This window comes from Pristiophorus japonicus, chromosome 4, assembly GCF_044704955.1.
Source record: "Pristiophorus japonicus isolate sPriJap1 chromosome 4, sPriJap1.hap1, whole genome shotgun sequence".
NCBI classification, from domain to species: Eukaryota; Metazoa; Chordata; class Chondrichthyes; family Pristiophoridae; genus Pristiophorus; species Pristiophorus japonicus.
Window position 1 is genome coordinate 122,115,734 of NC_091980.1, and position 144,179 is coordinate 122,259,912.

At 45.8% G+C, this 144,179-nt stretch overlaps 1 long non-coding RNA gene across 1 annotated transcript in view; it reads left to right on the top strand.

Annotated features, from left to right (window-relative positions):
• The first annotated feature begins 138,271 nt into the window (after nucleotides 1-138,271).
• LOC139262159 (uncharacterized) overlaps nucleotides 138,272-144,179 on the top strand; it is an 18,588-nt gene continuing 12,680 nt past the window's right edge. Inside the window, exon 1 of the long non-coding RNA XR_011592919.1 lies at nucleotides 138,272-138,352. This is a non-coding gene — a long non-coding RNA (uncharacterized lncRNA). The remainder of the gene's footprint in view (nucleotides 138,353-144,179) is intronic.

Sequence of the window (144,179 nt, forward strand, 5' to 3'; positions counted from 1 at the left end):
GGGCGTCGGGACTTTCAAAGGCACTAAAGTAGTGATACACATCACCCCAGATGCCAGGCCAGTGCACCACAAAGCCAGAGCGGTGCCGTATGTAATGCGGGGAAAAATCGAGAGCGAATTGGACTGGCTGTTGCGAGAGGGCATCATCTCGCCTGTTGAATTCAGCGACTGGGCGAGCCCCATCTTTCCCGTTCTAAAAGCGGATGGCTCTGTCAGGATCTGTGGCGACTACAAGGCCAACATCAATCGAGTGTCCCTACAAGACCAATACCCGCTCCCAAGAGCGGAGGACCTCTTCGCCACGCTGGCAGGTGGCAAGCTGTTCACCAAGTTGGACCTCACTTCAGCCTATATGACCCAGGAACTGGCCGACGAATCCAAACTACTGACACCATCACCACACACAAGGGACTCTTTGCATATAACAGGTGCCCGTTTGGCATTCGATCAGCGGCCACGATTTTTCAACGTAACATGGAAAGCCTGCTTAAATCCATTCTGGGAATTCCAGGACGACATCCTCATCACAGGTCGAGACACCGAGGAACACCTCCACAACCTGGAGGAGGTGCTACACTGACTGGACCAGGTAGACCTGCGACTCAAGAAGTCTAAATGCATGTTCTTAGTTCCTGAGGTTGAGTTTCTGGACAGGAGGGTTGCTGCGGATGGGAATCGGCCCACCGAATCCAAAACAGAGGCGATTCGAAGAGCACCCAGGCCCTGCAACACATCGGAGTTGCATTCATTCCTGGGACTGTTGAACTATTTTGGAAACTTTCTGCTGAACTTGAGCACATTGTTGGAGCTGCTACACGTGCTCCTGCATAAGGGTTGCGATTGATTTTTGGGGGACTGTCAGGAATGGCTTTTGACCGGGCGCGAAACCTACTTTGTTCAAACAATTTGTTGACCCTGTACGACTCCTGTAAACATTTAGTTCTGACATGTAATGCATCGTCCTATGGGGTTGGGTGCGTGTTGCAACAGGGTATTGCAGATGGTCAGCTACAACCTGCGGCAAATGGCTCCAGGTCGCTCATTCAAGCAGAACGGGGATATGAGATGGTCGAGAAGGAAGCGCTTGCATTTGTCTATGGTGTAAAAAAAATGCATCAGTACCTCTTCGGTAGGAAGTTTGAATTCGAGACGGACCACAAGCAACTCACATCCCTGTTGTCAGACAGCAGGGCTGTCAATGCCGACGCATCAGCTCGCATACAGCGATGGGCTCTCACGCTGGCTGCTTATGACTACTCCATCCAGCACCGGCCCGGCACTGAAAACTGCGCTGACGCGCTCAGCAGGCTTTCACTGGCCACCACAAAGGGGGCAGCTGAGCAAAGTGCTGAGATGGTCATGGCTGTCGATGCCTTTGACAGTGCAGGCTCCCGCATCACAGCCCACCAGATCAAAATCTGGACAAACCGAGATCCCCTCATATCCCTGATTAAGAAATGTGTCCTGACTGGGGATTGGGCGCCCGCACATGGAGCATGTCCTGAGGAGGTCAGACCATTCCACAGGCGGTTGGAGGAGCTCTCCAGCCAAGCCGACTGCCTACTATGGGGCAGCCGGGTAGTCATGCCCCAGAAGGGCAGGAAGGCATTCATCAGGGAACTCCATAGCGAGCACCCAGGCATTGTGATGATGAAGGCCATTGCCCTGTCACACATTTGGTGGCCTGGAATTGATTCAGACCTGGAACACTGTGTTCGTAGGTGCACGACCTGTGCCCAGCTGGGTAGTGCCCCCAGGGAGGCCCCGCTCAGCCCATGGTCCTGGCCCACCAAGCCATGGTCACGCATTCACATTGACTAGGCGGGCCTGTTCATGGGGAAGATGTTCCTCATTGTAGTAGATCCGTACTCGAAATGGATCGAGTGCATCACCCTGAATTCATGCACATCATCCACCATCGTGGAAAGCCTACGTGCAATCTTCGCAACCCATGGGTTGCCGGACATCCTGGTTAGTGATAAGGGCCCGTGTTTCACGAGCTATGAATTCCGGGAGTTTATGTTGGGCAATGGCATCAACCACGTCAGGACTGCGCCGTTCAAGCCGGCCTCCAATGGCCAAGCGGAACGGGCAGTCCAAATCATTAAGCAAGGTATGCTCAGGATTCAAGGATCCTCCCTACAATGCCGCCTATCGCGCCTCCTGCTGGCCTACTGGAAACACAGACTAAACGATGGCACAATTGAATAACAGTGGAGGACTTCGAAGGAGCTCTTTCATAGTGCTCAACAAAAATATATTCGAGTGAAAAAGAAGGGCGGTAAGCGAAGGGATAACCAGCCATGGATAAACAAGGAAATAAAGGAGAGTATCAAATTAAAAACCAATGCGTATAAGGTGGCCAAGGTTAGTGGGAAACTAGAAGATTGGGAAAATTTTAAACGACAGCAAAGAATGACTAAGAAAGCAATAAAGAAAGGAAAGATAGATTACGAAAGTAAACGTGCGCAAAACAAAAAAAGCAGATAGTAAAAGCTTTTACTGATATATAAAACGGAAAAGAGTGACTAAAGTAAATGTTGATCCCTTAGAAGATGAGAAGGGGGATTTAATAATGGGAAATGTGGAAATGGCTGAGAACTTAAACAATTATTTTTCTTCGGTCTTCACAGTGGAAGACACAAAAACCATGGCAAAAATTGCTGGTCACAGGAATGTGGGAAGGGAGGAGCTTGAATTAATCACTATCACTAGGGGGGGTAGTGCTGGACAGGCTAATGGGACTCAAGGTAGACAAGTCCCCTGGTCCGGATGAAATGCATCCCAGGGTATTAAAAGAGATGGCGGAAGTTATAGCAGATGCATTCGTTATAATCTACCAAAATTCACTGGACTCTGGGGAGGTACCAGCGGATTGGAAAGCAGCTAATGTAACGCCTCTGTTTAAAAAAGGGGGCAGACAAAAGGCAGGTAACTATAGGCCGGTTAGTTTAACATCTGTAGTGGGGAAAATGCTTGAAGCTATCATTAAGGAAGAAATATCGGGACATCTAGATAGGAATAGTGCAATCAAGCAGACGCAACATGGATTCAGGAAGGGGAAATCATGTTTAACTAATTTACTGGAATTCTTTGAGGATATAACGAGCATGGTGGATAGAGGTGTACCGATGGATGTGGTGTATTTAGATTTCCAAAAGGCATTCGATAAGGTGCCACACAAAAGGTTACTGCAGAAGATAAAGGTACACAGAGTCAGAGGAAATGTATTAGCATGGATAGAGAATTGGCTGGCTAACAGAAAGCAGAGAGTCTGGATAAATGGGTCCTTTTCGGGTTGGAAATCGGTGGCTAGTGGTGTGCCACAGGGATCAGTGCTGGGACCACAACTGTTTACAATATACATAGATGACCTGAAAGAGGGCACAGAGTGTAGTGTAACAAAATTTGCAGATGGCACAGAGATTAGTGGGAAAGCGGGTTGTGTAGAGAACACAGAGAGACTGCAAAAGATTGAGATAGGTTAAGTGAATGGGCTAAGTTTTGGCAGATGGAATACAATGTCAGAAAATGTGAGGTCATCCCTTGGAAAAAAAAACAGTGAAAGGGAATATTATTTGAATGGGGAGAAATTACAACATGCTGCGGTGCAGAGGGACCTGGGGGTCCTTGTGCATGAATCCCAAAAAGTTAGTTTGCAGGTGCAGCAGGTAATCAGGAAGGCGAATGGAATGTTGGCCTTCATTGCGAGAGGGATGGAGTACAAAAGCAGGGAGGTCCTGCTGCACTGTATAGGGTATTAGTGAGGCCGCAGCTGGAGTATTGCGTGCAGTTTTGGTCACCTTACTTAAGGAAGGACATACTAGCTTCGGAGGGGGTACAGAGACGATTCACTCGGCTGATTCCGGAGATGAGAGGGTTACCTTATGATGATAGATTGAGTAGACTGGGTCTATACTCATTGGAGTTCAGAAGGATGAGGGATGATCTTATAGAAACATTTAAAATAATGAAAAGGATAGACAAGATAGAGGCAGAGAGGTTGTTTCCACTGGTCGGGGAGACTAGAACTATGGGGCACAGCCTCAAAATACGAGGAGCCAATTTAAAACCGAGTTGAGAAGGAATTTCTTCTCCCAGAGAGTTGTGAATCTGTGGAATTCTCTGCCCAAGGAAGCAGTTGAGACTAGCTCATTGAATGTATTCAAATCACAGATAGATAGATTTTTAACCAATAAGGGAATTAAGGGTTACGGGGAGCGGGCGGGTAAGTGGAGCTGAGTCCACGGCCTGATCAGCCAAGATCTTTTTGAATGGCATAGCCGGCTTGAGGGGCTAGATGGCCTACTCCTAATTCTTATGTTCTTATGTTCTTATGCCTCCTGCTGGCCTCTAGATCCAGCCCGCACTCGCTCACGGGGGTCCCGCCCGCAGAGCTGCTCATGAAACGGACAGTCAAAACTCAGTTGTTCCTCATCCACCCAGCCTTGACCGACCTAGTTGAGGGCAAGCGCAAGTCACAAAATGAGTACCATGACCGTAATTCAAGGGGGAGATGTATAGAAATAAATGATCCTGTATTCGTCCTCAATCACGCCATGGGGCCCAAATGGTTTGAGAGTACTGTAATTGGCAAAGAGGGGAATAGGGTCATCGTGGTAAAACTCAACAATGGCCAGATATGCCGTAAGTATCTGGACCAAGTAAAAAAAAGGTTCAGCATCGACACGGAGGAACCTGAAGAAGATGGAGCTCACACTACCGCCAACGAACGTGCAACAAGAGCAATCAGAAGAATGCACAATCCCTGAGGTCAGCCCGGACAGGCCGGAATCACCACAGGTGACAGACACTCACGTCAGTGTCCAACAACCAGAGCCCCAACTGCGGTGCTCCACGAGGGAGCGTAGACCACCTGAAAGACTAAACCTATGATCCCAGTCAGACTTTGGAAGGGGGAAGGTGATGTCATGTTTGTAACTACAATGTAACACCACTGTATTACTGTATACACTCAACTCAGATGCACACCTTGACCACAGGGGGTGAACTTGTGGGAGACACTCCTTACCTGATCACACAGCTATATAAAGGGAGGTCCCATGCAGGGTCATCACTTCTGGAGTCCTGTAATAATGAGTCAAGGGCATAGAATGGCCTTGTCCCTGAAATGTGCCTCATGTGGTTTCATGCTGTAGAGTAAGGACTTTACAAATACCACCCTGAGCAGATAACTCAAATCATGGTGGTGTGCTCCATGATGCACAACTTGGCTATCAGGAGGGACAAGAATTGCCTGATGAGTCTGACAGTCCACTTCACCAGAGAGAGGAAGAGGAGGATGAGGAGGCGGACAATGTCATCGGCCCAGACAATCAGGCTGATGCTGAAGCCATGCCCCCCCCCCCCACTGTAGACCGCATGAAAGGGCCCATGGTGGCATAATAGCTGCAAGACTCTTACATCAGGAGCTCATAAATGAGCACTTTGCCTGAAAGAACGTTGGTGGCATTTACAAGGCTGACACACTGTTGGGTGAGCCAGTGATACATCAGTGGTGGGCATCACCTTGGTGACAGTTCAAGTTTAAGTTGATTGAAGTTAAGTGTAATTATACCCTTTGATGTTAAAGAATCACCAGGTGTAATGGTGCAGCTACCTGAGCCAATGCGCTACAATGATGCAGCCCCCACTTCCAGTTTCGGGTTTGGGGACTCTGCACATGTGCGGGAGGATGGGGCGGAGTCCAAATGGACTGTGGTGTGCATACGTAGGCATCAGGGGTGGAATCCAGAGCGCGCAGAAGGACGTTCAAAAAACTAGTGCAAATAATCACTCTGTAAAATGAATGGGAGTATCATGGATTGGGGAGCACAGAGGCAAAAGAACACATAAAAACAGACTGTAAAAATTCTATAGGCATGTAAACAGGAAAAGATTAGCAAAGGTAAATTTGGGTCCCTTACAGGCTGAGACAGGAGAAATTATAATGGGGAATAAAATGGCAGAGAAATTAAATAAATACATCTGTATCTGTCTTCATGGAAGAAGGCACAAATAACATTACGGAAATCGTGGAGAACCAAGGGTCCAGTGAGAATGAGGAACTGAAAGAAATTAGTATTAGTAAAAAAATAGCACTGGAGAAATTATCGATAAATCCCCTGGACCTGATGGCCTACACCCTCGGGTTTTGAAAGAGGTGGCTATAGAAATTGTGGGCCCAACATTGGCCATGACTTGCATCAATTTTTTTGGAGTAAGTTGTTTTTTCTGGCGTAAGTTAAAAAATGCCATTTCCCCCAAAAAATTTATTCCAGAGTAAGTCAGTTAGGTCAGTTTTTTTTTCAAAAGGGGGCGTTCTCAGACACTTACGACAGTTTTGGCCATTTATGCTACTTTGGCTAGCTAAAACTTACTCCAAATCTACTTAGGTCAGCGTATGTGGCCAGCTCTGAAAAACATTGCAGGCAGTGAAGAAAAAGCAGCACACATTTGGCAGACATTAGGGCAGGGATAGGGGAGGGAAGGGAACTGGAGAGGACCTCAACAACCAAGCACCAAACATTGCAAGGAAAAGCACAAATAATTAAAATATTAATAAAAATGAAGTAAATCCTATTGGAGAAATGTGAGCTGCTGGCTGCGATGTCATGGGGCGGGGCGGGGGGGCGGTAACGGGTAGCCAGAGAGAGACAGAGACGCTGGTATACAAAACGCTCTTTCTCTCTCCCCACAAAACTCTCCTCCCCCCCCCACTGTAGGGGGTGGTGTGGAGGTCAGGTTCGAAGATTCGTCGAGTTGGCTTCGGTTTGGCAATCGTTGGTCGCGGTGGCTCAATATTACCAATTTAGTTGCTGGTAATATTTCGGTCGTTATTTCATGAGCCTCTTGCTGCCGCAGCGTGCTTGGTGTCCTGGTCATTTGCGATGCTGTCTTGGTTGATGTTCTGAAGAACCAGGTTAACGAAAACTGGTGTGCTGATCTTGAAGTCTGCCAGGTCTGAAGCATACGAAGTTGGTGTAGAAGCATAGGGTGTCTCCTTGGCTGTAAAATAGAGCTGCTCAGAAGGCTTATTAACCTGTAAAACAGGGCCTCAATTATACTTTGAGAGCCTTTCTAATCTGCGTGCCAAATCAAACTAAGACTTTTTTGTTTTAGTTTTGGCGGGCTTGGTAATTCTTTGTTCAATTTTGGCAGGCTTGTTAACGATAACTTGTTTGGATGTGTCGATCAATTGAATTAGAGTTGCGATTGTAAAAATTGTTTTTGGTGTTTACGTTGTCTGCCTAGGCCTGGGTTTTCCATGCAGGCCGGATAGGTGATTAACATTATGCATGTGCTGGATGGGTTCCATGCTTAGAGCTATGGCTGGCTATCTCTGGGTCAATTGTTGCTATGTTAATGTCTCCTGGGGAGCAGAGTTTTGGAGTTTACACAATTCCCCAGACAATTTGTTTAGCTCCAATATCCCAGACAGCTCCAATACCATAAAACTGGCTTTTTCAGAGGTTAGTATTCCCCTGGCTCGCAGTCCTTTTCCCTTTCAGACCCATGCACCTTTTAAAATCCCAAAGTTAATTTTAAGCAAGTCCAAAATGATCCTTCCTTAGGGTTTCTTCACACAGTGGGATTCTTTGAATTTTGAGAAAACTTCGAGTTTTACACCCCCAAACACTCTTTCTCCCCTCCCCAAAACTCTCCTACCCCCCTAATACACTCATTCTCTCCCCCCCATACACTCTTTCTCTCCTCCCCCCTGCAAAAACTTTCCTCCTCCCCCCCAAAACTCTCCTCCCCCCCATAAAACTCTCCTCTTCCCCCCCCCCCACCCCACCGCCCCCCACGAATCAAAAGTCTCAAGCATAGCCACTAAATAAAAAATAGAACCAAAGTCCTACCTTGCCCGGGAACTCAGCGGGCCGGCTGGCAGGTGCGGGAGGCCACTCGGCTGGGGATAGGGTGCGGCGAGATCAGGGTGTCCCTTCGGCCGGGGATAGGGGCTGTGAGCATCGGGTCCTGCTCATAGCCCACAGGACACGCTGGGAGGGCAGGAGCATGCGCGCAGCTCTCACTGAGCATGCGCACAGGTGTCGGCTGTGCTTTCTGCGCTGGCCTGTTGCTCCGCCACCTCCCCCCTTTCAGTCTCCACGGCGCGCCATGACTCCAGGGACTCTGAAGAGCGGCCAGGATGGGGCCCCATTTTTCTGGTGTCCTTTCCAGCGCGCAAAGTCGGCGCACTTCAGGTCAGTACACCGAAAAAACGTCTTGGGCAAAGTTGGGCCCAGTGGATGCATTGGTTGTCATCTTCCAAAATTCCAGAGATTCTAGAACGGTTCCTGCAGATTGGAAGGTAGCTAATGTAACCCCACTATTTAAGAAAGGAAGAAGAGAGAAAATGGGAAACTACAGACCAGTTAGCCTGACATCAATAGTAGGGAAAATGCTAAAATCTATTATTAATGATGTGGTAATAGGGCACTTGGAAAATAATAATAGGATTGGGCAGAGTCAACACAGATTAATAAAAGGGAAATCATGTTTAACAAATCTGTTAGAGTTTTTTGTGGTTGTAACTGGCAGAATAGATAATGGGGATGTGGTGTATTTGGATTTTCAGAAGGCATTCGATAAAGTGCCACAGAAGAGGTTATTAAACAAATTAGGGCTCACGGGATTGGGGATAATATATCAGCATGGATTGAGGATTGGTTAATGTACAGAAAACAGTAGGAATAAACGAACATTTTCTGCTTGGCAGGCTGTAACTAGTTGGCAGGCTGAGACTCTGTCTTCGACCCGAGTGTCCTCGACTCCACCCGCAGCATGCTACCCTCCACCATCTCAGCACAACCCCAGCCCGGCACCAGGTAGAAAGACTATCCATCAGCTGAAGAATAATAAGACAACAGGAGCAGATGGAATTCCCGCCAAAGCACTAAAGCATGGCAAAGAAGCACTATTAGCACGAATACATGACCTCATTTCTCTTATCTGGAAGGTGGAGAGAATGCCAGGAGGTCTCAGGGACGCCGTAATCGTGACCATCTTCAAAAAAGGAGACAAGTCTGACTGCTGTAACTACAGAGGAATCTCCCTGCTATCTGCCACAGGGAAAGTCATTGCAAGAATCCTCCTCAACCGTCTTCTCCCTATGGTTGAAGAGCTCCTCTCAGAGTTGCAATGCGGATTCCGTCCACTAAGGGGTACAACGGACATGATCTTCAGCGTGCGACAACTACAAGAGAAATGCTGGGAACAGCACCAACCCTTGAACATGGCCTTCTTTGACCTCACAAAGGCCTTTGACACTGTCAACCGTGAGGGATTATGGAGCGTCCTCCTCCGTTTCGGCTGCCCTCAAAAGTTTGTCACCATCCTCCACCTGCTCCATGGTGACATGCAAACCGTGATCTTGACCAATGGATCCACCACAGACCTAATCCATATTTGGACTGGGGTTAAGCAAGGCTGTGTCATCGCACTTTACGATTTTCCTTGCTGCAATGCTTCATCTCACCCATAGCAAGCTCCTCACTGGAGTGGAGCTAAATTATAGAAAAGATGGAAATCTGTTCAACCTCCACTGCCTCCAGGCCAGATCTAAGGTCGTCCCATTCTCTGTCATTGAACTACAGTAAGCAGACGACGCTTACGTCTGCACACACTTGAAGGCCAAACTCCAAGCTATCATCAACACCTTCACCGAGGCGTACGAGAGCATGGGCCTTACGCTAAACATCCGTAAGCCAAAGATCCTCTACCAACCTGACTCCGTCACAGAGTACTGCCTCCCGATTATCAAAATCCACTAGTGGGGCGCTGCAAGGATCAGTGCTTGGGCTTCAGCTATTCACAATCCAGATCAATGATTTGGATGAGGGGACCAAATGTAATATATCCAAGTTTGTTGATTGTACAAAGCTAGGTGGGAATGTAAGTTGTGAGGAGGATGTAAAAAGTCTTCAAGGGGATATAGACAGGCAAAGTGAGTGGGCAAGAACCTGACAAATGGAATATAATATGGAGAAATGTGAAGTTATCTACTTTAGTAGGAAAAATAGAAAAGCAGACTGTTTTTTAAATGGTGAGAGATTGGAAAATATTGGTGTTCAGAGGGACCTGGGTGTCCTTGTATACAAATCACTGAAAGTTAACATGCAGGTACAGCAAGTAACTAAGAAAGCAAATGGTATGTAGGCCTTTATTACAAGAGGATTTGAGTATAAGAGTAAAGATGTCTTCCTGCAATTATATAGGGCCCTGGTGAGACTGCACCTGGAGTATTGTGTATAATTTTGGCTTCCTTATCTAAGGAAGGATATACTTGCCATTGAGGGAGTGCAACGAAGGTTCACCAGACTGATTCCTGGGATGGGGGAATTGTCCTATGTGGGGAGATTGAGTAGACTAGGCCTATATTTTCTAGAGTTTAGAAGAATGAAAGGTGATCTCATTGAAACATACACAATTCTTACAGGGCTTGACAGGGTATATGCAGGGAGCATGTTCCCTCTGGCTGGGGAGTCTAGAACCAGGAATCACATTCTCAGAATAAGCGGTTGGCCATTTAGGACTGAGATGAGGAAAAATCTCTTCATTCAGAGGGTTATGAACCTTTGGAATTCTCTACCCCAGAGGGCTGTAGAGGCTCAGTCGTTGAGTATATTCAAGACAGAGATCGACAGAGTTTTCGATATTAAGGAGATCAAGGGATATGGGGACAGTGCAGGAAAGTGGGAGTTGAGGTAGATGATCAGCCATGATCTTATTGAATGGCGGAGCAGGCTCAAAGGGCCAAATGGCCTACTTCTGTTCCTATTTCTTATGTTCTTATGTTCTATCCCAGTAGCCTTCAGAACCAACAGTCTGAAATCACCCAAATTATGCAGCTTCAGGATCGGATGCTTCCTCCCCATTCTTTTCCCCAAACTATCAGCGCATAGCTACAAAAGAATGAAATATATATATATAGCTGTGCCTCATTGATACCAATCTGTTGTCTTGTTATAATGGGATCACAGTAAAGTAAATTAACCAATCACATGCTCTATGTGGGAAGCCACACTCCAAGGGACCATGAGTCGGAGAATCAGGGCTATTCCTGATCCACACACCTTTCAGGTACTGCTCTCCACTGGAAGAGTGTGGGATCAGTGAACTTGCCCTAACATATCTCTGCACAGATACGTCTCCATTTCCACTACCCTATCTTTCAATTTGTTCACCGTCAACATAAGCAATGTTCAAGGAGCCAGTGTTTTCCAATCAACCAAAATAAGCAGGATTACGATTGTTCCACTTCTCAGTCTTTCCAACCAAACTCAATTCATGCAGTCGTTTCACAGCCTTCCTCAACAGTCTTCAGCTTGAAAAGTCCCAAAGTATTTTATGTTGGAGTCTTAAATTAGTTGTATCTTTGTTTTTCATTTTATTTTCAATCTAAGTATTAAATAAACCCTCCTCCCTATAATTCTTTGTTAAATTTTGAATATAATAAGGACATTGTGTAAAGTCCTTACTCTACAGCATGAAACCACACGAGGCACATTCCAGGGACAAGGCCACTCTGTGACCATAACTCTTTATTACAGGACTCCAGAAGTGATGACCCTGCGTGGGACCTCCCTTTATATACCTGTGTGATCAGGTAAGGAGTGTCTCCCACAAGTTCACCCCCTGTAGTCAAGGTGTGCATCTAAGTTGAGTGTATACAGTAATACAGTGGTATTATATTGTAGTTACAAACATGACATCACCTTCCCCCCCTCCAAAGTCTTATTGGGATCATAGGTTTAGTCTTTCAGGTGGCCTACGCTCCCTCATGGAGCGCTGCAGTTCGGGTTCTGGTTGTTGGACACTGACATGAGTGTCTGTCACCTGTGGTGATTCCAGCCTGTCCGGGCTGACCTCAGGGACTATGCATTCTTCTAATTGCTCTTGTTGCACATTCGCTGGCAGTAGTGTGAGCTCCATCTCATGGTCTTCTTCAGGTTCATCCATGTCCATGATGAACCTTTTTTTTACTTGGTCCAGATGCTTACGGCATATCTGGCCATTGTTGAGTTTTACCACGATGACCCTATTCCCCTCTTTGCCAATTACAGTACCCTCAAGCCATTTGGGCCGCATGATGTGATTGAGGACGAATACAGAATCATTTATTTCTATACATCTCCCCCTTGAATTATGGTCAAGGTACTCGTTTTATGACTTGAGCTTGCCCTCAACTATGTCGGTCAGGACTTGGTGGATGAGGGACAACCGAGTTTTGAGTGTCCGTTTCATGAGTAGCTCTGCGGGCGGGACCCCCGTGAGCGAGTGCGGGCGGGGTCTGTAGGCCAGCAGGAGGCGCGATAGGCGGCATTGTAGGGAGAGTCCTTGAATTCTGAGCATACCTTGCTTAATTATTTGGATTGCCCGTTCCGCCTGGCCATTGGAGGCCGGCTTGAACGCCGCAGTCCTGACGTGATTGATGCCATTGCCCAACATAAACTCCCGGAATTCATAGCTCGTGAAACACGGTCTATTATCACCAACCAGGATGTCCAGCAAGCCATGGGTTGCAAAGATTGCACGTAGGCTTTCCACGGTGGTGGATGACGTGCATGAATTCAGGATGATGTACTCGATCCATTTCAAGTACGCATCTACTACAATGAGGAACATCTTCCCCATGAACGGGCCCACGTAGTCAACGTGACTTGGTAGGCCAGGGCCACGGGCTGAGCAGGGCCTCCCTGGGGGCATTACCCAGCTGGGCACAGGTCGTGTACCTGCAAACACAGTGTTCCAGGTCTGAATCGATTCCAGGCCACCAAACGTGTGACCGGGCAATGGCCTTCATCAGCACAATGCCTGGGTGCTCGCTGTGGGGTTCCCTGATGAATGCCTCCCTGCCCTTCTGGGGCATGACTACCCGGCTGCCCCATAGTAGGCAGTTGGCTTGGATGGAGAGCACCTCCATCCACCTGTGGAACAGTCTGACCTCCTCAGGGCATGCTCCGTGTGCAGATTTTGATCTGGTGGGCTGTGATGCGGGAGCCTGCACTGTCAAAGGCATCGACAGCCATGACCATCTCAGCACATTGCTCAGCTGCCCCCTTGGTGGTGGCCAGTGGGAGCCTGCTGAGCGCGTCAGCGCAGTTTTCAGTGCCGGGCCGGTGCCGGATGGAGTAGTCATAAGCAGCTAGCGTGAGAGCCCACCGCTGTATGCGAGCTGATGTGTTGGCATTGACAGTTAGCATGCAGGTACAGCAGGCGGTTAAGAAAGCAAATGGCATGTTGGCCTTCATAGCGAAGGGATTTGAGTACAGGGGCTGGGAGGTGTTACTACAGTTGTACAGGGCCTTGGTGAGGCCACACCTGCAGTATTGTGTACAGTTTTGGTCTCCTAACTTGAGGAAGGACATTCTTGCTATTGAGGGAGTGCAGCGAAGATTCACCAGACTAATTCCCGGGATAGCGGGACTGACATATCAAGAAAGACTGGATTAACTTGGCTTGTATTCACTGGAGTTCAGGAGAATGAGAGGGGATCTCATAGAAACGTTTAAAATTCTGACGGGGTTAGACAGGTTAAATGCAGGAAGAATGTTCCCAATGTTGGGGAAGTCCAGAACCAGGGGTCACAGTCTAAGGATAAGGGGTAAGCCATTTAGGACCGAGATGAGGAGAAACTTCTTCATCCAGAGAGTGGTGAACCTGTGGAATTCTCTACCACAGAAAGTTGTTGAAGCCAATTCACTATATTCAAAAAGGAGTTAGATGTAGTCCTTACTACTAGGGGGATCAAGGAGTATGGCGAGAAAGCAGGAATGGAGTACAGAAGTTGCATGTTCAGCCATGAACTCATTGAATGGCGGTGCAGGCTCGAAGGGCCGAATGGCCTACTCCTGTACCTATTTTCTATGTTTCTATGTTTCTATGACAGCCTTGCTGTCTGATAACAGGGATATGAGTGGCTTGTGGTCTGTCTCTAATTCAAACCTTCTACCGAAGAGATACTGATGCATTTTTTTTACCCCATAGACACATGCAAGCGCTTCCTTCTCCACCATGCCATATCACCGTTCTGCTTGAGAGAGCAACCTGGAGGCATAAGCCACAGGTTGTAGCTGACTCTCAGCATTACCCTGCTGCAACACGCACCCAACCCCATAGGACGATGCATTACATGTCAGAACTAAATGTTTACGGGGGTCGTACAGGGTCAACAACTTGTTTGAACAAAGTAGGTTTCGCACCCGGTCAAAAGCCCGTTCCTGACAGTCCCCCCAAAACCAATCGCAGCCCTTATGCAGGAGCACGTGTAGCAGCTCCAACAACGTGCTCAAGTTCGGCAGAAAATTACCGAAATAATTCAACAGTCCAAGGAATGAACGCAGCTCCGACGTGTTGCAAGGCCTGGGTGCTCGTCGAATCGCTTCTGTTTTGGATTCGGTGGGCCAAATCCCATCTGCAGCAACCCTCCTGCCCAGAAACTCAACCTCAGGAACTAAGAACATGCATTTAGACTTCTTGCGTCGCAGGCCTACCCGGTCCAGTCGGTGTAGCACCTCCTCCAGGTTGTGGAGATGTTCCTCAGTGTCGCGACCCGTGATGAGAATGTCGTCCTGGAATATAAACGTTCCCGGAATGGATTTAAGCAGGCTTTCCATGTTACGTTGAAAAATCGCGGCCGCTGATCGAATGCCAAACGGGCACCTGTTATATGCAAACAGTCCCTTGTGCGTGGTGATGGTGGTCCGTAGTTTGGATCCGTCGGCCAGTTCCTGGGTCATATAGGCTGAAGTGAGGTCCAACTTGGTGAACAGCTTGCCGCCTGCCAGCGTGGCGAAGAGGTCCTCCGCTCTTGGGAGCGGGTATTCATCTTCTAGGGACACTCGATTGATGGTGAACTTGTAGTCGCCACAGGTCCTGACAGAGCCATCCGCTTTTAGAACGGGAAAGATGGGGCTCGCCCAGTCGCTGAATTCAACAGGCGAGATGATGCCCTCTCGCAACAGCCGGTCCAATTCGCTCTCGATTTTTTCCCGCATCACATACAGCACCGCTCTGGCATTGTGGTGCACTGGCCTGGCGTCCGGGGTGATGTGTATCACTACTTTGGTGCCTTTGAATGTCCCGATGACCGGTTGGAATCGTGACTCGAATTGTTGTAGGACTTGTGAGCACGAACTTTGCTCCACCGAAGACATTTCCAGCTCATCTCGGCTAACCAAATCCTCCCCAACAGTGTGGGACCATTGCCCGGGACAATCCAGAGTGGCAGCCAGTTCACTTACCCATTGTGTGTGACAGCCATCATTGCTCTGCCTAGCACCGGAATGATTTATTTGGTGTAAGTCCGTAATTGTGTCTCAATACGTTCTAATTTGGGTCCACTGGCTTTGATTGGCCATAGCTTCTCAAATTGCTGAACGCCCATGAGTGACTGGCTGGCCCCAGTGTCCAGCTCCATGCGTACTGGGATACCGTTCAACAAAACCCTCATCATCATTGGTGGTGTTTTGGTGTATGAACTGTGAATATTCACCACATGGACCCGCTGAACCTCGGCATCCATCGATTTGCCCCAAAAGTCATCCTGCCTCACAGAACCCGCTTCTGGTCCATCTGCCTCATATATTAGTCTGGTTGCAGGTTTTCTGCACATTCGAGCTAAATGGCCACTGAGATTGCAGTTTCTGCAGACAAACTGTTGGAATCTGCAAGATCTGGCTGAGTGTTTTCCCTCACACCTCCAGCATGAGTTAAAGTTTCCATTGTTGGGGACAAAGGGACTATGGCGGGGAATTCCGCGCTGACTTTCCCTTTGACTGCTCTTAAGTACCCTATTAGTGGGTGTCAATGGCCCCATCCCGGGCCGCATCGTCCACTGTGATGGTGTGAACGTCCGTTCAGCCTGCTATTGTCTCTGTTGAGGTTCTGCTCTGGGGTCTATTGCTGCCTGGTAAATGTCGGACTGCCCCTGCCTGTTTGCGGGGCTCTGAGTCGCATTGATGATGTTGACTCCCTGATCCTTTGCCGCGTTAGAGGCAGAATTGCGCGCATAAATCATTTTTGTCTCTTCCTCCCCCGCCATGAAAGTTTGAGCTAACAACGCTGCCGCTTTCAAGGTCATGTCCTTGGTCTCAATTAACTTGCGAAAAATTCATGCATGGCCGATTCCCTCAATAAAGAAGGCCCTTAGCATCTCCCCCCTGCAGGCATCTGGGAACTTACAGAGGCTGGCTAAACGCCGGAGGTCTGCTACAAAGTCCGGTACGCTCTGTCCTTCACGGTGGGTGTAGAATCTGTGTCGAGCCATGTGTATGCTGCTGGCCGGTTTGAGGTGCTCCCCGATTAATTTGCGAAGCTCTTCAAAGGTTTTGTCCACCGGCTTTTTGGGTGCCAGTAAGTCCTTCATGAGCGCATAAGTCTTTGGCCCGCAGCTGGTCAGGAGACGAGCTCGTCGCTTGTCGGCTGCTGCATCCCCCAGCCAGTCTTTAGTAACAAAGCTTTGCTGAAGTTTCTCGACAAAATCGTCCCAGTCTTCCCTGACACAGTACCGTTCCTCTGTGCTACCGGTGGCCATTCTCGTGGGTCGTGAATTCCCGTTTGTCGTCGCAAATGTAAAGTCCTTACTCTACAGCATGAAACCACATGAGGCACGTTCCAGGGACAAGGCCACTCTTTGACCTGTGTGATCAGATAAGGAGTGTCTCCCACAAGTTCACCCCCTGTGGTCAAGGTGTGCATCTAAGTTGAGTGTATACAGTAATACAGTGGTGTTACATTGTAATTACAAACATGACACATTGAATCAAGGTTTATAACCAAATAATGTATTTAACTAAATATATTATCCTTCTATAGTGTTATAAAATAAATGCTCAAATAATAAGCGAGACTTTTCTGGTGCAGGTTGTGTGACATAAACCCAAGCTCCAGAAAATTACATTTTTAGGTAAATACCCTTTATGTATCCAAGCTTGCCTTAAATCTTTAATGTAGTTCAATCGAATGAGCTGTTTTATTCCATGCTTTACTCAGCTCATAAATATGGTAAAAGCTCTCTGATGCATCAGCAGACCAACAGCAAGCACAATTGGCACAACTTAGATACCGATGGCATCAATAAAAAAGGAAGCGATGAACTGACACACACACTGAATGGCAGTGCAAAAGGTGACTTTAGCCAAGGGCAGTACTGAGGCCTTGCATTTCCCATATACAGGGGTTGGTTTTCATCCCCCCCATCGCCCTGTTTTTCAGCATCAACTGGGCGCTAACAGGCTGAAAATTTCCACAAGAAAAATTGCTGTCTTGCTGCCGGAGGCTTGCATTTTGTAATTTTTTGGGCAGGCCGTGATTTAGGTGGCCAACTCTCCTGCCCACAACTGGTAGGGGCATAATTAATGGATTAAAATAAAGGTCCTATGTTAGCACCTAAACATCATTTCTAGGCTGACACTCAAATGCAGTGCTGAGGGAGTGCTGCACTGTCGGAGGGGCCGTCTTTCGGATGACCCGTCTGCCCTCTCAGGTGGACATAAAAGATCCCATGGCACTATCGCAAAGAGAAGAGGAGTTATCCCTGGTGTTCTGGCCAATATTTATCCCTGAATCAACATCACTAAAAAAACAGATTACTTGGTCATTATTACATTGCTGTTTGTCAGAGCTTGCTGTTTGCAAATTGGCTGCCATGTTTCCTATATTACAACAGTGACTATACTACAAATGTACTTCATTGGCTGTAACACACTCTGGGACATCTGGTGGTCGTGAAAGGCGCTATATAAATCCAAGTCTTTCTTTCTTTCATTTAATGTTTGTGGAACCTAGCTGTGCACTAATTGGCTTCCATATTATAAATGCAAGATCTTTCTTTCTTCATTTCTCTCCATTCTTCTCTGAATCACTCTCTCATTCACACTCTCATTCATTCAGGTGGTTGTGAAAGGCGCTATATAATTCCAAGCCTTTCCTTTTTTTGAAAGCTAGAAACAGGTCCGGCAATGATTTTTCCTTCATTACATTCAGGACTTTTAAACCTTAAAGGCTTCCTTAAGTTCAACTCCTTGTTGCTTAATGTGTTCATTACATTTTCCCTGCCACTTCAATCTGCTACTTCAGTTAAACCCCCTCCATCGTTTCAGCCCAACCCTTTAAGGTACGGCTGGAGGACCACTTGAGCCTCTGCCATGCTAGATTTCTCACCCTCCCAAATGGCGAGCTGCCTATTAGCAATGCGATTAATGATGTCAGCTCACCTCCTGTATTTAAAGAAGGCCTGATCATGAAAATCCATTGGGCTTCTCGCTGACAACATTGGACGCCAGGAATGGAAACCAACTCCGTAGAATCAGAACAATAATTGTATTTATTTTTATTTACTCTTCGATGGATGATTTTTGGACAAATTGTGCTACCACAGGTGCTCTCTAGTCCTCCGTAAGCAGTAGAGCACCACATCAGACCTCATTCTAGGTTTAAACTACTAAACAAATTTAATAAGCAAAACAATGAGCAAACGGAAATGTAACAACAATATGTTGCATAAACTCGAGTAACTTTCTTCTCAAGAAGAAAGCCAAACTGCTCTTATATAAATAATTTTTATATACACAGTTCCTTCGTTACTAACTGTGGGATTGACCAGTCCAGCTTTCTAACTGTAAAGACTCAGACCCTTTCAAAGGGCTTCCCTCTGTTCACTCATTTTTAAGCCCTTCAAATGGTTTCCGAGACTAGTTAGAATTTCATAAATGCCATCCTCATTCAAAAAAATATAGCCAGCTGTGTGCCAAATCCACAACTGGACCATTCATAACATTTAAATATATATTTGAAATCATGTATTCGTCTCGTTTTCAAGCCAGTTAACATGGAAACAATAACAACAAACTTTGTAACACATGCAACATCATCATCATCATAGACAGTCCCTCGAAATTGAGGAAGACTTGCTTCCACTCAAGAAGTGAGTTCTCAGGTGACTGAACAGTCCAATACGGGAATTACAGTCTCTGTCACAGGTGGGACAGGCAGTTGTTAAGGAAAGGGTGGGTGGGACTGGTTTGCTGCATGCTCTTTCTGCTGCCTGCGCTTGATTTCTGCATGCTCTCAGCGATGAGACCCGAGGTGCTCAGCGCCCTTCCGAATGCACTTCCTCCACTTAGGGTGGTCCTTGGCCAGGGACTTCCAGGTGTCGGTGGGGATGTTGCATTTTATCAAGGAGGCTTTGAGGGTGTCCTTGAAGCGTTTCCTCTGCCCACCTTGGGCTCGCTTGCCGTGAAGGAGTTCCGAGTATAGCGCTTGCTTTGGGAGTCTTGTGTCTTGAGGCATGCGAACAATGTGGCCAGCCCAACGGAGCTGGTCGAGTGTGGTCAGTGCTTCGATGCTGGGGATGTTGGCCTGATCGAGGATACTAATGTTGTTGCACCTGTCCTCCCAGGGGATTTGCAGGATCTTGCGGAGACATCGTTGGTGTTGTTTCTCCAGCGATTTGAGGTGTCTACTGTATATGGTCCACATCTCTGAGCCATACAGGAGGGCATGTATCACTACAGCCCTATAGACTATGAGCTTGGTAGCAGATTTGAGGGCCTGATCTTCGAACACTCTCTTTCTCAGGCGGCCAAAGGCTGCGCTGGCACACAGGAGGTGGTGTTGAACCTCATCGTCGATGTCTGCCCTTGCTGATAATAGGCTCCCGAGGAATGGAAAGTGGTCCACGTTGTCCAGGGCCGTGCCATGGATCTTGATGACTGGGGGGCAGTGCTGTCTGGTGGGGTCAGGACCTTTGTCTTATGGATGTTTAGTGTAAGGTCCATGCTTTCATATGCCTCAGGGAAGATGTTGACTATGACTTGGAGTCCCCATACTGTAGTTCGACGTGTTGGGAAGGTCTTGGATCTGATCTGGAGACGATGAAGGTTGAACGGGTTCTCACTGGTACTGTAGTTTAATTCCACCAGCGGGGAGCTTGTTGAGTGTGAGGTGAAGCATTGCAGCGAGGAAGATTGAGAAGAGGGTTGGCACGATGACACAGCCCTGCTTGACCCCGGTCCGGACGTGGATTGGGTCTGTGATGGATCCATTGGTCAGGATCATGGCTTGCATGTCGTCGTGGAGCAGGCAGAGGATGGTGACAAACTTTTGGGGGCAGCCGAAATGGAGGAGGACACTCCATAGTCATTTTTTGGTAATAAGCAGTGAATGCGTAGGTCAGAAAGATGACGTGGACGACGCTTGTGTCTGCGCATATTCAGAGACTGAACTCCAAGTCATAGCCACACGTGCAACAATATAGGTGGGAACACCGAAAGTGCTTCTTTAGATATTGTAGTCCTGAATTAAAGGAACAGCCACCAGACTAAAACGGCCCCTCGATTTTAAAATTCTCATCCTTGTTTTCAAATCCCTCCATGGCCGTGCCCCTCCCTATCTCTATAATCTCCTCCAGCCCCACAACCCTCCGAGATATCTGCGCTCCTCCAGCATCCCTGATTTTCTTCACTTCACCATTGGCGGCTGTGCCTTCAGCTGCCTAGGCCCTAAGCTCTGGAATTCCCTCCCTAAACCTTTCCACCTCTCTACCTCACTTTCCTCCTTTAAGACATTCCTTAAAACCTGCTTCTTTGACCCTTATCTACCCTAGTATATCCTTTTGTGGCTCGATATCAAATTTTGTTTTGCAACGCTCCTGCGAAGCGCCTTGGGATGTTTTACTATGTTAAAGGCACTATGTAACTGCAAGTTGTAGTAGTTGCAGATAGAACTCGATCATTTTTGTCACAGTGAATGGGGCCACTGAGAAAAGCAGCAATGGTGTGTGCATGATTCATTAACTCGGACATTTTTTCTGGCTTATGAGCCTTGCTTATTCTGCAGAAATCCATACTCTCAACCTAAACAACCAGAAATACCATTTGTTAATACATTGCCAGCTGAGAGATGTGACCATTTAACTCCTGGCTGAAGGGAAATAATTAAAGAGCCAAACTGATCTTTTTTGAAGTTCAACTTTAAAAAAAAACATTCTGGAGCCTACGAGATTGAACGCATATTGATGAATGATCTTTCTGACCTACACATTCACTGCTTATTACCAAAAAATGATGATGAAAAAACATATTATGCATAGAACAATAGGACTACTGAGGTCTCATTCCCTTGACAACACCCCATTAGTGACAAATCACTTTACAACCTTTACGCTGTATTTATAGAAAATGCCCCAGTGCTTCTTAGATTCAGAAATAGTTCTAACAAAACCATAACTCCAGTCAGAAGGAAACCATATTTCAATCCCCAAAACACAGACCTTTTAAAATTACATTTTCAATTCAGGATAGCTCTGTTGTGTGGCTAAATGGATAAATGCATGTGGTGTGACTGCAAGGCTTGACGACAGGAAGGTGCCGAGTTCAAACTTTACTATGTGCGGAATTAGCCGAGCTGAAATGATGGGGGCACAATGAAGTGCCCTCAATGTTCTTCGACTGAGGGGGAGCAGACTCATCAAGGGTTCCCACTCCAGTTACTGTGACCCATGCTAGAACTAAAGCATATTGTGGTCTCAGCTGCTAAATAACCCCCCACAGTCTGCTGACACTCATTGTGTCATATTGCACATGAAGACTGAAAACGTGGTGAGATACTGGAGGGCTGTTAGTACTCCTGGAATAATACCCCAGTGCAAGTTACCACCTCCAAAATAGGAGGGGAGGAAATTGGGAGAAGGTGATGATGTAACCTGATCACTGGTTCAGTTTAGGAGTTACAAACACAGAGGATTGCAGATGAATTATTAATTATGTCCATGTGCAAGCCTTAATTTTATAGCTGCTATTTTCGTGAAAGTCGCACAAGCCATAGTCCCCTATATTAAAGAAAAAATAAAACATTTATGGAACATTTATCAGACACTTGGATGTCGATTTTGACTTTTGGCCGGTCAGCCATATCAGGGGCAAAGATAATGCTTCATTACCATCCAGCCAGCGAGCTGCAGGGCCCCAAGTGAGTAACTCGATGAAGCCCACTGAATTGAGGCCTCTCAACGTTGGGCCGCCCCAGCTGCCTGTAAGGTAAGTGCGGGAGACGGTTTGCACTCGCAGTTACGCGTGGCTCAGGTTATATCTGTGGAGCCTGCAGGAGCACTTACTATTGGCTCATGGAGTTGATCAGAGTGTGCACGGCACACACGCTCCGACAACTTCTGACCTATAATGACAATCGGGGTCCTGGGATATTAAAAGGGCTTGAAACAGGTGGGCATCCAGAAGTAGGCTCCTTTCAATATGTCGCAGGCCCTTTGTCGTGCTGTAAGGCTACCTACCCCATTTTGAGGACATTAATGCCAAGCAGTTGAAGTGAATATTTACCCTCCAATCTTGTTGATTCTTATTCACTTGCGGGGAAGGAACCGTGTTACCCAATAGTCTTCTCCATGGTCACAGCAGGTGTGGTTGACTAGAACTCTGCCCTGGTAACTGCAATTAATCGCCAGCTGTTAAAATCTAGATCCAATTACCTATTCTTTCTCTACTTACCACTATGTCTTCTCTGACAAACTAAGGCCATTGTCAACACCCACCTCTGTTTTGTTTGGGATGGCAACTAAGGAGAGGAATCTATGTGGTAGAACCTGCCACCATCAACTATCTCCTCACCAATAAATATGCCAGTTCCAATTGTTCAGTGGACATACATTGAGCTTCCAGTAATTACACATGAGCGTCATTTCTTTTTTATTCAAAGACCAAGTTGAAGGGTCAAAACCAAGAATCCAGAGCATCAGAGTGAAAGAGGAAACTAGGTCAATCAAGACGCAGCAAAGACTTAAGTTCGGTTTTTAGGTATTTAGTTAGAAAGAAAGGTAAGGAATTTCACAGGTTTGAGATCCTGGAAAAGAATGAGTTAGAGTAGAGTATTGATCTCAGCATTCTTATTACATGGATTCTGGGATGTTGGCCCAAGCTTGTAGGGTTGATTTAAATGTTCTATAAATTGACCTTAGGAACTTGTTTACTACAGTCTGAGCACTAGATACATGAGTTCATAGAAATTACAGAATAGAAAAGGCCATTCTGGGACGAGAATAGATGGTTCTTCAGCTGAAACTAACTACTCTAGTCACATTTTCCTGCCCTTTCCCCATATCTTTTTATATTATTCTTTAAAAAAAGAATTATCCAATTCCATTTGAAATTATGTCATTATCTCCGCCTCAAGAACCACTCATGATAAAGCATTTCTTGTTCTAATAACATTTTATGTGGGGAAAAAACTTTTCGCCAACTGTGAAAACAATCTTTGACTATTTATCCTTGTCAAGCAATGCTGGAAGAAATGCTGAAACAGAACACTACTTAACCAGGACCAGAACCAGGTCCAGAACCAGGGATCACAGTCTAAGGATGAGGGGTAAGCCATTTTTTCCAACAGTCTATCAACTCTGGATCAGTCCCTATGGATTGGAGGTGTAGCTAATGTAACACCACTTTTTAAAAAAGGAGGGAGAGAGAAAACAGGTAATTATAGACCGGTTAGCCTGACATCAGTAGCGGGGAAAATGTTGGAATCAATTATTAAAGATGAAATAGCAGTGCAGTTGGAAAGCAGTAACAGGATCGGTCCAAGTCAGCATGGATTTATGAAAGGGAAATCATGCCTGACAAATCTTATGGAATTTTTTGAGGATGTAACTTGTAGAGTGTACAAGGGAGAACCCAATGGATGTGGTGTATTTGGACTTTCAAAAGGCTTTTGACATGGTACCACACACGAGATTGTTGTGCAAAATTAAAGAACATGGTATTGGGGGTAATGTACTGACATGGATAGAGAACTGGTTGGCAGACAGGAAGCAGAGAGTCGGGATAAATGGGTCCTTTTCAGAATGGCAGGCAGTGACTCGTAGAATGCCGCAGGGCTCAGTGCTGGGACCTCAGCTATTTGCAATATACATTAATGATTTAGATGAAGGAATTGAGTGTAATATCTCCAAGTTTACAGATGACACTAAACTGGGTAGCGGTGTGAGCTGTGAGGAGGACGCTAAGAGGCTGCAGGGTGACTTGAACAGGCTAGGTGAGTGTGCAAATGCATGGCAGATGCAGTATAATGTGGATAAATGTGAGATTATCCACTTTGGGGGCAAAAATACGAAGGCAGAATATTATCTGAATGGCGGCAGACTAGGAAAAGGGGAGGTGCAACGAGACCTGGTGCCATGGTACATCAGTCATTGAAAGTTGGAATGCAGGTACAGCAGGCAGTGAAGAAGGCAAATGGTATATTGGCCTTCATAGCTAGGGGATTTGAGTATAGGAGCAGGGAGATCTTACTGCAGTTTACAGGGCCTTGGTGAGACCTCACCTGGAATATTGTGCTCAGTTTTGGTCTCCTAGTCTGAGGAAGGACGTTCTTGCTATTGAGGGAGTGCAGCGAAGGTTCACCAAACTGATTCCTGGGATGGCTGGACTGACATATGAGGAGAGACTGGATTGATGGGACTGTATTCACTAGAGTTTAAAGGTTGAGAGGGGATCCCATTGAAACATGTAAGATTCTGATTGGACTGGACAGGTTAGATGCAGGAAGAATGTTTCCAATTTTGGGGAAGTCCAGAAGCAGGGGACACAGTCTAAGGTTAAGCCATTTAGGACTGAGATGAGGAGAAACGTTTTCACTCAGAGAGTTGTTAACTTGTGGAATTCCCTACTGCAGAGAGTTGTTGATGCCAGTTCATTGGATATATTCAAGAGGGAGTTAGATATGGCCCTTACGGTTAAAGGGATCAAGGGTTATGGAGAGAAAGCAGGAAAGGGGTACTGAGGTGAATGATTAGCCATGATCTTATTGAATGGTGGTGCAGGCTCGAAGGGATGAATGGCCTACTCCTGCACCTATTTTCTATGTTTCTATGTTTCTATGTTTAACACTGTAATATAGTTCCACCTCGTGGACTACTGTGGTAATGTAGCCATTGCTGTTTGCAACAGGAATAAAAGGAATGGAGCCATCTTGGAGTTCTGTGTGTGTTATAGTGTTGCAAATAATATACAATATTGGTGATGAGGATAGGATTTCTGGACACCCTAGCTGAAATTTTTGTTGGTAAATGATTCCAGCCAAACAACAGAGAGTCTAGCGAGGTCCTTTGTTTGCAGACCAGCCAAAAATCCAAGGTAACGTACAAGCACACTTTGCTGAACTGCCAGAGTCCAGATGGCCAGATGGGAATAATAGGGCACTTGGGGGAGTTACAACACGACCGTGAGACTTTGTGGCGTGGCTAAAAATGTTTTACACTGCAAATATTATCATCAAAGTCCCTGATGATGAAAACCATAACCGGGTGGTGTTGGAAAGAAAACGAGCTATTTTCTAGACTGAAGCAGGCCCTGAGGTGTATGAAAGCCTAAAAAATTTGCTTGATCCAGTCAAGCCAAAGGACACAGCACTTATGGAGATGCTAAGCAAGTTAGAACAGCACTACAGTCCTGAGCCCTTGGAAATTGCTGAAAGTTATCGTTTTGGAAAATGAGATGAATTGATTGACGAAAGTATCAGTGAGTAATTGTAGCATTAAAGAAGCTATCTATTCATAGCCATTTCGGAAACTTTCAGGACTGAGCATTGTGTGACTGCTTTGTTTGTGGGATGAAAAATGAAGCGATCAGAAGAAAGTTATTGATAACCCCTTAACTTTGACTTTTGATTTAGCTTGTCAGATAGCTATGTCAATGGATATGGCCAACCAATATTCCCGAGAATTTCATACCATTTCCAGTCATCAGACAACCAAGGTGAATCGCCTGCAGGTTAAAAGTAAAAGGCAGTTGGGCCCCAAGGCCTCAGCAGCTGGCCAAGATAAGAGAGCATTGAAGTCATGCTATCGGTGCTTGGGACAACACATTGCTCAAAGTTGTCCATATTTGAAGGTAGAGGGTTTCTTCTGCAGGAAAACTGGACATCTTGCAAAGGTATGCCATCTGAAGAGCAAACCAACTTTCAAGGCTATTGGTAGAAATCCTCAGAGAGTACATAGCATGGAAGAAAAGCAATAGGATGAAGAGATACATGTCATCAGGAGCACAAGACTATCTAACAGCGATTCAATAAGTATCGTCATCCAAGTAGTTGTTGCAGGAACCAGGATACCCATGGAAATCGACACTGGTGCATCCGTGAGCATAGTACCGGGCTACACCCACTGTTGTTGTACCTAAGTCAGATGGTTAGGTAAGATTGTGTGATGATTATAAAGTAACGGTAAACCAAGTTCTAGAGGGTAATCTGCCCAATACATTGCCAAATTTAGAAGATTTGTTCACAACACTGACAGGTGGTCAGATCTTCACAAAATTAGATCTTACAAATGCCTACTTACAACTGAAGCTAGATGAGAAGTCCAAGTCATGCTTGACTATAAATACTCAACTAGCCCTATATCAATTTAATAGGCTACTATTTGGAGTGTCTTCTGCCCCCGCCACATTTCAAGGGGTGATGAACCAGATTTTGCAAGGCATTGAAGGGGTAGTATTTAGATGACATGCTCATTTCAGCACCAAACAGGCAAATCCATAATAACATATTGAATGAAATACTCAAATGGCTAGAGAAGCACAGAGTACGAGTGACTGCTCCCAAGTGTGAGTTATTTCAAAACTCAATGGAGTATATATGACACAGAGTAGACAAAGATGATTTACCTCCATCCAAGGGAAAACTGGATGCAATTAGAAATGCACCCACTCCCAAGAATGTCACTGAACTTCGATTATTTGTGGGTCTTTTGAACTATTACGGGAAGTTCCTACCAAATTCCTACCAGTGTTACATCCATTGAATGTGCTGTTGAAAAAACAAGTCCGGTAGAATTGGTCAGGAGTGTGCGATGCAGCATTCAAGGAGTGTAAAAGCCAATTGGTAGAGAGTACCATGTTAGTCCACTATGACGTATCAAAGGAAATCAAGCAAGCGTGTGCCGCCTCTCCATATGGATTTGGGGCATTGATCACTCATGTACTATAGAGTGGGGAGGAGAGACCAATTGCTTTTGCTTCAGCACTCTCAGTGCCAGTGAGCATAATTATGTGCAAATTGAAAGGGAAGCTTTGGCATTAATTTTTGGGGTGAAGAAGTTCCACAAGTACTTGTATGGTCGTAAATTTACCATTGTTACAGACCATAAGCCCCTGACAGCAATCCTCCATCCAAAATCCTCAGTTCCAACATTAGCTACAGCCCGAATGTAGAGATGGGCTTCGATTTTGTCAGCATATACATATGACATTGAGTACAGATGATCAGCTGATCACAGTAATGCTGATGCTATGTCCAGGTTGCCATCCCCAATAGGGAAGAAGTGTTCTATTTTTCATACTGTCAGTCACAGCTGAAGAAATTGGTAGAGCAACCACATGTGACCCAGTTATGTCAAAGGTATATGATTACATCATAAATGGCTGGCCAAACCAAGTATCAAAGAAAGATATTCATCCATACTTTGTTCTTAGGAATTAAGTATCAGTGGATAAAGATTGCATCACGTGGGGTGCAAGAGTGGTTCTTCCAAATAAATTCAGGTCCAAATTATTAGGAGATCTTCATGACCAGCACCTGGGAACGTGCTTGACCAAGAGCTTGGCACGCAGTTACTTATGATGGCCAGGTCTAGGTAAAGATATAGAGTATATCATTAGTCGTTGTACGACATGTCAATTGGTAAGCAAGAAACCACCATCAGTACCATTACAGCCATGAAAATGGCCTCCCAGGGTTTGGCAAAGGTTACATATAGCTTTTGCTGAGCTAGAACGACAGCAATTGTTCGTTGTGATTGACAGCCATTCGAAGTGGGTAGAGGTGTTTCCAATGAGGAATATAACAAGTAAAACACTAGATATTTTGTGAAGATTATTTTCTTCATATGGCATCCCAGAAGAGATTGTTCCTGATAATGGTCTGCAATTTTATTCAGAAGAATTTGTACAGTTGACAAACAAAAATGGTGTGAAACATACTAAGCTTCCACCATACCACCCTGCTTTAAATGGTGCACACAGTACAAAATGTGCCCTCATCAAACAGATGTTGGCTCCAAATCCAAAGAAACAACAGCTGTCATTAGACCACATATTGGCTAATTTTCTCATTACATATTGTAATACTCCTCATACAACTACTGGTAGAACACCAGCAGAGTTGTTTCTCAAACAACAGCCACAAACCAGACTTGGCACAGTCCATAGAAGAGAAACATTTAAGAGAGAAAGCGAATTATAATAGAGGTAGAGTAAGAGGGAGATGTATGAAAGTACATTAGAAGGTAAGAGTGAAGAACCATCAACATAAATGGTTAAAGTGGTTACCAGGAAGAGTGGTGAAGATATGTGGTCCTCGTACATACTTGGTCAAGATGTTTGATCATGAATAGGTTAGGTTTGTTCACATTGATCATTTTTTACCTACAGATGTTGAAGGAGTTGAAAGTTGGAATGATTCAATTATTTCTGATGAATCAGATAGTCTTATTACAAGTGCAGTACCAGTAGCAAATCCTACATCAAATGTACTAGAAATAAGTCCAAAGAAAGTCAAAATTTAAGTCTGAGTCCAAGTCAGACAGATAAACAGTCTGAAGTGTAGAGAGTTAAAATGTAAATCAAGGGCATCCCTTGGAGGAAATCTTTCCTGAGAATCAGCCTCGAATGAGTTAACACCATGTTTGGAAAGTTCCGTTTGAGAGTGAAGGTATCCACTTCGAAACAGAAAACCAATAGTTAAGTTTGATTTGTAAATATGGCAAATATGTTCATATTTTTTGTTATGCATAACCATGCAAGTTATGTATGATGATTGTTATAATTACTTCTTCATTAAGGAGGGAGAAGTGTAATATAGTTCCACCTCGTGGACTACTGCTCCACCTAGTGGGCTACTGTGGTAATGCAGCCATTGCTGTTTACAATAAAAGGAATGGAGCCATCGTGGTGTCCTGTGTGTGTTATGGTGTCATAAAGAATATATCACAAACACCTCAGTTTGATGTTACCAAGCTGAAACAACTTCTGAATGTCTTGGATACCATGGAGTAAGTGGTCTTTTATGGCTAAATTCATGGACAATACTTTGACAGATCTACTTGATCTGGAGGGACCCTTGGTATGATTGCACATACCCACTGGACCAAGGCTTGATCTGGAGGGATTGCTGGACTGCTGCAGAGTGGCTGATTGATATACAAGTCAGTCAGCATCAATGGATCTTTCATTACTGCATTACCAATTTAAAGAAAACAAATTCTATCGAGAGCAATGTGCTTACCTTGCACAATCATGGTATCTGTCGATCCAGGCCTCCATCATCTTATTGGATCATTGCTTTTATTCTGTGTTAGATATGCCTGTCTTTGAGAATTCTCAAAGACAGACATATCCAACACAGAATAAAAGCAATTACAATATATACTCAAAAGAATTTCAGTTCCCACTATCTCTGGGACTGCCTCGGGCTTGGTCTCTTTCAGTAATGCTGATTTATAAATATTACAATTTTGAATGCTTTATATTGATGCGGCAAGTACTCTAAACTGGCAGCTGTACATCCATCACTCTGATTTGTTTATTCCTAATGTATGTGATACATTTCTGTTTCAAACTTTAGTGTATTTATTGCTGAAAGAGAATCGATACACAGCTCCATAATCAGGACATGTAGTAAAGGACGCATGTTATATTGGGAATGTGTTCAGGTGGGCTTTGAAGAGGTAGGGTGGAGTGGAATATTCCCCTTTCCTACTCTTCATTTTTCTTCCTCTTGCCTCTAATAGACGTTTCCCCCACCACAGCCAGGTGAGACAGTGATTATGAACACAAACAGTTTTATTCATTGCCGAGAAGGATCAGCATTGTGCAGATGCTGAAGATGAATGTTCTATCGACCCTTTCATATTTGTTGCAAATGCTTCTGGATCATTTATACTGCTTCTTCTTCAGTGAAATGGATCGACTGTCCCAATGTTTTTGTGGAAGAACAAGTATCCCAAGTATATCACTGTAGTGTGTAAACCTGTCCAGAGACGTGGCAAGACTCCTCCTAATTGACTGTTTCATTTTTATGACACTCAAATTAAAGTCACAATAGAGTGCGCCATGTCATAGTGGAAATCACAGCACAGATGGAGGCCATATGGCCCATCATGCCTGTACTGTACTGTGTCTGAACGAGCTATCCATTAAGGTTCCATTCCTCTGGCTTTTCCCCATTACCATTTTATATTTTTCTTTTTCGATTATATTTATCCATTTGACCTTTAAATGTTATTACTGAATGAATCTCCCTCATAATTTCTGGATGTATCTGAAAAGTATTGGTTGACATCCTGAGACTACTGGCATCAATTCATCTGGACTCAGGATCTGGGAGATTAATTGATCTCCTCTTGGGCAGAGCCAGGCGTACCTTGGCTCTGTGCCTCCAGGCAGCCCTGCACCTACAGCTGTCTGAAGTTAGACCCCATTGCAGATTGCAAAGTCAATCATGCGTTCACTCCATTTCAATCAGTCAATTTGCGGGCAGCAATGTGATAGTTGTTATATATGTGGACTTGTATTTACTCTGTACAGCCACTAGAGGGCTTATTCCCCAGAGTCCCAAGGGATCCCATAATCCCTTGGGAGCACAGGTATTTAAGAAGGCTTCACAGGTTGGAGAGGCACTCTGGAGACCTGCAAAAAAAGACTAAGATCACACTTTACTTTGAGCTCACAGTGTTCAGTCTGACTCTTTCTCCATACACAGCAACTGGCGACGAGATACAGAAAGCAAACCAAAAGATGCAGAAAACAGTGGGCACCCTGGCAAAATTTTCGGAGGGAGATGATTGGGAAACTTTTGTGGAACGACTCGACCAATACTTCATGGCCAACGAGCTAGATGGGGAAGAGAGCACTGTCAAATGTAGAGTGATCCTCCTCACCGTCTGTGGGGTACCAACATATGGTCTCATGAAGAATCTGCTCACTCCAGCAAAACCCATGGAGAAATCGTACGACAATTTATGCACACTGGTCCGAGAGCATTTGAACCCGAAGGAAAGTGTTCTGATGACGAGGTACCGGTTCTACACCTACAAAAGGTCTGAAGGCCAGGAAATGGTGAGTTATGTCGCCGAGCTGAGATGCCTTGCAGGACATTGTGAATTTGAAGGACATTTGGAGCACATGTTCAGAGACTTTTTCGTACTTGACATTGGCCACAAAACTATACTTCGCAAGCTTTTGGCTGTAGAGACCCCAACCTTGAGTAAGGCCATAGCGATAGCCCAGGCATTCATTGCCACCAGTAACTAAGCAAATCTCTCAGCACACAAGTGCCCCTACAAGTACTGTGAACAAAGTGATGTTGTTTTTGAATCATAACGTACAGGGCAGGTCACACATACCTGCAGCTACTCGTCCGCAGATGTCTCAGAGTCCACCATCAAGGGTGATGAATGCAGGGCCATTAACACCTTGTTGGCACTGCGGGGGTGATCATCGTTTCCATTCATGCTGATTCAAAGGATACATTTGCAAAGGCAGTGGAACAATGGGACACCTCCAACAAGTATGCAGGTAAGCTGCTAAGCCTGTTAAACCTGCAACCTACCACGTTGCAGAGGAGGACAGATCCACGGAGGATCACGGTGAACCAGAGCCTCAGATAGAGGAGGCAGAGGTACATGGGGTGCACACATTCACCACGAATTATCCCCCGATAATTCTGAGTGTTGAACTAAATGGACTCCCGGTATCAATAGAGTTGGACACGGGCATGAGATATGTCCATCATGGGCAAAAGGTTGTGGTGCAATAAGGCCTCAAGGCCAGTCTTAACTCCAGTTTGCACGAGACTAAGAACTTACACTAAAGAACTGATTCCTGTAATCGGCAGTGCTACCGTAAAGGTCTCCTACGATGGAGCGGTGCACAAGCTACCACTCTGGGTGGTACCGGGCGATGGTCCCAACCTGCTCGGCAGAAGCTGGCTGGGAAAGATACGCTGGAACGCCCGCTGACAACACTTCGTGTGCCCAGGTCTTAAACAAATTTCCTTCGCTGATCAAACCAGGCATCGGGAAATTCCAAGGAACAAAAGTGCAGTTCCACCTAATTCCGGGGGCGCGACCCATCCATCACAAGGCGAGAGCAGTACCGTACATGATGAGAGAAAGGGTAGAGATTGAGCTAGACTGGCTGCAACGAGAGGGCATCATTTCACCAATTGAGTTCAGCGAGTGGGCCAGTCCTATTGTCCCAGTCCTCAAGGGAGACGGCACCGTCAGAATCTGTGGCGATTACAAAGTAACTATCAATCGTTTCTCCCTGCAGGACCATTACCCACTACCAAAAGCCGACAATCTCTTTGCAACGCTGGCGGGCGGAAAGACGTTCATGAAGCTAGATCTGACTTCAGCCTACATGACGCAGGAACTGGAGGAATCATCGAAGGCCCTCACCTGCATCAACACGCACAAAGGCCTTTTTGTTTATAACAGATGCCCGTTTGGAATCCGATCAGTGGCGGCGATATTCCAGAGAAACATGGAAAGTTTACTGAAGTCGGTCCCGCACACCGTGGTCTTCCAGGACGACATCTTGGTCATAGGTTGGAACACAGTCGAGCATCTGCAGAACCTGGAGGAGGTTCTTAGTCGACTCAACTGTGTGGGGCTCAGGTTAAAATGCTCGAAGTGTGTTTTCCTGGCGCCTGAAGTGGAATGAGGATTGCAGCGGACGGCACCAGGCCCACCAACGCGAAGATGGAGGCAATCGAGAACACACCGAGGCTACAGAACGTGACGGAGCTGCGGTTGTTTCTGGGACTCCTGAACTACTTTGGTAACTTCTTAACAGGTCTCAGCACCCTGCTAGAACCACAACATGTCTTACTACGAAAAGGGGGTGAATGGGTTTGGGGCAAAAGCCAAGAAAAAGTCTTTGTAAAAGCAAGAAAATTGTTATGCTCAAACAAATTGCTTGTGTTGTATGATCCATGTAAGCGTTTGGTACTAGCATGTGATGCGTCGTCATATGGCGTCGGGTGTGTATTGCAACAAGCTAATGATTTCGGGAAACTGCAACAGGTTGCTTATGCATCCAGGAGTCTGTCTAAGGCCGAGAGAGCCTACAGCATGATTGAAAAAGAAGCATTAGCGTGTGTCTATGAGGTAAAGAAAATGCATCAATACCTGTTTGGGCTAAAATTCGAATTGGAAACTGAACATAAGCCACTTATATCCCTGTTTTCCGAGAGTAAAGGGATAAATACTAACGCATCGGCCTGCATCCAGAGATGGATGCTCACGTTGTCCGCATACAACTAAGCCATCCGCCACAGACCAGGCACAGAAAACTGCGCCGATGCTCTCAGTAGGCTGCCATTGCCCACCACTGCAGACTCGCCTATCCCGAGTTCTGCTTAGCTACCGCACGAGACCACACTCACTCACTGGGATCCCATCTGCTGAACTGCTCATGAAAAGAGCATTTAAGACAAGGCTCCCGTTAGTTCACCCTGATCTACGTGAATAGGTAGACAGCAGGCGGCTTCAACAAAGTGCATACCATGATAGCGCAAATGTGTCAATCGAGATTGAAGTCAATGATCCTGTGTTTGTATTAAATTATGGACAAGGTCCCAAGTGGCTTCCCGCAACTGTCGTGGCCAAAGAGGGGAGCAGGGTGCTTCGGATCAAACTTTTAAATGGACTCATTCACCAGAAACACTTGGACCAAATCAAACTCAGATTCACAGACTACCCTGAGCAACCCACCTAGGATCCTACCTTTTTTGATCCCCCAACACACACACCAGTGGCAACTGACACCACGGTTGACCATGAAGCAGAACCCATCATCGACAGCAGTCCTGCAGGGCCCAACACACAAGGCAGCCCAGCACGGCCAGCTGCACAGCAGCCCAGTGAGGGCCCAACAAATGATTCAACAATACCAGCTTTCCCACCGAGACAATCAACCAGGGCAAGAAGGGCCCCAGATCGACTCACATTGTAAATAGTTACACTATTGACTTTGGGGGGGAATGTTGTTATATATGTGGACTTGTATTTGCTCTGTACAGCCACCAGAGGGCTCATTCCCCAGAATCCCAAGGGATCCCATAATCTCCCATGGAGACCTGCAATAAAGGACTAAGGTCACACTTTACTTTGAGCTCACAGTGTTCAGTCTGACTCTTTCTCCATACATAACAATAATGATCATAATCTGTTTTTGTTATGTTGATTGAGGGATAAATATTGGCCAGGACATTGGGAATAACTCCCCTGCACTGCTTCAAAATAGTTCCATGGGATCTTTTACATCCACCTGAGAGGGCAGACAAGGCCTCGATTTAACGTCTCATCTGAAAGATGGCACCTCCCACAGTGCAGCCTTCCCTCAGCACTGCACTGGAGTGTCAACCTAGATTTTTGTGCTTAAGTCTTTGGAGTGGGACTTGAACCCACAACCTTCTGACTCAGAGGCCAGTGTGCTACCCACTGAGACACAGCTGACACACTAAGATTCTATAAGACACTGGCAAATTACAATAAAACATGAAATTCTCTCATACGTTGTGAAACTTTGAGTTTAGGTCTGGAAAATGTTAGAATTGGAGGCAATTGAGAGTCTAGGTTGCAGCATTTGCATCAATCATTGTCGTCTCCTTCAGCCCAGCAACTAAAAATAAAATTAAAAATAAATCATCCCCACTAGCTTTCCAGAAAACAGAACATATATATTGTTAACTATGCAAAGAAGGCATCCACGAGTTGCTGAGCAACAGCCAATGGCGATCAGTATGCATTTAATTTTCACGTGATGTATGAACAATAAGAGATCATTAATTTTAAAATAGTACAAAATTCCATTGCCATGAACACAGAATCAAATTAAGTGCAAGACTTCTGTCAACCCACTCTTTAATTAGTCAAAATAGCAAGCTTGTCAGCACCGCACCACTCTAGTTTGACAATGGGCTGAAATTTGCAGCCCCTACAGGTGTGTACAAGGTGCACCCATGCACGCGCTCGTGAGGGCCGCACATGTTCTGGGTTTTCGTGCACAAAAATCCGGAACTTGTGATCCCTGGGAAAAGGGCATCCGTGAGTGGAGAGTTGGGCTATTTGTCCAACTTCTGCCCTGCAAATGCCTATGAAATTCTCACGCCTGGTAAAGGCATGTGCAAGGCTTGCTTTTGCCAGTGTAGGAATTTTGAAAAAACACAAAAATAATTTTTTTCAATCATTTATACATTAAAAACCTGTGCAAAAAAGTAAGGTTATTTTTAGCTCCTTTAAAACATTTAAATTTATTTTTCAAAAAATAAAATTTTTGTTTTAAATATTCAATTAAACTATTTAAATTCATTTTAAATATGTAGGTCTAGAAATTTGGTGCATTTGCGCCAGCCGGGGGTGCTAACGGGGGGCAAATGCCTTACCGCCCGGGCGCGGCGCTGGCAACGACTCCCGCCATATTGGCCGCGGGTTTAGCGGCAGCACGACAGCTTTGCGCCTCGATTTCCTGAGCCCAGAGATCGTGACATCATCGCTGCGTGGATTGTCCAGTTAGTGCCCCAGCCCCGAAATTCACTTTTGCCCCCTGCAGCAGCGCCGGGCGAAAACACCGACAGCTGCAGGAGGCACGGATCAGGCAGCCGGCCACAACCGGGCCAATGATTAAAGGCGAGGTGGCCGATGGAAAAGAGTAAAAAAAACGTACCTTGGTTTTCCTGCTGCTGATGCGGTTTGTTCGCAGCGTCCCGGCTGCGCTCGCTCAGCGCGGCACTCTGCTCGATTGCCGAGCTGATCGTGCTGCACCCCCACTCCATGGTGGTCCAGGTAGGTCCTTTTTTTTTATTTGCAGAGTTGGCAGAATGAGCCCTTCCCTTTGAGTGAGGGAAGAGCCCATTGGACACGGCAGTGCTGCACGGCCCAGTGTGCAGTGCTGCTGAGGCCCCCGTCCCATTAGTGCGCTCGGAGTGAAGTGCAGCGCTTGATTTAGCACTCAACTTCCTTCTGGGTGCGGCAACCCGAATTTTTGGAGAGGGGCGAGATTCAGCGCCTGCCGCTAAATCTCACGTCTCCCAACTGTTAAGCGAAGATCATGTTTGACTAACTTGATTGAATTTTTTGAGGAGGTAACCAAGAAGGTCGATGAAGGTAGTGCATACGATGTAGTATATATGGACTTTAGCAAGGCTTTTGATAAGGTCCCACATGTAGACTGGTTATGAAGGTGAAAGCCAATGGGAAACAGGGCAAAGTGGCAAGTTGGATCCAAAATTGGCTTGGCGGTAGGAAGCAAAGTGCAATGATTGATGGATGTTTTTGTGACTGGAAGGATGTTTCCAGTGGGGTTCCACAGGGCTCAGTACTGGGTCCCTTGCTTTTTGTGGTATATATCTAAAGGATGGTTTTCAGAGGGTCAGCTTTTCCTTCTGACCTTATAGGAGCGGTTCCGAATCGCTCCCACACCCTTGGTTCTAGACACTGGGATTATGAAGGGACTGTGACAGACTTGGACAGATAATCGGTTTCAAGGTAGGAAGCAGGTATGGCTTTATTGTGTCTAAAAAGTAAAAGGCACACCTTTAATAACACACACCAATGCACACTGAGGGGTACAACACATTGAATAAAATGTCAAATTACAGCCTGTGGGGAAAAGAATACAACTTAAACTCTAAATGGGGTAAAGAGGAGAATGCAGATACATTTACACAAGTTATCCCAGCCTCCCCTCTCCCAATTCCCCTGACTAACTAAGTTATAGCTCTGGGGGTTCAGGGGCTATGCTCACCAATCCCTTTTGACAGTTGCCGGTGAATTGCGGTTACGGGGTTCGCTGCACTTGGCCTTCAAGGCGAGCCGTACCCCGGATGGAGGAGAGGACTTCGGACTGCGTAGTCTTCGGTTGAGGTGCGTCCCTTGATGCGGTAAGTTGCGTTTTGGATCTATGGGGTAAGTACCCACTTTCTTTGGTTAGGAATAGTTTTAGTTAGTCCTTTTTGGTAATTTCTCACCCGTTGGGTCGTTCAGAAGTAGATTGTAGAGTTGTTGTCAATTTGGTTGTTGACAACCTTCCGTTTCGTGGGCCTTGTGCTCGGTCAGTTCTTGATGAGTTCTAGTAGTTTTCTTCACTACTCCATTTCTTCACTCTCCAGCTCCGGCTGCTTGTGTCTGTTTGTGTGTTCGAGTCTCTGTCTTTTCCTGGTAAAACTGGGAATAGATATACCCCAAAAAGGCTTCCTTATCTCCCACCAAATCTGGCCCAGCTCTTTATTTCGATTTTGCAGCCCAGCTAACTAAAACTTGATTAAATGGTTTTAATCTGGTGTTAATAGGCTTTTCGAAGTTGATGAGCTCTCGTTCATTGTGCGAGTCTGGCCTGAGCCAGATATTTCTATGTCTGTTGAAAAGGTGTTGGTATATGTAAGTGACATTTGGGTCCTATGGATGGGGTGATAATGTTTCTTCCATGGTCGATTGTTTAAATGCTAATGTTTTCTAGGGGCAAGTTTCTAGGGTAAACAGTTCTCAGACAATTTGATTAGCTCCAATGTCCAAACTGGCCCTTTAGAGATTGACCCCACCCCTTTTCTTGCAGACCCAACATTCACCTTTTAAAAATCCCAAATTCGATTAAAGTTCGTAGTTTCTTCCATGTGCACTTTAGGATTTCAAACTTTCTGGTAGATAGTTCCAAATTAAATTCCCTTTCCTATGAGTCCAAACAGTGGGGGAGGGGTGGGGGGAGCTCTCCATGAATGCATCCCCTTTTATCCCCTGCAGGCCTCGTCTCCCCCTTTAAAACTCATTTGTGTCCCGAAGTTTTTCCTTCCATTTTAAAAGTCCAGAAAGGGATTCTTCTCCTCTGCAGGGGAAAGGTACCAGGAACCTTTGCGAAATATTGGTATATTCTATACTCCCCCTGTGATACCATTCCACTTATGGTATCATCTTCCAGGTGAGCAAAGTTCCTGACTCCCAAGAGATAACCATCCCCGTAAATTAACTAAACTAGTACCCAAAATATGCATTATACTTGTGCAACATCACCATAGATACACACTTTTCCCTTTACAGATACAAACTTTTTACATTTACACCCTCCCAGCTTGGAGGGGGGTTCAATCACTACAATTGCATTTCAGCACAGTTACATTTCATTTCAGTTACATTATATTCACCAGCATGTAGACAACGTACAACCATATTACAGAAGGAAAAAACATAGATTAAATTAAACAACATCAGTTGGTCTCCTGAGGTTTGTCCATCACCCGATAATGTCTGGATCCTGCCCTTGAGAACTGCTCTCAGGCTGGCTGACACACAAGACAAACTCAAAACATCACCTAAACATTACTGCAACATTAACCTTAATTCTAAACTGAACTTAAAATGTAAAACGGTGCAGTCAGCTGCCTTAAACTAAAAATTAGAGCTATGTACAACCGCCACCCGTCTCCGGGTGGCCTGGTTAATCCCTGTCAGGCCCATGCCTTGTTCGACCTGATAGCCACCTGGATGCTAGGGTTTCCCCGCAGCCGGTGAGCTGGAGACCCTTGTCTCTGGGACAGCTCGTTGCTACTGCTCCTGTGAGACCCTCACCGCTGGAGGCGGCTGGCTGGGGGTCCCTACTCTGAGCGGCCTCTGTACTTCTGACCTTTGGCCTTCCTTGTTGGGCTGCCCTTCTCCTAGAGTAGAATCGCTGAGGCTCAGATGCCGGTGACCATGGTATCTTTGGCCGTGGTGTACGGAGGGTCCTTCTCAGGGCTTGGGTTACTGGGGATGCGTCCAAATCCCAAACGATGGTTGGGATAGCCCCTCCAGTACTGCAATTCACCGCCCCTATGGGCACGGTTTCTGAGCCTGCCACATTCCCTGTGGGTCCTCCACTGTCGAGGGTGGCCAACGGAGGGTCCCCGTCCTGAGGACGGTTCACACCTCCCGGCTGCCCTCTGTGCTTGGCTGACCCTGGGTTGTACAGCTTGCACTGGTTGATGTGGAACCACTTAGTACGGCGGGGCAGCTTTATGGCATAGACCATCGGGCTTGCCTTGTCGACAATGCTGTATGACCCCATATATAATGCTTCAAAAATCCCCACCCGAGCATAGTTCCTCACCATGACCTGGTCCTCTATCTCCCATTTGTGGTGTTTGCTGGGTTCTAGCAGCAATCGGTTACCCTGATGCTGTCTGCCCATGTTACTAGCAGCCTACCAGTGAATCTGCCTGAGGTGTTCAAACAGGTTCCTGACAAACCGGTCCCGGTTCACCTCTCTGAGCTGACCTTCTGTGAGCACCGGGGCTAGGACGTGGGTGGGGGTCCGCATGAGCTCGTCTGAGGAATACCCGGTGCTCTTTGACTGGTTGGCTCGGATCCTCTTTAGGACCAACGGTAAGACCTCCACCCACTTTTGGGGTGAGCCTCCCGTCTCCTTCTGCAGCCTTTCTTTAATGGTGCGGTTTAAACGCTCCACAATACCCGATGACTGTGGGTTGTGGGCAATGTGCCATTTCCCCTCAATGCCGAGCACCTTAAGGGTTGCCTGCATTACCTGCCCGGGGAAATGGCTCCCCTGGTCCGACTCCACATACTGTGGGAGTCCCCATCGGGAGAACACTTCCCTCACTAGAATCTTAGCTGTCCCAAGTGTGCTGGCTGTTCGGCAGGGGAAGGCTTCAACCCATTTTGAGAACACGTCCATCAGGACTAGGCAGTATTTGTAGCCTCTCTTGGAGGTGGGTAGGGGCCCGATGTAGTCATTTCGGATTGACTGCCATGGTCCCTCTACCCTCCTGATGTGTCCTAGGGGCACCTTCCTTTTCTGGGGGTGAGGGTTGTTCGCACACACCAGGCAGTTCGCACAGAACCCGCGGACATTCTCCCTGAGTCCCGGCCACCATCCTGCCTGTTCCACCTGTTGCCAGGTGGTCTCAGGCCCGGGGTGTCCCACTCCTGGACCCTCATGGGCCAGTTTTAGGAATTCCCTCTGGTGCTGCTGCAGCACGACCCATTGTCCCTCTTTAAACAGCATGCCTTCCTTAATGGTAATGGCTGCTGTGCCGTACGGACCTTCTACTCTCTCTGCTCTAGCTAGCGCGTTCAGGCCAGCTTTCAGGACTGGGTCCTGTGCCTGAACTGTTTTTTATGTCGGGGCCAAATCTATCCCTGTACTCTCTGCTGCCCTGTTCTTATTCTTGACTGCTGCTATGCGGCCGGTGTCATAGGGGTCCCAGAACTTTCCCGTGCGGGCACCTTCTTTGGTCAGTTTGTCAGCCTGTTGGTTTCCCTCTGCACGGGGTTCGGTTTTTGAATGGGCCTTCACCTTATGTATGTAGACCTTTCCCTCTTCCCCCACCGCTGTTATGATTTTTTCCAGCAGGGGCTTGATTGCCAGGGATCTCCCGTCAGCGGACGTGTATCCGCGACGGGACCAGATAGCCAGGTACTCCATACACGAATTGCAGGTGAACATACTGTCCGACCAAATCGTGTACGGGGTAGGGAATTCCTCGGGGTGGGTCACCACGTACATTACGGCGGACAGTTCAGCATGCTGGGCGCTCATGGTGCTGGGGAGCTTGATTGCCAGGGCAATACCTGCCCTTGGGTCATAGACTCCGCACCCGGTGAGTCGCTCGCCAGCAGATACCATGCTGGATCTGTCCACGTAGATGTTCCGGCCTGTAGGGTGTAACCCCGCCCGAAGGCCAATGTTCACCTCCCATACCCCTTCGATGGAGCACCTGTGGGCTTTCCCTGGGTAGATTAGGTTGGCTGCGAGCCTTGGCTCACGGGGGCCTTCTACTCTGAGGTCCATCTGGGAGAGGAGCAGGGTCCAGTGAGCAATGCGGGCACTGCTTACCGTCCCGTCCTTAATCCTCCCATCTAAGAGCATCTGAGTAGGTGTGTGGTGAATTAGGAGTGTTAGAGGAGACCCTCCTGTGAAGATCAAGGATCTTTTCACTGCCAATGTGTGGCTAGGAGGTGTCTCTCACAGTTGGAGTACCCCTTCTCCACATCTGTGAGGATCCTGGAGGAGTAAACCACCGGTCCCAGCTGGCTGTGCCGCTCTTGAAGCAGCACTGAGCTCAAACTGTCCCCGCTGGCTGCCACCTCCAGGAAAAACTCCTTTCCTACATCTATCGCTCCTAAGGCTGGCGCGGTCTGCAAGTCCTTCTTGAGCTGATTAAATGCTGCCTCGCAACCCTCATCCCAGTCCCACTCTACACCCTTGTGTAGGAGCCTGAGCAGAGGGGTTGCGGTGGCTGCATAATCCTCAATGAAGTCTCTGCAGTATCCGGTGAGCCCTAGAAAGGACCTTACCCCTGTCACTGTGTTGGGGGCTGGTAACTCCTGTACTGCCTCCCTTCTAGCCTTGTCTATGGCCCTTTCCCAGCGCGCACAGTCAGCCCCAGGAATTTGACTTCCTTCTGGCCGATCTGTGCCTTCTTGGGGTTTACTTTAAACCCTTCTTCTTTTAGCAGCTCCAGCAGCTCAGCCAGCAGTGGGCCATGTTCCTCCCCCTGATCAGTGAACAGAAGCAGGTCATCCACATACTGCACCAACTGCTGGGGTCTGCTAAAGCCCTTTAAACATTTCGCCATGCATTGGTGAAAAATGCTGGGGCTATTGTGGAAGCCTTGGGGAAGACAGTTCCACGTGTATTGTTGGCCCTTGAAGGTAAAGGCGAACTTGTACTGGTCTCCCGTTTTAAAGGAATGGACCAGAACCCATTTGAAATGTCCAGCACCATGAAAGTGGTCGCGGATGCTGGAATACTCTCTATGAGGTCCGCTACGGCTGCTACCGTGGGTGCACAGGCAGGGATATTCTTATTTAGTACTCGATAGTCCACGGTGGCCCTCCATGAGTTGTCCGGTTTCTTAACCGGCCACAGTGGAGAGTTCACATGGGTAGCTATCGGTCTTAATACCCCTTGCTCTACCAGTGATCCTAGCACCGTTGTCAGGTCTGCCTCTGCCTCCCTGGGGAAGTTATCTTGCTTCTGCGGTCGGGTCATGGGGTCCCCTTTTATACTAACTTCCACCCCCGTTACCCTACCACAGTCATGTTTGTGGGTGGCGAATGCTGCAAGGTGTGCCCGTACATATGCCTGGTACTCCACTGGGGTGTTACTGACCAGTAATTCCAAGTCGTAACCCTCCTTTGGCTTCACGGTACACAACGTTCCCTTGGCCCCTTTTTCTGGGATCACCGCCACCTCACCTTCCCTGTCAGTCCCTATGGCTCCCCATAGACTATGGTTCCTGAGATCCACTAGGATCTGGTGGCTAATGATAAAATCAGCTCCCAGGATCCCTTTTCCCTCTGTTCCCATTTCATCAGGCACACTTCCATTTGGTTTTGAGTGTCCCTAACTGAATGGTGAACGGGATGGAAAACGAACCAGTTTGCTCATTGCCTGTGAACCCCACTAGACTGTACGGGACCCAGTTCGATAGAGGTGAGGTAGCTGGGTTATCTGCATATACAAGGGTGCTGGAAGCACCAGTATCTAGCAGGTAGGTCCCTTTCACTTTTTCCACCTCCATCGTAACGCACGGTCTCTTCCAGGCATTGGACTCTCGGGAACACAGGTACACAGGCTGCGCTGGTCTTAGTCATGCATCTGGGTGGGTTGGAGCAGAGGATTTTACCCGTACTGGCTACTGCACCGGTTGCGATAGCTACTGCTCCGTGTCCGTTTATGAGTGTCTGTAGGGCGGCTACGAGTGTCTCATATGAGTCGGGTGTTCCTGCCCCGGCCTTACGGGCTGGGGCTGGAGTGGCCTTTCCCTTTGACTCTTTCCAGGGGTTCCTACAGTCCTTCCTCCCAGTGCCCACTTTTCCCACACCCAAAACACTCGCCCCCTTTGTGGGGAGGGTTCCCACCTTCCTGATGCCACTCTCTCTTGCCTTGGCTGGGTTTAATCTCATGGACCCTCCCTTTAAAGGAGGGCTCCTCTGTCCCTCTACCGTTCCGGTAAGCCAGGGTCAACTGTCTGACCACTGTCTCCTCGGTGGTTCTGGGATCCCTTGGATCGAACCAGACCTCGGCTTTTGCCTTTACTCCAGGTAACTGTTTGCCACCAGGCTGCGGAGCCAGTGAGCCAGCTCATTAGGGTTCAGGTGGGCCCGGTCAAGAACCCCACTACAGGCCCTTTCGTAGACCGGCGACAACCTGTCAGCGAAAGCCTGTGGAGTATCCACATAGAGCTGCACTGTTTTCTCCACTTGGGAGAAAGGACTCCCGTCATTCATACCCATGGCCTCTAGAACCTCCTCCTTCACCGTAGCGTATGTGTTTCGCCCCTTTCTGCTGTCTGCAGAGAGGGAATGGCACAGCTAAGTGTCTAGCGAGAAGAGCAACAGCTTAGCCTGCTCTGAATCATCGCACCCGTTAATATCCCCTGTGTGTTCCACTTCCAGGAAGTGTACCGAGGTATCCCCCTGTTAGGTGAGCTTACTTAGGTGGCCTATCATAGCCCTCAGTTTTTGGGTGTCGTGGGGGACTACGAAGTTGTTTTCTAGGGGTCTTACTGCCCCATTGGCATCAGGCGGGCCAAACTTCTGCTGCCAGACCGGGTGCATTGGCCCTGGTTCCGGCCCTTCTTGTATTGGCTCGCCCTCTTCCCCCTGCTGCCAAGCCGAGTTAAAACTCGGGGCCGTCGGTGTTGGTAGTTCACAATCCTTGCCTGCCCCGCACTCTGGCTGACACCCCTGCTGCTCCGGGCCGTTTCCTGGAGCTGCAGGCAGTGACTGAGGGGTTTCTCCTTGCTCTACCAGGTGTTCCTGGGCTAAACCCGGGTTTATCAGGCATACCATGCCTTTAGCCTGTGATAGAGCAAGGTTCAAGCTTTGGATCTGCTGCTGGCAGGGGCCGTGGTCTCCTGCCTCAAATTCCCTGGTACTGGCTACCTTATAGGCTGCCTGAATGTCTCTCACCCTCTCCCCATGCTCTTTAACTTGCTTGGCGAGGCAGGAATTCTCTTCCCGCAACGCCCGTTCGCTATTCTTGGCTTCAATAATCTGACACTATAAAAGATCCAGTTGGGTTTTGTGCCTTTCGTTAGTGAGCTTTTTACTTTCCTTTAACTGTCCCACCTCTGTCCACAGCCTTTCCCCGACTGTGGCCCTTGCGCTGGACCTCTCTTCTGCCTGCTTCAATACTTCCTTTAATTTCTCATTCTCCTCATCTAGAAGCCGGATCTGTCACTGAAGGCAAATTAGCCAAATGGCCTTCTCTATCGACTTTTTATGGTCCTTGCTCTCGGTCCATTGAGCTGCAGTATCTTCTGGACGCGCAGCATACAATAGATCGAGTACCCACTCCTTAGCCACATTTACCCTCTTTAACACATATGAGGAAATCCCCTCTTCCATTTTGGTTCTCTTCCTGAAACCAGTCTCTCTCTAATCACGTCCCTTGCACCAGTGTCCCATCTGGGTTGTCATTATGTAAGGGGTGGAGGGGTGGTTTTCAGGGGGTCAGCTTTACCTTCTGACCTTATAGGAGCGGTTCCGAATCGCTCCCACAACCTTGGTTCTGGACACTGGGATTATGAAGGGACTGTGACAGACTTGGACAGACAATCGGTTTCAAGATAGGAAGTAGGTATGGCTTTATTGTGTCTAAAAAGAAGTAAAAGGCACACCTTTAATAACACACACATAATAGTAATACCAATACACACTGAGGGGTACAACACATTGAATAAAATGTCAAATTACAGCCTGTGGGGAAAAGAATACAGCTTAAACTCTAAATGGGGTAAAGAGGAGAATGCAGATACATTTACACAAGTTATCCCAGCCTCCCCTCTCCCAATTCCCCTGACTAACTAAGTTATAGCTCTGGGGGTTCAGGGGCTATGCTCACCAATCCCTTTTGACAGTTGCCGGTGAATCGCAGTTTCGGGGTTCACTGCACTTGGCCTTCTAGGCAAGCCATACCCCGGATGGAGGAGAGGACTTCGGACTGCGTAGTCTTCGGTTGGGGTGCGTCCGTTGATGCGGTAAGTTGCGTTTTGGATCTATGGGGTAAGTACCCACTTTCTTTGGTTAGGAATAGTTTTAGTTCGTCCTTTTTGGTAATTTCTCACCCGTTGGGTCGTTCAGAAGTAGATTGTAGAGTTGTTGTCAATTTGGTTGCTGACAACCTTCCGTTTCGTGGGCCTTGTGCTCGGTCAGTTCTTGATGAGTTCTAGTAGTTTTCTTCACTACTCCATTTCTTCACTCTCCAGCTCCGGCTGCTTGTGTCTGTGTGTGTGTTCGAGTCTCTGTCTTTTTCTGGTAAAACTGGGAATAGATATACCCCAAAAAGGCTTCCTTATCTCCCACCAAATCTGGCCCAGCTCTTTATTTCGATTTTGCAGCCCAGCTAACTGAAACTTGATTAAATGGTTTTAATCTGGCGTTAATAGGCTTTTCGAAGTTGATGAGCTCTCGTTCATTGTGCGAGTCTGGCCTGAGCCAGATATTTCTATGCCTGTTGAAAAGGTGTTGGAATATGTATGTGACATTTGGGTCCTCTGGGTGGGGTGATAATGTTTCTTCCATGGTCGATTGTTTAAATGCTAATGTTTTCTAGGGGCAAGTTTTTCGGGTAAACAGTTCCCAGTTAATTTGATTAGCTCCAATGTCCAAACTGGCCCTTTAGAGATTGACCCCACCTCTTTTGTGCAGACCCAACATTCATCTTTTAAAAATCCCAAATTCGATTAAAGTTCGTAGTTTCTTCCATGTGCACTTTAGGATTTCAAACTTTCTGGTAGATAGTTCCAAATTAAATTCCCTTTCCTATGAGTCCAAACACTGGGGAGGCGGGGGGGGGGGGGGTCTCCATGAATGAATCCCCTTTTATCCCCTGCAGGCCTCGTCTCCCCCTTTAAAACTCATTTGTGTCCCGAAGTTTTTTCTTCCATTTTAAAAGTCCAGAAAGGGATTCTTCTCCTCTGCAGGGGAAAGGTACCAGGAATCTTTGCGAAATATTGGTAAATTCTACATATATCAACGATTTAAATTTAAATATAGGGAGTATGATTAAGAAGTTTTCATACAACACTAAAATTGGCTGTGTGGTTGATAATGAAGAAGAAAGTCATGGGCTGCAGGAGAACATCAATCTGCTGGTCAAGTGTGCAGAGCAGTGGCAAATGGAATTTAATTCAGAGAAGTGTGAGGTGATGCACTTTTGGAGGGCTAATAAGGAAAGGTTATACACATTAATCGGTAGGCCACTTAATAGTGTAGATGAACAAAGCGACCTTGGAATGCTTGTCCACAGATCCCTGAAAGTAGTAGGCCAGGTGGATAAGGTGGTTAAGAAGGCATACGGAATGCTTGCTTTTATTGGCCGAGGCATAGATTATAAGAGCAGGGAGGTTATGCTTAAATTGTATAATACTTTGGTTAGTCCACAGCTGGAGTACTGCGTGCACTTCTGGTCGCCGTATTATAGGAAGGACGTGATTGCACTAGAGAGGGTGCAAAGGAGATTTACTAGGATGCTGTCTGGAATGGAGAATCTTAGTTATGAGGACAGATTGGATAGGCTGGGTTTGTTCTCATTGGAACAGAGGAGGTTGAGAGGAGACCTCATTGAGGTGTACAAAATATTGAGGGACCTGGACATAGTGGAGAGTAAGGGTATATTTCCATTGGTGGAGGGGTCTATTATGAGAGGGCATAGTTTTAAGGTGGTTGGTGGAAGGCTTAGAGGGGATTTGAGGGGGGGCTTCTTATGCAGAGGGTTGTGTGGATCTGGAACTCGCTGCCTGGAAGAGTGGTGGATACAGAAACCCTCACCACTTTTCAGAGATGGTTGGATGGGCACTTCAAGTGCAGTAACCTGCAGGGTTACGGGCCTAAAGTTGGTAATTGGGATTAGACTGGATGACCTTTTGTTGGATGGCGCAGGTATAATGGTAAGTACTGCAGGAAATAGAATACGGCCAGGGTGATCTCCTGGATTAGTTTTGATCGCTTGGATGGGTCGGAGAGGAATTTTCCCAGATTTTTTCTCCCTAAATTGGCCTGCGTTTTCATCTGGTTTTTGCCTCTCCCAGGAGATCACAAGGCTCCGGTTGGGGTGGAGTGTAGAATGTTTCAGTATAAGGGGTGTCGCGGTTGTGTGAGGCAGACTGGTAGGGCTGGGTGCTCTTTGCCTTTCTGTTATTGTTTGTAGGTTTATATGTAATGTTTAGGGCTGCTGACCAAGGGCCGTGTGGCTCTTTGTCAGCCGGCGCAGCCACAATGGGCCGAAATGACCTCCTTCTGCGCTGTAAATTTCTATGTTTCTATGTTATCGCACCCAAATGGGACACTACTGAATTTCATCTCTGTAATTTAAAAAAATTTGATGTGTAGATGTATTTTTGGTTGGAACTTAGGTTCCCAATTACCACAAACTGAAAGAAGTCCGTGCATAATTTCCCGCTAACGCCCCTTCCCTGACTTTATCCCCATTTCAATGCTAAAATGGATATTGGAGAAGGGCCATGCAATTTTATTTGGTACCTTTCCTTCATAATTTACACTGATTTTTTTTATTTGTGGCAATAAAGAAATGTCACAGCAACACAGCAGGCTTCTGATCAAAGGTAATTTGGAGCATTGATGTCTCGCAGAGCTCTGATGGATAATGGAAATTGCTGGATACTAGAGAGTCCTTCAAAAGTTGGTCTGACATTATGAGTTTGTAGCTCTTAATTGATCTACTTATTTTGCCTAATCAAGTCTTCAGCATATGTGGATAAAACTCATGTTATTCCATTAAAAAGAGATATATTCCTTCAAAAACTACTGACAGCCTGATTCACAATGGTCTCCTGACTAATTCCCTACTTCCACTGGTCTCCCAACCAATTCCCCCACTCTCACTGGTCCCTGACCAATTCCCCTACTCTCACCTGTCCCCCGATCAATCCGCCACTCCCACTGGGCTCCTGATCAATTCCCCCACTCTCACTGGGCTCCCGATCAATTCCCCCACTCCCACTGGTTTCCTGACCAAATTCCCCACTCCCACTGGTTCCCCCAACCAATTCCCCCACTCCCACTGGTCTCTCGACCAAATCCGTGACTTTCATTAGTCTCCAAATCCGAAGCTCTGATTCTGCCAATTGCCTGATCCAAAGTCCAAATTGTGATTTGTCTTCCAACCACAGCCCTGAGTCCCACTGGTCTCCCGATCCCAACCTCTGACTCCCGATGGTCTCCTGACCTGAAGCCTGGAGTCCTTCCAGTATCTTGACTTGAAGTTCAATATGAGAGGTGCATGGATAGTAAATTCTACTGGATACTAGACACGCTGATAACAGCTGGCTTGCTGGATCAAAAACACAGAGAGTGAAAAATCAAATCAAAATGCTCACTTGCATTTTACCTGTTTTATGCAAGATAAACCCTGATTAGCAAAAATATTCTTGCAGACTATGGAGAGTGTGCAACATTCTACTTTACAAGAATCAACAAATAAAAGAAGTCCATTAATACAGGAAGGTGAGTAATGTGCTGAAAGTGATTACGTTCCTGCTTGCACTTGGAGTTTGTTTAAAGTGTGTACATGTCTTATTTAATTTGGAGATGCAGGGAGAAAAGATTTAAAAAAATGAGCATCAGTCCTCTGGCAGCACATACCTTTCAATGTTCCTATTAACGTTTAAACATCTTACCTAATCCATAGTGACAACAGTCAAGTAAAGTGTGTTACCGAAGGTTAAATCTTTGTAATGAATTCCAGGCATTCATTATCATTCATTACAAATTACGTTCTAAAGGCAAACTTGTGTTGATGCATTAATGGAATTGATGGAAATTAGTAATTGGGATCAGTTTCTGGCTATATGAGATGGGACAGCACAGGAGACTTCTGAGCCAAATGAGTTCATCCTGAGTAAAATGTTATTGTGACACAGATATAAAATCAAATTAAGCATAAATGGTAAAAATCTATGCGTTTACGCAACCTCAATCATTTCCTTGTGGCATGTGCTCACAGCACAAAACTGCCCCTAATTTTCTTAATTGGCATTAAATTGGCAATCTCACTCAGAGAGGCTCGAAGGTAACAGAATGGGAAACAGAAAATAATCACACTGTTATAGGCAAGGAGTGTTCCACTTAGTTTGGAGCTGAGGTTTATTTTTGAGGTAGAGTGCTATAATGAACGAGGGTGTTTGGTACTGACACTAACACTTAAGAGAGAAAAAGTATTCCATTTTCTGTCCATAACATCTCTCACCTTGACAAGCATAAATTAAAGTATTTAAAGTGGTAGAAATCACAATGTTTAAACGTGAAATGATGGATGATATGTGCTGGGTAACCACCGGATATTATATTCAGCCAATTAGATGACCTGAACAGAATGTATTGTAAATCTGTGGGTGTCTGAAGTATTTTTTGTTGATATACCACAGCTAATATGAAAAGAAAGTACAAGGTGAATTAGACAAATCCCTTGGCTTGGGCAGCCTAAATTGACTAATATCCTTGTTTTTCTTTACATTAGTTAACACATTGGAGGTGCTGTCTTTTGGATAAATGTTAAACCGAGGCTCTGTCAGCCCCATAGAAAATAACACATGTCTCTATTTGAAGAAGAGCAGGTGATTTATCTATGCTGATGTTTATCCCTTAACCAACAACGCCAGAAACAGATTCATTGGTTATTCATCTCATTGCTGTTTGTGGGATCGCACTGTGCACAAATTTGCTGCTGTATTTCAGCCAAAATAAAGTATATGTGGTGTAACATTACTACCTACAGACACAGTAGTATACAACACACACTATCAGAATTGATAGGTTCAGAGAAAGTCACCTGACGTCACTTAGGAACTGTTCATCTAGGTGTATATGTGTGAACCATTTTCAGTAGCTCTTTGGTATTCAGTCGCAAGATCTAATCTGTATTTATGAGGATATCAGTCCCTGATAGGTGTTCTACTTGTGGGTATATAAACCTGCTTGCGCTTTGTGTCATTATTCAATAAACCAAAAAGTTAATTTATCTCTTGTGTCTGATTATAATTTGGATTGACCTACTTGATTAATCTAACACTGCCTGTCTGATATGAAGTCATAGAGGAGCTGAAATTTCCTTCATCTCAACAGTTACAAAACCAAATAATTTTGTTCAGTTCCCACCAAGGACTTGCGTATTTCTGCCCCCAGCTCCATCAACCTTCCCTGGATGCCCACTCAGGCTAAACAGTATGGTGCAAAATCTCAGTGTTCTGTCCAACCATGAACTGACAATCTTACTGCAAGTCCATCGAGTGACTATGAATTCATTTGTCCACTTCTGGTATATTGTCCACTTGCACTCGGCTTCACTCCCGTCGATGTCAAAACCTAATCCACACCCTCATGGCTTCCAAGACTTGAGTGTTCCCTTTGCCATTCTCTCCTCTTTTCATAAACATCGATCAGCCCAACAACCTGAGTCTTCCCTCACACAAATGCTGTTCACCTATCACCCCTGTGATTGTCATGGTCCTTGTCCTTATTTTCAAATTCTTCCACAGTCTTGATTCACTTTAACTGAGTGATGTTCTCTAGCCAAGTCCTAGCCCATACCCTCTGCTCCTCTGAAGTTGGATTACGATTCATTCTCCACTCCCTCCACTTCACCCTACCATTGGAGACGGATTCTTCAGTTAATACACGTCTGTTCCTTGGAACTGTTTCCCTAAACCACTGTACTTAATATTTACCTCTCCTTTGCTTCATAAGCCTTGGAAAAAGCTTTCCCCAATTGTGTCTTTGCTTCCCCCTTTAATCTTTCCCATTTCCTGCTCCTTGTAAATGACATGGAGATATTCTCTTGCATGAGGAGGATTCCATAAATGCAAGTTGTGTGCTTTCTTTGATTGAGATTGCTATTTAGTGATCAGGATGCAAGTCATTTACTTCTGTGGTTTTAAATCACCAGCAATTGGCTTCAGATTACTAAATTGTTTCAAATAGGAACTTTGCAGCAATCAGGGAGAGACTGTCTTCACATTATCCTGGACTGGATTCAAACCCAGGTTGCTGAGGTTAAAGGGCAAAGTGCCTACCCAATAAGCAATCCAGTCTTTGAATGGATGTGTTTAAAAGGCGCAGGATTGTGGTATTCCAGACACATTCCTCTCACAGTGTTTCCTGGTACAATTTGTGCTGTAACAGCAGAAGGTATGTGACAACACATGACACGACATACACCCAGCTTCTGCATCACTGCCTTCATTATACCTTTCTCTACATCCACCTCCATCAAACTCAGCTGCCATATAAAAGTATTTCTCCAAGTAAGTTACATTTTATAAAGAATAACAAATGCTTAGCTGTGAGTTTAAGACAATGATCCAGCCTTGCAAATCAACTCATTCCGAACAACTTGAGCTTCTGTCCCATGACGCATGGCATCATGAGAATAGAGAGATTGACCTGTTGCTGTGTAGCTCACTGCCAGCGGTTTATTATCCTGCACACACTGCATACCAAAATAGTGTATTTTTGAAACATTTGTCAAACAGAGTATAAGCATAATCAAATGTACTGTACCGCAAGTTTCAATGAACAAAGCAAATTAATTGCTACTTCACTCGAGCTGTTAGCAATTCTAAGAAAACTCCTTCAGCTACATTGGCCACGGTTTTCACTATTATTCATAGTGAGAAACAAAGTGATAGAAGTGGTAATTCTGACAACATTGACATTTGGAATCTGTTCATTACAGAAACAAATATATGACCCAAGATCATCACGACTGAAAAGATACTCTTTGTTTACGCTCTTTATTTAAATTCCCACTGCAGTCCTGCCAACTTCAGAATCATGAGAAAATGCTATCAAAGCCCAACACTGACCCCATTGCTACCAAAGTTCAGGACTGCCACAAAGTGCAGTTAAAGCCCATTCCCTCTCTCCAGGACTGCTAAATGCCAGACATCTACCTCCAACTGCTACATCTTGCAGACTATCGTGCTGTATCTTGTTCATGATGCAGTTGACTGGTGAACCGACATGAAGCCATGAAGAACTAGAATGTGGAGGCTGTGGGCCTGCAGACAGGGACAAGGAAAATCATTTGGTTTAGAGGTTAAGAGGAGTGGGGTCTATTAGAGACCTTAAAGGAAATCTGTGTGTGGAGGCGGAAGACGTGGGATATTAATGAATACTTTGCATCCGTTTTCACAAAAAAGAGGGACGATGCAGACTTTGCAGTGAGGGAGGAGTCGTGTGAAATATTAGATGAGATAAACATAATGAGAGAGGAAGTATTAAGGGGTTTAGCAGCTTTGAAAGTGGATAAATCCCCAGGCCCGGATGAAATGTAACCCAGGCTGTTAAGAGAAGCAAAAGAGGAAATAGCAGAGACTTTGACCATCATTTTCCAGTTCTCTCTGGCTATAGGTGTGGTGCCACAGGACTGGAGGACTGCTAATGTTGTACCTTTGTTTAAAAAGGGAGAAAGGGATAGACCGAGTAATTACAGGCCTGTTAGCCTAACCTCGGTGGTGGGAAAATTATTGGAAAAAATCCTGAGGGGCAGGATAAATCTTCATTTAGAAAGACGTGGATTAACCAAGGACAGTCAGCATGGATTTGTTAAGAGAAGATCAGGCCTGACTAACTTGATTGAATTTTTCGAGGAGGTAACCAAGAGAGTCAATGACGGCAAAGCATATGATGTTGTGTATATAGATTTTAGCAAAGCTTTTGATAAGGTCCCAACTTGGCAGACTGGTCACGAAATACCGATGAGATCCAGGGCAAAGTGGCAAGTTAGATCCAAAATTGGCTCGGAGGCAGGAAGCAAAGGGTAATGGTTGATGGGTGTTTTTGTGACTGGAAGGCTGTATCCAATGGGGTTCCACAGGGCTCAGTGCTGGGACCCTTGCTTGTTATGATATATATCAATGACTTGGACTTAAATGTTGGGGGTATGAATAAGGTTTGCAGATAACACTAAAATAGGCTGTGTGGTTGATAATGACGAAAGCTGTGGACTGCAGGAAGATATCAATGCACTGATCAGGTGGAAAGAACAGTATCAAATGGAATCCAATCCGGATAAGTGGGACGGAATGCATTTGGGGATGTCTAACATGGCAAGGGAATACATATTAAATGGTACGACACTGGAAAGTGTAGATAAACAAAGGGATCTTGGAGTGCAGGTCCACAGATCCCTGAAGGTAGCAGACCAGGTAGCTAATGTGGTTAAGAAGGCATATGGAATACTTGTCTTTATTAGTCAAGGCATGTAATACAAGAGCAAGGAGGTTATGCTTGAACTGTATAAAACACTGGTTAGGCCGCAGCTGGAGTACTGCGTGTAGTTCTGGTCACCACATTACAGGAAAGATGTGATTGCACTGGAAAGGGTGCAGAGGAGATTTACAAGAATGTTGCCTGGACTGGAGAATTTTGGCTGTGAGGAAAGATTGGGTCTGTTTTCTTTGGAACAGAGGAGGCTAAGGGGAGACCTGATTGAGCTGTATAAAATTATGAGGGGCCTGGATAGAGTGGCAGAGGGGTCAACAACCAGGGGGCATAGATTTAAAGTAATTGGGAAGAGGTTTAGAGAGATATGAAGGGAAATTTCTTTACCCAGAGGGTGGTGGAGGTCTGGAACTCACTGCCTGAAAGGATGGTAGAGGCAGAAAGCCTCACCACATTTAAAAGATACTTGGATGTGCACTTAAAGTGCTGTAATCTACAGGGCTAAGGACCAAGAGCTGGAAAGGGGGATTAGGCTGAATAGCTCTTGGTCGGCCGGCGTGGACACAATGGGCCGAAATGGCCTCCTTCCGTGCTGTAAATTTCTGAGATTCTATTTTCAAAAGACAGTGTATAGAATATTAACTGTAACACTTATTGCATGCTGAATAAAAGAGAGATCTGGGAGTTACTGGGGATAAATCTTTGAAACCGTCAGTCCAGTTGTTGCTGCAGTGTGTAAACAAATACAAATAAGATACTGGGATTTATCAGCAGAGCCTTTCTTTCTCCCAATAATCTCTTCACTAGCCTCCCGAGCTCCATCTCCAGTTCATCCAAAATTTTGCTGCCTGCATTCCATTCCCCATGTTCAGCTCAGCCTTGTCCTTGCAGACTTCTATTGACATGCCATATCCAAATGGATTGATTTTAAAATTCTTGTCTTCACTTACAAATCCTCTTCCAAGACTTTGCACCACATTGCCTCTGTAACCCACAGCCCCAATTCAAAGTTCGCACCTTCACCTTTAAGCGTCAGCTTTGGCTCTGTGTGATGTGTGGAATTACCCCTTGCCCCGTCCAACAGGTTATAACGTTCAGACTTGAGACTTATGAGAAATTACACAAGACACATGAGTTGTGCCTTTAACCTTTTATTTACAAAGACAGTTTCAAAACCCCAACCAGTATTCGAGCAGTAATGTTACAAGAGATCATATATACAACCACCCGCAGATGATCAGTCCAGCGTTGATTGTCGGTCTTCCTTCCCGAAATGACTGGCCTGGTCACCTCCTTCCCTGACTGCAGCAGGTCCTCTTAAATCGAGCTGACTCGCCAGGTCCCTCCTTCCAAGTGCAGTAATGATCTCCTTTGACCACCATCTTTTATACAGGTTTTCCCTGCCTTTCTTAGCAAATCAATAATCCAGGATCGCGCAAAGCTTTCTTCTAATATCTGAATTGTGTGACTTGTTACATTTTCACACATAACACATCCTGCGTTCCATTACCTTTATCAAAGCTCACATTGTCCAATCACTCATAATGAGTTTGCAGACGTGGGCAATAAGCCAGCTGGTCAAACTTCACATGTTACCTTGCATCCTGTTCTACAGAACTTCCCAGGTTTGACTCCTCCCTGTAGCCACCAAAAAGCCGTTTTACAACCTTGTGGTCTCTGCGATGCAGACGCCAAGTCTGTAAAATCTAAGGGGGCTTGTTTATCCCCGGTGTCTTATAACCACCTCCTGCAGTCACGACATTGTTCAGTCTAGACCACCTGGAACACAACCGTTGAACTTACTAAGCAGTTTACAAGCTTCCAACAAATTTGTTTACACACCTGTTCAACAAATGCCTTTATTTCATTTTGAAAAACCTTTTGCCTGGCAAAGCATTTTTAATATATACTAAAATTAAGAATTAAGGGTCTGTATATTTTTACAGCTCATTGGTAGCATTTTTGTTTCTGAATTACGTCGTGAGAGTGCTACATTGTCGGAGGTGCTGACTTTTGGATAAGACATTAATCAAAATCCTAATTTTCCCACTCAAGTGGATGAAAAAGAACCCCCAGGAGTATTCACTGAAGAGCAAGGAAGTTCTCTTAGTGTTATCCCTCAACTGATACCACCAAAAACAGATAAATTGGTTATTCATCTAATTTGGAGTGTCAGCTGTGGCTCAGTGGATCGCACACTTGCCTTTGAGTCAGAAGGATGTGGGTTCATGTCCCACTCCAAGGACTTGAGTTCATAAATCTAGACTAACACTTCAGTGCAGTGCTGAGGGAGTGCTGCACTGTTGGAGATGCCATCTTTTGGCTGAAACGTTAAACCGAGGCCCTGTCTGCTCTCTCAGTTGGACGTAAAAGGTCCCATGGCACTATTTCGAAGAAGGGCAGGGGAGTTATCCCCGGTGTCCTGGCCAATCTTTATCCCTCAATCAACATAACAAAAACAGATAAATCTGGTCATTATCACATTGCTGTTTGTGGGAGTTTGCTGAGTGCAAGTTGGCTGTTGTGTTTCCCACATTACAACAGTGACTACACTCCAAAAGTACTTCATTGGCTGTAAAGCGCTTTGTGACATCCGGTGGTCATGAAAGGCGCTGTATAAATCCAAGTCTTTCTTTCTTTCATTCACTTAATATTTGTGGGATCTGACTGTGTGCTAATTGGCTTCCATATTATAAATGCAAGATCTTTCTTTCTTCATTTCTTTCCATTCTTCTCCTCTGAATCTCCTCTTTTGTCATTCCGTCAGTGGACAATGTATCAAACACTCTCGCCCTGATCTCCGGAAATCTCTCCCTCAACCCTTCACCTTACTATTTCTCTTCACTTTTAAAAACCTCACCAAAATCCATTTCCTCAATCATTCTTTTTGTATTCCATCTGATCATTCTCCTACTGTTGCTTGACATTTGTTACTCGTCTTCCTTTTTCTCCTCTATAAAGCACATTGGTACATTTAATATGTTAATGGTGCCATATAATTTAAGGCACTGTTGCTGAATGGGGACTTGGACTGACCTTTATCGGAGTGCTTTGTACAGCTCTGGCTGCAATAATGGCAAGTATTTGACTGCCTTGAGAGGCTACAGAGGAAAGCAGCAAAGATGTTTCTAGTTATCAGGAATTTATATTAGGAGGAAAAGGTAAGGGGATTGGGCCTGCACTCTTTGCAAAAGGGGAAAACTTGGGATAATGTCATTGAAGTTTTCAAAATTATGTGAATTTTATTCCGATAACATATTGCTGTGGTGAAGGCTTTAAAGACCTGGGAACGCAGTTAACAATGAGAAAGTTATGCCAATTAAGTACTTTTGAAGTATGGTCACTGCTGTAATGTGGGAAACATAGCAGCCAATTAGCGCACAAACAGTAAGCTGATAATAATCAGCTTGAGCGCTGGATTTTCGGTTTTCGCCGAAAATGTAGTTTTACACCAAAATTACCGTTTTCGCTGAGCTACTGTTTTTAGGCCCAACTTTTGTCCTTTACGTCTGCGCCAGGGCGGTAAAGTTGCCATTGCATGATGATTCACGGCGCAAACCACGATTTCACCAACTTTAGTCCGGGGCCGGTAGCGCTGCGAGAGAGACCTGCGGGGGGGAGGTGGGAAACAAAAAAAATTGCAAAAAACATTCACAAAACATTCCCTTACCTACTAAATCGCTGAAAAATAAAAAATAAAAACTTTAACTTACTTTTTTGCAAGTGTTTATACTTACCTGCTGGCAGTGCTGCACCGCAGGTTTGATCTGTCAGTATTCTGGGCGCGGCGGAGAATGCAGAAAGTACAATGGTGATGCAATCCGCAGCGTTGCACATTGTTGCACGTCGCCGCACCTCTCCCCGATGGTTATGGGAAGCGCCACCGCTAAGAGGTAACCGAGGATCCCGCCGACTGGGTTTTCGCTGCGGAGGGTCAAATCGCAGCAAAAACCCTGTTGCAAACCTGGTGAAAATCCAGCTCAATCTGTTTTAGTGATGTTGGTTGAGGGATAAACATTCCTCCCTGGCTCTTCTTCCAAATAGTGCCATGGGATCTTTTACACCCACCTGAGAGAGCAGACAAGGTCTTGGTTTAATGTTTCATCTGAAAGACTAGTAGCGTGCCAAGAGTCGAATTGGCAGTGGCCTGTAATTAGCCTTTCATACCACTGTCTTGGCGATACCAAAGTGCATGGACTGGGAGGGGTCAACAATTTTGACCCAAAAAGCAAGGTTGATAAAAGAGGGTAATATATCCTGAAAAAACGAGTGACATGAAAACTGAGTCCCTGGAGCTGACATGACCAGTTGCAGTACAATTATGGATATTGGCTACTGATGACAGTTGATACTTTCAAACAACTGTTTTGATTCTGCCAGTACAATACAGACATATTTTACAACATTTCTATTCCTAAATTTTCATGATCCCAGTGAGCAATCATCATAAGTAATAAATACTGTATGTGTATCCTCATATGAATAAGCCATCAAATTCAAGCCCTTGCTTTTCTCTTGTCTGGAAGTGGTTTCTGCCAGAAGGGTTTATTTTCCTGTTGTAAATCAGTTGCCTGTTCCACCAGAGTTTATCCATGTGATATAAATCAGTCCTTAGCATATTGGCCATTCAGTGGTGTCACGATGTCAGCCTTAATTGAATCGTCAGATAACTAATTTTCTTTTAAAGGGTATGTTTAGATGACTCAATAAATTTTCACTCTGTCAGGAGCTGTATAATAGACCAGTTTGTAGTTAACAAGCAAACAAAATGAGCTTCTGTCTCCTTTTTTGGTGCTATTATGTGTCTACATATTAAATATTTACTGTCGGTGAGGTCCAGGCTGGTGTGGTCCAGGCTGCAGAGTGTCTCAGCAACCACTTCCTAAGCAGTTAAGTTCTGAGGTTATCTCTTCTCTGTATTCTGTTCGCAGTTTCTAAAAGTAACCCATGTCTTCTCAACTCGCAAAATTAACCTTGTGATAAATGTTCATCTTTAGTACTTCCACCGCAAAGGAGCACATATCAGGAATTCAGGTGAACCTCTCACATTCGTGAGCCCACAATTTCCCATCCATTCAAATTATTGTGAATGGATAAGAATGTGGGATGCAAACAGCTGAATTCCTGATAATGTTCTCATCATGTGAAGTGCTGCGCCTGGAACACTAACGTCTCCTGCTCAATATTCATCCCTCAACAAACATCACTAAAAGAGATTAGCTGGTCATCATCTCATTGTTGTTTGTGGGATCTTGCTGTGAGTAAATTGGCTGTTGCATTTCCTACAATACTACATTCCTAAATTACTTGAATGGTTGTAAAGCGCTTTGGGGCGTCCTGAGATCGTGAAAAGTGCTATATAATGCGAGTTCTTTCTTTTTCTTTTAAAGACAAAAAAATCATCCCCTTGTTCTAAGCTGAACTGATTCCTTTTGATTACATTGCTTGTTAACATCAGAGGTGGGAATTTCCCAAAACCCCGTGTTACCAGTATGGCCTGCTACACAGTGGATAGCTTATTGGAAAATCACAGGTGTACTGCTGTAATTTTCCATCCAATGCACTCGCAATGTTCCAGTATCCTGCTAGCTGCGTGGGGTCTCACCGGTTACTGTGGAGTCTCGGAAAATCCGGTGCTAGCTTGAATACAATGTAAAGCTTTCATGGAAAAGCTGAAGAATTAGAGTTTAGGGTTGAAGCATAATATGGGAAAGTGTTGAGGGAGAGATTTGCTCAGCATCCTTTAGCTGACCTAGCGATCATTGTCTGGGCAGTGCAAAGGAAGCTTTACTCTAAATTTCAACTATACTATATCAAATTTGGCAATGCATAATTGATCAATGGAGAGGGAATTTCACCCTGCATCAAACTCATGGCATTTCTGACCCTGGAGTGAGTTGTGGACCAATTAGAAGTGAGTCTTTTTTCTGTAACTATGTTATGGCATAATCTGACCGGGGGCGTGATTAATACATATTATGACAAAATAGGAGGTGGGTGGGGTGGCTTGACCCATCCACCTCCACGGAGGTGGGTGGGGGGCACACACCCACCTCCATGGCACGAACCTGGTATTGCAGTACTTCCAGGAACGGTGCAGTGGCTCTAGGCCTTTTGGCTAAGAGCATTGGCGCAGAGTGATGCTTGATGTGTGCAAGGTAACCTCTGGCATTTGTAATCTGACAAGATGATCTGACAAAGAATTGGAAAGATTGGCAACGAATAAATTAAAAAATATATATTATGACAAATTGCAATTACACACTTAAAGCTAATGATTATTGTTACTGATATTAGCGGATGAATGATTAACGTTTTTGTATGTTCATTCAAGTGACCTGAGGTATTATACTGCTTAAAATAAAATATTGTCCAACAGTACACTTTAGCCTTTAATTCAGAATTATACTTAAGAAAAGATGTCTATTCTTAAATTTGAAAACATAATGAAAATGCTTGCACACAGAGTCAGATATAATCCAGCACGGACACGATGGGCTGAATGGCCTCCTTCTGTGCTGTAAATGCCTATGGTTCTATAATAGGAGATCGATGCAGGATAATGTTTCCTTTACCCTGCCAAACATGTTGAACCCCTTATTCATTCTTACAGAGAAGTCACTTTAATGTCATAATTCTGGGCTGATTGAGCCCAAATTCCAGACATGAAGCAACATAATGCTCTAACTCAGCTAACCACCAATACAAAAGATATACTAAATAATATAAACATTTATTTAACTACTTTTTTTCTTTACTTTGTATAGTTAACTGCAGATCTATACATAGCTTTCCTAGGCATATCTCTGAACCAAGCATCCAACTGTAATGTACCAAATCTCATTATTTCTAATTACTACAAATAACCTCTTATCCAGGCACAAGATAATCCCCAATTATTCAACCTTTTGACACAACACAATGAGTACTCTATACCTAACATTTCTTATCTCACTAGCAATTTATTAGATTATCCTTTGTACAATAAAATGGTTCCATTTGGCTTCAATAACAAGGCATCTGATTTAATTGGCCATGACAAAATTATTAGAAATTGTTCGTGTTTGCATCAGCAGGCTTAGAATGGCATGTAAAATATGACTTACAAGCAATGAGGGAGAGAAAGCGAACAATGCTAATGTCACCTGAGCTGAAGTTTTCAATAGTAATAATCCACAATTATTTCTTTACCTTTTATTTACTTCCTGTATAATAGCACAATTTCTATTTAAAAAATTGTCAGCAGATGATTATTTACATTGGGCCCATGCCCTTTTATGAAGGAAGAAAACTTATGTACATAAAGGTGATTACATTTAGCTTGCCTGCTCCTTTAATCCCGCTAAGCTTTTTCTGCATTTGCCTAGGAATCTGCATTAAGTCATGCAGGAACCTCGATCCTTGTAGCTTGCACATTCTACCCTCCGTAAACTTGAAGTCATCCGAAACTCCGTTGTCCGTGTCCTAATACACACCAAGTCCATCCTACCCATCACCCCTGTGCCCATTGACCTATATTGGCACCCGGTTAAGCAATGCCTCGACTTTAAAATTCTCATCAATGTTTTCAAATCCCTCCACATCCTTGGCCTTCCCTATCTCTATAATCTCCTCCAGCCCCACAACACTCCGACATGTCTGCGCTCCTCCAATTCTGGTCTCTTGAGCATCTCCGATTTTAATTGCTCCACCATTGGTGGCCATGCCTTCAGCTGCCTAGGACCCAAGCTCTGGAATTGCCTCCCTAAACCTCTCTGCCTTGCTACCTCTCTTTCCTCCTTTAAGACACTCTTTTAAACCTACCTCTTTGACTAAGCTTTTGGTCAACTGTGCTAATATCGCCTTATGTGACTTGTTATGTTTGATAATGATCTTGTGAAGCACCTTGGGACATTTTACTACATTAAAGGCGCTATATAAACACAAGTTGCACCTGGGATTTTACCAGTGGGCACACCTCAGCACCAAGCAGCGTCGCCCTCCTTCACATCACTTCCTGCATCAACCCCTCCAAGGAGCTGCACCTGAAGGCAGGAGTCTTTGCTGCAATGCCATTGTGCGCTTCATGCTGCCAAACCAGAATAATTGCAGGAAACTTCCCTTTAATTTTATGAGTTGCAGCCAACCAACTGCCAAACTTGTCTCTTTGATCACGTTTTCCATGTGCAGCAAATCTATTAAAATGAATGGGGGAGGGGGGCGGAACATGTATGACTGCACCAAGGACAGGAGCAGCCTAACTGTAATAGAGCTCCATCTAGTGGAATACTGATGTAATAACAACTACTGATGTAATAACAATAAGAAGTCATGTGACACAGTTCTTGTTCGGGAGCCATCTTGTGTGTATGTGTTTGACTAGTGATGACTCAAGATACCACACTAACGTTCTGAGATTTGTAATTTCGGGGTTATACTCCCAACATGGCATTTACAGGATAGTTCATTGATGCCACAATGGTGTATATCTGCACAGTAATTTAACATGTGCCAGGTCTGGTATGGACTTGGGGTGGGGGCAGCACAATCAGACTGGATTCTATCGTGGGATCTGAGCGAGGGGACCAGTTGCATTCACCTCCAAGAAGTGGTCTACACTGCTTGATGCTTTCCAGCTCCAAGCGGTGTTCATACATCGCTTGGTCTGACTGGCATATGTTCCAAAAGGGATTAAGCCGTATATGTGTGGTGGGAGGAGCAGAGTTTCATCAAACTAAAGGATGCATCTTCGTGCTGCCAACAGTGAGAGTTACGCTTTCCATTGCATTTCAGGTGGCTCTTGTATTGCCGAGGACAGGCCCAGCACATCGGGGAATATATTTGAGGGGCCACCCATATCTTCGTGGCTCCCCAAAATATTTGGATCTGACGTAGGATCAGATGTGTATAAAAGTGCCAAGTTTTCCGCATGTACATTAGGCAAATCCTGGATGGAGCACAGAAAGGAAGATCTGGCGGTGAGGGTTGTCTGCCCACGATGGATGTTCTTTCCATCAATTTCAATGGAATGAAGGAAATTCTGCAGATTCTGTTATCAGCAGCCCAAACCTCCCTGACGGATTTTCCTTTCTGCTCTTGCTATCCTATCGCACAACACATGATGAATGATCCCAAAGCGAGGGACACTCAGGTTGAGAGGAATTAATCTGATTGTTAAGGTTGCAATCTGTTTCTCAAGTGCATTTCTCTTATGTGTTAAACGCAGAAGGCAAAGCTGATGCAAATGGTAGAGTGTAAAGGAACTGAGAGTAATAAGCAGGGTAGCAATTACCAATAGACCTGCGAGGAGTAAGATAATGTGACTAAAGGCGGATACATCCCATGGACCTGAAGGCTTGCATCCTAGGATCTTAAGAGAAGTAGCGGCAGGGATAGTGGATGCATTGGTTGTAAATTACCAAAATTCCCTGGATTCTGGGGAGGTCCAAGCACATTGGAAAATGGCAAATATAATGCCTCTATTTAAAAAATGAGGCAGACAAAAAGCAGGAAACTATAGACCAGTTAGCCTGACATCTGTGGTTGGGAAAATGTTGGAGTCCATTATTAAAGAAGCAGTAGCAGGACATTTGGAAAAGCATAATTCAGTCAGGCAGAGTCAGCATGGATTTATGAAGGGGAAGTCATGTTTGACAAATTTGCTGGAATTCTTTGAAGATGTAACAAACAGGGTGGATAAAGGGGAACCAGTGGATGTGGTGTATTTGGACTTCCAGAAGGCATTTGACAAGGTGCCACATAAAAGGTTACCGCACAAGATAAAGATTCACGGGGTTGGGGGTAATATATTAACATGGATAGAGGATTGGCTAACTGACAGAAAACAGAGAGTCGGGATAAATGATTCATACTCGGGTTAGCAATCAATAACTAGTTGGGTACCGCAGGGATCAGTGCTGGAACCAAACTATATTAATGACTTGGATGAAGGGACCGAGTGCAACGTTATCAAGTTTGCTGATGATACAAAGATGGGAGGAAAAGCAATGTGTGAGGAGATCACAAAAAACCTGCAAAATGACATAGACAGGCTAAGCGAGTGGGCAAAAATTTGGCAGATGAAGTATAATGTTGGAAAGTGTCATGTATGTAACCACAATGTAACACCACTGTATTACTGTATACACTCAACCTCAGGAGCTAAGAACACACATTTAGACTTCTTGAGTCGCAGGCCCACCCAGTCCAGTCGGCGTAGCAGCTCCTCCAGGTTGTGGAGGTGTTCCTCGGTGTCTCGACCCATGATGAGGATGTCGTCCTGGAATAAGATCGTTCCAGGAATGGATGTAAGCAGGCTTTCCATGTTTCGTTGAAAAATCGCGCCTGCTGATCGAATGCCAAATGGGCACCGGTTATAGACCAACAGTCCCTTGTGCGTGGTGATGGTGGTCAGTAGTTTAGATTCATTGGTCAGTTCCTGGGTCATGTAGGCTGAAGTGAGGTTCAACTTGGTGAACAGCTTGCCGCCTGCCAGCGTGGCGAAGAGATCCTCCGCTCTCGGAAGCGGGTATTGATCTTGTAGGGACACCCGATTGTAGTCGCCACAGATCCTGACAGAATCATCCGTTTTTAGGACGGGAACGATGGGGCTCGCCCAGTCGCTGAATTCAACAGGCGAGATGATGCCCTCTCTCAACAGCTGGTCCAATTTGCTCTCGATCTTTTCCCGCATCACATACGGCACCGCTCTGGCTTTATGGTGCACTGGCCTGGCGTCCAGGGTGATATGTATCACTACTTTAGTGCCTTTGATAGTCCCGACGCCAGGTTGGAATAGTGAATCGAATTGTGGTAGGACTTGTGAGCATGAACTTCGCTCCACAGATGACATTGCATGAACATCCCCCAATTTCCAGTTCATCTCAGCTCATGAGTGACTGGCTGGCCCCAGTGTCTAGCTCCATGCGGACTGGGATACCGTTTAATAAAACCCTCATCATTATTGGTGGCGTTTTGGTGTATGAACTGTGGATATTCGCCACATGGACCCGCTGAACCTCGGCGTCCATCGATTTGCCCCAAAAGTCATCCTGCCTCAAAGAACCCTCTTCTGGTCCACCTGCCTCATATATTAGTCTGGTTGCAGACTTCTTGCACATTCGAGCTATGTGGCCACTGAGATTGCAGTTCCTGCAGACAAACTTTTGAAATCTGCAAGATCTAGCTGAGTGTTTTCCCCCACACCTCCAGCATGAGTTAAGGTTTCCATTGTTGGGAACAAAGGGACTATGGCCAGGCATTCCGCGCTGACTGTCCCTTTGACTGCTCTTAAGTACCCTATTAGTGGGTGTCAATGGCCCCATCCCGGGGCACATTGTCCATGTGATAGCGTGAATGTCCGTTCATCCTGCCATTGTCTCTGTTGAAGTCCTACTCTGGGGTCTATTGCTGCCTGGGGAGTGTCGGACTGCCCCTGTCTGCCTGCGGGGCTCCGAGTCACATTAATGATGTTGACTCCCTGATCCATCGTTGCGTTAGAGGCAGAATTGCGTGCGTATATTATTTTTGTCTCTTCCTCCCCTGCCATGAAAGTTTAAGCTATCAAGGCCGCGGCTTCCAAGGTCAAATCCTTGGTCTCAATTAATTTGCGGAAAATTCCCGCATGACCGATGCTCTCGATAAAGAAGTCCCTTAGCATCTCCCCCCTGCAGGTGTCTGTGAACTTACAGAGGCTGGCCAAACGCCAGAGCTCCGCTATGAAGTCCGGTATGCTCTGTCCTTCACGACGTCGGTGGGTGTAGAATCTGTGTCGGGCCATATGTATTCTCCAGGTCACTCTCTCAAGCAGAATGGAGATATGGGTTGGTCGAGAAGGAAGCACTTGCATGTGTCTATGGTGTAAAAAAAATGCATCAGTACCTCTTTGGTAGGAAGTTTGAATTCGAGACGGACCACAAGCCATTAACTTCCCTGATGTCAGACAGCAAGACTATCAATGCCAACGCATCAGCTCGCATACAGCGATGGACTCTCACGCTGGCTGCTTATGACTACTCCATCCGGCACCGGCCCGGCACTGAAAATTGCACTGACATGCTCAGCAGGCTTCCACTGGCCACCACTGAGGGGGCAGCAGAGCAAAGCGCCGAGATGGTCAAGACTGTCGATGTCTTTGACAGCGCAGGCTCCCCCATCACAGCCCGCCATATCAAAATCTGGACAAACAGAGATCCCCTCCTATCCCTGATTAAGAAATGTGTCCTGACTGGGGATTGGGCGCCCGCACACGGAGCATGCCCTGAGGAGGTCAGACTGTTCCACAGTCGGATGGATGAGCTTTCCATCCAAGCCGACTGCGTACTATGCGGCAGCCGGGTAGTTATGCCCCAGAAGGGCAAGGAGGCATTCATCAGGGAACTCCACAGCGAGAACCCAGGCATTGTGATGATGAAGGCCATTGCCTGGTCACACGTTTGGTGGCCTGGAATTGATTCAGACCTGGAACACTGTGTTCGCAGGTGCACGACCTGTGCCCAGCTGGGTAATGCCCCCAGGGAGGCCCCGCTCAGCCCTTGGCCCTGGCCCACCAGGCCATGGTCACGCATTTATGTTGACTACGCTGGCCCGTACATGGGTAAGATGTTCCTTATTGTAGTAGGTGCGTACTCGAAATGGATCGAGTGCATCATTCTGAATTCATGCATGTCATCCACCACCGTGGAAAGCCTGCATGCGATCTTTGCAACCCATGGCTTGCCGGACATCCTGATTAGTGATAATGGCCCATGTTTCACAAGCTACGAATTCCGAGAGTTTATGTCGGGCAATGGCATCAATCACGTCAGGACTGTGCCGTTCAAGCCGGCCTCCAATGGCCAGGCGGAACGTGTGGTCCAAATCATTAAGCAAGGTATGCTTAGGATTCAAGGACCCTCCCTATCGCGTCTCCTGCTGGCCTATCGATCCCGACCGCACTCGCTCACAGGGGTCCCGCCCGCAGAGCTACTAATGAAACAGACATTCAAAACTCGATTGTCCCTCATTCACCCAGTCCTAACCGACATAGTTGAGGGCAAGCGCAAGTCACAAAACAAGTACCATGACCGTAATTCGAGGGGGAGATGTAGAGAAATAAATGATCCTGTATTCATCCTCAATCACGCCATGGGGCCCAAATAGCTTGAGGACTCGGTAATTGACAAAGAGGGGAATAGGATCATCGTGGTAAAACTCAACAATGGTCAGATATGCCGTAAGCATCTGGACCAAGTAAAAAAATAGGTTCAGCATCGACACGGAGGAACCTGAAGAAGACCATGAGATGGAGCTCACACCACCGCCAGTGAACGAGCAACAAGAGCAATCAGAAGAATGCACAGTCCCTGCGGTCAGCCCGGACAGGCCGGAATCACCACAGGTGACAGACACTCACGTCAGTGTCCAACAAACAGATCCCCAACTGCGCCGCTCCACGAGGGAGCGTAGACCAGCTGAAAGACTAAACCTATGGTCGCAATAAGACTTTGGAGGGGGGGGTGGAGTTGATGTTATGTATGTAACCACAATGTAACACCACTGTATTACTGTATGCACTCAACCTAGATGCACACCTTGACCACAAGGGGTGAACTTGTGGGAGACACTCCTTACCTGATCACACAGGTATAAAAAGGGAGGTCCCACGCAGGGTCATTGTGTTTTGGAGTCCTGTGAATAAAGAGTTAAGGTCACAGAGTGACCTTGTCCCCAGAATGTGCCTCGTGTGGTTTCATAGAGTAAGGACTTTACAGAAAGTGTGAGGCTATGCACTTTGGCAGAAAAAATCGAAGATCAAGTTATTATTTAAATGGAGAAAGATTGCAAAGTGTTGCAGTACAGCGGGACCTGGGGGTCCTTGTGCATGAAACACAAAAGGTTAGTATGTAGGTACAACAAGTGATCAGGAAGGCTATGGAATCTTGGCCTTTATTGCAAAGGGGATGGCATATAAAAGCAGGGAAGTCTTGCTACAGCTATACAGGATATTGGCGAGGTCCACATCGAGAACACTGCGTACAGTTTTGGTTTCCATATTTAAGAAAGGATACACTTGCTTTGGAGGCAGTTTAGAGAAGGGTCACTAGGTTGATTCCAGACATGAGGAGGTTGACTTATGAGGAAAGATTGAGGAGATTCGGCCTCTACTCACTGGAATTCAGAAGAATGAGAGGTGATCTTATCGAAACGTATAAGATTATGAGGGGCCTCGACAAGGTGGATGCAGAGAGGATGATTCCACTGATGGGGGAGACTATAGCTATGGGACATAATCTTAGAATAAGTGGCTGCCCATTTAAAACTGAGATGAGGAGGAATTTCTCCTCTCAGAAGGTTGTAAATCTGAGGAATTTGCTGCCTCAACGAACTGTGGAAGCTGGGACATTGAATAAATTTCAGACAGAAATAGACAGTTTCTTAATCGATAAGTGAATAAGCGTTATGGGGAGCGGGTAGGGAAGTGGACCTGAGTCCATGATCGGATCAGCCATGATCGTGTTAAATGGTGGAGCAGGCTCGAGGGGCTGTATGGCCTACTCCTGCTCCTGTTTCTTATGTTCTTATGAACACAAAAATCACAAAACTTTCAGGCATCATTGTTTACAGATTTGGAATTTTAGTCCCATCACTTAATACCAACTTTCACTTTTCTTGTATTGAGGCAGAAAATAAAACAACCTTGGATGTTCCCCGTTGAGAAAAAACAAACAATAAAGCACAAACTCTGGATTTAAAAATAAATAAGGTTAAAAAGGGAAATCTTCACAACTTAAAACAGAGCTTTGTTGTTTATAGAATTATAAAACCTCACAGCACAGCAGGAGGTGCAAGCTCTTTGAAAGAGCTATCCAATTAGCCCCACTCGCCTGCTCTTTTCCTGTAACCCTGTAAATGTTTCCTTTTCCAGTATTTATCGAATTCCCTTTTGAAAGCTGCTACTGAATCAACTTCCACCTTCCTGATCATAACAACTCGCTGCGTGAAACGATTTCTCCTCATCTCCCCCTGGTTCTTATGCCAATTATCTAAAATCTGTATCCTCTGATTAGTGATCCTCCTGCCAGTGGATACAGTTTCTCCCCATCAACTCTATCAAAATCCTTCATAATTTGAACACCTTTATTGAATCTCCCCTTAAGCTTCTCTACTCTAAGGAAAACAATCCCAACTTCTCCAGTCTCTCCACATAACTAAAATCCCGAATCACTTGTACCATTCTAGTAAATCTCCTGCACCCTCTTAAGGCCTTCATATTATTTCTAAAGTTTGGGGCCCAGAATTGTACATAATACTCCAGCTAAGGCTGGATTTATGATGATTTATAAAGATTTAGCATAGATTCCTTGCTTTTGTACTCTATGCCTCCATTTATACATCCCAGGATCCCGTATGCTTTTTAAAACTTGTTCTGTCACCTTCACAGGTTTGCGCATGTAAATCCCCTCTGTTCCTGCACCCCCTTTAAAATTGTGTCATTTGGTTTATATTGCCTCTCTTCATTCACTCATCCAAAATGCATCATTTCACACTTCTCTGCGTTAAATTTCATCTGCCATGTGTCTGCCCATTTCACCAGTCTATCGATGTCTTCCTGATGTCTGCTACTATCCTCCTGACTGTTTACTACATTTCCCAGTTTTGTGTCCTCTGTAAACGTTGAAATTATGCCCTTTATACCCAAGTGCGGGTCGTTAATATAGATCAAAAGAGCTGTGGCGCTCATACCGATCCCTGGGGGACACCACTCGGTACATTTCCTTCCAGTCAGATAAACAAATGTTCGCCATTACTCTCGTCTTCCCATCTCTTAGCCAATTTCGTATCCATGCTGCCGCTGCCCCTTAGGCCGAGAAATAATTTTAATTTTAGTGGACAATTCCGAGATTGAATGCTCCCAGCGAGGTGCAGTTTGCACAGAGCATTGAATTGGGAAATCACATTAAAGACTGAAAGATGTGTATTTAAATAATGCTTTTCCAGACCTCAGGACATCACAAAGTGCTTTACAACCAATTAATCACTTTTGAAGTGTAGCCACTCTTGTCATGCAGCAAACACGCGGCCAAGTTGCTCTCAGCAAGCTCTCACAAACTGCAATTAAATAATGACATCTTCTTTGAGGGATAAATATTGGCCGGGATGTCAGGGAGAACTTCCATGATCTTCTTTGAATAGCAGCGTGGGATCTTTTACGTCCACCCAAGAAGGCGGACGGGGCTCGGTTTAACGTCGCATCTGAAAGACGGCATCTCCTACAATGTAACACATCCTTCAGTACTGCACTGTGCAGTATATTACGTATATTACGTGCTCAAGTCTCTGGAGCGGGACCTGAACCTACAACCTTCTGACTCCGAAGTGACAGTGCTGCCACTGAGCCACAGCTGAGCCAATGGATGGAAAATCACAGGCCCGAGACTTCACGATTTGTGTTCTCCCACCAGTGGTGTTCCACCCCAGGAGGTCCTGATTGTGAAAACAGACCTTTGCTCTCATCCGTGGTTTCAGTATTACATTTTATTTATAGTCTTTGGAAGGAATTTGGCCTTAGTTTTAGTTAAGTCTTCTGTTCCAAGATTTAAATCAGCTTTTAGTTTTTCTTCTGGAGGGAACAAAATTGTCGTCAAAAATGTTGTTTGCTTTTTCCTTTTTTTTGTTGTCGTCTTTTCAGAATTTCTTTTGAAAGTGCGTTTCTCAAAAGAGGTCAGAACTGTTTTCTTTCTGACACTATGCAACCGTCTGCAAGAAATGTTGAGAAAAACTAGAGTTGAATGATTAATTGGCACTTCTTTCATCTGTTCCAAATCCCAACATCTGTGCCAAAAGTCCTGGATTCTTGACCAGTGTCGGTTTAATCCCCCCAAATCCTTTTAATTGTAGTTTTGCTCTCCTCTTTTAATCTTAAATTTTAATCTTTATAAGAAATTTAGCCATAAGTTTAGTTTATCTCTAATTTTAGTTGATGAAAATACAATTATTTTAGTCAATGACTATTCCCCAATCCCCTCCGCCAAACAAGTCGTCCAAGGATATTTCGGGCAACTGGCTTTCAAGGAGCGCGAATGTAATTCAGCATGATAGTAGACATGGATGCGTCGGTTGAAGAATATGATTATTTTGTGAGGAATCCTCTGACTCTGACCGTGTATCAGCACTCAAAGCATTAGCTCAAAGCAATACACTGAATGGGATTCCAGGTAGGATAGTGGAGGTGTAAACCTTGGATTCATTGAAGGAACAGCTGAATGTTGTGTTGGGGGTTTGTAGGGTCTGGGTGGCCTTCCTCGACCAATCTTATGATCTTGTCACCTGAACCAGCAAAGCCGGCATAGAGGCTTCAGTCTTGTGCTGGGCCTAAGAACACAGCTGATAGCTTGTTAAGCCATGTAATCTTTGTTATGTATGAATAAAGAGTCTGACCAGATACTGTGAGCTCAAAGTAAAGTGTGATCTTAGTCTTTTATTACAGGTCTCCAGAGAGCCTCTCCAGCCTGTGAGGCCTCCTTAAGTACAGGTGCTCCCAAGGGATTCTGGGATCCCTTGGGACTTCAGGGGGTGAGCCCTCTGTTGGTTAAACAAGGTATTTACAGGTTTAAATATATAACAACACTCCCCCACCCCCCAAAGTCAATAGTATAACTATTTACAAGGTGAGTCAATTTGGGGCCTTTCTCTCCCTGGTTGATCGTCTCGGTGCAAATGCTTGTGTTGGTGAGTCGTTTGTTGGACCCTCGCTGGGCTGCTGTACAGTTGGCCTTGCTGGGCTGTCTGGTGTGGTGAGTCCTGCTGGGCTGCTGTGGGTGATGGGTTCTGCTTCGTGGTCAACTGCTGTGTCGGTTGCCACTGGTGTATATGTTGGGGGGTCAAAGAAGGTAGGGTCTAATGTGGGTTGCTCAGGATAGTCCGTGAGTCTGAGTTTGGTTTGGTCCAATTGTTTCCTGTAGATGAGTCCATTTGAAAGTTTGACCTGAGATACCCTACTCCCCTCTTTGACCACGAGAGTGCCGGGAAACCACTTGGGACCTTGTCCATAGTTCAACACAAATACAGGATCATTAATTTCAATTTCGTGTGACACATTTGCGCTATCATGATATGTACTTTGTTGAAGCCGCCTGCTCTTTACCTGTTCGTGTAGATCAGGGTGGACTAACGAGAGCCTTGTCTTAAGTACTCTTTTCATGAGCAGTTCAGCAGGTGGAATCCCAGTGAACGAGTGGGGTCTCGTGTGGTAATTAAGCAGGATTCGGGTAGCTGAGTCTGCAGTGAGCCTTCAGTTACCCTCTTCAAGCTCTGCTTGATTGTTTGCATTGCTCTCTCTGTCTGACAATTGATGGTGGTTTGAATGGGGCGGATGTGACATGTTTGATCCCATTGCGGGTCATGAACTCTTTGAACTCGGCACTGGTGAAACACGGCCTGTTGTCACTCACAAGGACATCAGGCAGGCCGTGCGTGGCAAACATGGCCCGCAGGCTTTCAGTGGTGGCAACGGATATGCTTGCTGACATTATCACACATTCAATCCATTTGGAGTACGCATCTACAACCACTAGGAACATGTTACCCAAGATTGGGCCTGCATTGTCGACATGGACCATAGACCACGGTTTGGAGGGCCAAGACCATAAACTTAGTGGCGCCTCTCTGGATGCATTCCTTAACTGTGAACATGTGTTACATTTGTGCACGCAGGACTCTTAAGTCCGCATCGATACTGGGCCACCACACATGGGACCTGGCTATCACTTTCATCATTACAATGCCTGGGTGGGTACTGTGGAGATCACGAATAAAATTGTCCCTGCCGTTTTTGGGTACCACTACACAATTATCCCACAGAAGGCAGTCTGCCCGTATAGACATTTAGAAACATACAAACATAGAAAATAGGACAGTATGAGCTGTGAGGGGGACGCTAAGAGGCTGCAGGGTGACTTGGTCCCAGCACTGAGCCCTGCGGCATTCCACTAGTCACTGCCTGCCATTCTGAAAAGGACCCGTTTATCCCGACTCTCTGCTTCCTGTCTGCCAACCAGTTCTCTAGCCATGTCAGTATATTACCCCCTTTGATTTTGCACAACAATCTCTTGTGTTGAACCTTGTCAAAAGACTTTTGAAAGTCCAAATACACCACATCCACTGGTTCTCCCTTGTCCACTCTACTAGTTGCATCCTCAAAAAATTCCAAAGATTTGTCAAGCATGATTTCCCCTTCATAAATCCATGCTGACTTGGACCGATCCTGTCACTGCTTTCCAAATGCGTTGCTATTTCATCCTTAATAATTGATTCCAATATTTTTCCCACCACTGATGTCAGGCTAACCGGTCTATAATTATCCGCTTTCTCTCTCCCTCGCTTTTTAAAAAGTGGTGTTACATTAGCTACCCTCCAGTCCATAGGAACTGATCCAGAGTCGATAGAGTCCCCATTATAAATTCATCTGAATCCGACTGCAAGGGACCTACGTTTGTCTTTTTCTCTTCACATATTTGTAGAAGTTTTTGCAGTCAGTTTTTATATTCCCTGTAAGCTTCCTCTCATACTCTATTTCCCCCCTCTTAATTAAACCCTTAGTCCTCCTCTGTTGAATTCTAAATTTCTCCCAGTCCTCAGGTTTGTTGCTTTTTATAGCCAATTTATATGCCTCTTCCTTGGCTTTAACACTATCCTTAATTTCCTTTGTTAGCCATGGTTGAGCCACCTTCCCAGTTTTACTCCACACAGGGATATACATTTGCTGAAGTTCATCCATGTGATCTTTTAATGTTTGCCATTGCTTATCCACCATCAAACTTTGGAGTATCATTTGCCAATCTATTCTAGCCAATTCACGCCTCATACCGTCGAAGTTACCTTTCCTTAAGTTCAGGACCCTAGTTTCCGAATGAACTTTGTCACTCTCCATCTTAATAAGGAATTCTACCATATTATGGTCACTTTTCCCCAAGGGGCCTCGCACAACAAGATTGCTAATTAGTCCCTTCTCATTACACATCACCCAGTCTAGGATGGCCAGCTACCTGGTTGTTTCCTCGACATATTGGTCTAGAAAACCATCCCTAATACACTCCAGGAAATCCTCCTCCACCACTTTGCTACCAGTTAGGTTAGCCCAATCAATGTGTAGATTAAAGTCGCCCATGATTACTGCTGTACCTTTATTGCACACATCCCTTATTTCTTGTTTGATGCTGTCCCCAACCTCTATACACAACACCCACTAGCGTTTTCTGACCTTTGGAATTCCGCAGCTCCACCCATACCGATTCCACATCATCCAGGCTAATGCCCTTCCTTACAATTGCATTGATTTCATCTTTAACCAGCAATGCCACCCCGCCTCCTTTTCCTTTCTGTCTATCCTTCCTAAATGTTGAATACTCCTGGATGTTGAGTTCCCAGCCTTGGTCACCGTGGAGCCATGGAGCTATGTCTCCGTGATGGCAATTACATCATACCTGTTCACTGTTATCTGCGCAGTTAATTCGTTCACCTTTTTCTGAATACTCCTCGCATTAAGGCACAGAGCCTTCAGGCTTGTCTTTCTAACACACTTCGCCCCTTTAGAATTTTGCTGTAATGTGGCCCTTTTTGCTTTTTGCCTTAGGTTTCTCTGCCCTCCACTTTTACTTTTCTTCTTTCTATCTTTTGCTTCTGCCCCCATTCTACTTCTGTCTCCCTACATATGTTCCCATCCTCTTGCCATATTAGTTTAACTCCTCCCCAACAGCACTAGCAAACTCCCCCTTGGACATTGGTTCCGGTCTTGTCCAAATGCAGACTGTCCGGTTTGTACTGGCCCCACCTCCCCCAGAACCGGTTCCAATGTCCCAGGAATTTGAATCCCTCCCTTCTGCACCACTTCTCAAGCCACGTATTCATCTGAGCTATCCTGCGATTCCTACTCTGACTAGCATGTGGCACTGGTAGCAATCCTGAGATGACTACTTTTGAGGTCCTACTTTTTAATTTAGCTCCTAGCTCCCTAAATTCATGTTGTGGGACCTCATCCCGTTTTTTTTACCTATATCTTTGGTACCTATATGCACCACGACAACTGGCTGTTCACTCTCCCTTTTCAGAATGCCCTGCACCCGTGCGCTGCTGGTACGGCTTTTTCTCTTCCTGCCTTTCTAATGGGACATCTGACCAGCTCCCATGAAGCACACAGTTTTTTACTAAGGACAGTCCAGGTTTTAATCTGTCAGGCGGTAACAGGTGATTGCTCACTCTCGAATGCTTCCATTACCATAACTAACTCTGCGGGCTGTGCCATTTCCACCCCCGTGGTGGGCAATGGCAGACTACTGAGAGCATTGGCACAGTTTTCTGTGCCTGGCCTGTGGCGGATGGAGTAGTTGTATGCGGACAACGTGAGCGCCCATCTCTGAATGCAGGCCGATGCATTCGTATTTATCCCCTTACTTTCAGAAAAGAGGGATATCAGTGGCTTATAGTCAGTTTCTAATTCAAATTTGAGCTCAAACAGATATTGATGCATTTTCTTTACCCTGTAAACACACGCTAACTCTTCTTTTTCAATCATACTGTAGGCCCTCTCAGCCTTAGACATACTTCTGGATGCATAAGCAACCGGTTGCAATTTCCCAGATTCATTATCTTGTTGGAATACACTAGCGTGTGTTGCGACACCGTATGACGACGCATCACACGCTAGTACCACACGCTCACAAGGATCATACAACACAAGCAATTTGTTTGAATATAATAATTTTCTAGATTTTACAAAAGCATTTTCTTGGCTTTTACCCCATACCTATTCATCTCCTTTATGCAGTAAGGTGTGGAGTGGTTCTAACAGTGTGCTGAGACCCGGTAAGAAGTTAACAAAGTAATTCAGGAGTCCTAGAAACGACCACAGCTCCATCACGTTCTGTGGCCTTGGTGCGTTCTCAATTGCCTCCGTCTTCGAATCATTGGGCCTGATGCCGTCCGCCACGATTCTTTTCCCCAGTAACTCCACTTCAGGTGCCAGGAAAATGCACTTCGAGCGTTTTAACCTGAGCCCCACGCAGTTAAGTCAACTAAGAACCTCCTCCAGGTTCAGCAGGTGCTCGACTGTGTCCCAACCTGTAACCAAGATGTCGTCATGGAAGCCACGGTGTGCGGGACCGACTTCAGTAAGCTTTTCATGTTTTTCTGGAATATCGTCATGGGTGATTGAATCCCAAATGGGAATCTGTTGTAAATTAAGACCTTTTTGCGTGTTGATGTAGGTGAGGCCCTTCGATGATTCCTCCAGCTCCTGCGTCATATAGGCCGAGGTGAAGTCCAGCTTCATGAACACCTTTCCACCCACCAGCATCACAAAAAAGTCGTCTGCCTTTGGTAGTGGGTATTGATCCTGCAGGGAGAAGTGATTGATAGTTACTTTGTAATCACCACAGATTCTGACGGTGCCATCTCCCTTGAGAACTGGAACAATCGGACTGGCCCACTCATTGAATTTGATCGATGAAATGATGCCCTCTCGTTGCAGCCGGTCCAGCTCGATCTTCACCCTCTTTCTCATCATGTACGGTACTGCTCTCACCTTGTGATGGATGGGTCACGCCCCCGGAATTAGGTAGATCTGCACTTTTGCTCCTTGGAACCTCCCGATGCCTGGTTCGAACAGCAAAGGGAACTTGTTTAAGACCTGGGCACACAAGGTGTCGTCGATGGACGAGAGCGCTTGGACATCATCCCACTTCCAGCGTATCTTCCCCAGCCAGCTCCTGCCGAGCAATGTGGGGCCATCGCCCAGTACCACCCAGAGTGGTAGCTTGTGCACCGCTCCATCGTAGGAGACCTTTATGGTAGCACTGCCGATTATGGGAATCAGTTCCTTTGTGTACGTTCTCAGTTTAGTGCGAATAGGAGTCAGGACTGGCCTTGAGGCCTTGTTGCACCACAATTTATCGAAAGTCTTTTTGCCTATAATGGACTGGCTCACGCCCGTATCCAGCTCTACCGGGAGTCCATTTAATTCAACCTTCAGCATTATCGGGGACACTTTGTGGTAAATGTGTGCACCCCATATACCTCTGCCTCCTTGGCCTGAGGCTCTGGTTCGCCATGATCTGCCGTGGATCTGTCCTCCTCTGCAACATGGTGGTTTGCAGGATTAGCAGGGTTTGCAGCTTGCCTGCACAAACATTGGAGGTGTCCCATTGTTCCACAGCTCTTGCAAACGTATCCTTTGAAGTGGCATGAATGGAAATGATGATCACCCCCGCAGCCCCAACAAGGTGTTAATGGCCTAGCACTCATTACCCTTGATGGTGGACTCTGAGACATCTGCGGACGTGCAGCTGCAGGCATGTGAGCCCTGCCCTGTACGTTGCGATTTGAAAACAACATTACTTTGTTCACAGTACTTGTAGTAGCACTCGTGTGCTGAGAGATTTGCTTGGTATTGTCACTGGTGGCAATGAACACCTGGGCTATCGCTATGGCTTTACTCAATGTTGGGGTTTCTACAGTCAAAAGTTTGCGAAGTATCACTTCATGGCCAATGCCAAGTACAACGAAATCCCTGAGCATGTGCTCCAAATGTCCTTCAAATTCACAATGTCCTGCAAGGAGTCTTAGCTCGGCGACATAGCTCGCCACTTCCTGGCCTTCAGACCTTTTGTACGTGTAGAACCGGTACCTCACCATCAGAACACTTTCCTTCGGGTTAAGATGCTCCCGGACCAGTGAGAACAAATCATCATACGGTTTCGCTGTGGGTTTCGCTGGAGCAAGTAGATTTTTCATGAGGCCATACGTTGGTGCCCTGCAAACGGTGAGATGAATCGCCCTTCGTTCGCTTCTCCTTCCAGCTCGTTGGCCACAAACTATTGGTCGAGTCGCTCCACGAAGGTTTCCCAATCATCTCCCTCTGAAAATTTCTCCTGGATGCCCACTTTTCTCTGCATTGTTGCGATGGGGTTCGTCATCTGTATCCGGTCGGCAGTTGTATGAATAAAGAGTCTGACCAGATACTGTGAGCTCAAAGTAAAGTGTGACCTTCGTCTTTTATTACAGGTCTCCAGAATGCCTCTCCAGCCTGTGCGGCCTCCTTAAGTACAGGTGATCACAAGAGATTCTGGGATCCCTTGGGACTACAGTGTTGACCCCTCTGGTGGTTAAACAAGGTATTTACAGGTTTACATATATAACAATCTTCACAACCCAACTGGCTGTGGAATAACTTGATGAATGATGAAAGATAAGCCAGTTACCTGCAGTTCATGTGCTTCGGTTAAGAAACTGCATTTGTTCCTCTGACACTTGAGCATGAGGTAAGGAATTAATGAGGTAGAAAAGCTAAAATGTTAGCATAATTGCATTAATATTTTTAACCCTCAGCATACATTCTTCCATTTGCCAGAAATATATTTTTGCTGTGACATCTGCATGCAATAGAACAGCACTGACAGAGCTGCCTGTGTGCCTGATATCAGACCAGCTCCCTCTCAGTGTCAGGCTCAGCAAGTATTCCCACATTATCTTGTGTAGCTGACTGTATTTCTCCTGATGTTAATTCAGTTTACTAAAACTTTTGAGCGCAGTAATTCCTCCCAGTCAGTATCCTATGTTATGGACTATGGGGCAGGACATCCGCAGTGTTTCTGTCAAAAAACTTAACGCGAGATGGGCAGAAATCCTGAGAAACAATGGAATCCCTGTTGACCTGGGTCTCTGCTGTTTCTAGAAATTTCCAATTAAGGAGCATGTAATGTATGCACCTCTGAGTATGCTCACATGTTTGTGCAGCTGTTGAAGTCACTAAAAACAGCACTGGGCCTGACTCCATTAGGTGCGTCGAGGAGGAGATCCCATCCGAACTGACCCCCATCCGGACGGAATTCCTCGTCGGCGCCAAGCCCCGAATACTCCCTCGGGAGCCGGCTCCTCACGACTTGAGCCACCTTGGGGAAATCCCCTCCATGCCTTTCAGTTCTGTGCGGAGAGATTTCCTGTACCAGCTGCTCCTGCACACTCTCCACTTTGCCATCCTCGTCTGCCGTCCGGACACACCATGGCGCATCATCTTGCCGTCCGGAGGAAGTGGGGGTCCTCGATGGAGTGCACTCTACGTGGGAGTCCTCCCACTATTTATTGGAGACTTGGCCTGGAAGGTGGTGCACGGAGCAGTCCCGTGCAATAAATTTTTAAGTCAGTTCACGGGCTCCCAGGCCGCCTGCAATTTCTGCGGTCTGGAAGAGTCGGTGTTCCATGTTTTTATGGAATGTGCAAGGTTGCACTCCCTATTCCATTATTTAAAGGGACTGCTCCTCAAATTCTGGTTACACTTCATCCCACGCTCCTGGTCTTTGGGAACCCTGTGCAGAGGGGAGCAGGTAGGTTCGAGGGCCTCCTCGTAGGACTGCTCCTGGGCACGGCCAAGGGTGCCATCAGCCGGTCCAGGCAGCGGGCGGTCGAGGGGGTCGTTCAGCCTGATCGCCTTCCTCTCTTCCGCAGTTACATCCGAGCCAGGGTGTCCTTGGAGATGGAGCACGCGGTGTCCACCGGTACGCTCGCGGCCTTCCGCGAGAGTTGGGCGCCGGAGGGACTGGAATGCATCATCATCCCCGGCAACCAAATTTTAATTTGATCACCTTTGTTTAAATTTTAATTTGTTTAATTGCCGGTTTTAGTGCCCCCCCACCCCTTTTTAGCCAGGGGGCATTTGTATAATTTGTGTTTCAGTGCCCTTGGAAAAAAAAACCAAGGGGGCACCTTTTTGAAAATGTTTGGAGTGCCCTCCACCCCCCTTTAATCAGGTTTAATTGTTTATTGTTTTACAACTAAAATAGTTGTAGAGCTGTTGAAGTCGCTAAAAACAGCGCTGGGCCCTGACTCCGTTAGGTGTGTCGAGGAGGCTCAAGCGCGTGGGGAGATCCCATCTGAACTGACCCCCGTCCGGACGGAATTCCTTATCGGCGCCAAGCCCCGGAACCTCCCTCGGTAGCCGGCGCCTCACAACTTGAGCCTCCTCGGGGAAATCCTCTCCATGCCTTTCAGTTCTGCACGGAGAGGTTTCCTGTACGGGCTGCTCCTGCACATTCTCCACCTTGCCATCCTCATCTGCCGTCCGGACACGCCATGGCACAACATCTTGCCATCCGGAGGAGGCGGAGGTCCCCAATGGAGGGCACTCTACGCGGGAGTCCTCCCACTATTTATCGGGTATTTGGCCTGGAGGATGGTGCACGGAGCAGTCCCGTGCAACAAGTTTTTAAGCTGGTTTACTGCGGCCTGGAGGAGTCTGTGTTCCATGTTTTTATGGAATGTGCGAGGTTGCAGCCCTTATTCCATTATTTGAAGGGGCTGCTCCTCAATTTCTGGTTGCACTTCAGTCCCACACTCCTGATCTTTGGGCACCCTGTGTGGAGGGGAGCGGGTAGGTCCGAGGGCCTCCTCGTAGGACTGCTCCTGAGCACGGCCAAGGGTGCCATCAGCCGGTCCAGGCAGCGGGCGGTCGAGGGGGTCGTTCTGCCAGACAGCCTGCCTCTCTCCTTTGGTTACATCCGAGCCAGGTGTCCCTGAAGATGGAGCATGCGGTGTCCACCGGTACGCTCGTGGCCTTCCGCGAGAGGTGGGCGCCGGAGGGACTGGAGTGCAGCATCACTCACGGCAACCAAAATTTAATTTGATTTTATATGCTTTAGGTTAATTGGTTTATTGTGCCGGGTTTTAGTGTCCCCCTCCCCTTTTAGCCAGGGGGCACTTGTATAATTTGTGGTTTTAGTGCCAAAAAACCCCCCACAAAACCAAAAAAACACCCCAAAAAAACAAAAAAGGGCACTTGAAAAATGTTTTGAGTGTTCCCCCCACCCCTCTAATCAGGGAGCACTTGATTTAATTGTTTATTGTTTTACAACAAAAAGAGTTGTAGAGCTGTTGAAGTCGCTAAAAACAGCGCTGGGCCCTGATTCCATTAGGTGTGTCGTGGAGGCTCAAGCACGTAGGGTGATCCCGTCCGAACTGACCCCAGTCCGGACAGAATTCCTCATCGGCGTCAAGCCCCGGAACCTCCCTCGGGAGCCGGCGCCTCACAACTTGAAACTCCTCGGGGAAATCCCCTCCGTGCTTTCAGTTCTGTGCGGTGGGGTTTCCTGTATGGGCTGCTCTTGCACACTCTCCAACTTGCCATCCTCGTCTGCCGTCCGGACATGCCATGGCGCACCATCTTGCTGGCCGGAGGATGCGGAGGTCCCCAATGGCGGGCACTCTACGTGGGAGTCCTCCCTCTATTTATTGGGACTTGGCCTGGAGGGTGGTACTTGGAGTAGTCTGTGCAATAAGATTGTGCAATACGAGCTCCCAAGTCACCTGCAATTTCTGCAGTCTGGAAGAGTCCATGCTCCATGTTTTTATTGAAAGTACGAGGTTGCAGCTCCTATTTCATTATTTGAAGGGGCTGCTCCTCAAATTCTGGTTGCATTTCAGTCCCACACTCCTGATCCTTGGGCACCCTCTGCGGAGGGGAGTGGGCAGGACAGAAGGACTCCTCGTAGGACTGCTCGTGGGCACGGCCAAGGGGGCCATCAGCTGGTCCAGGCAGCGGCCAATTGAGGGGGTCGTTCAGCCCGACTGCCTGCCTCTCTTCCGCGGTTACATCCGAGCCAGGGTGTCCCTGGAGATGGAGCACGTGGTGTCCACCAGTATGCTCGCGGCCTTCCGCGAGAGGTGGGCACCGGAGGGACTGGAGTGCATCATCACCCCCGGCAACCAAATTTTAAATTGATTTTATATGTCTAAAGTTTAATTTGTTTATTGTGGCGGGTTTAGTATCCCCCCCACACTTTTAGTCAGGGGCAGTTGTATAATTTGTGTTTTTACTGTCCTTAAAAAAAAAAACAACAAAAAGGGGGCATTTGAAAAGTCTTTGGTGTGCCCCCCGCTTTTAGCCAGGGGGCATTTATATAATTTGTGTTTTTTGTGCCCTCAAAAAAAACCACATCCAAAAACAAAAAAATCCAAAGGGGGAGCTTGCTTGAAAGTGTTTGGAATGCCCCCCCCTTCCCCGCCTTAAGGGGGGCACTTGATTTAATTATTTAACTGTTTTTCTACATAATAGTTGTAGAGCTGTTGAATCAGGGGGCACTTGATTAATGATACAACTAAAATAGTTGTACAGCTGTTGAAGTCGCTAAAAACAGCGCTGGGCCCTGACTCCGTTAGATGTGTCAAGGAGGCTCAGGCATGTGGGGAGATCCCGTCCGAACTGACCCCCGTCCAGACAGAATTCCTCATCGGCGCCAAGCCCCGAAACCTCCCTCGGGAGCTGACGCCTCACAACTTGAGCCTCCTTGGGCAAATCCCCTCCGTGACTTTCAGTTCCGCGTGGAGGGGTTTCCTGTAGGTGCTGCTCTTGCACACTCTTCATCTTGCCATCTCATCTGCTGTCCGGATACGCCATGATGCACCATCTTGCCATCCGGAGGAAGCGGGGGCCCCATTGGAGTGCCCTCTACCCGGAAGTCTTCCTCTTATTTATTGAGGACTTGGCCTGGAGGGTGGTGCAAGGAGCAGTCCCGTCCAATAAGCTTTTAAGTCGGTTCACGGGCCGCCTGCAATTTCTGCTGTCTGGAAGAGTCCATGTTCCATGTTTTTATGGAATGTGCGAGGTTGCAGGCCCTATTCCATTATTTAAAGGGGCTGCTCCTCAAATTCCGGTTGCACTTCAGTCCCACATTCCTGATCTTTGGGCACCCTGTGCGGAGGGGAGCGGGCAGGTGGGAAGGCCTCCTCGTAGGACTAATCCTGGGCACGGCCAAGGGTGCCATCAGCTGGTCCAGGCAGCGGGCGGTCGAGGGGATCGTTCAGCCCGACTGCCTGCTCTTCCGCGTTTACATGTGAGCCAGGGTGTCCCTGGAGATGGAGCACGTGGTGTCCATTGGTACGCTCGCAGCCTTCCGCGAGAGGTGGGCACCGGAGGTACTGGAGTGCATCATCACCCCCGGCAACCAAATTTTAATTTGATCACCTTTGTTTACAGTTTAATTTGTTTAATTGCCGCTTTTAGTGCCCCCCCCCACCTTTTTAGCCAGGGGGCACTCGTATAATTTGCCTCTCGGTGCCTTCAGAAAAATAAATAACAAGGGGGCACCTGTTTGAAAATGTTTGGAGTCCCCCATCCCACCCCTCACCTCCCTTTAATCAGGGGGCACTTAATTTCATTGATTATTATTTTACAACAAAAAGAGTTGTAGAGCTGTTGAAGTCACTAAAAACAGCGCTGGGCTCTGACTCCGTTAGGTGTGTCGAGGAGGCTCAAGCACGTGGGGAGATCCCATCTGAACTGACCCTTGTCCGGAGGGAATTCCTCATCAGCACCAAGCCCCAAAACCTCCCTCGGGAGCCGGCGCCTCACAACTTGAGACTCCTCGGGGAAATCACCTCCGTGCCTTTCAGTTCTACACGGAGGGGTTTCCTGTACGGGCTGCTCCTGCACACTCTCCACCTTGCCATCCTCGTCTGCCGTCCGGACACGCCATGGCACACCATCTTGCTGGCCGAAGGAGACGGAGGTCCCCAATGGAGTGCACTCTACGCGGGAGTCCTCCCACTATTTATTGGGGACTTGGCCTGGAGGGTGGTGCACGGAGCAGTCCCGTGCAATAAATTTTTAAGTCGGTTCATTGGCTGCCAGGCCGCCTGCAATTTCTGCGGTCTGGAAGAGTCTGCGTTCCATGTTTCTATGGAATGTGCGAGGTTGCAGCCCTTATTCCATTATTGAAGGAGCTGCTCCTCAAATTCTGGTTGCACTTCAGTCCCACATTCCTGATCTTTGGGCACCCTGTGTGGAGGGCAGTGGGCCAGTTGGAAGGCCACCTCGTAGGACTGCTCCTGGGCACGGCCAAGGGGGCCATCAACCGGTTCAGGCAGCAGGCGGTTGAGGGGGTCATTCAGTCCGATTGCCTCTCTTCTGGGGTTACATCCGAGCCAGGGTGTTCCTGGAGATGGAGCACGCGGTGTTCACCGTTCCGCTCATGGCCTTCTGCGAGAGGTGGGCGCGGAGGGATTGGAGTGCATCATCACCCCCGGCAACCAAATTTTAATTTGAACTATTAGTGTCTAAAAGTTAATTTGTTTAAGTTTTCGGATTTAGTGTCCCCACCCCGTCTTTTAGCAAGGGGACACTTGTCTAATTTGTGTTCTTAGTGCCCCCCAATAAAAAACAAAACAAAATAAAACAAGGGCGTACTTGAAAAGTTTTTGGAGTGTGCATCCCCCCTTTAATCAGCGGGCATTTGATTATTAGTTTACATCAAAATAGTTGTAGAGCTGTTGAGACCGCCATGTGGGGGCTACCTGACTTTTACCAAGAACTCATCAGGGTCTGGAACAGAGTCCCCACCAAGCGCAGCTCTCCCCTGTCTGGAGTGGCGGCTGTCCTGCAGGAGCCGCTGCTCAGGAATCCGTACCTCAATGACCACGGTTTTAGATGGCAGATGGATGAGAGGGCTGTGGCTGGCATGGTGACCAGGGTCAGGGACCTGCTCGATGGCGGAGCAGCAGGCTTGATGGTGCCAGACGTGCTGGCATGGCGCCTATCCTGGGCCCATGTCTGGCGCGCGGCCAATGCCATCAAGTCACTAATATCAGCGCTGGGCCCTTACTCCATTAGGTGTGTCGAGGAGGCTCAAGCACGTGGGGAGATACCGTCCGAACTGATTCCCGTCTGGATGGAATTCCTCATCGGTGCCAAGCCCCGAAACCTCCCTCGGGAGCCGGCGCCTCACAACTTGAGCCTCTATTATTCCATTATTTAAAGGGGCTGCTCCTCAATTTCTGGTTGCACTTCTGATCTTTGGGCACCCTGTGCGGAGGGGAGCGGGTAGGTCCGAGGGCCTCCTTTTATGACTGCTCCTGGGCATGGCCAAGGGCGCCATCAGTCGGTCCAGGCAGCGGGCGGTCGAGGGGATCGTTCAGCCCGACTGCCTGCCTTTCTTCCGCGGTTACATCCGAGCCAGAGTGTCCCTGGAGATGGAGCATGCGGTGTACACCAGTACGCTCATGGCCTTCCACGAGAGGTGGGCGCCAGAGTGTCTGGAGTGCATCATCACCCCCGGCAACCAAATTTTGATTAGGTTTAATGTCCAAAATGTAATTTGATTATTGTGTCGGTTAAGTGCTTTTAGCCAGGGGGCACTTGTATAATTTGTGTTCTTCGTGCCCCCCAAAAAATACAAACAGAAAAAACAAGGGGGCACTTGAAAACTTTTTGGAGTGTGCCTCCCCCTCCTTTAATCACGGAGCACTTCATTATTAGTTTACAGCAAAAATAGTTGTAGAACTGTTGAATTAATTGGTCCAGGCAGCGGGCGATCGAGGGGGTCGTTCAGCCCGACTGCCTACATCTCTTCTGTGGTTACATCCGCGCCAGGGTGTCCCTGGAGATGGAACACGCAGTGTCCACCGGTACGCCCGTGGGCTTCTGCGAGAGGTGGGCGCCGGAGGGACTGGGGTGCATCATCACCTCCGGTAATCAAATTTTAATTTGAATCACGGCAAAAGTTTAATTTGTTTAAGTTTGTCGGTTTTAGTGCCCCCCCTCCCCCCGACCCTTTTAGGCAGGGGGCGCTTGTATAATTTGTGTTTTGGTGCCCTCAGGAAAAAAAAACAAGGAGCACCTGAAAAGGCTTTGGAGTGTGACCCCCCTTTAATCAGAAGGCACTTGATTGTTTTCTACAAAATAGTTGTAGAGCTGTTGAATTAACCGGTCCAGGCAGTGGGCGGTCGAGGGGGTTGTTCAGCCTGACTGCCTGCCTCTCTTCCGCGGTTACATCCAAGCCAGGGTGTCCCTGGAAATGGAGCAGGCGGCGTCCACCGGTACGCTCATGTCCTTCTGCGAGAGGTGGGCACTGGAGGGATTGGAGTGCATCATCACCCCCGGCAACCAAATTTTAATTTGATTTATTTTAACGTCCAAAGTTTAATTTGGTTAATGTGTCAGCTTTAATGTCCCTTTAATAAGGGGGCACTTGTATTAATGTTTCTACTTAAAATAGTTGTAGAGCTGTTGAGTTGGAAGTGGCTTCGTCAGCTACATGATGTTCACAAGACTCAATTAAACCCCAGCCAGCTGGGTTCGGGAGATTCACAATGAGACAGGTAGTTGTGAGCCTGGTGGATGAACTGGTAATGTGTAGTATGATTGTTAAACCTTTTGTTATTAAATCAATTAATTCTAAATAGCCATGTGTTGCTATGAATTCTTAAGCAAAGAACCCTTGAAGCAAATACATTACAGAGCATAACATTGGTGTGCCCCTCACAGAGTAAATGATGAGCCAGGGCCTGGTACTCCCTAAGATGGGAGTTAACCATTGAATGTCCTGGAAGGGGACTTGGTGTTGCAGTGGCAAGTGGTCTCGACCCCCAAAGAGTATCAATAGACAAAGCTTCTATTAAAGTGAATCACTTTTCAATTGGACCTCAATAACACTCAAATGAAAGTAAGGAGTCTGAATATGTGATGAAGGAAGCTGAGTAAATATTGAATGGCAGAAAGATAATTTCTGACAAATTGTTACTTCTTGCCAGGTTTCTGTCGGGAGGTTTGTTTACTTGGGTGGTCAGCTCACACTGTGCAGGTGACCGTCAGGCTTTCTGCAGTCACAAAAATACCACAGCACTGAAAATCAGGCTGACAATGTATTTAAAAATAACTTTTCCCTCTGGTATTGTCATTGGCACAGGAAGTAACTGCAATAAATTGTGGTGACTTTAGTGTCTCTGATAAACTGCAAAAAAACCTCTTCTGCTGTCTCTATTGGCGAGGAACTTGGTGGAGGTCAGAACAGTCGTCACTCTGAGTACACAATCTGGAAATCTTACTGTTTTCCTGTATATAAACTAACCATGAGATCACAGCCCCTTCAACTCAACTTCCCTAATATTTCCTTATGTGGCTCTGTGTCAAAATTTGTTTGATAATGCTCCTGTGAAGCGCTTTGGGTTGTTTTACTATGTTAAAGATGCTATATAAATGTAAGTTGTTGTAGCACAGAAACCATCATTTGACTTAACTGGTCTATGCCACTGTTATTGCTCAACAAGAGTCTTCTCCCACCCACCTCATTTACATGCATTGGACGTATGGTTTCAGTAGCTACAGGGCTTAAATCCTATTTTACTCATTAGTTTAAGTTTTGGCTGTCTAAAGAATTTGCAATTTTACTGTGTAAGATTTTTTAATTTCAGTGGCATATTATGGAATTCCAAATTCAGCCACACGGTCTGGTGAAGTACCAGGGATTGAAAATTCGGTCGCGCCTCTGTTGCAGCGTTAACCTGGGCGAAGCGGTAAATTTTGCGCCGGGAAATGGTTTGCGTCTCCAGCCACAAAATCCATCAGCTGGGCCCTGAGAGTGGAGCGGAGTGCTAAGGGAGGTATTCCACACCTCTGTTAGGGCGCTAGGATGGCTGAGCAAATGATAATCCTGAGGTAAATAGCCGGCCTCGTAACGTGAAAAAAAAAATCTGGAAATAAAACACCAAAAACATTCTCAATACTTTACTCACACCACATCCACATGATTTGTAAAAAAATTTAAAACAATCACACTTAAGTATTGTGATAAGTATTAATTACTGCTAGTCAACCTCTCTGGCTATTACAAGTCTGGAGTCATGTTCCTTCAAGCGTTAATTGTTGGAGGTTTTAAAAATGTAAAATTAAAAAAGAATACTCTTCCTTTCTGTCTTTTTTCTCTCTCTGTCAATCCAATGTTTCTTCCGTCTCTTTATTTCTCTTTCTGTACCTGATTTGACATTGAATTCACCCACTCTAATTTACCCTTCCTTCTCAGTCCTTGCACTGTTTATTTGTCAATCCTTCATTCTGATTGGTTAAGGAGGTACACAGTTGAATGCCCCTGTTCACTCAGGTCCCAGATGCTCGGTTTCCCATCGCTGCGACGTTATCAGCTTGCGAGAGAGGAGGAGCGAGCGAAGGTTCACCAGACTGATTCCTGGGATGGCAGGACTGATATATGAAGAAAGGCTGGATCGGCTAGGTTATATTTACTGGAATTTAGAAGAATGAGAGGTGATCTCATAGAAACATATAAAATTATGACGGGATAGGTTAGATGCAAGAAGAATGTTCCCGATGTTGAGGAAGTCCAGAACCAGGGGTCACAGTCTAAGGATAAGGGGTAAGCCATTTAGGACCGAGATGAGGAGAAACTTCTTCACTCAGAGAATTGTGAACCTGTGGAATTCTCTACCACAGAAGGCTGTTGAGGCCAGTTCATTAGATATGTTCACAAAGGAGGTAGATGTGACCCTTATGGCTAAAGGGATTAAGGGGATGGAGAGAAAGCAGGAATGGGGTACTGAAGTTTCATGATCAGCCATGATCATATTGAATGGTGGTGCAGGCTCGAAGGGCGAATGGCCTCCTCCTGCACCTATTTTCTATGTTTCTATGTTTCTAACTCGAGTTTCAGAAATGACTGCATTGACCTGTCAAGGGTGGGTTAAGGGAATTAAGGCAAGTTTTTTACTTATCCCAGTTCCATGTGTATCAGGAGCTCTTTGAAGCATTCCAGAAAGGCTGGTACAGCATTCCTTATGGCTGCTGCTGTTCAGAATTTTTCTTTCTTCAATGAAGATATTTTCCACTGGGAGAGAATCTTCACAAACATTATGAATGGCTATCAAACTGGGCTTTCCAAAAAATGGTAGAAATAGCTGTGCTGTACATATCCTAACGCATCAAATCCCGTTCACCCATCACCCCTGTGCTCGCTGACCTATATTAGCTCCTGCTCCACCAACGCCTCGATTATAAAATTCTCACCCTCATGTTCAAATCCTTCCATAGCCTCACCCCTTCCTATCTCTGTAATGTTCTCCAGCCCTACATCCCTCTGAGAACTCTGCTTCTCTCCAACTTTGACCTCTTAATACATCCCAACTTCCTTTGCCCCACCATTGGCGGCCGTACCTTCAGCCATCTAGGCTCCAAGCTCTGGAATTCCTTCCTTAAATCTCTTCAACTCTCCACCTTTCGCTCCTTTAAAATGCTACTTAAAACCGACCTCTTTGATCAAACATTTCGTCACCTGTCCTAATGAATCCTTCTTTGGCTCAGCAACCATTTATTTTATCTGGTAACACTCGTGTGAAGCACCTTGGGAAGTTTTAGCATGTTATAGGCGGTATACAAATACATATTGTTGTACTAAATGCTATTGCCATGAAGCAGTCTAATTAACTGTACCTAACCAATCATTTGTACGGATAAGTCTCCCCATTGCATTCTCCCAGCATGGAGCCTTATTCGTTGGGAGCATATGTACGCAGAAAATTATAGACTGCGTGCATGTGTGATTTCGCAAGAGTGGTTAATCAGATACTAACCAGTTGCCAAATTTAAATGGTACAGTATTCATTTGTTTCTCTGACCCTCTTTTAATTGTAAATGTGATGAATTTACAGTCACAGCATTATTTGAGATTTCTTTCAATTAAAAATTACCTTAAGGCTTGGGGCCGAAATTGGTGAAGGCCCCCGCCCGCTGAAGTGTCGCCCAAAGGACTGCCGATGGCCAGCGAGGTACCTGACGGTACTTTGTGGGGTTTTTATCAACATGGTCCTTCAAAGGGCGGCGGGTGGCAAAAGAGGGACTTACGCCACCAATCTGGGCGGCAGTGGACGGGAGCTTCCAATCTCGGCGGCAAGTGCCGCCGAGGATGGAGTCAGGCGCACGGAGGGTCGAAGACATGAAAAGCATCAAAAAAACAAACCATCGGACGACCTGCAGGGGACCCCATCCAGGTAAGTCCCTGTAAAGAAAAAAAGTAAAAAATGTTACTCACCTTTTTTTCAGATCTTCATACCTACCATCAGGGACAGACCAACCTCCAGCCAGCGGTCCACCCCCATTCTGATGCCGACTCCCGCCCGCACCAATATGGCATCTCGGCGCGCGGGAATCCATATACACCACTCGGCCGCCCGCTGACGTCAGCGGGCGGTTCCCGGTGACTCTCATCTCCCGCCCACTCCAGACCAAATCGAAAGTGGCACTGGGCGGAACCCGAGGAGGAATGTCGGCGGCAGTGGGCGGTAAGGCCTTCAATTTCGGGCCCCTTAACTCTGAACCAAAAGTATGCTGCAATCTCCCTTCCCTCCACAAGCTTCAGAATCATGATGTTCTGGTGTATTTATAAACTAGCTGAGTTGCTCATTGACATTTAGACTTCACAAGTATGTAAACATTTCATTATTTTCTCCTCAACTTTGGCAAACGTACAAATGGTGAATGCAGTATTGCCATTGCAAGAGACATGATTTTTGAGTGAAGTAGAGCTTCACTCGTGATGAGATTGGCTAAATCTTGCAATTTTTTTAAGGTTTCAAAGGGTCCGCCACAAGGAAGATGACAAACGTGAGAGCGAACAATAAGGTATAAAGGTTCGTGGGGAAAAAAACATCTGCCCACACAGGAGTGAAAATGTGTCACAGTACGGGAGGAATTTTGTGCCTTTTGTTTTCTTGGTGGATTCTCGCTGACATACACAGAGGGAATTAAGTGTTTTACTCCCTAATGTGTTTGGGGAATAGCCCCTCTCAGGTGGACATGCAGTGAGGAATCAGGCAGGCCCTAGAACCGGGAGCGCCACACTCGCAATTCCATCCTTTAAAAGGTGGACTGGCTGCTTTTTTTGGCTTGCGGTACCACTGCTTCTGCATTATTACTTGTGGAGCAACATTTTTCTGCTGTTTGCTGGTTATTTTTGGTATTACAATCCTCTCTTTGCACAGCCTTCTAAGTCACAGTATTGTTGCTGGCCCACCAGAAATGCCGCTACACTTGAACATCAGATATTGATGCCCACCTGAAATCAACCGAGAAGCCTCTAAGATGCGGGAACATCTACTTGGCCATGTCTGAGGAGACCTGCCCTCCCCACCTGTGCTTACACATTAGGCCCAATGCAGCTTGAACTGCAGGCTAAATCCGGTGGCAGGGACAATCCTGTCCTTTGCTGTGAGAGTCACGACAGCATTGAACTTTTCTATCTCTGGATCCCTTTAATCCACCGCCGATGACATTTGCCATGTTAGTCAGATGCATTAAGTAGGTCACAGAAGCCTTGTTTGCTGGATGTGAGGGATGGTGGCAACGTAGTCACTTCCTCAATGGAAAAGAGGCAACAGCCCCTAACAATGACCCCACGGTATTGATAAATAGGGCAGACCCACAGGGATAGAATCATGCAGGTGATACTCCAGCAACAATCAGAATGTCTTTACCTTGCTCCACTCCACAGTGACAGCGTCACTTCAAGGAACAAGTAGATTGGAAAGGTGGCTGTTAGAAGACCAGGATTACCCACCAAGCCCCTCCACCCCACATCCCTCTACATCCCCCTCTCACCCCCGCATCCCTACACCCTGTGTATTAACACTAGTGAGGCTGACAATTAATACAATGATAATTAAAACACATATAATAATAAATATGTATGTTTAATTGTATAACTAGTTTGTATATAGAAAAAAATATATATGTTACATTGGGGTCCTTGGGATTTTTATAACACAGGAGGGGGTCTCAGAAGCAAAAAGGTTGAGTGTTGTGTGTGCACTAACTCAATAGACTGAATACTGTAAACTCCGAACAGGTACAAACCTGGCTCTACTTTATTCGGGCCCAAAGTGATTACATTACAAGATGGCTAACCTTTTATACCTGGGCCGCACACATGTGCGCACAGCCCAATGACCTCCGACAGTGGCACCACTTGGTGGCTAGTAAACCCAAGCATACATACATGACAATATCCACCTTGAAGCTATTAGTAACGGTCTTTTTACAAATTGAGACAGTCTGGGGCTTTCCGCTCCCGAGTTGAACTTCTCAGTTCAACTCCAGCCTTGGGTGAGCATTCTGAGTCTGTTATGACTGGGGGCAGGGTGGCCGATCTGATGGGAGTGGCAATGACCACGTCACAGATTGAAAGTCCCGATTCATTGACCATGATTCAGTACATACACAGGAAAATTGATAGAAATGCCGCATGACACAGTAGCGTGATCATGATACCCTTGCTGACTTTGAACACGATTCAGTATTCAACACGATTATTCAAGTAGGGTGGACAAGAGAGAGCCTGGTCTTGAGACCTCTCTTCATCAATAGTTCAGCAGGGGAGACCCCAGTAAGTGTATGGAGTCTTGTCCCGTAACTAAGCAATATGCGTGACAAGCGAGTTTGTAGTGAAACTTGAGTTACACATTTCATACTCTGCTTGATGATTTGGATCGCATGCTCTGCTTGTCCATTGGATGCGGGTTTTGAATGGTGCTGACCTCACATGTTTGATACCATTGAGTTTCATGAACTCTTGAAACGCCATACTGGTGAAGCAAGATCCGTTGTCGCTGACAACGATGTCAGGCAGACTATGCGTAGCGAGCATGGCACGAAGGCTCTCAATGGTAGTTGTGGATGTGCTGGATGACATGATTGTACATTCTATCCACTTGGAATAAGCATCCACCACAACTAAGAACATCTTTCCCAGGAAGGGACCTGAAAAGTCGATCTGGATCCTGGACCATTGTTTAGACAGCCACGACCACAGACTCAGCGGCGATTCCGCTGGTGCTTTACTAAGCTGCATGCAAGTGTTGCACTGATGCAAACATGATTCCAGATCAGAGTCACTTCCAGGCCACCATACATGAGACCTGGAAATATCTTTCATCATGACAATACTGGGATGCGTGCTATGTAGACCATGCACAAATTTCTCTCTGCCTTTCTTGGGCATAACAACACGATTACCGCCACAGTATACAATCTGATTGAATGGATAGTTCGTCTTTGTGACGGATGTAAGGTTTGGTCTCCTCACACATTTGCTTTGGTATGGCAGACCAATCACAACTACGGATACAACATTTCACAACCGATAATATTGGGTCCTGGTTGATCCAGGTCTTAACTTGTTGGGCCGTGACAGGGGTTCCATCACTTTCAAAAACATCCATGACTAACAGTAGGTCTGCTGGTTGTGTTATTTCCACCTCCGGTGTGGGCAACGGCAGACGGCTCAATGCATCGGCAAAATTCTCAGTGCCAGGTCTATGGCGAATGACATAATCATAGGCAGATACTGTCAGCGCCCACCTCTGGATGCGGGATGATGCATTTGTATTGCTACCTTTGTTTTCCGAAAACAATGAAATGAATGGCTTTTGATCAGTTTCCAGTTCAAACCGAAGACCAAACAGGTACTGATGCATCTTTTTAACCCCATACACACAGGCTAGTGCTTCTTTCTTTGCCATGCTGTAGGCTCTTTCCATCTTTGACAAACTTTTTGAAGCATAAGCAACAGGTTATAATTTGCCCGACTCATTAGCTTGTTGGAGCATGCAACCAACTCCATATGACCAGCTGCATAGTATTGTATGGGGTTAATCACATACTGTTAATTATGATATTTAGACATTTACAGTGTGTTTCTGTCCCTTGCCCCGTGGAATGTTGTTGCTACAGAGAGAGGGAAAGCAACCTTGAGACGCACACCGGCTTTTTATGAGGCGGTCGGCGCCTCGAGATCTCATGCTTTGTGGACGAGCAGCTGGGGCCTTACAGATTAGGAGTTGGCCATAAACCACATGCACCCATGTTTTGTTCAATAGTATGTTTGTTTAATAGTATAAAGGAACAGCACTGTCCTGTAGCTCTTTGAACTTCCTCTTGGACCGTGATTCGCGAGCGGTGCCGGGACCCCCAATGCTCCAGACCAGCCGTCGTTTGCGGAGTTCCCGATGGGATGACGGCCGTGAGCTTTGTTGCATCTTATCATACTTCTCTTTTCTTCGTAAACTGTATTATTATGTTTCTTTTCTTTCAGTAAACGGTGTTTGATCTTTACTTCATTTATCTTGTCTCTTATTTAACATTCATCCAGATCCCGAACCTGGGTCTATTATTATTGATCCAAAACATTTTGGTGTCACGAACAGGATCTGGTAAAATGTTTAAGGGAAAAAACAAGAAGCAGTTTTCTCCTGCGGGAGAGAAGTATAGAATACCAGGGTGGGGCACGAGGGATGAGGGTTTTGGTTCTCTTGCCAAGGTGCTAGCCCGGTTTGGTTCCCCGCAACATGGGGATACGCCGTTATTGGAACAGAACAAAGGTAGAGCCGTACCCCACGCGGTACTGTCTCTCCTGGAGGAAGCGGACTTCCCACAGGAGAAAAATAGTCCCCCACAAATGGGATGGATTTTGTTGATAGCCTTAAGGGCGATGTGTAAACAACTTAAGGAAAGTGAGGCAGAAAACCGACAGTTAAAAACAGCTGTTAAGATTTTGGAAAGTCAAAACTCGACCCTGACTGAAGTGGTCCGCACTGCACAAGAACGGGCTGACAAGGTCAATGAACAATCAGAAACTTTAATATGCCGTCTGGCGACAGTACAAAATAAAAAGAAAGCCAGACGACGGAAATTACAGATGGATTTGAAATATATCCTTTGCACTGCACTGATTTGCTGCTGCATGTGATATGGACTTGCTCAATCAGACCCCAGTGAGTGTTTAAAAGCCAATGCAGAATCATGTGGGGAATGTATACAAGCTGGAAAACATTGTAGGGGGTGCACCAAAAATACCTGGTACTCCTTTGACTCAGAATATGAGTGGTAAACCTCCACCCCCCCCCCCCCCCATATGCTCCGAGCACAGAAGCTAGACCCCTTATGACAAATAAGACGACACAGCAAGATGGGGAACAGCCGGTAACCACTAGAGGGGTGCGTGACTTCACCACTAGTGAATTACAAGAAGTAGGGTCTCGATTTCGCCAAAAACCCGGGAAATCATTGTTAGAATGGCTAACCCGGATTTGGGACCAGGGAGTATCAGGCGTAATACTTAGTTCCGAAGAGTTAACAAAAATGGGGACTATGACTACGGACCACCATATCACAGCAGTGCTACGGAATGTCCAGGGCACAAGTTCACTATGGGACATGGTTACTATTGGGGTCCAGCAAAAATATCCCTCTGCTGTTTATTGGGAAGGGGAGGTAAAACCTTGGAATACTATGGCGGAGGGTGCGATACAGTTGCACAACATGGCAACACAGGGAGGAATATATCACCAACCATATGGGGGGCCAGATCAGGAGCTCTTTATGGCAGGAATGCGGAGCAGGCTGATGAAAAGTGGCCCTCCTATGATGAGGGGTGTGCTACTCGTATTATTGGGACCAGCCCAAAGGCAGCGGGTGGGGCACGCTTGCCTATTGTTAGGACAGTTAGAGGATGCAGAAGATAGTGTGCGAGAGTCGAGAACAGCTAAGGTAGAGGGGGATCGGGACCAGCGACTAGGTTCAACCTCTGGGAAAGGTACAGGGTCAGGAAAGACAAAAAAAAGAATTACGCGGAGGGGCATGTTTGCGGCTTTACTGGAGGCAGGGTACTCCAAGGGAAAAATTGATGGAATTCCAACAGGAGTGATGTATTCTATGTGGAAGCAACACTGTGTCGCAGGAAAAGGGAAGGGTGAAAGGAGGGAGGTAAGGGAAACTAAGTCGGATAGCGATAAGTCTGCGGATGCGGAGAAACCACCTCCTGCTAGCCTATACCCCAACGTAGAAGAGCTGTGGAAGGCTAGTAATCCCCTTGACTAGGGGTGTGGCCGGGATCCGGGCGTACCCCCCGTTAGAACCACATCAACCCAAGCTCCCGGAGATCTGAGGCCACACATTCTGATTACGATACATTGGCGGTGGGGGGAGAACATACAAAGAGATGTTGCTTTACTAGACACCAGGGCAGAAGTTACTATAATCCATGGAAATCCGAGGAAACACACAGGGACCCGTATGATGATTAATGGGTTCGGAGGGGCAGAAATGCCCCGCTGTCCGAACAACTATCAGAATGGCGTTGGGAAATGGGCCTCCGCGCTGGGTAAAGGTCTTAATATCGGCAGTAAAAGAACATATTATTGGGATGGACCTTTTAAAGGGAATCACACACAACACCTTGTTCAGACGATTCTCATTTGGGATACTGGCGATCACTGTGAGTGCAGGGGAAGCAAAGTGGGAACCAGTGGTAATACCACGGCCATCGCGTATAGTGACTATGAAACAGTACCGAATACCTGGGGGACACAAAGAAATAAGGGAAACCATACAAGGGCTCTTGGAGATGGGTATCATTAGACATGCGGTGTCCCCCTACAATAGCCCTGTTTAGCTTGTGCAGAAACCCGACAAAAGTTGGAGAATGACTGTGGACTACCGACAACTGAACAAATTTGCCCCTCCCCTGGCAACTACTGTCCCAGATGTAGTAACTATAACAGAGCGGCTGTCTGAAGAAAGGTGCGGAGTGGTATGCGGTAATCGACCTGGCCAATGCCTTTTTCTTCATTCCAATAGCGGAAGAATCCCAGGACCAGTTTGCATTCACTTGAGAAGGGAGGCAATACACATTTAAATGCCTACCTCAAGGTTACCTACATAGCCCTACCCTATGCCACGGATTGGTGGCCTGGGACCTGGACATGTACACGTTGGCTCCTAATGTCTCACTGGCACACTACATCGATGATGTTCTAATAAGGGGTCCCACCGAGACAGTGGTGTCAGAAGCCCTAACTACTTTATCCAAAACATGCGAGACAGGGGCCTGGGAGATAAATCCGAAGAAGGTGCAGGGCCCTAGCCAGACTGTCCAGTTTCTGGGGATCCAATGGTCTCGGGGTGAGTGCATCATACCCGAGCCTGTGAAGAATAAAATTCAAGAAATGGCCACCCCCACGAATAAAACTGAGACACAACGGTTCGTGGGACTATTGGGTTACTGGAGGAGACACATACCTCACCTCACAATGTTATTAAAACCGCTGTATGCCGTAACATAGACATAGACATAGACATAGAAAATAGGTGCAGGAGTAGGCCATTCGGCCCTTCGAGCCTGCACCACCATTCAATGAGTTCATGGCTGAACATGCAACTTCAGTACCCCATTAGTGCTTTCTCGCCATACCCCTTGATCCCCCTAGTAGTAAGGACTACATCAAACTCCTTTTTGAATATATTTAGTGAATTGGCCTCAACAACTTTCTGTGGTAGAGAATTCCACAGGTTCACCACTCTCTGGGTGAAGAAGTTTCTCCTCATCTCGGTCCTAAATGGCTTACCCCTTATCCTTAGACTGTGACCCCTGGTTCTGGACTTCCCCAACATTGGGAACATTCTTCCTGCATCTAACCTGTCTAAACCCATCAGAATTTTAAACGTTTCTATGAGATCCCTCTCATTCTTCTGAACTCCAGTGAATACAAGCCCAGTTGATCCAGTCTTTCTTGATATGTCAGTCCCGCCATCCCGGGAATCAGTCTGGTGAACCTTCGCTGCACTCCCTCAATAGCAAGAATGTCCTTCCTCAAGTTAGGAGACCAAAACTGTACACAATACTCCAAGTGTGGCCTCACCAAGGCCATGTACAACTGTAGCAACACCTCCCTGCCCCTGTACTCAAATCCCCTCGCTATGAAGGCCAACATGCCATTTGCTTTCTTAACCGCCTGCTGTACCTGCATGCCAACCTTCAATGACTGATGTACCATGACACCCAGGTCTCGTTGCACCTCCCCTTTTATTAAACTGTCACCATTCAGATAATAGTCTGTCTCTCTGTTTTTACCACCAAAGTGGATAACCTCACATTTATCCACATTATACTTCATCTGCCATGCATTTGCCCACTCACCTAACCTATCCAAGTCACTCTGCAGCCTCATAGCATCCTCCTCGCAGCTCACACTGCCACCCAACTTAGTGTCATCAGCAAATTTGGAGATACTACATTTAATCCCCTAGTCTAAATCATTAATGTACAATGTAAACAGCTGGGGCCCCAGCACAGAACCTTGCGGTACCCCACTAGTCACTGCCTGCCATTCTGAAAAGTACCCATTTACTCCTACTCTTTGCTTCCTGTCTGACAACCAGTTCTCAATCCATGTCAGCACACTACCCCCAATCCCATGTGCTTTAACTTTGCACATTAATCTCTTGTGTGGGACCTTGTCGAAAGCCTTCTGAAAGTCCAAATATACCATATCAACTGGTTCTCCCTTGTCCACTCTACTGGAAACATCCTCAAAAAATTCCAGAAGATTTGTCAAGCATGATTTCCCTTTCACAAATCCATGCTGACTTGGACCTATCATGTCACCTCTTTTCAAATGCGCTGCTATGACATCCTTAATAATTGATTCCATCATTTTACTCACTACTGATGTCAGGCTGACCGGTCTATAATTCCCTGTTTTCTCTCTCCCTCCTTTTTTAAAAAGTGGGGTTACATTGGCTACCCTCCACTCCATAGGAACTGATCCAGAGTCAATGGAATGTTGGAATGTTGGAAAATGACTGCCAATGCATCCGCTATGTATTAAGTACTCTGGGATGCAGTCCATCAGGCCCTGGGGATTTATCGGCCTTCAATCCCATCAATTTCCCCAACACAATTTCCTGACTAATAAGGATTTCCCTCAGTTCCCTGCTGCCGGGGGTCTATAACACTCGCCGTCGGAGCGACGAGCCACCTTCCACCTAAGACGAAGAAAGGCCCACTTCGAGAGGGGAAAGGAACAACAGGTGGCCTTTGATGCAGGTAAAGAAGCCGTAGCTCAAGCTTTACCCCTAGCCCCGCGAGTGCCTGGACAGCCTTTTGAGCTACAGGTATCCGTTACCAATGATACTGCAGTATGGAGTTTGTGGCAGGTTCAACATGGCACTCGTATACCGTTAGGGTCTGGTTTAGAAAATTGATAGATGCTGCTACTCGTTACACTCCATTTTAGAAACAGTTATTAGCATGTTATTGGGCCCTAACAGAAACAGAAGGACAGACAGGGGATGACAAAGTCAGTTTAAGACCAGACCTACCCATATTATCCTGGGTTCTCTCAGAAAATGAGATACTCAAGGTCGGGCTAGCGCAGCAAATCTCCATAGTGCGCTGGAAATGGTATATCGCAGACAGAGCAAGTAAAGGAAAAGAAGGAATCACCCGATTACATGAGCATGTGGCTGAATACCCACAAACAGCTGAGAGTGAACTTACGCAGTCGTCTGTCAGTTTAACCCAGGAGTCACCGATCTCCTGGGGCATGTCTTTTGAACAGTTAACACTGAAGAACGTAGCCATGCCTGGTTCACAGATGGCTCAGCGGTCTGGTGAAATGGCCTTCGGCGATGGAGAGCCGCTGCCTTCAATCCAAAAACCCAGACAATTGTGCATGATGAGGGCGTGGGAGGCTCCAGCCAGCTCGCAGAACTAGCAGCTGTAGTCCTTGTGTTAGAAGAGGAACAGCAACAGGTACACATATATACTGACTCATGGGCAGTAGCCAATGGCATGGCGAGCTGGATGCGAAACTGGCATGAACATAACTGGCAAATAACTGGGAAAGACTTGTGGGGAAAGCACCTATGGGAACAAATATGGTCCAAAGCCCAGAAGATGAAAATAACTGTATATCATGTGGACGCTCACGTGAAAAACACTTCAAAGACCTCTGAATATAATAACACCGTTGATAATATTGCCCGGGTATTGACTGTCAAAGAGGTGGAAGAGGAAGAATATGGCATAGGCAAGTGGGCTCACCACAAATCTGGACATTTGGGCATTCAGGGTACAATACAATGGGCACGAAATAGGGGGTTACATTTGACTACGGACGGTGTTAAACAGATCATAAACACCTGTGAAATTTGTCAAAAGGTGAAGCAGAGTTCATATTAAAAGAGGGACTCAACCAGCACAAATATGGCAAGTTGATTATGTAGGACCTTTACCATTACAACAACGGTTCCAATATTTGCTCACTGCTGTTGATACCTATTCTGGACTTTTGATAGCTTATCCAGTGACTAAAGCAAATCAACAAAGTATGATTAAAGGACTGGAGAATTTAATCACATACTATGGTGAGCCAGCAGAAGTACAGTCCGATAATGGGTCGCACTTCACAGGTCAAACAGTGCAACAGTGGGCGGTAGACAACGGGATCTATTGGAAGTTTCACATACCTTACAATCTGCAATCTGCAAGGTTAATAGAACGCATGAATGGACTACTTAAGCAACAGATTAAAATATTAACTCCCACTAACACATTGCAAGGGTGATTAAAGGTCTTACCACAAGCAGTGCGCAATCTGAATCACCGACCATTACGGGAGTGAGCTCCCATAAGCCACATTTAGGCAAAGTTAGTGTCCCTACTATTGAAAAAGAAAATCAGACTCAGGACACAGTTTGTGAAGGAGGAAAAGTGTGGGTGCAGTACCCCCAGAAACCCTTACAAGCAGGGGAAATCTTAGTGAAAGGAGAAGGAAACACTTATTGGGTGCTCCTGACTGGTCAAGATATTCCTCTCTGTGTTGACAAGGGTAAATTGACTAAACGAGGCTGAAATTAATATACTTATGCTTCCTCCCACAGGAATGGCGACTTATCAACTTGTGCGGGCAAGTCTCTGTGTCTCGTTATCTGTGACTGTGCTCCTTCCATCCTCAACCACAGCATCGGATGGCCGTATAGGGTGGCGCTTAGCTAACACTGATCGTACGCAAGACAATCAAGGGTGGATTGTATTGGTGGGACATCTTTTATGGATGGTCCCCAAAAACATCCGCTGCTTTGAAGCTGTTAATACATCCTATCGTTGTTTTACTCGTCGCATTATTACTGCTTGTATGTATTCTTAGGTGTAGATTGCGAGCATTGCTTGCGCATACTCAACGTGTAACTGATGCATTACGCCTTCAACTTGATTATATTACTTAGAATGTCTAAATATCAAGGGTGGATTGCATTGTATGGGGTTAATCGCATACTGTTAATTATGATATTTAGATATTTACAGTGTGTTTCTGTCCCATGCCCCGTGGAATGTTGTTGCTACAGAGAGAGAGAGAGGGAAAGCAAACTTGAGACGCACAACAGCTTGTTATGAGATGGTCAGCGCCTCGAGATCTCATGCTTTGTGGACGAGCAGCTGGGGCCTTACAGATTAGGAGTTGGCCATAAGCCACATGCACCCATGTTTTGTTCAATAGTATGTTTGCTTAATAGCATAAAGGAACAGCACTGTCCCATAGCTCTTTGAACTTCATCTTGGACCGTGATTCGCGAGCGGTGCTGGGACCTCCAATGCTCCAGACCAGCCGCCGTTGCGGAGTTCCTGACGGGCTGACGGCCGTGAGCTTTGTTGAATCTTATATACTTCTCTTTTCTTTGTAAACTGTATTATTATGTTTCTTTTCTTTCAGTTAACTGTGTTTTATCTTTACTTCATTTGTCTTGTCTCTTATTTAACATTCATCCAGATCCCGAACCTGGATCTATTATTATCGATCCAAAACATAGGCCAATACTAGATGTTTACATGGATCATACTGTACCAGCAGCTTGATAGAGAAAAGCAGATTAGCAGCTTTCTCAAAAGCTCTATCTTGAGATGCACCCCAAACCCAGTTGTCGCCTTTTCTTACCAGCATGTGCTCAATCTAGGTAACAAATTACCAAAGTAGTTTAGACCAAGGAACGAACACAGCTCCGTCACATTCTGAGGCTTGGGTGCATTTTTGATGGCCTTGGTTTTCGAGTTCGTAGGCCTGATACAGTCAGCAGCAATTTTCCTCCCAGGAATTTGACTTCTGGTGCCATGAAGACGCACTTCGAGCATTTCAGTCTGAGTCCCACTTTGTCCAGACGATGTAGAACCTCTTCCAGGTTGTTCAGATGTTCGGCGGGGTCATGACCTGTGACCACTATGTCATCTTGGAATACGACAGTTCTGGGGACGGACTTCAATAGACTCTCCATGTTCCTCTGAAATATGGCTGCAGCCGAGCGAATTCCAAAAGGGTACCTCTTGTAGATAAACAGTCCTTTATGAGTGTTGATGCACGTAAGTTTCTTCGACGTGTCGACCAGCTCCTGTGTCATGTAGGCTGATGTCAGATCCAGTTTTGTGAATGATTTCCCCCCGGCTAGCATTGCAAACAGCTCATCAACCTTCGATAATGGGTATTGATCCTGTTTCGAAACTCGGTTGATCGTAACCTTGTAGTCTCCATAAATCCTGACAGTGCCATCACTTTTCATCATGGGAACAATGGGCTGGTCCATTTGTTAAATTCGACCGGTGATATGATCCCTTCATGCTGGAGTCTGTCCAGTTCAATTTTGGCCTTCTCTCTCATCATGTACGGAACCGCCCGAGCTTTATAATGGACGGGTCTTGCATCCGAGTCCACGTGAATCTACACCTTGGCTCCCGTGAAATTGCCGATGCCTGGTTCAAACAGCGAGGGGAACTTGCTCAGCACTTGAGCACATGGAGTATCCTCCTCCAATGACAATGCTTTGATCTCGTTTTTTCTAACCAGTTCCTACCGAACAGCATTGGACCATTGCCTGGAACAATCCATAACAGTAAATCGTGAACCGCACCATCATACGACAGCTTGATTACTGCACTGCCAGTCACCATTATGAGTTCTTTCATGTACGTATGCAACTTGGCATTGACTGGACTCAGCTTAGGCCTCACAGCCTTAGTATCCCACAGCCTGTCGAATGTCCTCTGGCTCATTATTGATTGACTCGCACCCGTGTCCAATTCCATCGATACCGGAACACCATTAAGTTTTACATTAATCGTTATCGATTGGCTCCTTGTTAGAAACGAATACAGTCCATACACTTCCTCCGCTGGTATCTCAGATTGCATATCGGGATCCGCGCTATACTGGTCATCATCCTCCATGTGGTGTGTCGCAGCACGCTTGCTCAGTTGCGGACACATGCGCTGGAGATGCCCCACTCTCGAACAGCCTTTACAAATATACTGTTTAAACCGACACTGATGATGCCAATGATGTCCCCCAAAATGCCAGCACGGTGATATCGGTTTCATTCCCGTTGGCGGACTTTGAGCAGCCACACCTTGTCGCCAAATGTTGTGTATGCAATAACTCACTAGACTGAATACTGTAAACTCCGAACAAATACAAACCTGGCTCTACTTTATTAGGGCCCAAAATGATTACATTGCAAGATGGCTGGCCTTTTATACCTGGGCCGCACACATGCACACAGCCCAATGACCTCCGACAGTGGCGCCACCTGGTGGCTAGTAAACCCAAGCATACATTCATGACATTGAGGATCATTGCTGCAGAGTAAAGGTCAAGTAGAGGTACAATTTTGCAAGTGATTATGCAGAGTTGTTGTTGTGTTTTTGACTGTGCTGTGGAGAGTTGCTAAGGGGGAAAAATGGTGGGTGTATTAATCATTGAATATTAGATTGTGCTTCACTGTAGTGAGATTTAACAGAAGTGCTGTGTTTCTGGTTGAGGGCTTAATCAAAAAGCAATTAAAGGGGAGTATGTTCCTTCTGTAAAGTTGCATTAGTAATTTACACAGAATGAATGAAAAGCTTTGACCGTTTGTGATGCATGTCTTTACTACCTGAACCTAAACCTATTTTTAGGTTACTGGCAGAGATTAGAGGCTGAATTTGAGTGCTTCAGGCTTGGAGCCATACCAAACAGGAGCCCTGTGATATTGTAAATTTTTTTCTGCCTTGCTTGAGGCGATTGTAAAGTGGCAAATTTCTTGTCAACTCGAGTGGACAGAGTGGAAAGATATGGCAAAAATGAAAGCAATTCAGGTCATTCAGGGTTAAAGCTATTTCCAAATTTCTAATTGCAACATTTTTTTTAAAAGTCAAGAAACGCCACGTTAATTTTATCTTGCCCCCCCCCCCCCCTTCACCCCAACCCAAGCAAAACTAGGTACTTCCAGCAATGCATAAAATCAGCATTTCAAAATACTAAATTTATCAAAATATAATTGAGTAAAGTATTAAATACCCTTGCTGCTGTATAAATGTTTTCTGTATCAAACGTTGAGAAGGGTAAATTTAAGTAACAATTGAATCGTCCTTTCCATTAAAACTTAGTGTATTTTATTTGTGTTATGTATTTAACCCCTTGTAACCTTGTAACCTGGATCACACCTGTCCATCAGAGGGCCTATCTGCTGGAGTCCCAAGGGATCCCAGCATCCCTTGGGAGTACAGTATTTAAGCAGGCCACCCACGAGGTACCTGCACTCTGGAACTACAATAAAGGAGCTAATTACACACTTGCTCATTACACACAGTACTCGGTCTGACCATTTATTATGAGCATAACAATTGGCGACGAAGTAGCGAACCGCGCAAAAATGCAAAGAATAGTCGGCATCCTAGAGAAGTTTTCAGAGGGGGACAATTGGGAGGCCTTCGTGGAGAGACTCGACCAATACTTCATAGCCAACGTGCTGGAAGGGGACGAGAGCACGACCAAATGAAGGGCGACCCTCCTAAGTGTCTGTGGGGCCACAACCTATGGCCTCATGAAGAATCTCCTGGCCCCGGCTAAACCAACAGAGAAATACTATGAAGAACTGTGTACGCTGGTCCGGGAGCACCTAAATCCTAAGGAAAGTGTTTTGATGGCAAGATATCGGTTCTACACGTGTCAACAATCGGAGGGCCAGGAAGTGGCGAGCTATGTCGCCGAACTAAGGCGTCTTGCAGGACATTGTGAGTTTGAGGGATTCCTGGAACAAATACTCAGAGACTTTTTTGTACTGGGCATCGGACAAAAGACAATCCTTCGCAAACTGTTGACTGTAGACACTCCGAATCTGAGTAAAGACATAACGATAGCCCAAGCATTTAAGTCCACCAGTGACAACACCAAGCAGATTTCGCAGAACAAAGGAGTTTCGGCCAGTACTGTGCGTAAATTAATGTCGGTTTTGAGCAGAAATGTATAGGGCAGAATGTACACGCTGGCTGCTGTGACACGACCTCAACTGACCCAGAGTCCACTATCATCTGTTAATGCGAGGCAGTTAACACCCTGTTGGTGCTGTGGGGGTGATCATCAGCCCCATCAATGCCGCTTTAAGCACTATGTGTGTAATGGCTGCAGAACAATGGGACACCTCCAACGAATGTGCAGACGAGCTGCAAACCCTGCAAACCACCACGTTGCAGAGGAAGATCGGTCCACAGTGGATCAGACGGAATTGGAAACTCATACGGAGGAGGCAGAGGTGTACGGGGTACACATATTCATGACGAAATGCCCACCAATAATGTTGAAAGTTGAAGTGAATGGTATTCCAGTGTCTATGGAGCTGGACATGGGGGAAAATCAGTCCATAATGAGTAAAACAGCCTTCGACAAGCTGTGGGGGAAGAAGGCACACAGGCCCAATTTCAGCCCCATCCACACAAAGCTAAGGACTTATACAAAGGAACTAATCCCAGTAATTGGCAGTGCTGAAGTCAAAGTCTCCTATGATGGAGCAGTACATGAACTCCCGCTGTGGATTGTACCAGGGGATGGCCCCACGTTATTTGGCAGCAGCTGGCTGGCGAAAATCCGCGGGAATTGGGATGACATCCGAGTGCTTTCGTCAGTTGACAACACCACATGTACCCAGTTTCTAAGCAAGTTCCCATCGTTTTTCGAGCCAGGCATTGGAAGTTTCTCGGGGGCAAAAGTGCAGATCCATTTGGTTCCTGGTACGCAAGCCATCCACCACAAGGCTCGGGCGGTACCGTACATGATGCGTGAAAAAGTGGAAATTGAGCTCGACAGGCTGCAATGTGAAGGCATCATCGCGCCGGTGGAGTTCAACGACTGGGCCAGTCTGATTGTTCCGGTACTCAAGGAGGACAGTACGGTTAGAATTTGCGGTGACTATAAATAACAATCAACCATTTTTCGCTGCAGGACCAGTACATGCTACCCAAGGCAGACGATCTATTTGCGACCCTGGCTGGAGGGAAGGCGTTCACCAAGCTGGACCTCCTACATGACGCAGGAGCTGGAGGAGTCTTCGAATGAGGAGCTGGAGGAGTCACCTGCATCAACATGCACAAAGGTCTGTTTAATTACAACTGGTGCCCGTTCGGGATTCGGTTGGCTGTAGCGATTTTCCAGCGGAACATAGAAAGCCTGCTAAAGTCGATTCCTTGTACAGTGGTCTTCCAGGACAACATATTGGTTACAGGTCGGGACACCATGGAGCACTTGAAGGATCTGAAGGAGGATCTTAGTCAGTTGGATCGCGTGGGGCTCAGGTTGAAATACTCGAAGTATGTTTTCCTGGCACAGGACGTCGAGTTCTTAGGAAGGAGGATTGCAGCAGACGGCATCAGATCCACCGACGCCAAGACGGAGGCCATCAAGAACGCGCTGCGACCACAGTACGTGATGGAGCTGCGGTCGTTTCTGGGACTCCTTAACTACTTCGGTAATTTCCTACCTGGGCTAAGCACCCTGCTCGAACCCTTGCATGCGCTACTGAGCAAGGGAGACGACTGGGTATGGGGGAATTCACAAGAGGCTGCCTTTAAGAAAGCCAGAAATTTACTGTGTTCTAACAAACTGCTTGTCCTGTATAATCCATGTAAACGACTAGTGTTAGCTTGCGATGTGTCGTCATACAGGGTCGGATATGTGTTACAACAGGCTAATGAATCGGGAATTTTGCAACCAGTTGTGTATGCATCCAGGAGTTTGTCCAAGGCTGAAAGGTCCTACAGCATGGTTGAAAAAGAGGCTCTGGCGTGCGTTTACGGGGTAAAAAAAATGCACCAGTACTTGTTTGGCCTCAAGTTCGAGCTTGAAACAGACCACAAGCCGCTTATATCGCTATTCTCGCAGAGCAAAGGGATCAATACCAATGCCTCTGCCTGCATCAAAAGATGGGCGCTCATGCTGACGGCATACAACTATGTAATTCACCACAGACCGGGCACAGAGAACTGCGCAGATGCTCCCTGTCGGCTACCATTGCCCACCACAGTTGTGGAAATGGCACAGCCAGCGCACTTGCTCATGGTCATGGAGGCATTTGAAAATGAGAAATCCCCCATTACGGCCCGCCAGATCAGGACCTGGACCAGCCAGGATCCTTTACTGTCCCTGGTAAAAAACTGTGTCCTCCATGGGAGCTGGTCCAGTGTCCCAGTGGAGATGCAGGAAGCAATTAAGCCATTCCACAGACACAAAGCTGAGCTGTCCCTGCAGGCGGATTGTCTCTTGTGGGGAAATCATGTGGTCTTGCCCAAGAAAGGCAGAGACACATTTATTGAGGAACTACACAGCACCCACCCAGGCATCGTGATGATGAAAGCCATAGCCAGATCCCATGTGTGGTGGCTAGGCATCAACTCAGATTTAGAGTCATGTGTATGCCATTGCAATGCTTGCTCTCAGTTGAGCAATGCACCCAGAGAGCCATCGCTAAGTTTATGGGCCTGGCCATCCAAACCGTGGTCGAGGATCCATGTAGACTATGCAGGCCCATTTCTAGGCAAAATGTTTTTGGTTGTCGTGGATGCTTACTCAAAGTGGATTGAATGTGCAATAATGTCTGGAAGTATGTCCACGGCCACCATTGAAAGTCTAAGAGCTATGTTTGCCACGCACGGCCTGCCCGATGTCCTAGTCAGCGACAATGGGCTGTGCTTCACAAGTGTCGAATTCAAAGAGTTCATGACCCGCAACGGGATCAAACATGTCACATCTGCGTCATTCAAGCCTGGCAGAATGGGCAGTCCAGACCATCAAGCAAAGCTTGAAACGCATGTCGGAAGGCTCCCTGCAGACCTGGTTGTCCCGAGTACTGCTCACCTACCGCACCAGACCCCACTCACTCACAGGGATCCTCCAGCCGAGCTGCTCATGAAAAGGGCGCTTAAAACAAGGCTCCCTCTGGTCCACCCTGATCTACATGATCACGTGGAGGACAAGCGGCATCAACAGAGTGTGTACCTTGACTGCGCAAACTTGTCACGCGATATTGAGATCAATGATCCAGTGTTTGTGCTCAATTATGGACATGGTCCCAAATGGCTCGCTGGCATGGTCCCAGCCACAGAGGGGAGTAGGGTGTTTCAGGTCAAACTGACCAATGGACAAACGCACAGAAAACACTTGGACCAAATTAAATTGCAGTTCACCAACAGCTATGCACAACCTGAAGCGGACACCACCAACTTTGATCTTCAAACACACACAAAAGTGGTAATCGACATCATAGTTGACCACGAAACAGAACTTATCATCCCCAGCAGCCTGGGAAGGCCAGCTGCCCAACAGCCCAATGAAGAACTGACCAACCCAACCACACCAACATTTGTACCGAGACGATCAACAAGGGAGCACAAAGCCCCAGATCGTCTCTCCTTGTAAATAAGTGTATTGTTGACTTCACGGGGGAGTGATGTTATGTATTTAACCCTTTGTAACCTTGTAACCTGGATCACACCTGTTCACCAGAGGGCCTACCTGTTGGAGTCCCAAGGGATCCCAGCATCCCTTGGGAGTACTGTATATAAGCAGGCCACCCACGAGGTACCTGCACTCTGGAACTACAATAAAGGAGCTAAGGTCACCTTGCTCATTACACACAGTACTCGGTCTGACCATTTATTATGAGCATAAGACTTTGAAAAAAATTTAATTATTGCATTTCCTAGCGAAAAATTTTGTTTGCAAAATTATGCAATTAATCAGCTATGTTCCGGAAAGAATAACGATCAAAAGCAGAGCGAGGGCAGCCTGCGAGTGATGAGGCAGCGGTGCTACCGATCCATCTATTTCTGATGTTCTTATGTCAGTAATCGGTTAATGATGGCCAAATGCACCTCCTGTCCGGGAGCAAAGGTCAGCAAGGGGTTGGTTCAGGGAAAAAATAGCAATTCGTGATTTCTATACCAAATCTTATGATTTTTAAGAGTTTGTCTCCTGATTTATGAGGTGATGGGGTTGGCAATACTGTGAATGTTAGAGAATATCGAAGAGACCATGGCCTGAATTCTCCGAACATTCACCATATCCTTCGCGCAGAACTATTCATGTGGGTTGGAGGCCAGCAAGCTGTTCTTCATTGACTTATCACCACTGGAAGGAAGGGAAGTACAGTTCTAGGACAGCCTTTAAAAGGCCGAGCTTAGTTAAAGAGCAACATCACTTCTCAGCAAAATGACAGAAGAGCATCAGCCTTGTGGATGTCAGCAGCAGATTTTCTGATCTGTCAGTAGAAGTACTGTTGGCAGAAGTAAGGGTCAGGGGGAATCACCTGATGAACATTGAGGGAGGGGAGCTCTGCAATATTTAGCTGGTGTCTGCAGGAAGGTAATCAATGCAACCTCCACCACCTCAAGAACCGCCACACAATGGAGGAAGAGATCCAGTGATTTCACGATGTCAAGGATCGGGTGCCAATACACATCCTCTACCACTCATACAGCTTCATTCCCCTCACTTCTATTTTTCTCTCTCAGTGCCCAGGAAAACTCACCTCTGTGAGGGCAACCTCTTCAAACACTCAGCACCTTCTTTTACTCAAAACCATTCTCCAATTCACTTGCCTCTCACAAGGGCTTCTGCTCGTCTTCAAGACACTTCTTCTAAAGGGACAAGGAGCCATCACCTCCCATCATCATTGCATGCATGACCAATACACAGACCTGTAATGTCATCTTCTCTCCCTTCAAAGGAAAGCACGGCATACAACTAGTGCCATAGAAGGACATCCGGGGGATGACCACGATCACAGAAAACTGAGTCTGCAGGAATAGGAGACATATAACATATAATAAACCAATGGACAGGAGAGTCTGTAGGATAAGGAAAGGTTGGGGGTGAGCTGGAATGGGAAAGTCAATAAAGGCTGGGCAAGGCTCGTGACATGTAGTCTCAGCTTCTTGACTCAACCCCAATGTAATAAAAACATCGCTATGCAGGCTAGGCATGCCCGTTTGACTCCAGTTAAATGTAGCGGAATGGGCTTCTGTCAGGGCATAAAGGGAATTGGTGCTTTTTTGGGTGAAGAATACAGGAGCAGTTTTTTGCAGCGGATTTTCTTGCGTTTATCGCCCCAAACAAGGCACTATTTCAGAGGAGAATCCAGGCCTACAAGCCAGTAGGGGTGACCGACTAATCAGAACCCTTAGATCACTTCTTCAGTTAGATCAATGTAAATAGCTAATTCAAACCACAATCATCATGTCTTTCTGCCTTGAAACAAAACTCTATCCTTCTGCTTTCAACTGAACACAATGACAGTCAGCTGGGCTGATTGAACATTGTGCCAACCAGCCAAGGCCCTCTACAAGCATAGACCAACCAGGGCTGGCATAAACAAAGGCCCAGCAAGCTGCCATTCTATTGAGAACAGATCCAGTCAGTCCTCTTGGGTCCTATCAAAGACAGAGCTAGCCAACTATCCAATGCCAGATGGTTGGCCAGTGCCCTGTTGAACACAGCACCAGCCAACCTAATAAACACAGTGCACGTCAGCCAAAGCCCCATCAAAGATAATGCTACACAGCCAATGCCCCATCAAAGACAATGCTACACAGCCAAAGCCCCATCAAAGATAATGCTACACAGCCAATGCCCCATCAAAGACAATGCTACACAGCCAAAGCCCCATCAAAGACAGTGCTCGTCAGCCAATGCCCCATCAAAGACAGTGCTACATAGCCAAAGCCCCATCAAAGACAATGCTACACAGCCATTGCCCCATCAAAGACAATGCTACACAGCCATTGCCCCATCAAAGTCAATGCTACACAGCCAATGCCCCATCAAAGAAAATACTACACAGCCAAAGCCCCATCAAAGACAATGCTACACAGCCAAAGCCCAATCAAAGACAATGATACACAGCCAATGCCCCATCAAAGACAATGCTAGGCAGCCAAAGATCCATCAAAGACAGTGCCAGCCAACCTTCGGGCACCCTAACATAAAAAGGGCCAGTATGACAACCGGTTGGCGCTCTATCGACAGGCCACAAGATGTTCTGGGGCATTTGTTCAGGTTATGGGCCAAAAGAAAATTGGGTAAAATCAGCTGCCTTTTCGATTTCAATCATCAAAACTATTTTGGAAGGAAATAAAATATTTTAATAACACAACTTACATTTCTATAGCACTATTATGTACAGAGACAACTCAGAACACTTTACAGGATGGTGGCAAGTGAGTGGACATGCAAACTCTGGGAAGGCTGCAGAGACCTGCTTGATGCCTCGGTGTATTGGATATCTGACTGATCTAGCACATCATGAGCTTGAAATAAGACAGTGACACAAACGTTCAATGGGGTGGTCATTTTAACTATAATGGATCGGGCAGTTCCTGTGCTACAAGTCTACAGGTCAGGTTCCAGCAATTGGCACGGCACTTAATTCCTACTCTTCCCTTCTAATCAGTTTTGAATTCAACTTGCTACCTTCCCCATAATGCCATGCCCCTTAATCTTCTCCAATTGTCTCCTGAGTGATACCTTGTCAAAAACTTTCTGGAAGTCTACATACATCACATTCACTGCATTCCCCCAACCATTATATCTGTCACCCCCCAAAGAAGCTGTGCATGGGTCATATCATGCAAGTCCTGGGTGGCTTGTGGCCGGACATGATACACTTGAAGTACTTTTCACATCCTTAGGATGTCCCAACGTACTTCACAGCCAATTACTTTTGAAGACACCAACGATGTCTCCGCAAGATCCTAAAAATCTCCTGGGAGGACAGACGCACCAACATTATCGTCCTCGACCAGGCCAACAACCCCAGCATTGAAGCACTGACCACGCTCGATCAGCTCCACTGGACAGCTCACATAGTTTGCATGCCAGACACAAGACTCCCAAAGCAAATGCTTTACTCGGAACTCCTTCACAGCAAACGAGCCAAAGGTGGGCAATGGAAACGTTACAAGGGCACCCTCAAAGCCTCCCTGATAAAGTGCAACATCCCCACTGACACCTGGGATTCCCTGGACAAAGACCACCCTAAGTGGAGGAAGTGTATCCGGAGGGCGCTGAGCTTCTCGAGCCTCATCACCGAGAGATGCAGAAATCAAGTGCAAGCAGCCAAAAGACCGTGCGGCAAACCAGGCTCCCCACCCCTTACCCTCAACGACTATCTGTCCCACCTGTGACAGGGACTGTGGTTCTTGTATTGGACTGTACAGCCACCTAAGAACTTATGGTTAAGAGTGGAAGCAAGTCTTCCTCGATTCCGAGGTACTGCCTATGATGATGACTTTTGAAGTGCAGTCACTGTTGTAATGTAGGTGCCTTTCCTCCCTCTGCAATATCTTGTCTTCCTAATCCAAATCCAGGTCAACCATTGCCACGCCCAGTGGACTGCCCATCGGCTAGCAGCTGCGGAGGCAAATGGTGGAAGCAAGAATGCTGTTGTTGTTGGATGTGTGCACCAAAGGAGTGCTCAGTTTCAGAAGCAGCAGAAAAGATAAACACGGCAGCTATAATGTACAAAATTCAGCCTGGCAAATCATAAACAGCAGGTAAAACCGAACGTTAAAAATTATGCAACGTAGCTTTAAGCAGTAAAGTTACATAGTATCACAAAATACTTACAGCGCAGAAACAGTCCATTCGGCCCAACAGATCTATGTCAGTATTTACACTCCACACGAGCCTCCTCCCAACTTATGTCAGTTAACCATATCAACATATCCTTCTATTCCTTTCGCCATCATGTACTTATCTAGCTTCCCCTTAAATGATATTCACTGCTCCATGTGGTAGCAAATTCCACATTCTAATCACTCTCTGAGTAAAGAAGTTTTCCCTCAGTCCTTGATTAGATTTATTAGTGACTATCTTATATTTATGGGGCAAAAAATGCAGGGGGTTATCACCGCCCGTAACCGCCAGACTCAGGGAAACAAATGGCGGCTGCCGATCTATCGCCCACTGCCGATGGGTCCTGCGGTGGCTGCCATTTTTGGCAGGTCATCAGCGCTGCCTTTGCTTGTGCTCGCTGAAAGTATTGCAATGAGTCGCAGTGTGACGTCAATCTGTGAGTTAACGCACGCTCATTCATTTTAGATTTTGCCGCTCCTGTTGCCGTTCTCTCTAAAGCACGCCTGTGTGTGCAGCCGCTAACACCATTAACAACCATGAGGAGTCTGGCAGGACTTGGCAGATTGTAGATGAGGATGGAAGCTGACAACTGAAAATACCTCAGATGGACGCCGGAACTTCAAACGCCTCTTTTGCCAAAGTTCTTCTTTTGTACTTTCATTTTTCACCCATCAGTGGGATGGGGGTGGGGGAAAGGGGGGAGCGGGGTGCAATTTCTGGCGGCTTTCTGGGAAGCCAACAGTGTTTGTGGGAATGTAACTCAATGGGTAAAACCTTTTGGAACAAGCTTTTAGTTTTAACTGAACACCCGTACAAAACTGGAAATCCCCCGGCAGATTCCCAGCAAATAAAAATAAAACAAATTCCTCACGAGCATCAGATAGCCTAGAACTCTGTTACAACATTTGAAGATCATCTCTGATATGATCACCTTTATCTTTATGATAGCATCATCAGAACATCACCCCCTAGCAAATCTGAACTCAACTTAAGTATTAAGATTTTAAGGAATTATATTTAATTGATTCAAAATTCCATAACAACAACAACTTGTATTTATATAGCGCCTTTAATGTAGTGAAACTTCCCAAGGAGCTTCACAGGAGTATTATGAGATTAAAAATTTGACACCGAGCCGCATAAGGAGAAATTAGGGCAGGTGACCGAAAGCTTGGTCAAAGAGATAGGTTTTAAGGAGAGTCTTGAAGGAGGAGAGAGAGTTAGAGAGGCGAAGAGGGTTAGGCAGATAATTCCAGAGCTTGGGGCCTGGGCAACAGAAGGCACGGCCACCGATTGTTGAGCAATTATAATCAGGGATGCTCGAGAAAGCAGAATTAGAGGAGTGCAGACATCTTGCGGGGTTGTGGTGTTGGAGGAGAATACAGAGATAGGGAGGGGTAAAGCCAAGGAGGGATTTCAAAACAAGGATGAGAGTTTTGAAATCGAGGCGTTGCTTAACAGGAAGCCAATGTAGGTCAGCGAGCACAGGGGTGATGGGCGAACAGGACTTGGTGCGAGTTAGGACTCGGGCAGCCGAGTTTTGGTTCACCTCTAGTTTATGTAAGGTAGAATGTGGGAGGCCAGCCAGGAGTGTGTTGGAATAGTCAAGTCTAGAGGTAACAAAGGCATGGATGAGGGCTTCAGCAACGGATGAGCTGATACAAGGGCAGAGACGGGCGATGTTACAGAGGTGGAAATAGGCGGTCTTATTTATGCTATGGATGTGTGGTCGAAAACTCATTTCCAGGATCAAATATGGTTCAGCTTCAGGCAGAAGTTAGGGAGAGGGATGGAGTCAGTGGTGGGGACCGAAAATAACACACATTCCAACACTTTCAAGAGTAACCATTGGGGAAAGTTTAGTGTTACGGAGAACACAGATGCATTCATTTCATGAACTATTAAAAAATCAACAAACATCGGGTGGCAGGTAATATTTTTGTAGCAAGTACGGCAACTGTTCTGTACATGGCCTACAGGTTTGCTCCTTTCTGCTCCATTCCCCTTCACTGCAAGAGGGTGACAGACACAACCTTTGGCCTCCTGCTAAGCTTACTGTTGGAAAGCGAGTGTTACACCACAAACTCAATGCTCCGCTGATGTTAATTAGTAGACAGCACCAAAATACCGTTACTGCCTGCGCTCTGCATGGCACTGTTACCGGCAGGTTTCCAGTGTACTCGAATTTTTAGCCCATGGCCTTTAGTTTTGGTCTCCCCCACAAGTGGAAACATCTACACTATATCTACCCTATCAAACTCCTTCACAATTTTAAAGACCTCTATCAGGTCAATTCTCAGCTCTAATATATATAGCTCCCAGTGGACTACTATGTAATGCAGCCATTGCTGTTTACAACAATAAAGGAACAGGTCACCTGACAGGTTCCTGAAGTTATCAGCCACCTTAGAGCCTGTGTGTTTGTGAGGTCATACAGAAGATATCACATTAGCGACGAAGAATAGGATTTCTGGATAACCTGGCTGAAATTTTTGTTGGTGGATGATTCAGTCAACCGACATAGAGACTTGGCTTCTTTGTTTTGATTAACAGTTAAAAATCCAAGGTAAATTACAAGCACACTTGAATGAACTGCCAGGGTCCAGATGGCTGAGTCTCTGGGAATAATAGGGCACTTGGGGGAATTCCCTCACAACCATGAAAAATTCAGAGCATATGTGGAGCGGCTAGAAATGTTTTTCACCCCAAATAGTATAATTGAAGTTCCCAATGATGAAAACCGTAACCGGGTGGTGTTGGAAAGAAAACAGACTGTTTTCTTAACTGAAGCAGGGCCTGAGGTGATGGAAACCCTGAAAAATTTGCTTGTACCTGTCAGGCCAAAGGACACAGATTCTAACGAGAACAGCACTACACCTGAGCTCCTGGAAATTACTGAAAGTTATCATTTCGAAATACGAGATCAGTTAACCGACGAAAGTATCAGTAAGTACGTTGTAGCATTAACAAAGCTATCTATTCACTGTCATTTTGGAAAATTTCAAGACTGAGCATTGCGTGACCGCTTTGTTTGTGGGATGGAAAATGAAGCAATCAGAACACAAGAAATAGGAGCAGCAGTATGCCATTTGACCCCTCAAGCCTGCTCCTGCATTTAATAAGATCATGACTGACCTGATCATGGAATCAATTCCACTTCCCTGCCAGCTCTCCATAACCCTTTATTTCCTTTTCACTCAAAGAAATGTCTATCTCCGCCTTAAATATATTCAAAGACCAAGCCTCCACAGCTCTCGGGGCAGAAAATTCCACAGATTTACAACCCCCTGAGAGAAGAATTTCCTCCTCATCTCAGTTTTAAATGGGCAGCCCCTTATTCTGAGACCATGCCCCCTAGTTTTAGTTTCCCTCATGAGTGGAAATATACTCTCTGCATCCATCTTATCCAGTCCGCTCATTATCTTATATGTTTCGATAAGATTACCTCTCATTCTTCTGAACTCCAATGAGTATAGATCCAACCTACTCAACCTATCTTCATAAGTCAACCCCCTCATCTCCAGAATCAACCCCGTGAACCTTCTCTGAACAGTCTCCAATGCAAGTATATCCTTTCTTAAATACGGAGACCAAAACTGTACGCAGTACTCCAGGTGTGGCCTCATCTATACCCTGTACAGTTGTAGCAGGACTTCTCTGCTTTTATACTCTATCCCCCTTGCAATAAAGGCCAACATTCCATTTGCCTTCCTGATTACTTGCTGTACCTGCATACTAACTTTTTGTGTTTCATGCACAAGGACCCCCAGGTCCCTCTATACTGCAACACTTTGCATTTTTTCTCCATTTAAATTATAATTTGCTTTTCTATTTATGTGGATAACCTCACATTTTCCCACATTATACTCCATCTGCCAAATGTTTGCCCATTCACTTAGCCTGTCTAAGTCCTTTTGCAGGTTTTTTGTGTCCTCTCAATTTGCTATCCCACTCATCTTTGTATCATCAGCAAACTTGGCTACATTACACTCAGTCCCTTCATCCAAATCATTAATATAGATTGTAAATAGTTGAGGACCCAGCACCGATCCCTGCGGTACCCCACCAGTCATCGGAAAATGACCCATTTATCCCGACTCTCTATTTTCTGTTAGTTAGCCAATCCTCTATCCATGCTAGAAATGTACTACTGTGGTAATGCAGCCATTGCTGTTTACAACAATAAAGAGGGAACCGGTCACCTGACGTGTTCCTGAAGTTATCAGCCATCTTAAAGCCTGTGTGTTTGTGAGAAGATATCACACAGCCTTCTCTTGTTTCTAGATAAAAGAGCCCCAACTTGTTCAGTGTTTTCTGATAGTTATAACCTCTCAGTCCTTGTAAATCTTTTTTGCAATGATTTTAGCATGACTTCCTTGTTTTTGTATTCAATGCCCCTATTTATCAACTTGCCCTGCCACCTTCACGTCCCAGGTCCCTCTGCTCTTACACCCCCCTCAAAATAGTTGAGGGATACTGATAGAACTTGCTGCTTTTCTTTGGAAAACTGCCATGGGGCCTATACATTTATCTATACAGGCAGCTGGGGCCTCAGGTTAACAACTCATCTGAAAGATGTCACCCCTGACAATGTTGCATTTGCTACACTGAAGTGGCAGCCTAGATTGTATGCTCAAGTTTTTAATTGCTCTTTAAGCCAAGCTTCATTTATTTCCTACTCATCTCTAACGTTCATCTCTAACCTCTTGTTATCTAAGAATAATCATTCTTCGTGGTCTTTTCTACAGGCTGAGCTTCAGAAAACCGTGTTTTAAAAGGATTTCCTATCTACTTTTGACTGACAGGACAGGATGTGCTGAAATCGCCAAGTCAGTTCTGGGAACATGAATCATTACGACTCCATGTCTAGAGTCTCATATAACTAGCTGATAACTCACTCATCATCAAAGAACACATTAAATCTCTTCCAGTTAGTTGTACCCCTGAGATAGTTCACATGAATGTTTATTCTTCTGAACTTTCCTCGTAACCCTCAAGTATGTTGTCTAACATTCCCTCTGCACATTCACTGTGTTGAAGCCAAGAATTGTTGTTCCCACTTTAACTGTTCCTCCTCACAATTTGCAGGCTTTTAAAAATTTGGTATAGCTTAATCACTACTTCCTGGTTCATCTCAGCTTCTGGAGGGTTGCAAGGGTGAGGTGCGGCTGGAGACAATCATGGAGAGTTTTGGATGGGCCAGCAATGGGCCAGCGGGCAGTGGGCGGTCGAGGAGGAGGTCTATAAAAGGCCCGAGTGTCGAGGAGGTAGCTGGAATTCGAGCGGGCAGTCAAGGAGACGGCCTATAAAAGGCTCGAGTGTCGAGGAAGCAGCGGGAGTTCGAGTGGGCATTCGAGGAGGAGGTCTATAAAAGGCCCGAGAGTCGGAGGAGGCAGCAGGAGTTCGAGCGGGCAGTCGAGGAGGAGGTCTATAAAACACCCGAGAGTTGGAGGAGGCAGTGGAAGTTCGAGCGGGCAGTCGAGGAGAAGGCCTATAAAAGGCCCGAGTGTCGGCGGAGGCAGCGGGAGAACGAGCGGCCAGTCGAAGAGGAGGCCAGCTGGTGCAGGTGCAGGGGCAGAAGGTAAACAAAGAAGTAGAAAGAAATCGAAAGGTGACATCACAGCCAAGCGGGTAAGTGATTGGCTGGTGGATTGGTGAATTTTAATTTTTTTAAAATTTTATTTTGTTATCAGTAGATAACCTTTGACATTGTTGCCAAATGAGGTTAATCTAAGGGTTAAGTCATGGCAGGAGAGCTCGGGCACGTGCCATGCTCCTCCTGTGCTATGTGGGAACTCAGGAACGCTTCCAGTGTCCCTGGCGAATACATGTGCGGGAAGTGTATCCTGCTGTAGCTCCTGACAGACCTCATTGCAGAACTGGAGCAGCGGGTGGATTCACTCTTGAGCATCCACGATGCTGAGGATGTCGTGAATAGCACGTTTAGTGAGTTGGTCACAACGCAGGTAAAGGATACACAGGCAGATAAGAAATAGGTGGCCAACAGGAAGAGCAGGAAGGAAGGTAGTGCAGGGGTCCCCTGCGGCCATCCCTCTCCAAAACAGATACACCGTTTTGGTTGCTGTTGGGGGGGATGACTCACCAGGGGAGGGCAGCAGCAGCCAAGTTCATGGCACCGTGGGTGGCTCTGCTGCACAGGAGGGCAGGAAAAAGAGTGGGAGAGCTATAGTGGTAGGGGATTCTATTTTAAGGGGAATAGATAGGCGTTTCTGCGGCCGCAATCGAGACTCTAGGATGCTATGTTGCCTCCCTGGTGCAAGGGCCAGGTATGTCTCGGAGCGGTTGCAGGACATTTTGGAGGGGGAGGGTGAACAGTCCGTTGTCATGGTGCATATAGGTACCAACGGTATAGGTAAAAAACGGGATGAGGTCCTACAAACTGAATTTAGGGAGCTAGGAGCTAAATTAAAAAGTAGGATCTCAAAGGTAGTGAGCTCAGGATTGCTACCAGTGCCACGTGCTAGTCAGAGTAGGAATCGCAGGATAGGTCAGATGAATACATGGCTTGAGGAGTGGTGCAGAAGGGAGGGATTCAAATTCCTGGGACATTGGAATCGGTTCTGGGGGAGGTGGGACCAGTACAAACCGGACGGTCTGCACCTGAGCAGGACCGGAACCAATGTCCTTGGGGGAGTGTTTACAAGTGCTGTTGGGGAGGGCTTAATCTAATATGGCAGGGGGAAGGGAACCTATGCAGGGAGACAGAGGGAAGTAGAATGGGGACAAAAGCAAAAGATAGAAAAAAGAAAAGTAAAAGTGGTGGGCAGAGAAACTCAAGGCAAAAAACTAAAAGGTTCACATTACAGCAAAATTCTAAAACGACAAAGTGTGTTAAAAAGACAAGCTGGAAGGCTCTGTGCCTCAATGCGAGGAATATTCGGAATAAGGTGGACGAATTAACTGCGCAGGCAGCAATTAACGAATACTATATAATTGGCATCATGGAGACATGGCTCCAGGGTGACCAAGGCTGGGAATTCAACATCCAGGCGTATTCAACATTCAGGAAGGATAGACAAAAAGGGAAAGGAGGTGGGGTAGCGTTGCTGGTTAAAGAGGAAATTAACATAATAGTAAGGAAGGACATTAGCTTGGATGATGTGGAATCTGTATGGGTGGAGCTGAGCAATACCAAAGGGCAGAAAACGCTAGTGTGAGTTGTGTACAGACCACCAAACAGTAGTCGTGAAGTTGGGGACAGCGTCAAACAAGAAATTAGGGATGGGTTCAATAAAGGTACAGCAGTTATCATGGGCGACTTTAATCTACATATAGATTGGGCTAACCAAACTGGTAGCAATACGGTGGAGGAGGATATCCTGGAGTGTTTTAGGGATGGTTTTCTAGACAAAAGGCCATCCTAGACTGGGTGACACAGTTAATTCAGCGACTAGGGTCCTGAACTTAAGGAACGGTAACTTTGATGGTATGAGATCTGAATTGGCTAGAATAGACTGACAAATGATACTTGAAGTGCTGATGGTGGATAGGCAATGGCAAACATTTAAAGATCACATGGATGAACTTCAACAATTGCACATCCCTGTCTGGAATAAAAATAAAACGGGGAAGTGGCTCAACTGTGGCTAACAAGGGAAATTAAGGATAGTGTTAAATCCAAGGAAGAGGCATATAAATTGGCCAGAAAAAGCAGCAAACCTGAGGACTGGGAGAAATTTAGAATTCAGCAGAGGAGGACAAAGGGTTTCATTAGGAGGGGGAAAATAGCGTATGAGAGGAAGCTTGCCGGGAACATAAAAACTGAGTGTAAAAACTTCTATAGATATGTGAAGAGAAAAAGATTAGTAAAGACAAACGTAGATCCCTTGCAGTCAGATTCAGGTGAATTTATAATGGGGAACAAAGAAATGGCTGACCAGTTGAACAAATACTTTGGTTCTGTCTTCATGAAGGAAGACATAATTAACCTTCTGGAAATACTAGGGGACCGAGGGTCTAGGGAGAAGGAGGAACTGAAGGAAAACCTTATTAGGTGGGAAATTGTGTAAGGGAAATTGATGGGATTGAAGGCCGGTAAATCCCCAGGGCCTGATAGTCTGCATCCCAGTGTACTTAAGGAAGTGGCCCTAGAAATAGTGGATGCATTGGTGATCATTTTCCAACAGTCTATCAACTCTGAATCAGTTCCTATGACTGGAGGATAGCTAATGTAACATCACTTTTTAAAAAAGGAGGGAGTGAGAAAATGGATAATTATAGACTGGTTAGCCTGACATCACTAGTGGGGAAAATGTTGGTATCAATTATTAAAGATGAAATAGCAGCGCATTTGGAAAGCAGTGACAGGATTGGTCCAAGTCAGCATTGATTTATGAAAGGGAAATCATGCTTGACAAATCTTCTAGAAATTTTTGAGGATGTAACTGGTAGAGTGGACAAGGGAGAACCAGTGGATGTGGTGTATTTGGACTTTCCAAAGGTTTTGACAAGGTCCCACTAAGATGACACTAAGTTGGGTGGCGGTGTGAGCTGTGAGGAGGACGCTAAGAGGCTGCAGGACGACTTGGACAGGTTAGGTGAGTGGGCAAATGCATGGCAGATGCAGCATAATGTGGATAAATGTGAGGTTATCCACATTGGGGGCAAAAACACGAAGGTAGAATATTAACTGAATGGCGGCAGATTAGGAAAGGGGAGGTGCAACGAGACCTTGATGTCATGGTACATCAGTCATTGAAAGTTGGCATGCAGGTTCAGCAGGCGGTGAAGAAGGCAAATGGTATGTTGGTCTTCATAGCTAGGAGATTTGAGTATAGAAGCATGGAGGTCTTATGCAGTTGTAAAGGGCCTTGGTGAGGCCTCACCTGGAATATTGTGTTCAGTTTTGTTCTCCTAATTTGAGGAAGGACGTTCTTGCTATTGAGGGAGTGCAGCGAAGGTTCACCAGACAGATTCCCGGGATGGCTGGACTGACATATGAGGAGAGACTGGATCGACTGGGCCTTATTCACTGGAATTTAGAAGGATGAGAGGGAATCTCATTGAAACATGTAAAATTCTGACGGGACTGGACAGGTTAGGTGCAGGAAGAATGTTCCCGATGTTGGGGAAGTCCAGAAACAGGGAACACAGTCTAAGGATAAAGGGGAAGCCATTTAGGACTGAGATGAGAAGAAACTTCTTCATTCAGAGTTGTTAACCTGTGGAATTCTCTACCGCAGAGAGTTGTTGATGCCAGCTCATTGGATATATTCAAGAGGGAGTTAGTTATGGCTAAAGGGATCAAGGGGTATGGAGAGAAAGCAGGAAAGGGGTACTGAGGTGAATGATCAGCCATGACCTTATTGAATGGTGGTGCAGGCTCGAAGGGCCGAATGGCCTACTCCTGCACCTATTTTCTATTTTTCTATGTTTCTATGTGGGTCCAGGAGGAGCACTGAAAATGCATGCATTCAGGGTAGGCTCTGGGAATGGATACAGAACTGGGTGAAGGTTAGGAAACCATAAGTACTCGTTAGAGAACGTTATGTCAGAGAGAGTGGTAGTACTAAGTGGGGCACTTCAGCATTGATGCTGTGACCACTACTGTTTCTAATTTACATTAATGATCCAGATTCAGTGTGGTCAAATTTGCGAATGATACCAAACTAGGGCGGGTAGTGGAATCGGAAGATGCAGCTCAGGAATTACAGATTGTGTTGAATGAGTAGGCAGAAAAATGGGAAGTGATAGGTAGGCAAGTGCTACACATAGGGAGGGAAAATAGACAACATACACATTCCATAAATGGAAGAGGGATGAATGTTGGCTAGGCCACCTTCTCTTCAAATAATTTATGGGACCTTTTATCGCCACCTTAACAACAGCAGTTTATATATGGGATAGACATCCAGACAGGTGCTTACTCTGAGGTGCTGAGTCATAACTCACTGAGGTAGTGTAATGACTCAAGAGTTTGGTTACTGTAAACTCACTCAGGTGCAACCTGATCCATCTTTATTCCAGCCCAAGAGTGCCAGCGTGACAAAGGCACCCGGCTTATATACAGATGACCAAGCACACATGCCACATGCGTACAGCCCGATGACCTCCGACCGTGGTGCCCTCTGGTGTCTGGTGACCCCCAACCATTAATACATAACAACATCCCCCTTTTAAAATCTTAACAACAGTTTTTTTTACAAATTAAGATGGTCCAGGGCTTTCCTCTCACGAGTTGATCGTCTCACTTCAACTTTGGCTCTGGGCGAGCGTTCTGAGTCCGTTGAGTCTGAGGGATGAGTAGGTGATCTGATGAGAGTGGTCATGACCACATCAGAGACTGAAAGTTCAGAGTCAGTAATGTCAGCAGAGTCCTCTGATGAGTGAACAATGGCTGGTTGGTCATTGACTGCATCTTCCTCACTCGGTTCCAGTTCATCCGTGTGCCGCAGTTTAACCTGATCAACATGTTTCCTGCATGTTTGCCCATTCTTGAGCATGACAATAAACACTCTGTTACCCTCCTTGGCTGTAACAGTGCCGGCGATCCACTTTGGACCTTGACCATAGTTCAGTACATAAATGGACCGAGATGTCACGTGACAAGGCAACACGATTATGACACCATTGCTGAATTTGACGTCTGTTTTCAACATGATCATTCAAAAAATCAGGATGAACAACAGAAAGCCTGGTCTTGAGATTTCTCTTCATCAGTAGTTCAGCAGGAGGAACCCCAGTAAGCGTATGAGGTCTTGACCTGTAACTGAGCAATATACATGACAACCATCTCTGTAGTGAGCCCTGAGCTACACGGTTTCATACTTTTCTTGATTGTTTGAATGGCACGCTCAGCTTGACCATTAGAAGCAGGCTTGAATGGAGCTGATATCACATGTCTGATGCCATTGAGTGTCATGAAATCCTGGAACTCAAGACCTGTGAAGCAAGATCCGTTGTCGTTCATAACAATGTCAGGCAAACCATGAGTAGCAAACATGATACGAAGGCTCTCAATGGTAGCTGCAGATATGCTGGATGACATAATAACACACTCTATCCACTTAGAATATGCATCTACTACGACAAAAAACATCTTTCCTAGGAACGGGCCCACAAAATCAATGTGGATCCTCGACCATGGTTTGGATGGCCACGACCAAAGACTCACCGGCGATTCCGCTGGTACTTTACTTAGCTGCATGCAAGTATTGCACTGATGCATGCATGATTCCAGATCAGAGTCAATTCCAGGCCACCATACATGAGACCTAGCAATGGACTTCATCATGACAATACCAGGATGAGTGCTATGAAGTGCTATGAAAGGGGTACTGAAGGAATGATCTGCCATGATCTTATTGAATGGCGGTGCAGGCTCGAAGGGCCAAATGGCCTACTCCTGCACCTATTTTTCTATGTTTCTGTTTCTAAGTTCACGTACAAATTTTTCTCTACCTTTCTTAGGCATGATTACATGATTACCCCAAAGTAAACAGTCTGACTGAATGGGCAGCTCATCCTTGCGCCGGTTGTAAGGTTTGGTCTCCTCACGCATCTCCATAGATATGGCAGACCAATCACCACTGATTACACACCGTTTCACAACCGATAAAATAGGGTCATGACTGGTCCAGATCCTAACTTGTTGAACAGTGATAGGGGTGCCTTCACTCTCAAAAGCATCTATTACTAACAGTAGATCTGCAGGTTGAGGCGTTTCCATCTCAGTTGTGGGTAAGGGCAGACGACTCAGTGCATCGACACAATTCTCAGTACCAGATCTATGACGGATGACGTAATCATAGGCAGACAATGTCAGTGCCCACCTTTGAATGTGGGACGATACATTAATATTAATACCTTTGTTTTCCACAAACAATGAAATGAGTGGCTTGTGATCTGTTTCTAGTTCAAAACGAAGACCAAACAGGTACTGGTGCATTTCTTTTACCTCATACACCATACTGTAAGCCCTTTCCGCTTTAGACAGACATCTCAACGCATCATCATCATAGGCAGTCCCTCGGGATTGAGGAAGACTTGCTTCTACTCCTAAAGTGAGTTCTTTGATGGCTGAACAGTCCGATACGAGAACCACAGACCCTGTTACAGGTGGACAGACATTCGTCGAGGGAAGGGATGGGTGGGGCTGGTTTACCACACACTCCATCCGCTGCCTGCTCCTGACCTCTTCACGCTCTTTGCGTTGAGACTCGAAGAGCTCAACGCCCTCCCGGATGCACTTTCTCCACCTCGGGCGGTCTTCGGCCAGGGTCTCCCAGGTGTCAGTGGTGATGTCGTACTTTACCACGGAGGCTTTGAGGGTGTCCTTATACCATTTCCACCTTTGGTTCGTTTACCATGAAGGAGCTCCGCATAAAGCATTTCTTAGGGAGTCTCATATCTGGCATGCGAACTATGTGGCCTGCCCAGCGAAGCTGATTGAGTGTGGTCAGTGCTTCAATACTGGGGATGTTAGCCTGGACGAGGACACTGATGTTGGTGCACCTGTCCTCCAAGGAGATTTGCAGGATCTTGCGGAGACATTGTTGGTGATATATCTCCAGCGACTTGAGGTGCCTTCTATACATCGTCTATGCCTCAGATACATACAGGAGGGCTTACTACAGCCCTGTAGACCATGAGCTTGGTGATAGATTAGAGGGCCTGGTCTTCAAACACTCTTTTCCTCAGACGGTCGAAGGCTGCACTGGCGCACTGGAGGCGATGTTGAATCTCCACATCAATGTCTGCCTTTGTTGATAAGAGGCTCCCGAGATATGGGAAATGGTCCTCTCAAAGCATATGCAACAGTCTGTAGCTTGCCAAATTCATTTGCTTGTTGAAGTATGCAGCCAACCCCAAATGATGAAGCATCACAGGCCAATACAAGATGCTTACACAGATCATAATGAACAAGCAACTTGTTTGAACATAGCAGATTCTTGGCTTTCTCAAAGGCTCTATCTTGAGACGCACCCCAGACCCAATTGTCACTTTTCTTACGAACACATGCAGTGGCTCTAGTAAAGTGCTCAATCTGAGTAGGAAATGACCAAAGTAGTTGAGTAGCTCAAGGAACGAACACAGCTCTGTCACATTCTGAGGCCTGGGTGCATTTTTGATGGCCTTGGTTTTCGAAACAGTGGGCTTGATGCCATCAGCAGCAATCTTCCTCCCGAGGAATTCGACTTCAGGTGCCATGAAGACACACTTCGAGCATTTCAGCCTGAGTCCCACTTTGTCCAGACGCTGTAGGACTTCTTCAAGATTGTTCAGATGTTCAGCAGTGTCACGACTTCAGTAAACTCTCCATATTCCTCTGAAATATTGCTGCCGCCGAATGAATCCCAAAAGGACACCTGTTGGAGACGAACAGTCCTTTATGGGTGTTGATGCAAGTGCGTTTCTTCGAAGTGTTGACAAGCTCCTGGGTCATATAGGCTGACATCAGATCCAGTTTCATGAACGACTTTCCACCAGCTAGCAAGGCAAACAGGTCATCAGCCCTCAGTAATGGATACTGATCCTGTTTTGAAAATTGCTTAATCATAACCTTGTAGTCTCCACAAATCCTGACAGTGCCATCACTCTTCAACACTGGAACAATGGGACTAGCTCACTCGTTAAACTCGACCGGTGATATGATCCCTTCACGCTGGAGTCTGTCCAGCTCAATTTCAACCTTCTCCCTCATCATGTACGGAACAGACCAAGCTTTGTGATAGACAGGCCTTGCATTGGAGTCCAGGTGAATCTGCACCTTGGCTCCCGTAAAATTACCAATGCCCGGTTCAAACAAAGAAGGAAACTTTTTCAATACTTGAGCACACGAAGTATCATCCACTGAGGATAACATCTTGACATCATTCCACCTCAGCTTGATTTTCTTGAGCCAATTACTGCCGAACAGCATTGGACCATTACCTGTGACGATCCATAATGGTAGCTCATGAATCACACCGTCATATGACACCTTGATTGCTGCACTGCCGAGCACCGGTATGATTTCCTTAGTGTAAGTACGCAACCTGGCATTGACTGGGCTCAGCTTCGGTTTTGCAGCCTTAGTGTCCCACAGCTTGTCGAATGTCCTTTGGCTCATTATCGACTGGCTCGCAACTATGTCCAGCTCCATTGATACAGGCACGCCATTCAGCTTCACATTAAGACTATCGGCTAGCTCTTGCTCAGGAACGAATACAGTCCATTCACTTCCTCCTCGGGTTGCGTATCCAGGCCATCACTGAACTGGTCCTCATCAACCACGTGGTAAGCCGCACCACGCTTGCTCCATTGTGGACACATCCTGTGAAGATGCCCCACTTTCGAACATCCATTGCATGAGTATTGTCTAAACCGACACTGATGAGGCTGATGATTGCCCCCACAATGCCAACAGGGTGAAATCTGGATCGAACCAGTTGGCGGGTTCTGAGCAGTGGCAGGTTTCGCATAAGCAGCTCTGCCCAAAGACGACGCCATCTTGTTTACAGTACTTGCCGTGGAACTCCGACTCATCGATGATATCTTCCTCAAATTATCATCCGTCGTCATGCATGCCTGGACAGTCGCAATGGCCTTTTCCAAATCCAGCGTCTCTGCAGCCAACATCTTCCTGAGGATCGCATCATGGCTGATGCCTATCACGAAGACATCACGCAGCATGTCTTCCAGCATGTTCCCGAACTTACACGGCTCAGCAAGACGTTGCAGATCGGTGAAAAATCCCAACATGTCCCGGCCCTCAGCATGAACATGTGTGTAGAAACGGTAATGTGACATGATGATCCCCTCTTTTGGCTTCAGATGGTTACTCACCAACGTACACAATTTCTTGCACCCTTTTTCCGCCAGACATACAGGTGAAAGAAGCTTCTTCATGAGGTCGTAAATTTTCGGACCACAAACGGTGAGGAGAACTGTGCTTAACTGCATAGGCTTCTGCCTCCATGCCGTTGGCCACAAAATACTGATCCAGGAGGTCGACAAAATCCGCCCAATCATCGCCCTCCACGAATCTCTCCAGGATTCCAACAGTGCCCATTGTGCATGCGAAGGTTCTTAAATTACCTTGTCGCCAATTGTAATGACTCAAGAGTCTGGTTACTGTAAACTCACTCAGGTGCAACCTGATCCATCTTTATTCCAGCCCAAGAGTGCCAGCATGACAAAGATACCCGGCCTATATACAGGTGACCAAGCACACATGCCACATGCGTACTGCCCGATGACCTCCGACCATGGCACCCTCTGGTGTCTGGTGACCCCCAAGCATTAATACATAACAACATTAATAGGACCTCAACGAGTCTGGGTTTTGGTGATCATTGATTTGCCTGCAATTATATTCTTGATGTATGAGAGACTTCAGACTGGGAAATGCACTGAAAATGATAGAAACAAGGCTTCCACACTCAGCTTGAGGATATGTTTGGTAAACTAGATGTGATCCAAAACTCGGCTGCTTATGTCCTAATTTGCACCAAGTCCTGCTCACCCATCGCCCCTGTGCTCGCTGACCTACATTGCCTCCCAGTTAAGCAACGTCTTGATTTCAAAATTCTCATCCTTTTTTTCAAATCCATCCATGGCCTCACTCCTCCCCATCTCTGTAATCTCTTCCAGCCCCACAACCATCCCCCCTCCCCCGCCCCACAAGATATCTGCGCTGTTTTAATTCTGTCCTTTTGAACCTCCCTGATTATAATCACTCAACCATTGGTAGCTGTGCCTTCTGTAGCCTAGGCCCTAAGCTCTGGAATTCTCTGCCTAAACCTCTCCGTCTCGCTACCTCTCTCTCTTTCTTGAAGATACTCCTTAAAACCTACCTCTTTGACCAAGCTTTTGGTCATCTGCCCTAATTTCTCCTTATGTGGCTCAATGTCTTTTGTCTTATAATACTCCTGTGAAGCGCCTTGGGATGTTTCACTATCTTAAAGGTGCTAGATAAATACAAGTTGTTGTTGTTGTTGTTGAAGCTAGATTAGTACATGAGAGAAAAAGAGATGGAAGAATATGTTGATAGGGTGAGATGAAGTGAGGTGGAAGGTGGAACATTAACACCGGCATAGACCTGTTGGACCTAATTGCCTGTTTCCATGCTGTAAATTCTATGTTATTCTATAAGTGACCTGATGATACATTTCAGGAAGATAGACATCATTCCACTCTCTGCTTGCCAAGAAGCCAATGAAGCTTTTCCAATAGACATGTCATTAGGATTGTGCCCCCTTGTGTGTCCTAACTGATAACAGCTTGGAAAATCTCAAAGGACTGGTGGACGTGAACTTTTTTTTTTAACTTGACCTGTTGATCCCAATGTGATGAAAAATAAAAGAAAATGTCCTTGAATTTCCATGGGCTTCTCCCACTCACCTGCCATAACCTTGGCTGAACCCTGGAGAAATTTTTGCATGTTTGTCTGGGGGCTCTGCTGTTCTGCTGGAAAATCCCAGCAGAATGCAGGGAGATAGAGGGAAACATAAAGGAGGCAAAAGCAAAAGACAGAAAGGAGATGAGGAAAAGTGGAGGGCAGAGAAACCCAAGGCAAAGAACAAAAAGGACCATTGTACAGCAAAATTCTAAAAGGACAGAGGGTGTTAAAAAAAAACAAGCCTAAAGGCTTTGTGTCTTAATGCAAGGAGTATCCGCAATAAGGTGGATGAATTAACTGTGCAAATAGATGTTAACAAATATGATGTGATTGGGATTACGGAGACATGGCTCCAGGATGATCAGGGCTGGGAACTCAACATCCAGGGGTATTCAACATTCAGGAAGGATAGAATAAAAGGAAAAGGAGGTGGGGTAGCATTGCTGGTTAAGGAGGAGATTAAGGCAATAGTTAGGAAGGACATTAGCTTGGATGATGTGGAATCTATATGGGTAGAGCTACAGAACACCAAAGGGCAAAAAACGTTAGTGGGAGTTGTGTACAGACCTCCAAACAGTAGTAGTGATGTTCGGGAGGGCATCAAACAGGAAATTAGGGGTGCGTGCAATAAAGGTGCAGCAGTTATAATGGGTGACTTTAATATGCACATAGATTGGGTTAACCAAACTGGAAGCAATACGGTGGAGGAGGATTTCCTGGAGTGCATAAGGGATGGTTTTTTAGACCAATATGTCGAGGAACCAACTAGAGGGGAGGCCATCTTAGACTGGGTGTTATGTAATGAGAGAGGATTAATTAGCAATCTCGTTGTGCGAGGCCCCTTGGGGAAGAGTGACCATAATATGGTGGAATTCTGCATTAGGATGGAGAATGAAACAGTTAATTCAGAGACCATGGTCCAGAACTTAAAGAAGGCTAACTTTGAGGGTATGAGGCGTGAATTGGCTGGGATGGATTGGCGAATGATACTTAAGGGGTTGACTGTGGATGGGCAATGGCAGACATTTAGAGACCGCATGGATGAACTACAACAATTGTACATTCCTGTCTGGCATAAAAATAAAAAAGGGAAGGTGGCTCAACCGTGGCTATCAAGGGAAATCAGGGATAGTATTAAAGCCAAGGAAGTGGCATACAAATTGGCCAGAAATAGCAGCGAACCTGGGGACTGGGAGAAATTTAGAACTCAGCAGAGGAGGACAAAGGGTTTGATTAGGGCAGGGAAAATGGAGTATGAGAAGAAGCTTGCAGGGAACATTAAGACGGATTGCAAAAGTTTCTATAGATATGTAAAGAGAAAAAGGTTAGTAAAGACAAACGTAGGTCCCCTGCAGTCAGAATCAGGGGAAGTCATAACGGGGAACAAAGAAATGGCGGACCAATTGAACAAGTACTTTGGTTCGGTATTCACGAAGGAGGACACAAACAACCTTCCGGTTATAAAAGGGGTCGGGGGGTCTAGTAAGGAGGAGGAACTGAGGGAAATCCTTATTAGCCGGGAAATTGTGTTGGGGAAATTGAAGGGATTGAAGGCCGATAAATCCCCAGGGCCTGATGGACTGCATCCCAGAGTACTTAAGGAGGTGGCCTTGGAAATAGTGGATGCATTGACAGTCATTTTCCAACATTCCATTGATTCTGGATCAGTTCCTATAGAGTGGAGGGTAGCCAATGTACCCCCACTTTTTAAAAAAGGAGGGAGAGAGAAAACAGGGAATTATAGACCGGTCAGCCTGACATCGGTAGTGGGTAAAATGATGGAATCAATTATTAAGGATGTCATAGCAGTGCATTTGGAAAGAGGTGACATGATAGGTCCAAGTCAGCATGGATTTGTGAAAGGGAAATCATGCTTGACAAATCTTCTGGAATTTTTTGAGGATGTTTCAAGTAGAGTGGACAAGGGAGAACCAGTTGATGTGGTATATTTGGACTTTCAGAAGGCGTTCGACAAGGTCCCACACAAGAGATTGATGTGCAAAGTTAAAGCACATGGGATTGGGGGTAGTGTGCTGACGTGGATTGAGAACTGGTTGTCAGACAGGAAGCAAAGAGTAGGAGTAAATGGGTACTTTTCAGAATGGCAGGCAGTGACTAGTGGGGTACCGCAAGGTTCTGTGCTGGGGCCCCAGCTGTTTACACTGTACATTAATGATTTAGATGAGGGGATTAAATGTAGTATCTCCAAATTTGCGGATGACACTAAGTTGGGTGGCAGTGTGAGCTGCGAGGAGGATGCTGTGAGGCTGCAGAGCGACTTGGATAGGTTAGGTGAGTGGGCAAATGCATGGCAGATGAAGTGTAATGTGGATAAATGTGAGGTTATCCACTTTGGTGGTAAAAACAGAGAGACAGACTATTATCTGAATGGTGACAGATTAGGAAAAGGGGAGGTGCAAAGAGACCTGGGTGTCATGGTACATCAGTCATTGAAGGTTGGCATGCAGGTGCAGCAGGCGGTTAAGAAAGCAAATGGCATGTTGGCCTTCATAGCGAGGGGATTTGAGTACAGGGGCAGGGAGGTGTTGCTACAGTTGTACAGGGCATTGGTGAGGCCACACCTGGAGTATTGTGTACAGTTTTGGTCTCCTAACCTGAGGAAGGACATTCTTGCTATTGAGGGAGTGCAACGAAGGTTCACCAGACTGATTCCCGTGATGGCGGGACTGACCTATCAAGAAAGACTGGATCAACTGGGCTTGTATTCACTGGAGTTCAGAAGAATGAGAGGGGACCTCATAGAAACATTTAAAATTCTGACGGGGTTAGACAGGTTAGATGCAGGAAGAATGTTCCCAATGTTGGGGAAGTCCAGAACCAGAGGTCACAGTCTAAGGATAAGGGGTAAGCCATTTAGGACCGAGATGCGGAGGAACTTCTTCACCCAGAGAGTGGTGAACCTGTGGAATTCTCTACCACAGAAAGTTGTTGAGGCCAATTCACTAAATATATTCAAAAAGGAGTTAGATGAGGTCCTTACTACTAGGGGGATCAAGGGGTAAGGCGAGAAAGCAGGAATGGGGTACTGAAGTTGAATGTTCAGCCATGAACTCATTGAATGGCGGTGCAGGCTAGAAGGGCCGAATGGCCTACTCCTGCATCTATTTTCTATGTTTCTATGTTTCTATGTTATTGTGCTTCCCAAGAATATGAAATTCTTTTATTAACCTTCCTTTCTTTCCTCATATAAGTTTTTGCAGGTACCTTCTGTGTGGAAAGCATTTTTATCTAAGCTGATACCATACGGTATTTGTGTGCCTTTTGATTAAAATGGAGTCCTGGCCTTTCCAGAACTTTCTGCATTTTAGCAGCCAGCTTGCATAAACAGCTAAACCTGCTGTTAGATGGCTGATGGTTATCAGACAGCTAGGAGACAAGTCATGCTGAGACAAGTAACCCCCCATGGTGCTCTCCTATTGTCTACACTACAGGAGTTCCATGTCACCCCACCCTTATCTTCTAGCCATTATCTCTTTCCTTTACCTCATCCATTTGAAGCAAACAGGTAAACTGACCAGGAAATTGAAACAATCCTGACACAATACAAGACAGGTGATAGCCCATTACCTATGACTCATTGAGTAATGGCCATTTGGCTTTCTGATAACCCTGACAAAAGGAAATATTTGGACACCATGTCAGGACCAGGATATAGTAATTAACTCTTTATCTGTATTCACTGACGGTGAGACAGAGCAATACACAGGGAGAGACCAGAACTTTGGTTTTACTGTATAAATATCTTGTTAAACTGAACCATTGCGGAGGTGTTCATTTAGCCCTTGACTGAGTGAAACCTACCCCTTGCGAGCAAGTAAATTAAAAGGGAAACTTCTATCGGAGCTGTAAGTGTCGGAGTCATTCTTTTCGGAGGTCGAGATTTCGACAGTTATTGGAGGTCCCACCGAGATGCATACTCTCTGTCCTGTGAGTAAAACGGATACAGGCATAGTGCCTCTCCAGTGAAAGGCTTCGGTGGCCAAACAAGGTGAGCCGTTGCTCACAAGAGGTTTCTTCACTGTTGAATCGCAGATGTAATCTGTTGTCCACAGCTGAGGTACTGCATCTACAAGACTCGGCATTTAAAAGTTAAAGGTATTTTTTTTTATAACCATTTCTTTCTCAGCTCGCCAGCAGAAGAGAACAGGTTCTGGAAAAAAACCTCGAGACAGCCCGGGGAAGGTTTCAGTAGGTAAGGGAGCGCTAGTCGATCGAAAAGGGTTCCAGGTTCTTATGTGATAAGATTTTTATTGTTTTTAATTCGGAAGGGGTTTTTATGTGATAAGACTATTAAAAAAAAAGAAAAAAGAAAGCGCTAATCGATCGAAGGTTCTTATGTGATAAGATTTTTATTGTTTTTAATTCGGAAGGGGTTCTTATGTGATAAGACTATTAAAAAAAAGAGCGCAATCGATCAAAGAGTTTGGGTACGGAACCTTAAGTTTTATCAGCTGTTATTAGGATAAGTTAAGGACTCGGTCTGTAGTGGCGTACAACGCAGACTGAGAATTTGTTTAGAGGTTATGATTTGTGTACTCACGGGAATATTGTTTGTTGTCCTTGTATTACTGTTGGTTGCAATACCTTTGTGAGTCATTGCCATTAGAGAAACGGGAAGAGTCACTAGGGAAAGTTGTGATTCGAAAAAAAAACACAAGGATTGATTAGGAAAAGAAACAGTAACTGATTGATCAACTACGATTGGTTCGTGCCAACATATCTCACACACCCAGACTGAGCCCGAATTAAGAGCCTTTTCAGGCCACGTAACGGCCAGGAGAAGTGGGCGTAGAGAACTCGGTTGGCCGAAAGGATTGTGAGATCAGAAACTGTGGGAAAATCTTAATCATCCAGAATGGGTGCCAGAGCAAGTTAAAACACCACAAAAGGCACACCAGCCTATGTCATGCTCCAGAATTGTGGTCAGTCTTCAATTGACCAAAGAAACAAAAACGGTAAAGTGGACTAAGGGTGAAAACAGGCCATTTCCACCCGATGGTTCATTTAATTTAGAGAGAACAACTTGTCTCCAGGAGTGTCTTATAAACAGAGATCCAGGTAGAAAAAAAAAAGGAAAGTAATAGAAAAGGCCTGGGTTCCGATTCTTCAAGTCCATGTAAAATTAACAGAGGAAGTAAATCAAATGTAAAAAAAAAAAGAGAACCTGATAGTGACTTATGGATTCAAAAAAAAAATGAAGCTAGCAAAAGAAAAAGCTTTATTGAATGGAGAGAGACTTGTGAATGTCTTGTCTTTCAATGAGAGTGCGTGAATGTCTTGTCTTTGAATGAGAGTGCTTCTGTCTTTTTTCCTTGTGTCTGGAAGCCTGTTTGGAAAGGTTGTGGAACTGTCTGTTTGTTTTAGCTCCACCCACTTTTTCAAACAAAGTGAAGTTTTTTTTAACCCTTCATAGTGTTGTCCTGTATGTGGGAAGTTTAAGACATTTTAAGTTAGAAGCGCAGGTGTGGATTTATTCGGATGAGAGGTTACGGAGCTGGGAAATGCACAAAGGATAGGTTTGTTGAGACATGGTCCCGGTGGTTAAAAGTTGTAATGCCTTTTTTTTTAAAAAGCCTTTGTGGGTCTCTCGAGGTGCAGGCTGGGGGAGTACACTCTCATTGTCCTTGGTGTAAATTCTTGGTACAAAAGCTTCTAGCTCAGGAAGAGGATTTTTTTTTGATATAAAGAGTGACAGTACAATAGTTGAATTGGGATTTTGAGATATTTCAGGTGATCTCTTGATCAACATTTTGGGTGTATTGGAAAAATCTTGGGTTTGGAAGCCTTTTAATAAAATTAGAAAACAAGTACTTTACATTCTGTGATCTGTGAATCACCATAAGCATAAATGAGAAGTCCGTGTAACACACAGATTTGTCCAGTTCAGAAGCCCACACAAATATTCTCACAATGCTTAAAGGATGTGGAATGAAGTATTCCGGAATGCTTTCCAGAATCTTAAGCAGTCCCTCACTTCAGCACCAGCCTTGGGATTACCAGATTACACTAAGCTATTCAACTTATTTCTGCATCACAAGTCGGGTTTTGCACAATCTGTTTTGACTCAGTTACATGGGGACAGGCAGCGACCGGAAGCATATTTCAGTAGACCCAGTGGCACGCGGACTACCAGGATGTCTTCCTTTGTTGGCAGCAGCTTATTATGCTATGCAACAGGCTCAGTCAATAACTCTAAATCATCAGACCATTTTGTATATCCCACACTCTGTCGAGATTTTACTTACTAAATGTGCCACCCAACACCTAACCTCCGCAAGAACCACTAAATACGAGGTCGAACTGTTATCAAATCCGAACCTTGTCATCAAAAGATGCACTACCTTAAATCCAGCCACTCTACTCCCCACGGAAGACGACGGCGAACCCCATTCATGTGAAATGGTAACCGAATTAGTGACTAAACCACGTATCAATCTAACAGATGTACCAATGTGTAATCCTGATCTAGTGTACTATGTTGACGGATCAGCCTTACGAAATGATAGGGGCCAACCTAGAGCGGCTTATGCAATTGTAACTCAGTTTAATGTTGTCGAAACAGCCTCTCTTCCAGACTCCTTTTCAGCCCAACAAGCCGAATTGTTTGCGTTAACTCGAGCCTGTATTCTGGCTGAAGGACACACAGTTAATATCTACACTGACTCCAGGTATGCTTTTGGGGTATCACATGACTATGGACAAATTTGGAAGATTCGCGGGTACCTGACTTCTTCAGGAACCCCTATCAAAAATGCAGAACAAGTGGAAAATCTCCTGCAAGCCATTCAATGCCCCTTAAAACTTGCCATTATCAAATGCCAAGCACATACATGCCAGTCGAATGAGGTGGCACTTGGGAATGCCAGAGCTGATAATGCAGCTAAGTCAGCAGCTCTGTCGAAAGGGGGGATGCAGGTGTCATTGTTCCCACTAAGGAAAAATAATTGCTCAGACCCGCCACCCACTATTAATGACGTGCTGGCCTTTCAGACACAGGCCAGTACGGAGGAGGTGGTGACCTGGACGAAGGATCAATGTTATAAAAATCCAGAAGGAATATGGGTTCACCATGACGGCCGCGTGGTGGCCCCTAGATCCTTACTTCCATGGATTGCCCGATGTGTTCATACATTCACACATGCAGGCAAAGGGGGATTGGCAGATTATATTTTGGCAACTTGGTATGCACCAGGTATTTCGGCAATTGCAAAACAAATCTGTGAAAATTGTGTTACCTGTCAGACAATGAATCCGGGTAAGACGGAAAAAGTAGAATTTGCCTCCCACCCAAATCCAGTCGGGCCTTTTGTACATTTACAAATGGATTTTATTGAATTACCTATGTGTATGGGATTCAAGTATGTATTAGTTATTGTAGATGTGTTCTCTCGATAGATTGAAGCCTTTCCATGTAAAAAGGCCGATGCCACTACTGTTGCTAAATGTTTGTTAAAAGAAATTGTACCGCGCTTCGGAATCCCTGCTAAGCTTTCCAGTGATAACAGGTCACATTTCACGGGAACTGTTATAAGAGAAATGTGTAAAGCTTTACAGATTAATCAACGTTTTCATTGCAGTTATCATCCACAATCAGCTGGACTTGTTGAAAGATATAATGGAATGCTTAAAAATAAGCTGGCAAAACTATGCAATGACACTGGACTGAAATGGACAGAACTGCTGCCCTTAGCTTTGATGGATATACGATCTGCAACCAACAGAACAACAGGCCTGTCACCGCATGAGATAGTTATGGGACGTCCCCAACGACTACCTTTTACAGCACCATTTACTGCAAAACAGATGGACATCCACAAAATGGAGGAAAATATGTTGAATTATTGTATTGCACTAACCAAATGTATTTCCAGCTTTCATTCACAGGTAAAGGAAGCTCAAGTCAAGCCAGCGGAAGGGAAGTGTCATAACCTGGAGCCAGGGGAATTCGTTTACATCAAGATTTTTAAAAGGAAAAGCAGTCTACAGCCAAGATTCGAAGGACCATACCAGGTCTTGCTGGCGACCAATACTGCAATCAAGATAAAGGAAAGACCAACATGGATCCACGCATCCCATTGCAAACGGGCACCCGACCAGGAGGAAGGGACGAAGGAATCAGAGGAACAGAAAAAGGAAGACTGAATAAGGAACTGTATGGACTATGGGGACTGATGGTGCTGGGCTTGACAGGGTTTTACTTCACATTATTGATTACACCAGGGGTACAGACCCACCACCGAAGGGAATTGCACGTAAACGTATTTATGGCACTGAGTCATAGGTATGCTCAAGAAAGAAACTTGTCGAGTTGTTGGATATGTTCCCATGTACCTGTCCACTCCAGGGGGGGTATTCCCCTGAGATCTGTCCCCTTTAACGAATCAGAAATGGTAGAATGGTTGACAGTGCAAAACAGGACAAAACTAACTAAGGGGCCAGAAACGAAGGAGCAAACAGAATGGAGGTCGGCAGGGTATAAACTTACAGTCTTCCAGGGATGGTACCAGCCCAATTATGATAATAACCATCAGCCTCCCTTCCTAAGCATTACTCCCAGAATAAGAAATCCTGAAGGTATAATATGCCTAGTGAGTAATGAAACTAAAGAAAATGGAAATGGAGAGACTGTACAAGATCAGAATGGATTGAGTTGTCCTTGTGAAGGACAAAATGGGGGAATGTGGAAAGCATTTTTATCTAAGCTGATACCATACGGTATTTGTGTGCCTTTTGATTAAAATGGAGTCCTGGCCCTTCCAGAACTTTCTGCATTTTAGCAGCCAGCTTGCATAAACAGCTAAACCTGCTGTTAGATGGCTGATGGTTATCAGACAGCTAGGAGACAAGTCATGCTGAGACAAGTAACCCCCCATGGTGCTCTCCTATTGTCTACACTACAGGAGTTCCATGTCACCCCACCCTTATCTTCTAGCCATTATCTCTTTCCTTTACCTCATCCATTTGAAGCAAACAGGTAAACTGACCAGGAAATTGAAACAATCCTGACACAATACAAGACAGGTGATAGCCCATTACCTATGACTCATTGAGTAATGGCTGTTTGGCTTTCTGATAACCCTGACAAAAGGAAATATTTGGACACCATGTCAGGACCAGGATATAGTAATTAACTCTTTATCTGTATTCACTGACAGTGAGACAGAGCAATACACAGGGAGAGGCCAGAACTTTGGTTTTACTGTATAAATATCTTGTTAAACTGAACCATTGCGGAGGTGTTCATTTAGCCCTTGACTGAGTGAAACCTACCCCTTGCGAGCAAGTAAATTAAAAGGGAAACTTCTATCGGAGCTGTAAGTGTCGGAGTCATTTTTTTCGGAGGTCGAGATTTCGACATCTGTGAGGGAGAGAGTAAACAGTTTGACCTGCCTTAGCCACAAGATCAGCAAATAAGACATGGGCCATGTACAATATCTTGCCTATCATAGCTTAACTGGAAAGAAAGTCAAACCATCCAGTTCTCCAACTTTGCATCCAACTGCCTCTTGAATGACTCCAGAATTATTGCCCCAACTACTGTACTCAGATATTTTGTCCAAGTTTCATAATGTTTCTTAATAGCAGTGTCAAATTGCTCTGCCAATGTCAATTCTTCAGCCACCTAGTTGGAAATTCGAAATGCCCCGAGGCATGGCTTGCCTCTCCCTCCAACTGTCGGAGGGTGATGGGGGTGAAACCTGTGCCCACTGTTTTGACCCCCAACCCATCTTCCTGGGTCTGAGCTTATTACACAAACAGGGCAAGCTCCCAGCAACAACACCGCTGTAAGGAAATGGTTACATTCTTTATCTTAACTTTAGCTTTTAAGTGAGTTACTGTTAGTTTCAGTTAGTAAAAGAAATTCCAGTCAGATAGTGCTTTAGCTGATCAGGAGGAACCACAAAACTGTCTTTGTTAACTCTAGCCTTGAAAAGGCACCTGCCATAGAGGGAGTGTGAATCAAGTTATGGGAATTATTGCCTGCTGTGTGCCTTTATATGTAAATAAGGCAGTGCTTACCGTCCCTACATTTTCTGTGGCTTGCTCTGGAAACCCATTATATTGCTGAACACCTGTATAAGATGGGACCACTTCCAAACTTACTTCCTGACCTTCAGTCCTGAGTTTCTTCAAGGTATATGCAGCTGGTTTCGAGTGCAGCAAGGCTTTCAACTGTATGTCCCATCTTGAAGGTGCGTCCTACTGAGGTATGGGTATCTAGGAGATGCAGTGAAAGAGCTGTAAAGGTGATGAGGGTTAGGCATTGGTGAACAGCACAAGTGTAACAGATTGACAAGCAAGACTTTGCAGCATGCAGTCTTGTGTCATCTACAAGATACACAATACTGTTGTGATTCCTTTAAATGTGCATGTAGTCTTATGTGTCTCTTCCTGGGTAGTATACATGGTATTGAGCCTGGTCGTCACCTGTTGCTAGAAATGGCACATCACTATTCTCTGGGATGCATGACTTAAAGTGCCAAACTTAATTTTGTCAGCTATCAAAAGTGATATCTTAGGATTACGTAGGATATACGGCACAGAAACAGGCCATTCAGCCCAACCAGTCCATGCTGGCATTTGTGCTCCACTTGAGCCACCTCCTGTCTTTCCTCATCTAAATCTATCAGCATAACCCTCTATTCCCTTCTCCCTCATAAGCTTGTCTAGCTTCCCTTTAAATGCATCTATACTATTCGCTTCAGTTGTATATATAATCTATTTTGTGCCTTCACATCGGTTTTCCTTTCACTTCATTTTAGCGAGTCGCTTCTGACAAATATTTAAAATTAATATTTAAGTTTGAAAAGGGCTGCAACAATATTTGCCCCCATATGCTGCAACTTACCTTTAAGTATATACATCCATTTAATTTGGACCTGCTGACTCGACTTTTGCATGTATCCCATTAGACTTGCTTCCCACACAGGGAAAATAAATGAGTTGACTATGTAAAATTGGGGGGGGGGGCGGCGGCAGCCAGCTCAATGGACTGAGGTCTAGCCTCGCACTGACATCTTTGCACCTGGCAGGAAACTGAGGCAGAAAAGCCTCATTTTAGCCTGGAACGAAAAATTTCCTCCATTACTTTTAAGTACCATTGCACAAATGATATCGCATCCTGAGCCAAATGCTGCAAATTTAAACCATAAGCAATTTGCAGAGAATCACAAGCAGTATATTTCTAGCATCAGTCTAGGCCACCAGGGGAATGGACATTTTGAACAAAAAGTCACAGAACCAATGAACCTCAGCAGTCAAGTGGCTGAGTGCATTTTATCTAACAAATAATTAATGATAAAAACTGACTGAGAATTGAATGTGCCTCATTAACTTCTTCCAGTTCTCATCAAATTATAATACAATTGAAAGTCAAAAGGACTATTATCATTTCACTATCCTTGCAAACAAATTGAAAAAGATATGCAAAACCATTTTTCATTAGGATACCCTTTTAAATGTCCTGAATGAAAAGAGTTCAGAAATGTTAATAGAATTGTCATTTCTATTAGGGACAGAGATCTATAATTATAACAGAGAATAAAGCACAAGACATTCGTTGCCTTGTTCTTGATTCACAAAACCAAATATTCTCTGCATGGATTTGATGAGGACATTCTGCAATCTTCTGATTGGCAATTCTTCTCCCACCTTTAACTTCTCTGTTTCTAAAACAAACTTCCTTGCCTCTACTTTATTGATATTACTATTGTTGGTGCTCCGAATTTTACTCTCATTTCTCACAAGTTGCAAATATGCTTCCAACGCAATGTTCCCCCTCCCTGGATCCTCAATGTGTTCAAATCAGAACTCATTGCACAGTCTGCAACTCTTTCCCAGCATCTCAAAACTGTGAAATTCCTTACTTTGCTGAGTCTTCCCTCCCTCCTAAACTACGGAGGCTTTTAAAATCCAAGCTCGCATTGCCAAATACCATATCTTGATTTACTTCTCACCTTTGAGTCAGAAGGTTGTGGGTTTAAACCCCACTCCAGAGTCTGGAGCACATAATCTAGGCAGACTCCATGCACTATTGGAAGTGCCATCTTTCAGATGAGATATTAAATCGAGATCCTGTCTTCCCTCTCAAGTAGATGTAAAAGATCTCATGGCACTAAATTGAAGAAGAGCAGAGGAGTTCTCCCAGCGTCTTGGCCAATATTTATCCCTCAACAAACACCTAAAAATAGATGATCTGGTCAGTTATTTAATTCTTGCCAAATTATATATTAATTTACCCCAGTTAACGAGCTGCTTACAGAAGAACATAAGAACAAAAGAAATAGGAGCAGGAGTAGGTCATACTTCCCCTCGAGCCTGCTCCTCCATTTAATAAGCTTATGGCTGATCTTCTACCTCAACTCCATTTTCCCAGCGCATCCCTATATCCTGTGATTCCTTTAGTGTCCAAAAATCTAGTTTAGATGCTTCAACCAAGAAATAGCCTTTAGTGGACTTGATTCAGGTATAAGATTGATTGAAATGGATGGAAAGTGGTTTGGAGTTTTGGAATTCCAGGATAACTGGACATAGATACTTCTCACTTTGCAAGGTTTTATTTTACAGTGAAGTACTTGCAATTGCTATGATTCCAGTGAGCCAGTACACTTGTTATCCAATTATCGTTGGATTAAAAGAGATCTACCCAAGAAACCATGCTTCAGAATGGAAATATCCCAATCATATGTTCCAGTCACAGCTAGGTTCCCAGACCTCTCATGCCCTCAGTATAAACCCAATAACACTGACATCCCTGTCAGGGAGTGGGAGAGATCGGTATGTGAAGTATTCACAGTTTTCCAAACAGAACAAAACTCTTAAGCAAAGCTCACAGATATTTTTCTGCTAACTGTCCTTTGAGAGTCTGTGCCTGCATGTCGGTCTGTGCTTGGTGCCTGTCTGGTTCCAACAGAGGACTCTAGAGACAAACATAGACAAGAACAAGGTTTCATTTTTAGATTCTGAGATTATAAATTAATAACCTGTTTAAATTGTATTGTATATTCAGCCAAGCCTGCATATTTTCCTACATACCCCCCTTTACTCCAATAGTATTACAAATCTATTATTATTGATAACAAAGTGCTCACATGTAAGGTCCTGTAACAACTGACTGGCCAGCTGATTCGTGAAACTTTTTAACATAAAAAGGCTAATTGCCGAATCATGCGCTCACAGGGAGTGCTCGGTGGGAAATCGAGGGTCCACTATTTTCTGTTTATATAGGGTACGGTGGCATAGTAATTATGTTACTGGACTGGTAATCCTAAAATTTGAGTTCAAATTCCACCACGGCAGTTTTTAAATTGAATTCAGCATAAAAAATCTGGAAATAAAAAGTTGGTATCAGTCAAAGTGACCATAAAGTATTCAGATCGTTGTAAAAACCCAACTAGTTCACTATTTCTTACAACACAACAGTGACTACACTTGAAACATCCGGTGGTCGTGAAAGGCGCTATATAAATCCAAGTCTTTCTTTCTTTTTATTTTCCTTTAAGGGAAGGAAACCTACCATCCTTACCTGGTTTGGCTTATATGTGACTCCAGTACCACACCAACATGGCTAACTCTTAAATGCCCTCTGAAGTTTCCACTGTATCAAACTGCAATACAGAACTGCAGCAATTCAACAGGAATTGAGCAATAAATGCTGGTCTTGCCAACGATTCCCACATCCCGAGAACGATATTTAAAAAAATGGAAGGACTGAAAATCAGGCACTACTGACTACTATTTCCCCAGCCGGCAATCTCTGACTGCTGCTTCTTGCTGGCACCGTCCAATTGAGGAATCAGCCCTACAGTTCCAGAAGTGAACGTGTAAAAGCCTGGTTGTGCCCTGCCGATGGCTTGGTTGATAAAGGCACTATGTAACTGAGCTATGCAGACAGAAAAGGCCCAGGTCTCAGTGGTGATCGCTGGTGAGTCAGCTAATCTCAGCTGGGATGGCCACAGTTGCGATTTGCACCCTGGGTTATAGAGAAGAAAATACGCCAGAGTTCCTGATCGTGATTGTTGTCTAATGACCACTACTGGAGCATATATATGTCTGGGCATTCTGTGAAAATCGGCACACCTGTCATGCTTCTCCCTACACAGACACATATTGCTCAGGCTGGCAATTGAAGAGCTGCCACTCGTACCAGGGCACCGGGGATGCCCTGTGCCTGTGCATACATATCCCAGTGCAAGTTGTGCTTCAAAGAATGCAGGGGGAGAAAATGGCTGAGGCGAGAAATGTTTCAGTAATGCACTTACGAACTGTTGTCCATTGTGAAATATCGACTGTTTAAAAGGACACAGTGCAAAACAAAGTCCTTAATTGAATACGATTTGTTCTCCGTTCATCAGTTGTCCCAAGCAAGAGATCTTAATTCTTATACTTGATGCTGACCGATTTTTCTTGGAAAACTTTGTCGAAGAAAGCAAATGACAGAGGTTGCAGTAATTAGACTAATAGGAATGAAGGAGAGTCAGTCACAGATCTGGCCTCTCTACTATCTATAGGTTTATACTGTGCCAAAGGAACGTTAGACAGCAAGCAATGTCAGAGACTGAACAGGGGCCTTTTATACAGCAGCCACCTAATACTGAGTAACCAACCATCCAAGTCTCAGTGAAAATGTCCTTAATATTGTGATTAGTGTTGATTGCCAGTTTCCTGACTGATCCATCCTTAACAAAGTATTAGAAGCCATGCTCACAATTCTAGTTTAAGGGACAGGAAAAAGTTCTGATGCTAAATACATGGAAGTTGCATGGTACAAGATTGCAAAATTTAGTTGCACAAACAGAAATTTTGGAAATTAACGGATATGAGTGGAGAATTTAACCATGCATTCACACTACCATTTCAGCATCGGCACAAAGCAATTTTGGCTTTGCACAGATGCTAAACTTGTGGTGTCCACAGTGGTGACCCGAAATTCAGTACCGCTGGAAAGCTGGTGCTCCTCCCACCTTTTTGTGGCCATTAGCGCCAAAATTTTTTCATGACTGGGGCACCCCATATTCAGCTCCAAAAGTGAACAAATGGGTTCCAGCGCTAATGAACCCTTCCGAAGTGGATTTCTCAGCAGTGTGGCTGTCTTAATTTGAGCGTTATCGCCACTGAGAAATTCACATGCAGGTAAGGGTTTCTAATGAGCCAGCTGCTTCCTGGCTTTTTTTAAAGGGCAGGGTTTGCAGCAAGGCCTTGAGGGGTGAAGGAGGTTGGAAGGATGGCTGGTGTAAGAGGTGCAAGAGGTGCAAGGAGAGCCAACAGGTTCACTGATATGGAGCTGGAGACACTGATGGACGGTGTGGAGGACAGAAGAAGAATACTGTTTCCTGACGTGGGGAGACCTGGCAGACAGGCAGTACATAATGCATGGAGGGAGATTGCAGGGGAGGTGTCAGCCACTTCCATATATGTGAGGGCACACCCTCCCAGGAGCGTGCTGGTCAGTCTACACCCGGCCCTTCCAGGGTGGCGATGGGTTGATGCCTCCTGGCTCTGGGGCAATAGGGATCCTCCTCCCCCTCTTGTGTCTCCTCCTCCTCCTGCACTTCCTCCTCCTCAGGTGGTACTGCTGGCTTGACCTCCAGTGGCTGTCCCCTCATGATGGCCAGCTTGTGCAGCATGCAGCATACCACGACGATTACGGAGACCCATTGAGGAGAATACTGCAGGGTGTCACCAGAGCGGTCCAGGTACCGGAATCTCTGCTTAAGGATGCCTATATACTGCTCGATGATGCACCAGGTGGCACAATGAGCGTCATTGTATGTGTTGTGTATAGAAGAACTCCACGAGGCTGAGTACTGTGAGCTAAACTTAGTGTGACCGTAGTCTTCTTTATTACAACTCCAGATTGCCTAAACAACATGGCAGCCAACCTTTTATACTGGCCCTGCACATGTGTGTAGGTGATCATTAGGACTCCAACAGTCGCGCTGTCTGTTGGCAAGTATTACATAGTTACATACATAACATTACTGCCCCCCCCCCCACAAAGTCTTCGGTACAAGTTATTTA